At 48.2% G+C, this 144,179-nt stretch overlaps 5 protein-coding genes across 5 annotated transcripts; all 5 read left to right on the forward strand.

The window, feature by feature from the left end:
* The first annotated feature begins 30,366 nt into the window (after window positions 1–30,366).
* On the forward strand, window positions 30,367–31,998 carry LOC143986649 (galectin-1-like). The gene is made up of 3 exons (XM_077485057.1): window positions 30,367–30,437; window positions 31,302–31,461; window positions 31,855–31,998. The coding sequence occupies exons 1-3, from the start codon at window positions 30,400–30,402 to the stop codon at window positions 31,996–31,998; spliced, it is 342 nt and encodes a 113-aa protein (XP_077341183.1). The 5' UTR covers window positions 30,367–30,399.
* Window positions 31,999–36,405: 4,407 nt separating this feature from the next.
* LOC143986650 (galectin-1-like) lies at window positions 36,406–45,506 on the forward strand. Its single transcript, XM_077485058.1, has 4 exons — window positions 36,406–36,435; window positions 38,629–38,708; window positions 44,615–44,774; window positions 45,171–45,506. The coding sequence occupies exons 1-4, from the start codon at window positions 36,424–36,426 to the stop codon at window positions 45,312–45,314; spliced, it is 396 nt and encodes a 131-aa protein (XP_077341184.1). The 5' UTR covers window positions 36,406–36,423; the 3' UTR covers window positions 45,315–45,506.
* A 3,433-nt stretch (window positions 45,507–48,939) lies between these two features.
* Window positions 48,940–59,214, forward strand: LOC143986651 (galectin-1-like). The gene is made up of 4 exons (XM_077485059.1): window positions 48,940–48,971; window positions 56,623–56,702; window positions 57,569–57,728; window positions 58,887–59,214. The coding sequence occupies exons 1-4, from the start codon at window positions 48,960–48,962 to the stop codon at window positions 59,028–59,030; spliced, it is 396 nt and encodes a 131-aa protein (XP_077341185.1). The 5' UTR covers window positions 48,940–48,959; the 3' UTR covers window positions 59,031–59,214.
* A 2,907-nt stretch (window positions 59,215–62,121) lies between these two features.
* Window positions 62,122–72,188, forward strand: LOC143986652 (galectin-1-like). Its single transcript, XM_077485061.1, has 4 exons — window positions 62,122–62,211; window positions 65,360–65,439; window positions 71,315–71,474; window positions 71,862–72,188. The coding sequence occupies exons 1-4, from the start codon at window positions 62,200–62,202 to the stop codon at window positions 72,003–72,005; spliced, it is 396 nt and encodes a 131-aa protein (XP_077341187.1). The 5' UTR covers window positions 62,122–62,199; the 3' UTR covers window positions 72,006–72,188.
* A 3,530-nt stretch (window positions 72,189–75,718) lies between these two features.
* LOC143986653 (galectin-1-like) lies at window positions 75,719–89,269 on the forward strand. The gene is made up of 4 exons (XM_077485062.1): window positions 75,719–75,739; window positions 77,816–77,895; window positions 78,762–78,921; window positions 88,942–89,269. Exons 1-4 carry the CDS (start codon window positions 75,728–75,730, stop codon window positions 89,083–89,085), a joined length of 396 nt encoding a protein of 131 aa, XP_077341188.1. The 5' UTR covers window positions 75,719–75,727; the 3' UTR covers window positions 89,086–89,269.
* Window positions 89,270–144,179: the final 54,910 nt, after the last annotated feature.

A 144,179-nucleotide genomic window follows, 5' to 3' on the forward strand; every position in this document is an offset into this window, starting at 1 on the left:
TTTGAACTTTGAACTCCCATTACTGGGAAACCTTCCATACTGGTGTACCATCGAGTTGCGGGTGGACCCCCCACCTCGGCATCCCCCCGTGGGGGGGGGTGCCGAGGTGGGGGGGTCATGCCAGACAGCTCTCTGGCCAGCTAGAAGCAAAATGTGATCAAAGTGACTGACATTGAGCTCCTGTTTCTGGGGAACCACGTGGTGAAAACCAGCCAAAACTTTGCACACTTGCAGGGGAGACTCTTTAGCACCTATGGTGCAAATTTGGAGCCCCAATAACCTAAGGCCGATCTGTACTGACTTCCCAAAAACGGTACCCCAGGACATTAAATTTTAGCATTGGTTCCTATGTGAAAACTGGCCATGTTTGGGACCCGATTGCTCCCCCGTTTTAGGTCCCATGGGCCCCAAACTTTGCATGCATACTCCCAAGACCCTCGACTACATGGAGCCGAAAAAAGTGAATCAATAGCATCTATGGTTCAGGAAATATGACCGTTTCAAGTTGAGCTCCAATTGAAACAACTTTTGAACTTTGAACTCCCATTACTGGGAAACCTTCCATACTGGTGTACCATCGAGTTGCGGGTGGACCCCCCACCTCGGCATCCCCCCGTGGGGGGGGTGCCGAGGTGGGGGGGTCATGCCAGACAGATCTCTGACCAGCTAGAAGCAAAATGTGATCAAAGTGACTGACATTGAGCTCCTGTTTCTGGGGAACCACGTGGTGAAAACCAGCCAAAACTTTGCACACTTGCAGGGGAGACTCTTTAGCACCTATGGTGCAAATTTGGAGCCCCAATAACCTAAGGCCGATCTGTACTGACTTCCCAAAAACGGTACCCCAGGACATTAAATTTTAGCATTGGTTCCTATGTGAAAACTGGCCATGTTTGGGACCCGATTGCTCCCCCGTTTTAGGTCCCATGGGCCCCAAACTTTGCATGCATACTCCCAAGACCCTCGACTACATGGAGCCGAAAAAAGTGAATCAATAGCATCTATGGTTCAGGAAATATGACCGTTTCAAGTTGAGCTCCAATTGAAACAACTTTTGAACTTTGAACTCCCATTACTGGGAAACCTTCCATACTGGTGTACCATCGAGTTGCGGGTGGACCCCCCACCTCGGCATCCCCCCGTGGGGGGGGGGGGTGCCGAGGTGGGGGGTTCATGCCAGACTGCTCTCTGGCCAGCTAGAAGCAAAATGTGATCAAAGTGACTGACATTGAGCTCCTGTTTCTGGGGAATCACGTGGTGAAAACCAGCCAAAACTTTGCACACTTGCAGGGGAGACTCTTTAGCACCTATGGTGCAAATTTGGAGCCCCAATAACCTAAGGCCGATCTGTACTGACTTCCCAAAAACGGTACCCCAGGACATCAAATTTTAGCATTGGTTCCTATGTGAAAACTGGCCATGTTTGGGACCCGATTGCTCCCCTGTTTTAGAAGCAAAATGTGATCAAAGTGACTGACATTGAGCTCCTGTTTCTGGGGAACCACGTGGTGAAAACCAGCCAAAACTTTGCACACTTGCAGGGGAGACTCTTTAGCACCTATGGTGCAAATTTGGAGCCCCAATAACCTAAGGCCGACCTGTACTGACTTCCCAAAAACGATACCCCAGGACATCAAATTTTAGCATTGGTTCCTATGTGAAAACTGGCCATGTTTAGGACCCGATTGCTCCCCCGTTTTAGGTCCCATGGGCCCCAAACTTTGCATGCATACTCCCAAGACCCTCGACTACATAGAGCCGAAAAAAGTGAATCAATAGCATCTATGGTTCAGGAAATATGACCGTTTCAAGTTGAGCTCCAATTGAAACAACTTTTGAACTTTGAACTCCCATTACTGGGAAACCTTCCATACTGGTGTACCATCGAGTTGCGGGTGGACCCCCACCTCGGCATCCCCCCCCTTAGGGGGGGTGCCGAGGTGGGGGGGGTCATGCCAGACAGATCTCTGGCCAGCTAGAAGCAAAATGTGATCAAAGTGACTGACATTGAGCTCCTGTTTCTGGGGAACCACGTGGTGAAAACCAGCCAAAACTTTGCACACTTGCAGGGGAGACTCTTTAGCACCTATGGTGCAAATTTGGAGCCCCAATAACCTAAGGCCGATCTGTACTGACTTCCCAAAAACGGTACCCCAGGACATCAAATTTTAGCATTGGTTCCTATGTGAAAACTGGCCATGTTTGGGACCCGATTGCTCCCCCGTTTTAGGTCCCATGGGCCCCAAACTTTGCATGCATACTCCCAAGACCCTCGACTACATGGTGCCGAAAAAAGTGAATCAATAGCATCTATGGTTCAGGAAATATGACCGTTTCAAGTTGAGCTCCAATTGAAACAACTTTTGAACTTTGAACTCCCATTACTGGGAAACCTTCCATACTGGTGTACCATCGAGTTGCGGGTTGACCCCCCACCTCGGCATCCCCCTGTGGGGGGGGTGCCGAGGTGGGGGGGTCATGCCAGACAGCTCTCTGGCCAGCTAGAAGCAAAATGTGATCAAAGTGACTGACATTGAGCTCCTGTTTCTGGGGAACCACGTGGTGAAAACCAGCCAAAACTTTGCACACTTGCAGGGGAGACTCTTTAGCACCTATGGTGCAAATTTGGAGCCCCAATAACCTAAGGCCGATCTGTACTGACTTCCCAAAAACGGTACCCCAGGACATTAAATTTTAGCATCGGTTCCTATGTGAAAACTGGCCATGTTTGGGACCCGATTGCTCCCCCGTTTTAGGTCCCATGGGCCCTAAACTTTGCATGCATACTCCCAAGACCCTCGACTACATGGAGCCGAAAAAGTGAATCAATAGCATCTATGGTTCAGGAAATATGACCGTTTCAAGTTGAGCTCCAATTGAAACAACTTTTGAACTTTGAACTCCCATTACTGGGAAACCTTCCATACTGGTGTACCATCGAGTTGCGGGTGGACCCCCCACCTCGGCACCCCCCCCCCTTGGGGGGGGTGCCGAGGTGGGGGGGTCATGCCAGACAGATCTCTGACCAGCTAGAAGCAAAATGTGATCAAAGTGACTGACATTGAGCTCCTGTTTCTGGGGAACCACGTGGTGAAAACCAGCCAAAACTTTGCACACTTGCAGGGGAGACTCTTTAGCACCTATGGTGCAAATTTGGAGCCCCAATAACCTAAGGCCGATCTGTACTGACTTCCCAAAAACGGTACCCCAGGACATCAATTTTTAGCATTGGTTCCTATGTGAAAACTGGCCATGTTTGGGACCCGATTGCTCCCCTGTTTTAGAAGCAAAATGTGATCAAAGTGACTGACATTGAGCTCCTGTTTCTGGGGAACCACGTGGTGAAAACCAGCCAAAACTTTGCACACTTGCAGGGGAGACTCTTTAGCACCTATGGTGCAAATTTGGAGCCCCAATAACCTAAGGCCGATCTGTACTGACTTCCCAAAAACGGTACCCCAGGACATCAAATTTTAGCATTGGTTCCTATGTGAAAACTGGCCATGTTTGGGACCCGATTGCTCCCCCGTTTTAGGTCCCATGGGCCCCAAACTTTGCATGCATACTCCCAAGACCCTCGACTACATGGTGCCGAAAAAAGTGAATCAATAGCATCTATGGTTCAGGAAATATGACCGTTTCAAGTTGAGCTCCAATTGAAACAACTTTTGAACTTTGAACTCCCATTACTGGGAAACCTTCCATACTGGTGTACCATCGAGTTGCGGGTGGACCCCCCACCTCGGCATCCCCCCGTGGGGGGGGTGCCGAGGTGGGGGGGTCATGCCAGACAGCTCTCTGGCCAGCTAGAAGCAAAATGTGATCAAAGTGACTGACATTGAGCTCCTGTTTCTGGGGAACCACGTGGTGAAAACCAGCCAAAACTTTGCACACTTGCAGGGGAGACTCTTTAGCACCTATGGTGCAAATTTGGAGCCCCAATAACCTAAGGCCGATCTGTACTGACTTCCCAAAAACGGTACCCCAGGACATTAAATTTTAGCATTGGTTCCTATGTGAAAACTGGCCATGTTTGGGACCCGATTGCTCCCCCGTTTTAGGTCCCATGGGCCCCAAACTTTGCATGCATACTCCCAAGACCCTCGACTACATGGAGCCGAAAAAGTGAATCAATAGCATCTATGGTTCAGGAAATATGACCGTTTCAAGTTGAGCTCCAATTGAAACAACTTTTGAACTTTGAACTCCCATTACTGGGAAACCTTCCATACTGGTGTACCATCGAGTTGCGGGTGGACCCCCCACCTCGGCACCCCCCCCCCTTGGGGGGGGTGCCGAGGTGGGGGGGTCATGCCAGACAGATCTCTGACCAGCTAGAAGCAAAATGTGATCAAAGTGACTGACATTGAGCTCCTGTTTCTGGGGAACCACGTGGTGAAAACCAGCCAAAACTTTGCACACTTGCAGGGGAGACTCTTTAGCACCTATGGTGCAAATTTGGAGCCCCAATAACCTAAGGCCGATCTGTACTGACTTCCCAAAAACGGTACACCAGGACATCAAATTTTAGCATTGGTTCCTATGTGAAAACTGGCCATGTTTGGGACCCGATTGCTCCCCTGTTTTAGAAGCAAAATGTGATCAAAGTGACTGACATTGAGCTCCTGTTTCTGGGGAACCACGTGGTGAAAACCAGCCAAAACTTTGCACACTTGCAGGGGAGACTCTTTAGCACCTATGGTGCAAATTTGGAGCCCCAATAACCTAAGGCCGATCTGTACTGACTTCCCAAAAACGGTACCCCAGGACATCAAATTTTAGCATTGGTTCCTATGTGAAAACTGGCCATGTTTGGGACCCGATTGCTCCCCCGTTTTAGGTCCCATGGGCCCCAAACTTTGCATGCATACTCCCAAGACCCTCGACTACATGGAGCCGAAAAAAGTGAATCAATAGCATCTATGGTTCAGGAAATATGACCGTTTCAAGTTGAGCTCCAATTGAAACAACTTTTGAACTTTGAACTCCCATTACTGGGAAACCTTCCATACTGGTGTACCATCGAGTTGCGGGTGGACCCCTCACCTCGGCATCCCCCGTGGGGGGGGGTGCCGAGGTGGGGGGGTCATGCCAGACTGCTCTCTGGCCAGCTAGAAGCAAAATGTGATCAAAGTGACTGACATTGAGCTCCTGTTTCTGGGGAACCACGTGGTGAAAACCAGCCAAAACTTTGCACACTTGCAGGGGAGACTCTTTAGCACCTATGGTGCAAATTTGGAGCCCCAATAACCTAAGGCCGATCTGTACTGACTTCCCAAAAACGGTACCCCAGGACATTAAATTTTAGCATTGGTTCCTATGTGAAAACTGGCCATGTTTGGGACCCGATTGCTCCCCCGTTTTAGGTCCCATGGGCCCCAAACTTTGCATGCATACTCCCAAGACCCTCGACTACATGGAGCCGAAAAAGTGAATCAATAGCATCTATGGTTCAGGAAATATGACCGTTTCAAGTTGAGCTCCAATTGAAACAACTTTTGAACTTTGAACTCCCATTACTGGGAAACCTTCCATACTGGTGTACCATCGAGTTGCGGGTGGACCCCCCACCTCGGCACCCCCCCCCTTGGGGGGGGGTGCCGAGGTGGGGGGGTCATGCCAGACAGATCTCTGACCAGCTAGAAGCAAAATGTGATCAAAGTGACTGACATTGAGCTCCTGTTTCTGGGGAACCACGTGGTGAAAACCAGCCAAAACTTTGCACACTTGCAGGGGAGACTCTTTAGCACCTATGGTGCAAATTTGGAGCCCCAATAACCTAAGGCCGATCTGTACTGACTTCCCAAAAACGGTACCCCAGGACATGAAATTTTAGCATTGGTTCCTATGTGAAAACTGGCCATGTTTGGGACCCGATTGCTCCCCCGTTTTAGGTCCCATGGGCCCCAAACTTTGCATGCATACTCCCAAGACCCTCGACTACATGGAGCCGAAAAAGTGAATCAATAGCATCTATGGTTCAGGAAATATGACCGTTTCAAGTTGAGCTCCAATTGAAACAACTTTTGAACTTTGAACTCCCATTACTGGGAAACCTTCCATACTGGTGTACCATCGAGTTGCGGGTGGACCCCCCACCTCGGCACCCCCCCCCTTGGGGGGGGGTGCCGAGGTGGGGGGGTCATGCCAGACAGATCTCTGACCAGCTAGAAGCAAAATGTGATCAAAGTGACTGACATTGAGCTCCTGTTTCTGGGGAACCACGTGGTGAAAACCAGCCAAAACTTTGCACACTTGCAGGGGAGACTCTTTAGCACCTATGGTGCAAATTTGGAGCCCCAATAACCTAAGGCCGATCTGTACTGACTTCCCAAAAACGGTACCCCAGGACATGAAATTTTAGCATTGGTTCCTATGTGAAAACTGGCCATGTTTGGGACCCGATTGCTCCCCCGTTTTAGGTCCCATGGGCCCCAAACTTTGCATGCATACTCCCAAGACCCTCGACTACATGGAGCCGAAAAAAGTGAATCAATAGCATCTATGGTTCAGGAAATATGACCGTTTCAAGTTGAGCTCCAATTGAAACAACTTTTGAACTTTGAACTCCCATTACTGGGAAACCTTCCATACTGGTGTACCATCGAGTTGCGGGTGGACCCCCCACCTCGGCATCCCCCCCTGGGGGGGGTGCCGAGGTGGGGGGGTCATGCCAGACAGATCTCTGACCAGCTAGAAGCAAAATGTGATCAAAGTGACTGACATTGAGCTCCTGTTTCTGGGGAACCACGTGGTGAAAACCAGCCAAAACTTTGCACACTTGCAGGGGAGACTCTTTAGCACCTATGGTGCAAATTTGGAGCCCCAATAACCTAAGGCCGATCTGTACTGACTTCCCAAAAACGGTACCCCAGGACATCAAATTTTAGCATTGGTTCCTATGTGAAAACTGGCCATGTTTGGGACCCGATTGCTCCCCTGTTTTAGAAGCAAAATGTGATCAAAGTGACTGACATTGAGCTCCTGTTTCTGGGGAACCACGTGGTGAAAACCAGCCAAAACTTTGCACACTTGCAGGGGAGACTCTTTAGCACCTATGGTGCAAATTTGGAGCCCCAATAACCTAAGGCCGACCTGTACTGACTTCCCAAAAACGGTACCCCAGGACATTAAATTTTAGCATTGGTTCCTATGTGAAAACTGGCCATGTTTGGGACCCGATTGCTCCCCCGTTTTAGGTCCCATGGGCCCCAAACTTTGCATGCATACTCCCAAGACCCTCGACTACATGGAGCCGAAAAAAGTGAATCAATAGCATCTATGGTTCAGGAAATATGACCGTTTCAAGTTGAGCTCCAATTGAAACAACTTTTGAACTTTGAACTCCCATTACTGGGAAACCTTCCATACTGGTGTACCATCGAGTTGCGGGTGGACCCCCCACCTCGGCATCCCCCCCTGGGGGGGGTGCCGAGGTGGGGGGGTCATGCCAGACAGATCTCTGGCCAGCTAGAAGCAAAATGTGATCAAAGTGACTGACATTGAGCTCCTGTTTCTGGGGAACCACGTGGTGAAAACCAGCCAAAACTTTGCACACTTGCAGGGGAGACTCTTTAGCACCTATGGTGCAAATTTGGAGCCCCAATAACCTAAGGCCGACCTGTACTGACTTCCCAAAAACGGTACCCCAGGACATCAAATTATAGCATTGGTTCCTATGTGAAAACTGGCCTGTTTGGGACGCGATTGCTCCCCCGTTTTAGGTCCCATGGGCCCCAAACTTTGCATGCATACTCCCAAGACCCTCGACTACATGGAGCCGAAAAAAGTGAATCAATAGCATCCATGGTTCAGGAAACATGACCGTTTCAAGTTGAGCTCCAATTGAAACAACTTTTTAACTTTAAACTCCCATTACTGGGAAACCATCCATACTGGTGTACCATCAAGTTGCGGGTGGACCCCCCACCTCGGCACCCCCCCTGAGGGGGGGCTGCCGAGGTGTAGGGGTCATGCCAGACAGATCTCTGGCCAGCAAGAAGCAAAATGTGATCAAAGTGACTGACATTGAGCTCCGGTTTCTGGGGAACCACGTGGTGAAAACCAGCCAAAACTTTGCACACTTGCAGGGGAGACTCTTTAGCACCTATGGTGCAAATTTGGAGCCCCAATAACCTAAGGCCGACCTGTACTGACTTCCCAAAAACGGTACCCCAGGACATGAAATTTTAGCATTGGTTCCAATGTGAAAACTGGCCTGTTTGGGACCCGATTGCTCCCCCGTTTTAGGTCCCATGGGCCCCAAACTTTGCATGCATACTCCCAAGACCCTCGACAACATGGAGCCGAAAAAAGTGAATCAATAGCATCTATGGTTCAGGAAATATGACCGTTTCAAGTTGAGCTCCAATTGAAACAACTTTTGAACTTTGAACTCCCATTACTGGGAAACCTTCCATACTGGTGTACCATCGAGTTGCGGGTGGCCCCTCCACCTCGGCATCCCCCCCTTAGGGGGGGTGCCGAGGTGGGGGGGTCATGCCAGACAGATCTCTGGCCAGCTAGAAGCAAAATGTGATCAAAGTGACTGACATTGAGCTCCTGTTTCTGGGGAACCACGTGGTGAAAACCAGCCAAAACTTTGCACACTTGCAGGGGAGACTCTTTAGCACCTATGGTGCAAATTTGGAGCCCCAATAACCTAAGGCCGACCTGTACTGACTTCCCAAAAACGGTACCCCAGGACATGAAATTTTAGCATTGGTTCCTATGTGAAAACTGGCCTGTTTGGGACCCGATTGCTCCCCCGTTTTAGGTCCCATGGGCCCCAAACTTTGCATGCATACTCCCAAGACCCTCGACTACATGGAGCCGAAAAAAGTGAATCAATAGCATCTATGGTTCAGGAAATATGACCGTTTCAAGTTGAGCTCCAATTGAAACAACTTTTGAACTTTGAACTCCCATTACTGGGAAACCTTCCATACTGGTGTACCATCGAGTTGCGGGTGGACCCCCCACCTCGGCACCCCCCCCTAAGGGGGGGGGGGTCCGAGGTGGGGGGTTCATGCCAGACAGATCTCTGGCCAGCTAGAAGCAAAATGTGATCAAAGTGACTGACATTGAGCTCCTGTTTCTGGGGAACCACGTGGTGAAAACCAGCCAAAACTTTGCACACTTGCAGGGGAGACTCTTTAGCACCTATGGTGCAAATTTGGAGCCCCAATAACCTAAGGCCGACCTGTACTGACTTCCCAAAAACGGTACCCCAGGACATCAAATTTTAGCATTGGTTCCTATGTGAAAACTGGCCATGTTTGGGACCCGATTGCTCCCCCGTTTTAGGTCCCATGGGCCCCAAACTTTGCATGCATACTCCCAAGACCCTCGACTACATGGAGCCGAAAAAAGTGAATCAATAGCATCTACGGTTCAGGAAATATGACCGTTTCAATTTGAGCTCCAATTGAAACAACTTTTGAACTTTGAACTCCCATTACTGGGAAACCTTCCATACTGGTGTACCATCGAGTTGCGGGTGGCCCCTCCACCTCGGCATCCCCCCCCTTAGGGGGGGTGCCGAGGTGGGGGAGTCATGCCAGACAGATCTCTGGCCAGCTAGAAGCAAAATGTGATCAAAGTGACTGACATTGAGCTCCTGTTTCTGGGGAACCACGTGGTGAAAACCAGCCAAAACTTTGCACACTTGCAGGGGAGACTCTTTAGCACCTATGGTGCAAATTTGGAGCCCCAATAACCTAAGGCCGACCTGTACTGACTTCCCAAAAACGGTACCCCAGGACATGAAATTTTAGCATTGGTTCCTATGTGAAAACTGGCCTGTTTGGGACCCGATTGCTCCTCCGTTTTAGGTCCCATGGGCCCCAAACTTTGCATGCATACTCCCAAGACCCTCGACTACATGGAGCCGAAAAAAGTGAATCAATAGCATCTATGGTTCAGGAAATATGACCGTTTCAAGTTGAGCTCCAATTGAAACAACTTTTGAACTTTGAACTCCCATTACTGGGAAACCTTCCATACTGGTGTACCATCGAGTTGCGGGTGGATCCCCCACCTCGGCATCCCCCCCCTTAGGGGGGGTGCCGAGGTGGGGGGGTCATGCCAGACAGATCTCTGGCCAGCTAGAAGCAAAATGTGATCAAAGTGACTGACATTGAGCTCCTGTTTCTGGGGAACCACGTGGTGAAAACCAGCCAAAACTTTGCACACTTGCAGGGGAGACTCTTTAGCACCTATGGTGCAAATTTGGAGCCCCAATAACCTAAGGCCGATCTGTACTGACTTCCCAAAAACGGTACCCCAGGACATCAAATTTTAGCATTGGTTCCTATGTGAAAACTGGCCATGTTTGGGACCCGATTGCTCCCCCGTTTTAGGTCCCATGGGCCCCAAGCTTTGCATGCATACTCCCAAGACCCTCGACTACATGGAGCCGAAAAAAGTGAATCAATAGCATCTATGGTTCAGGAAATATGACCGTTTCAAGTTGAGCTCCAATTGAAACAACTTTTGAACTTTGAACTCCCATTACTGGGAAACCTTCCATACTGGTGGACCATCGAGTTGCGGGTGGCCCCTCCACCTCGGCATCCCCCCCCTTAGGGGGGGGTGCCGAGGTGGGGGGTTCATGCCAGACAGATCTCTGGCCAGCTAGAAGCAAAATGTGATCAAAGTGACTGACATTGAGCTCCTGTTTCTGGGGAACCACGTGGTGAAAACCAGCCAAAACTTTGCACACTTGCAGGGGAGACTCTTTAGCACCTATGGTGCAAATTTGGAGCCCCAATAACCTAAGGCCGACCTGTACTGACTTCCCAAAAACGGTACCCCAGGACATCAAATTTTAGCATTGGTTCCTATGTGAAAACTGGCCATGTTTGGGACCCGATTGCTCCCCCGTTTTAGGTCCCATGGACCCCAAACTTTGCATGCATACTCCCAAGACCCTCGACTACATGGAGCCGAAAAAAGTGAATCAATAGCATCTACGGTTCAGGAAATATGACCGTTTCAATTTGAGCTCCAATTGAAACAACTTTTGAACTTTGAACTCCCATTACTGGGAAACCTTCCATACTGGTGTACCATCGAGTTGCGGGTGGCCCCTCCACCTCGGCATCCCCCCCCTTAGGGGGGGTGCCGAGGTGGGGGGGTCATGCCAGACAGATCTCTGGCCAGCTAGAAGCAAAATGTGATCAAAGTGACTGACATTGAGCTCCTGTTTCTGGGGAACCACGTGGTGAAAACCAACCAAAACTTTGCACACTTGCAGGGGAGACTCTTTAGCACCTATGGTGCAAATTTGGAGCCCCAATAACCTAAGGCCGACCTGTACTGACTTCCCAAAAACGGTACCCCAGGACATGAAATTTTAGCATTGGTTCCTATGTGAAAACTGGCCTGTTTGGGACCCGATTGCTCCCCCGTTTTAGGTCCCATGGGCCCCAAACTTTGCATGCATACTCCCAAGACCCTCGACTACATGGAGCCGAAAAAAGTGAATCAATAGCATCTATGGTTCAGGAAATATGACCGTTTCAAGTTGAGCTCCAATTGAAACAACTTTTGAACTTTGAACTCCCATTACTGGGAAACCTTCCATACTGGTGTACCATCGAGTTGCGGGTGGACCCCCCACCTCGGCATCCCCCCCCTTAGGGGGGGGTGCCGAGGTGGGGGGGTCATGCCAGACAGATCTCTGGCCAGCTAGAAGCAAAATGTGATCAAAGTGACTGACATTGAGCTCCTGTTTCTGGGGAACCACGTGGTGAAAACCAGCCAAAACTTTGCACACTTGCAGGGGAGACTCTTTAGCACCTATGGTGCAAATTTGGAGCCCCAATAACCTAAGGCCGATCTGTACTGACTTCCCAAAAACGGTACCCCAGGACATCAAATTTTAGCATTGGTTCCTATGTGAAAACTGGCCATGTTTGGGACCCGATTGCTCCCCCGTTTTAGGTCCCATGGGCCCCAAGCTTTGCATGCATACTCCCAAGACCCTCGACTACATGGAGCCGAAAAAAGTGAATCAATAGCATCTATGGTTCAGGAAATATGACCGTTTCAAGTTGAGCTCCAATTGAAACAACTTTTGAACTTTGAACTCCCATTACTGGGAAACCTTCCATACTGGTGTACCATCGAGTTGCAGGTGGCCCCTCCACCTCGGCATCCCCCCCCCTTAGGGGGGGGTGCCGAGGTGGGGGGGTCATGCCAGACAGATCTCTGGCCAGCTAGAAGCAAAATGTGATCAAAGTGACTGACATTGAGCTCCTGTTTCTGGGGAACCACGTGGTGAAAACCAGCCAAAACTTTGCACACTTGCAGGGGAGACTCTTTAGCACCTATGGTGCAAATTTGGAGCCCCAATAACCTAAGGCCGACCTGTACTGACTTCCCAAAAACGGTACCCCAGGACATCAAATTTTAGCATTGGTTCCTATGTGAAAACTGGCCATGTTTGGGACCCGATTGCTCCCCCGTTTTAGGTCCCATGGGCCCCAAACTTTGCATGCATACTCCCAAGACCCTCGACTACATGGAGCCGAAAAAAGTGAATCAATAGCATCTACGGTTCAGGAAATATGACCGTTTCAAGTTGAGCTCCAATTGAAACAACTTTTGAACTTTGAACTCCCATTACTGGGAAACCTTCCATACTGGTGTACCATCGAGTTGCGGGTGGCCCCTCCACCTCGGCATCCCCCCCCTTAGGGGGGGTGCCGAGGTGGGGGGGTCATGCCAGACAGATCTCTGGCCAGCTAGAAGCAAAATGTGATCAAAGTGACTGACATTGAGCTCCTGTTTCTGGGGAACCACGTGGTGAAAACCAACCAAAACTTTGCACACTTGCAGGGGAGACTCTTTAGCACCTATGGTGCAAATTTGGAGCCCCAATAACCTAAGGCCGACCTGTACTGACTTCCCAAAAACGGTACCCCAGGACATGAAATTTTAGCATTGGTTCCTATGTGAAAACTGGCCTGTTTGGGACCCGATTGCTCCCCCGTTTTAGGTCCCATGGGCCCCAAACTTTGCATGCATACTCCCAAGACCCTCGACTACATGGAGCCGAAAAAAGTGAATCCATAGCATCTATGGTTCAGGAAATATGACCGTTTCAAGTTGAGCTCCAATTGAAACAACTTTTGAACTTTGAACTCCCATTACTGGGAAACCTTCCATACTGGTGTACCATCGAGTTGCGGGTGGACCCCCCACCTCGGCATCCCCCCCCTTAGGGGGGGGTGCCGAGGTGGGGGGGTCATACCAGACAGATCTCTGGCCAGCTAGAAGCAAAATGTGATCAAAGTGACTGACATTGAGCTCCTGTTTCTGGGGAACCACGTGGTGAAAACCAGCCAAAACTTTGCACACTTGCAGGGGAGACTCTTTAGCACCTATGGTGCAAATTTGGAGCCCCAATAACCTAAGGCCGATCTGTACTGACTTCCCAAAAACGGTACCCCAGGACATCAAATTTTAGCATTGGTTCCTATGTGAAAACTGGCCATGTTTGGGACCCGATTGCTCCCCCGTTTTAGGTCCCATGGGCCCCAAGCTTTGCATGCATACTCCCAAGACCCTCGACTACATGGAGCCGAAAAAAGTGAATCAATAGCATCTATGGTTCAGGAAATATGACCGTTTCAAGTTGAGCTCCAATTGAAACAACTTTTGAACTTTGAACTCCCATTACTGGGAAACCTTCCATACTGGTGTACCATCGAGTTGCGGGTGGACCCCCCACCTCGGCATCCCCCCCCTTAGGGGGGGGTGCCGAGGTGGGGGGGTCATGCCAGACAGATCTCTGGCCAGCTAGAAGCAAAATGTGATCAAAGTGACTGACATTGAGCTCCTGTTTCTGGGGAACCACGTGGTGAAAACCAGCCAAAACTTTGCACACTTGCAGGGGAGACTCTTTAGCACCTATGGTGCAAATTTGGAGCCCCAATAACCTAAGGCCGATCTGTACTGACTTCCCAAAAACGGTACCCCAGGACATCAAATTTTAGCATTGGTTCCTATGTGAAAACTGGCCATGTTTGGGACCCGATTGCTCCCCCGTTTTAGGTCCCATGGGCCCCAAGCTTTGCATGCATACTCCCAAGACCCTCGACTACATGGAGCCGAAAAAAGTGAATCAATAGCATCTATGGTTCAGGAAATATGACCGTTTCAAGTTGAGCTCCAATTGAAACAACTTTTGAACTTTGAACTCCCATTACTGGGAAACCTTCCATACTGGTGTACCATCGAGTTGCAGGTGGCCCCTCCACCTCGGCATCCCCCCCCCTTAGGGGGGGGTGCTGAGGTGGGGGGGTCATGCCAGACAGATCTCTGGCCAGCTAGAAGCAAAATGTGATCAAAGTGACTGACATTGAGCTCCTGTTTCTGGGGAACCACGTGGTGAAAACCAGCCAAAACTTTGCACACTTGCAGGGGAGACTCTTTAGCACCTATGGTGCAAATTTGGAGCCCCAATAACCTAAGGCCGACCTGTACTGACTTCCCAAAAACGGTACCCCAGGACATCAAATTTTAGCATTGGTTCCTATGTGAAAACTGGCCATGTTTGGGACCCGATTGCTCCCCCGTTTTAGGTCCCATGGGCCCCAAACTTTGCATGCATACTCCCAAGACCCTCGACTACATGGAGCCGAAAAAAGTGAATCAATAGCATCTATGGTTCAGGAAATATGACCGTTTCAAGTTGAGCTCCAATTGAAACAACTTTTGAACTTTGAACTCCCATTACTGGGAAACCTTCCATACTGGTGTACCATCGAGTTGCGGGTGGACCCCCCACCTCGGCATCCCCCCCCTTAGGGGGGGGTGCCGAGGTGGGGGGGTCATGCCAGACAGATCTCTGGCCAGCTAGAAGCAAAATGTGATCAAAGTGACTGACATTGAGCTCCTGTTTCTGGGGAACCACGTGGTGAAAACCAGCCAAAACTTTGCACACTTGCAGGGGAGACTCTTTAGCACCTATGGTGCAAATTTGGAGCCCCAATAACCTAAGGCCGACCTGTACTGACTTCCCAAAAACGGTACCCCAGGACATGAAATTTTAGCATTGGTTCCTATGTGAAAACTGGCCTGTTTGGGACCCGATTGCTCCCCAGTTTTAGGTCCCATGGGCCCCAACCTTTGCATGCATACTCCCAAGACCCTCGACTACATGGAGCCGAAAAAAGTGAATCAATAGCATCCATGGTTCAGGAAATATGATCGTTTCAAGTTGAGTTCCAATTGAAACAACTTTTGAACTTTGAACTCCCATTACTGGGAAACCTTCCATACTGGTGTACCATCGAGTTGCGGGTGGATGGGAGTGCCGAGGTGGGGGGGGTCATGCCAGACAGATCTCTGGCCAGCTAGAAGCAAAATGTGATTAAAGTCACTGACATTGAGCTCCTGTTTCTGGGGAACCACGTGGTGAAAACCAGCCAAAACTTTGCACACTTGCAGGGGAGACTCTTTAGCACCTATGGTGCAAATTTGGAGCCCCAATAACCTAAGGCCGACCTGTACTGACTTCCCAAAAACGGTACCCCAGGACATCAAATTTTAGCATTGGTTCCTATGTGAAAACTGGCCTGTTTGGGACCCGATTACTCCCCCGTTTTAGGTCCCATGGGCCCCAAACTTTGCATGCATACTCCCAAGACCCTCGACTACATGGAGCCGATAAAAGTGAATCAATAGCATCCATGGTTCAGGAAATATGACCGTTTCAAGTTGAGCTCCAATTGAAACAACTTTTGAACTTTGAACTCCCATTACTGGGAAACCTTCCATACTGGTGTACCATCGAGTTGCGGGTGGGGGGTCATGCCAGACAGATCTCTGGCCAGCTAGAAGCAAAATGTGATCAAAGTGACTGACATTGAGCTCCTGTTTCTGGGGAACCACGTGGTGAAAACCAGCCAAAACTTTGCACACTTGCAGGGGAGACTCTTTAGCACCTATGGTGCAAATTTGGAGCCCCAATAACCTAAGGCCGACCTGTACTGACTTCCCAAAAACGGTACCCCAGGACATCAAATTTTAGCATTGGTTCCTATGTGAAAACTGGCCATGTTTGGGCCCCAAACTTTGCATGCATACTCCCAAGACCCTCGACTACATGGAGCCGAAAAAGTGAATCAATAGCATCTATGGTTCAGGAAATATGACCGTTTCAAGTTGAGCTCCAATTGAAACAACTTTTTTTTTTGAATAAAATTTTATTGAAAGAGTTAGAACAATACATAATATCAACAGCTGGTATAGGTATAGGTTTACATTTTTCATAAAGTACAGTATATAAGGCAAAGTAAGACATCAAGATGAGTCTCACCTCATCTCAAAGAAAAAAAAAAGAAATATAAAAGAGAAGGAACAGGACAAAAGGAACTTAATCAAGAGCGTACATTGATCCCCTCCCAAGTATAACTGGAAAAAAAAACAATACTAGGAGGTCGTAGCTGGATGGATCTAAAGACCATAAGGCTCTAAACTGACCTCACATGGTTAACAACAAATGCTGTGTATGACAGATGAAAGGATGGGAGAGGGGTGAGGGAGGAATAAAGGTTGGGGGGCTGGGGGGGGCCTAAATCCAATATTCCATTAGGAGGGAAAACATCCAGTAGTAGAAAGGGTCATGTTCGACAAGGATCTTTGTAGACAAAGGAAAGTTCGTCAATGTGAGTTTGGTCGTGTGGAGAGAGCTGCGCCCTAATAAAAAGGTCCCATCTGTCGTAAAAGCGTTTGGAGGCCTTCTGTTGGCCCCGGTTGGTATTGATCTTGCCCCGAAAAAGGAGCTGTAGTAGGTCTCTTTCGACCTGAGAGATGGAAGGCTTGGCTGTAGAAGTCCAGTTGGCCAGTATGGCCCTTCTTGCTAACAGGAGACAGATCAAGGACCAGTCTTTCCCCGGGGGGCTGGGAGTGGTGGACCAGAGGAGTAGTGTGGGGTCCCAGTGTCCAAAGATGAGGAGAAGTGGGTACTTGGGGAGCTTCAACAACGTAATCCGGAATATATAAGCCAGAACCTGGTCCCAGAAGGTAGCAATATAGGTGCAGGTCCAGTATCGGTGTACCAGGTTAGGCTTGGGTTGCTGGCACAATGGGCACAGTGAGGGCAAGGTCGAGGCTGAGGAGAGTTTAGAAGTATGAAGAAAAGGAATATGGGTGCGGTGTGCGATCTTCAGCTGTGTTTCCCTCCACGATTCGTTAGGAACCAGATTGTGAACTGAGTTGAGGCCTTGCAGAATTTTGTCAACTATGTCTTCTTCTGGAAAGTCTTTCGCCCAATTTGACACAGAGGACGAGGCTAAAGAGGGAGTAGTTTTCAAAAGCAAAGGTTTGTATATGTCCGAAATTTTGTAGGTGTCGTTTTGTATGAGTGTTTCAAGGAACGAAGGTGCAAATCTTGTGGAGTCGTTCCTGCAGGTTTTCGGAAGGAAGCTAACACATTGGCCATAATGGAAGGCCGAGGCATCCGGGAGAGAAAATCTTGTGGCTAAGGACCTGAATGATGCTACCCGACCAGAATCCGGGTCACAAAGGGAGAAGAAAGTAACGAGTCCCTTTTGGCGCCATTCATCATAAGGCTGTCGCTCCAAACCCGGAGTGAAATTTGGGTTCCCTTGGATCGGGAGGAATTTGGAGATGAAAGGGGATAGACGGAGGCTTTTCCTCACTTCCCTCCAAGCTATGGCCGTGTCTCTCAGCAAAAGGTTGTGTTGGTGCGGAGTTGGTATAGATTTCCATTTGCAGTGAAGAAGGGCAGTAAGGGAGTAGGGATGGACCATTGCTGTTTCCAGACGAAAGTTAGAGCATTGGGACTTTTGGGCAATCCAATCTAGGCTTACCCGCAAAAAACAAGCTAAATTATACAGTCTAAGATTAGGAAGACTAATACCGCCCTCGGTCCTGGGAAGATGTAGTTTTGGAAAAGCGATGCGCGGTCTTTTGTTTCGCCAAAGAAATTTCGATATCGCAGAGTTCAAAATTTGGATGTCTTTATGTCTGATAAGCAAAGGTATCGTTTGTAGGGGATATAGTAGGCGTGCGAAACTGACCATTTTTACCAAGTGGCATCTTCCCAGGAGCGAGAGAGGCAGATCCATCCAGTTTTCCAGTTCCAAAATGATCTTAGCAATGGGGTGGGGGTAGTTCAGGTGATAGAGGGAGGAAGGGAGTTTCCCTATCTTGATACCCAGATAAGTGATATGTGACTTTGCTATCGAGAAGATGGAATTTTGAGTCCAGGCCGGAGGTGGAAGGGAACCGAGGGGCAGTATCTCACTCTTAGAATAGTTTATGCGTAGACCGGAACATTTCCTGAATCCCAGAGCTTGGGATTGGGGTGGATATCAGGAGTCTCTAGAGACACAGAAATAGGGGCATGATCGGAGATAGCAATATCATGTATCTCTGCGTCCGGTAGTAATGGGAGTAAGTCATATGAGCCAAATATGTAATCAATCCTTGTGAATACATTGTATGGATGTGAGTAAAATGAGAACTCTCTATCAGTCGGGTGGTGTAAGCGCCATATGTCGTAAAGACGAAGGGATTCCATTGTGCCCGCTAGCAAGGTGACATTGGTAGGAGTCAGTGAAGAGTCGCGTCGTCGGTTCGGTGATTTGTCATCTAGTGGGTGGAAAACGGTGTTAAAGTCTCCCCCCACGACTTGGGGTAGTGACGGGTAGCGCAGGAGCCAAGTGGTCAGGGTGTTGAAGAACTGTTTCGTGGGACTATTAGGGGCGTAAATGTTGGATATCACTATTTCTTTCGTCCCTATGCGGACCCGGATAGAGAGCAATCTGCCCTGAGTATCCGTGTCTGTGGACAATATGGTACATGAGAGATGATTGTGCACAAGGATAAGAACTCCCGCTTTGCGGCCTAAAGCTTCTGAGCCAGCCACCGCTCCCACCCAGAGTTTTTTCATCCGAGCAAAGTCGGGTGAAGAAAGGTGCGTCTCCTGGAGCAAGGCTATATCAGTTTTAAGCCGTTTGAGATGTCGAAGAACCTTCATTCGCTTAGAGGGAGAACGAAGGCCCTTCACATTCCACAAAATTATTCGCAGCATATTGGGATTAGGACTGGGGTATGGTGAACGTATAATGAAATCATTAGGAGACCGTAAATGGAGCGTAGAAGGTAGTGGTCATCTATACTGGAGCATATGTGTATGGCCCAAGGAGGGGGGAAGTGTGTACTATTAGTAAACTTAGGAATTAGCAGGGGAGGAGTGGAGGGGGTGGGGTGGAGCTAAAGCAGTAACCAAAAATATGGTAAGCAGAAATGAACATAATAGCTAACCAACTTCACTTTTTTCCGCATGGGGATCACCGTGGAGACCAGTTCCCATAACCAGCCCAGTATCTTGTTAGGGGCTCCCGCCCCTCAGGGATGGGGTTTAATGATAGCAGCTGGGCATGCGAGATAACAGTGCATGGAAGCAGGTCTGCACAAAGAAACCCAGGGGGAAGAGGGCATAACTGTACACACAAGAAGAAACCATCATCACGAGGCATTTAACATAGGATACTACATGAAGCAATATATCCGTATAGCTATAACCCATTGAAGGATGACAAAGAGTATAAATAAAACAAAGTATAACGAACCAGTGTAACAGGCAAAAAAAAAAGAAAAGAGTCAAATCGATATGTAGGCAAACAGAGCCGCATTTCCAATCAGGTAGTAACAGATATTACCTGAGAGGTGTGGACTGTCCAGGAGGGAGAGTCCAAAGTCAAAGCACCTAGCCCAAGTATGAAGGAAGGCCAAGAAGTGCCTTAAAGAAGAATACACTTGTGTGTGGAAACAACGGGGTCAGACTTCGCCCCTCAGCACGCAGTCAGGCCGTGTTGAGAAGGACCCGAAGCCCTGAAGCGTTTGGGAGAGTCTTTTCGCGGGCTTCTCTGATCCAGGGCTCGGTTAATTGGTGGGGCCTTGGGCGTGGGACTGTGGTGGGAGCTTGAGCGCGATGATTTCAAGTAGGAAGATGCCTCATCCGGATCTTGAAAGGACAATTGTTCACCAGAGGGCGTTTTGATCCAGAGGGTTGCCGGGAATGCCAATGTGAACTTTATTTGCCGCTGGTGAAGTTCTGCGCAAATATGCTGAAAGGCCTTGCGTCTTTTGGAGACGTCCACTGAGTAGTCGGCAAAAATCAGGATGCGGACTCCGTCTATCTGCAGGGACCTGGATTGCCGGTATTGTTGCAGTATGGCGGCTTTGTCCGAGTAATTAAGGTACTTGGCTATGATCGGGCGTGGTGATTTGCGTTCCGAGTTGAAGGCACCCACGCGGTGTGCACGTTCCACGGTGTATGGGCCTCCCAGACCCAGAGCTTCAGGAATGCGACGAGCGCAAAGTTCCATTAAGGCAGATTGATGAAGCGATTCAGGCAAACCTACAAAACGCAGGTTGCTCCTCCTGGACCTGTTCTCGAGGTCGTCGAGTTTTTCCAGAATGAATTTATTCGTTCTGTCCTGAGCATGTTCCAGAGATTGCGTCTGGTAAAGTTCCTCTTCAATGGTGGATATGCGATGCTCTGCTTCATTCAGCCTAGAAGCATGTTCCCCCAGCTGGGCTTGAATCTTCTGCATGCCTGAGCTGACAGCCTTCTCCACTGATGCAGCTATCATAGGGGAGAGGAGAGCAGCCACTGCCTGAGCCAGTAGTTCCGTGTGGTGATCCTGTGTCAGTGAAGGCATGAGAGGCTGCTGGATAAAGGTAGAAGTGTCAGGGGTGGATGGAGGAGGGGGGGCCTGGAGCTGAGGTGGTGGTGTGTCTCTGCTAGTGGGCTGAAGGTTTGGCCTTTCTCCTACCTCCATCGCTGGTGTCATCTCCTCAGGCTGGGCCGCACAAGCCGGATCCATGTAGGCCGAAGCCGGGGCCTCGATTTGCGGCGGGGCCGGCCGCGCCGCGGCGGCCACGTACGATCGCGGCCCGGTTTTTTCGACAAACCGGTCCATCTCGTGGCCGGGGTCGTGGGGGAGGCTGCTGTAGCGTTCGGGGCGGTAAAACGCCGATTGTCAGGCCGATTTGTCGGGCGGTTTGCGGGAGCTGTGAGGGGGACAGCTACTCCATGCGGCGCCGGAACCGGAAGTTTTTGAAACAACTTTTGAACTTTGAACTCCCATTACTGGGAAACCTTCCATACTGGTGTACCATCGAGTTGCGGGTGGACCCCCCACCTCGGTGCCGAGGTGGGGGGGTCATGCCAGACAGATCTCTGGCCAGCTAGAAGCAAAATGTGATCAAAGTGACTGACATTGAGCTCCTGTTTCTGGGGAACCACGTGGTGAAAAAAAGCCAAAACTTTGCACACTTGCAGGGGAGACTCTTTAGCACCTATGGTGCAAATTTGGAGCCCCAATAACCTAAGGCCGACCTGTACTGACTTCCCAAAAACGGTACCCCAGGACATTAAATTTTAGCATTGGTTCCTATGTGAAAACTGGCCATGTTTGGGACCTGATTGCTCCCCTGTTTTAGGTCCCTTGGGACCCAAACTTTGCATGCATACTCCCAAGACCCTCGACTACATGGAGCCGAAAAAAGTGAATCAATAGCATCTATGGTTCAGGAAATATGACCGTTTCAAGTTGAGCTCCAATTGAAACAACTTTTGAACTTTGAACTCCCATTACTGGGAAACCTTCCATACTGGTGTACCATCGAGTTGCGGGTGGACCCCCCACCTCGGCACCCCCCCCCCTGAGGGGGGGTGCCGAGGTGGGGGGGTCATGCCAGACAGATCTCTGGCCAGCTAGAAGCAAAATGTGATCAAATTGACTGACATTGAGCTCCTGTTTCTGGGGAACCACGTGGTGAAAACCAGCCAAAACTTTGCACACTTGCAGGGGAGACTCTTTAGCACCTATGGTGCAAATTTGGAGCCCCAATAACCTAAGGCCGACCTGTACTGACTTCCCAAAAACGGTACCCCAGGACATGAAATTTTAGCATTGGTTCCTATGTGAAAACTGGCCATGTTTGGGACCCGATTGCTCCCTCGGGAATAGTTCAGGCTGCATAAACAGGGGAGTTGTTTTGCTGCAGCTCTGTTCCCCGTTTGTACAGCTCTGCCCCCCTTTACCTTGGGGATCTCGGGCAGTGTCGGGCAGGGCTCCGTCTGCGGTGCATAGTGCTGGATAGACGGCGTGCGTTCCAGCGTCTCTGCGCATGCCCGGAAGTCCATCGCGCCGTCCGAACGTCACTTCCGGGCGACGGACTTCTTGAAAAAATGGCGCCAATCACCGAGACAAGATGCTGTAGCTGGTGCAGTGGAAAGCACCCAGGCAGCACGGACAGGGCTGGAGACGGGTTGACCGCAGATCCAGACCCACGACCACACTACCTCGGCAGCAAACAGGAGGGGACGCTCAGGACAGCACCCGGTCCACCTTAGCGATCCTGCGGGGCAGTGAAGATGCCATAGACATGGAAGGGGCATCCGAGCAGACAGCCAGCGAGGTCGCCACAGGGGGTGAGTGATCCGGCTGTTTATTGTAGGAGCAAGGTACTCTGTGAGACCCCCCTTCTCCTTTAGGACATGTGTAGCTGATGGGGACTTTTTTATTGTCTCTAGGGACCCAGGATTCTGCCCAGGGGTCAGCCAGTAGGTCCAAGGGTAAGGCTACTTCTAAGTCCAGGCGCTGCGGGTATTGCAACTCTAAGCTGCCACAAGACCACAGCAAGCCCTTCTGCGATAGGTGCATTTTGAAGCTCGCTGGCAAGGAGACCACTCAGGTAGTGAAGGATTGTCGGGCCTTACAGTCAGAGATGTTGGCTACCCTTCAGGCCTTCCGTGCTACACTGGAGAAAGGTCGGGATGAGGGTCCCTCTGGGAGAGATACCCCTCTTTCACAAGAAGACTTATCTACGTCCTACACGGGTTCCCAGGACCAGGTCTCTTTTATATCCGAGGCAGAGGAAGGTCAGGTCCCAGATTTTAGTACTGGGGAGGAGGATTCGGACCAGGATAGCCAGGGAGAGGCTAAACCTGGAGGTCTCTTGTTCTCGACAGACTATATGGAAGGCTTATTAAAAGCCATCTATGCCTCAGAGGATATACAAGTACCTTCTACTCAGGTGTCAGCCCAGGATAGGGTATATAGAGGCTTAGGGAGGTTACAGGCCAGAACCTTTCCTGTGCACCAGTTCCTGAAGGATATAATCCTCAGGGAATGGAAGGAGCCTGAACGCAAGCTTCTTCGGTTAAAAGCCTGGAAGAGAAGGTGTCCTTTCAAGGACGAGGAGGAAGAGAGGTTTTTTAAGACTCCCCGCCTAGATGCAGCCTTAGCACAGGTGTCCAAAAGGTCCGATCTGTCCTTTGAGGATTCAGGAAGCATTCAGGACCAGATGGACAAAAAGTCAGAGATCCTACTCAGGAGGGCTTGGGAGGCAAATGCGGCAGCTATGGCCCCCACCTTAGCCTCGGCCTGTGTAGCCAGAAATGCAGACTAGTGGCTGGACAGACTAATGGAACACGTCTCGCGTAACAAAGAGGCTAAAGAGATTGTAGACTCGCTGGAGGTAATCAGCAGAGCAGTAACACCCAGTAATACCTACATCTCCAGGGAATAGGTTTGATACCCTACCTGGATGATTTACTGGTCTACGGGGTGGATCAGACGCAGACCTTGAGAGACAGGGACACAGTGCTGTGGACCCTGGAGTCCTTGGATTGGATGGTCAGCCGGGAGAAGTCCTCGCTTACTCCATCTCAGACCAAGCTTTACCTGGGCTACCTGATAGACTCGCAGTCACAGAGGGTCTTCTTACCAGCAGAAAAGGTAGCGAAAGTCCAGGCTGCAGTTATCACCCTCCTCCAAGGGAGGGTAGCCTCCCTGAGGTATATCATGAGACTCTTGGGTAGGGATGAGCCGAACACCCCCCGGTTCGGTTCGCACCAGAACTTGCGAACGACCCCCGCGTTCGGTACGAACGTTAGAACCCCATTGAAGTCTATGGGACTCGAACGTTCGAATTGGAAAGTGCTAATTTTAACGGCTAATATGCAAGATAGTGTGCTAAAAAGGGTTTGGCGACCTGCCTCCTGCCTCAGGGGACATGGGTCACTGCAAAAAAAGTTTTAAAAACTACCGTTTTGGCGGGAGCACTGATTTTAATGACGATTAAAGTGAAAAAAAAAAGTGAAATATTCCTTTAAATATGGTGCCTGGGGGGTGTCTATAGTATGTCTGTGAAGTGCCACGTGTTTCCTGTGTTTAGAACAGTCCCTGCACAAAATGACATTAAACGGAAATAACACCATTTAAAACTGCTTGCGGTTTTAATGTTATATCTGGTTCCTGCAATATGGTTGAAAATCATTCAGAAAAATGGCATGGGTAGCCCTCCCTGCCCATTACCAGCCTATTTGGGTCTTGTACACATATTAAGGGGAACCCCGTACCCATATTAAAAAAAGGAAATGCGTGTGGCCCCCAGGCCCTATATACTCAGAACAGCAGTATACAGGCGGTGCAAACAAGACAGGGACTGTGTAGGTTTGTTGTGTTAAGTTGAATCTGTTTGTCATTTTCAACCGGTACATTTTTAAAGTGTAGCTCCAGTCAAAAAAAATATCTTTAAGCTTTTTGGAAAACATAGGGAAGGGTTATCACCCCTGTATAATTTTGTTTTGACGTCCATCTTTTTTCATCTCACTTGCTGCTGTCTCCTTGCGTTTGCAAGTAGGAGATGTTTGTAAGTTGGATGTTTGAAAGTAGGGGCCTGCCCTATATTATAGCGGTATGTACTGGGTACAGAGCACGCAGACTAGCTCTATTATTAACCACTTGTTAGCCCAATGTTTGCATAAAGTGAAAGATGAAGTTATGCTGAGTAAATAGATATCAAACATGTCACTCTTCAAAATTGCACATGCCCGTGGAATGGCGCCAAACGTCGCTACTTAAAAAATCCCCATAGGCGACGCTTTAAATATTTTTTTACTGGTTACATGTTTTGAGTTGCAGAGGAGGTCTAGGACTAGAATTATTGCTCTCGCTCTAACATTCTCGGCGATACCTCACATGTGTGGCACATGCGAGCACATGGGGACATGGGCGCTTTAATTTTTATTTTATTTTTTTATTGTTCATTTTACTTTATTTTAGTTTGACATTTTTTTTCCCAAAAATATATTTTTGATCACTTTTATTCCTATTACAAGAAATGTAAACATCCCTTGTAATAGGAATATAGGATGACAGGTCCTCTTTACAGTGAAATCTGGGGGGTCAATATGACCCCACATCTCACCTCTAGGCTGGGAAGCCTGAAATAAAAAAATAAAAAAAAGATTCTGGCTTTGATCGTACTGGCGAGTTGGTAGAAGCACCAGAGGGCGGTGAGGGGTGGGGGGCGTCTATGGCTGGGTACTTCAGGGTATCACCGAGTATGGCTGGGTATCTCTGAGTATGGCTGGGTATGGCAATTTATGGCAGGGTATTACAGAGTATTGGCGGGGTATTGGCGGGGTACTACAGAGTAATAGCAGGGTACTGCAGAGTATTGGGGGTACTGCAGAGTAATGGGGGTTACTGCAGAGTAATGGGGGGTACTGAAGAGTAATGGCAGGGTACTGCAGAGTAATGGCAGGGTACTGCACTGCAGAGTAATGGCAGGGTACTGCACTGCAGAGTAATGGCGGGGTACTGCACTGCAGAGTAATGGCGGGGTACTGCACTGCAGAGTAATGGCGGGGTACTGCACTGCAGAGTAATGGCAGGGTACTGCAGAGTATTGGGGGGTACTGCAGAGTAATGGGGGGTACTGCAGAGTATTGGGGGGTACTGCAGAGTAATGGGGGTTACTGCAGAGTAATGGGGGGTACTGCAGAGTAATGGCGGGGTACTGCAGAGTAATGGCAGGGTACTGCAGAGTATTGGGGGGTACTGCAGAGTAATGGGGGTTACTGCAGAGTAATGGGGGGTACTGAAGAGTAATGGCAGGGTACTGCAGAGTAATGGCAGGGTACTGCACTGCAGAGTAATGGCAGGGTACTGCACTGCAGAGTAATGGCAGGGTACTGCACTGCAGAGTAATGGCGGGGTACTGCACTGCAGAGTAATGGCGGGGTACTGCACTGCAGAGTAATGGCGGGGTACTGCAGAGTAATGGCGGGGTACTGCAGAGTAATGGCAGGGTACTGCACTGCAGAGTAATGGCGGGGTACTGCACTGCAGAGTAATGGCGGGGTACTGCAGAGTAATGGCGGGGTACTGCAGAGTAATGGCGGGGTACTGCAGAGTAATGGCGGGGTACTGCAGAGTAATGGCAGGGTACTGCAGAGTATGCACTGGTATTGCAGAGTATTGGCAGGGAATTGAGGGGTTAAATTCGGTGAGGAGCGATGTGGGCACTGCAGATGCAGCCCACATCGCTGCTGACACCGATCTCTTTCCCCTCCGCTGTACCGATCGGTACAGAAAGGGGAGGGAGGAACAGGCGTCATAACATGACGCCGGTTTGTTTCCAAGTGATCACTCCGTCATTTGACGGAGCAATCACGTGGTAAACGGCCGCTATGAGCGGCCGTTTACCGTGATGCGCCGGGTCCTATGGACCCGGCGGTCACGGATGCTCTCGAGTGCGCACACCTCGGGGCACGCGAGAGCAGAATTCTGGGAGGCCGTTAATTAACGGCCTCTCTGAGTTAAACAACCGCCCTGAAGCCGTTAATCGGCAATGGGCAGTTGTTAAGTGGTTAAAGCTAGATCACTAGCTATATAGGTGAGGTGAATATAGTGGTGTATACTGCAGTCAGGGCACAGACAACAACCACTACACAGCAGCAAGATAGGAAATCAGCCAAAAACGATTGGTGTGTACTGTGTTGAAGGTACACAGAACACCCACTGCTTCAGATGCAAAGTAACACACTACAGGAGGCCGCCTTAAAGGCGGCCTTATATAGTGTGGGGCGTGCACTACACAGTCTGAACTATGATTGGCCACAGGCAGGATGCCTGTGGCCAATCATGGCTCTCCTCGCTGCCGGCGCTGCGATTGGCCAAGCATGCGGGGTCACAGTGCATGCTTGGCCAATCATCGGACAGCAATGCACTGCGCCAACGCAGTGCATTGTGGTCCGCGCGCGCGTCACTCGAATTTTGACGCGAACGCCCAAAACGTTCGGAATTCGCCGAACGCCCGAACGACCAATGTTCGAGTCGAACGTACGTTCGACTCGAACACGAAGCTCATCCCTACTCTTGGGTCTCATGACCTCTTGTATACTGGCAGTGACTTGGGTGCAACTCCATTCTCGGCAACTCCAAGCCTTCCTTCTTGCCTCCTGGGGAGGAAGAAAAGAAGCATTGGAAAGAAGAGTGTCTATCACAGAAGAGGTTGCTCTCTCTCTACAGTGGTGGCTCGACTCAGACAATCTGTTGAGGGGTCGCTCCTGGTTCCAGATGGACCCGCTGGTCCTAACCACGGACGCCAGCGCCTGGGGTTGGGGCACTCACTTGGGAGACCGGTATACCCAGGGGTCCTGGAACTGCAGCCAAGCCAGAGAGTCCTCCAATTTCAGGGAACTTCTGGCAGTAGGCAAGGCGCTAAGCTCCTTCCAAGAGCAACTTCAGGGCAGAGAGGTCCAGATCCTCTCGGACAACCTGGTCACGGTTGCCTACCTGAACCACCAGGGGGGACAAGATCAGACAGGCTGAGGAGGTTGACTCAGGAGATCCTAGAGGAAGCGAAGGGGAGGATCCTCTCGCTCTCAGCGGTACATTTAAAGGGGTCCCTCAATTTTCAGGCCGATTTTCTAAGCAGACAACCCATCCTTCAGGGAGAATGGGGGCTGAACAAGAAGGTCTTTGCCCTGGTGTGCAGACATTTTGGCAGACCAGAAGTAGATTTATTCGCTTCCTGGAAGAATGCGAAGGTCCGCAGGTTTTTCTCCCTCTCCAAGGAACAGGGAGCAGAGGGAGTAGACGCCTTTGTACAAATGTGGAATTTTAGGCTGGCCTATGCCTTTCCCCCACTAGCACTCATTCCCAGAGTTCTACAAAAGTTGGCTCAGTCAAGGACAGACCTGGTGTTGATAGCACCCTGTTGGCCGAAGAGGGTTTGGTTTCCCTCCATTCAGAACCGTTTAGTAGCTCCCCCGCTGCATCTGCCGGTACGAGACCTGCTCATTCAAGGTCCAGTCTTCCACCCCGACCCGGGACGTCTCTCTCTGACAGCATGGCTCTTGAGAGGGAAATCCTCCGTGATAGGGGTTGCTCGGAGAAAGTGATAGATACTCTTCTCCTCAGTAGAAAGGAAGTCACCAGGAGAATTTATGCAAAGGTCTGGAAAGTTTTCTCCTGTTGGTTACAGTCTAAGCAGGGGACTCTCCAGATGATACCTACCATCCTAGATTTTCTTCAAGAGGGGGTGGACCAGGGATTGGCAGTTAGCACTCTTAAGGTCCAGGTAGCAGCCCTGTCTGTGTTTTTTGACAGGAGACTAGCACAGGAACCCCTGATAAAAAGATTTCTGTTGGCCAGGGAAAGGGTGACCCCAGTCAGGTCAGTCAGGTGCCCTCCGTGGGACTTATCCCTGGTGTTAGATGCCCTGACAAGAGGGCCCTTTGAGCCGGTGGCTCAGATTTCCGTTCGATTATTATCATTTAAGTTAGCCTTCCTTCTGGCCATTACCACGGCCAGAAGGGTTAGTGATTTACAGGCTCTTTCGATTAAGGAGCCATTTTTGCGCATCCTAGAGGATAGGATAATAGTCAAACAGTATCCCCTTTATTTGCCGAAGGTAGCTTCGGGTTTTCACAGAACACAAGAGATTATTCTCCCGTCCTTCTGCCTGAATCCTAAGAATAAGGAAGAGGAAAGGTTCCATCTCTTAGATGTCAGGCGCTGTCTCCTAGCGTACTTAGAGTAAGAGACTTTAGGAGATCCAGTCACTTACTAATCACCTTCTCAGGGAAGAGAAAGGGTTTGCAAGCTTCTAAGCCAACGATAGCGAGATGGATCAGACAGACCATAACTATAGCTTATGGGCAGGCAGGTAAACCAGTGCCTACCCACCTTAAGGCGCATTCAACCAGGTCCCTGGCGACCTCCTGGGCAGAAAGGGCAGGCGCCTCAATCGACCAGATCTGCAGGGCAGCAACATGGACGAGCCACAAGACATTTCTGAGGCACTACAGAGTGGAGCTGTTGTCTCCTCAGGACTTGGCATTTGGCAGGAAGGTCCTACAAGCGGTTGTCCCACCCTAAGGTAGGCCTGAACTTCTTGCTCATCCTCTCAGGTGTGCCGTCCTGGAAGATGACTGGAGAAAATGACCAGTTACACTTACCGGTAACGGGTTTTCTAGGAAATCTTCCAGGACGGCAGGCCTACTTCCCTACCCTTGTTTTGTTGGTGTGGTATGTTCATTCCTCACAGAATGTTCCCTCTGACACTGGTGTGGGGTCTTTCCTTTGCCATAACTGAGGGTCTGAGGGAGGGGTGGGGACTTTTAAACTTGTTGTTGATTGTGTTTTCTGTCAGGTGGACCGGTCATCTCTCAGGTGTGCCGTCCTGGAAGATTTCCTAGAAAACCCGTTACCGGTAAGTGTAACTGGTCATTTTTCCACTCGAGAATAAAAAGTATAAAGCCTCACTGTGCCCAACACTGCAGCCTGGACCGGATCATGACTGGAGGAAGAGGAGATCCGGAGAGGAGTGTGAATAGCAGCAGGCTGTTACATCTTACATGAAATTGCCTCAGCTCTGCTCACCGTCACACAGCCCCGCCCCGTCCTGACCCCACGCCTGTGATGGATAGAATGCAGGTCCAATGCTGGGATGTTCTGTCTCACAGGCGCAAGGTCAGGAGGGGGTGGGGCTGTGTGATGGCGAGCGGAGGCAATTTCATGTAAGCTGTAAGAGCCTGCTATTCACACTCAGGGCTGGACTGGGACAGAAATTTGGCCCTGGACTTCATCCAGACCGGCCCACTTACATTTTGAGCGTCCCATCATCACCCCCTTACAACAGTGTGTCCCATCATCACCCCCTTACATCAGAGTGGCCCACTGAGCCATCGGCCCACCGGGAAACTCCCGGTAGTTCCGATGGCCAGTACATGCCTGTTCACACTCATCTCCAGATCTCCTCTTCCTCCATCTGCTCTCTTCCACCTGGGAGATCACCGGGAGACCAGCTCCCAATCAACCATTTGAGGGCTGCAGTATACAATTCCACCCTGCAGTGCCGATATCGTCACTCTAGATACGACTGGCCCTGATTGGGGAGGGGGCCCCCATGTGCATCTGGGGCCCCTGGGCTGATCTCAGTAAGACGGCCCTGCCCCTCTAGTATACAGGTTTTGTAGTAAATGTTCTCCTTTCTCCCATACAGACCACTGTCTTGTATAACTTCAGCCTCAAACCCGGTCACTCCATGGAGGTGGGGGGCTTCATTCCGGAGGGATGTAAAAGGTAGGTGAAGATTTTATCCTCGGCTACTTATTGTGTTATATATACGTCTGATCTCTGTATAATACTAGAATTTGCCAAATGTACAACTTACAGAAGTAGAAGTGTGCTCTGTGTACAGTCCATCCTACTGACCCCTCACTGGGAATTTGGTCCCTCAAATAATACCAGACATCAAATTGATTTGATTGGAGCAAATTTAGCTTCAACATTTGTTGTCAAAATGTCATCCTGGATAAAACTTGTCTGACTTGTCAGCCATCATCTGAAATATGACAACTGACAATCCTGTGACTCCCATCTACACTCTGTCTACCAGTCCTCCATCCCTCCACTGGTCTGATTGGCAGACCTCTTCCCTGCCATGGTACATACACCCCATGCGGGTTGGCTGAATTTCCGGGACTTCTGGTCCTTCAGAGGATGGTGACACCTTATGGAAGTGATGTGAACAAAAAAATAAAACTTTATATTTATAATTTAGGATTTGGCTTTTAATTTCTGTAGCCCTTTTTCTCCCTGGGGATCTCAAAGCACTTTATCTACTGTTGGGGCAGATATCTCTTGAGAAAGGGCACAAAGTAGTAGTGACACTCTGCTCTCCTTTCTCCCTCTCACTATTGGGATGGATGGGAGAAGAGAGCCGAGACTAGTCTTCAATGACTTCACTGTTTTTGACCATCCAGGATGAATTGTTCCATAGTGGCTACAACTCTAAATGTCAGTGAGGGAATATTAGCTGATATCATGTAAATTCATAATGTGGGGGATGGTGAAGTACCCATGGGAGGACCACTGGTGAATGACTTGAGTACGATATCCAACAAGGTCAGCTGAGCAGAATAATTGCTGTTTCCGTCTTTCTAGGTTTTCCATAAACTTGGGAAAAGATGAAAAGAATATAGTGCTGCACTTTAACCCTCGTTTTGATGAGCGCAAGATAATCTTGAACTCTATGGTGGATGATGTCTATGGAGAGGAGCTGAAGGAAAGCGTCTTCCCCTTCCAGGAGGGGTCAGACATCACGGCAGGTCTATGTTGGATGGGGCAAAGTGGTATCCTTGTACATATTGGGCACATATCTCTGAATGATGGGTTAGGTGAAGGGTATAAAGGATTTGCTATGATGGTCACCCCTTCAGCTCATTCCATGAAGGATGAGGACCTCCCGCATAGAAGATCCAATTGATTCCATCCATCACGCTACCATTGTGTGCTATTATATACCGCCTAGCAAATGGTTGCTGCTGGTCTGATCGGGGGGGGGGCAATAGAGGAAATAATGTGTGACATTGAAGTGTACAGGGTGATAAGAAAAAGTGTGTGTTGACTCTGAATAATTGTATTCTCATTTACCCTCAAGTCAGTCATTTGTAGATCACTTATTGACTTTTTTTTTTTTTTTTTTTCTTTCTTGCAGGTTTACTTCCAGTTTGAGCAAGACACGATCACCATACATCTACCTACCGGAAATCCTCTCTCATTTCCAGTCCGCTTTCCCATAGAGGTGATCTCCTTCTTGTCTTTGGTGGACCTCCAGCTCAAATCCATCACATTCAAATGAAGAATCCCACAGAGGAACCATCTGTCCCCCACATGTCCCTGTACAGGATCTGTGAAATGTCCATAGTGGCCAAAGATTCTTATCTTGTAACTCTGTTCCTGCTGCTCATGTAGCCATACATTGTGCTTTACCCAGTACTAGAAATGGATTTCATACACCTTTCAAATAAAATCAAACAAGCTCCATTGTGTGTTTTTTTTTTCATTTTTGGGGGGCCGGCGGGGGTAGAAACATTTGTGCAGCTGTCTTTCAAATGCAGTGTGACATAAAATATTGCAACAACCACTTATTTGTTTTGGGGGTTCTATGTAATTTTCGATCTCTTGTCAAGATCCCAACGGTGAAAAAAAATGTGATAACTCTTGCTGTTTTTAATTGTGCAGCTCTAACAAGATCTATGGCATCTCTTCAGCTTTGAAGCCTGGCTAATAGAACTGGTCAGGATTCCACCCCCTTGGTTTTCAAAGCCCCCAGCTGTCGGCACAAAACATGTCCCAGTTTGAGGACCTGCCATCTTTACAGCTAAAGTGCCAACAGTTGCTCAGCAATGTCTTGCTAACTCAGTGAAGTTGGTCTTTTGACTGCAAAATTAGGCCCTCTCTCATTTGTTTCCAGCGTTTGGGAGTTCCCGTCTTATAACCACAATCTGTCCTCTTGCCCTGGCCAGAGCAGGGTTTTGCATTTTGGCTGTGCCAAAAACCTACCTTAATTAGGGAGGTTGGGACTAGAGGCTCTCCTCCAGTATAACCTATAAAGTGGAAGTCTTCCCACCCCCGCAGAGGGCAGCTCAGATTTAGGAGCCATCTCCCTGGCGCTGCCAACCTTCTCACTTTGGGCTTGGGAAGCATGACTGAGGGACCTGCCGAAGCGGTTCTCTATATTCTTCCCCCCCCCTACCAAATTAACCAGATAAACTCCTTTCATCTGGAGTTGAAAGGCCATAGCAGCCTTTTATTACAAAACAATTAAATACCCAGCACCCCGTTCAAAGACCCAATAGACCCCTGTCTGCTACTATGACAAGAAAATAACAGCCTCAAATTGAATGGCTGTCTAAAACCTAAATCCTGAAAAACCTGCTACATATACCCCCAGCACCTGAAGAAAATAGGAAGCACCCTCAGACCAACACAAACAAGGGAGGGTGGGGGAAACATCTCTGACGAACTCAGAAAAAAAAATCCTCCTCCCTCAAAATACCCCTCAGCTCTGCAACCCACCAATCTGGTAAGCGGAATACTACCTTCAAAATCGCACCACTAAATACCCCACCTCCTCTGCATGCCCCAGTCACGCTGCCCCCTCCTAGTGTCACTCACCTCCAGGCCACATACTGACAATTCATCATAGTTGCATAGGTCAGTGATGGTGAACTTTGGCACCCCAGATGTTTTGGAACTACATTTCCCATGATGCTCAACTACACTGCAGAGTGCAAGAGCATCATGGGAAATGTAGTTCCAAAACATCTGGGGTGCCAAGGTTCGTCATCATTTGGGAGGGTCTGTTATACACATGACTAGGGCACCACCAATGTCCACAACACCATGGTAATCACTACCTATCCCCAAATTAAACACTTGTACCCAAATAATGAGGCCACGTTGGAGAAAATGTGAATGCATTGGCCATTTATTAACAAATAACCAAAAAATTAACATTCCTTAAAACAAACAATAATATTCATAATCAAATAACAATAAGATAAAGGTTGCTGGCCTTAGGAGTCACAATGAACCAACATCAAGTTTGGATCTAGTGGACTAAAATTCCCAGCCGCACCACACCGGCTCAGTGACCACTCACCCCTCTGCACATACCTCAGAGTTACAACTTCCCAACTAACACACCATTATCTGAGATACAACACAGGACTCCATACATTAGATGGTCCCTACTAAAAACTATTCAAGGAAATCTGAATGTCTCTAAAGACCTCAATCACCATAACCTTATGACTAACGAGATTAATTGCAGGCTGGGTGTTCTGTTCTAATCTACTCCCTTTTTTTTTTTTATATCGAGTACAGAACCAAGGATCATTTTGTGCTACTAAATTGTATGGAATTTGATAGACCCCACCACAGCAACAATAGATCCCCCAACACATGACAGACCTCCCCCCAGCAACAATAGACCCCCACAAAAAAAAATTGATTCCCAGTGACAATAGATCCCCACAGCAGTCAGCTTCAATATTCATTCAACATTCAGTGCTGGAGGTTCCGGAGCTGCTGAAAAAAAAGCCCTGGTTACCTTCATCAAAACAAAAAAAATATCTCTGCCCTCCTCTACAGCTCCCCTTTTAGAGAAAGCCATCCTCTAGAGATGGGGCATGGGAGCGAGATGCCCCAGAGATACTAAGACGTAGGGATGAGCTCAGGCGTGTTCGCATGTCCATGTGCAGAGCCCGCCAGGAAGTCGGCGCAGCGCTGCGCTATTCACAGGCAGTGAGACATTGCCCGATCTCTGCAGCCGCTGTTGGGGCGCCTTGAGGATTGGAGTTGAGAAACATTGCTATGGAAGGTGTCTTCATCCCCCTCATCTGCAGGTCCTGTGATGAGGTGATGGACACTAATGGTGAGGACTTAGTATACATAGAGAAGTTCTTAAGCCTCATACACACGATAGGACTTTGTACAAACTTTCCCTTGGATTTTTGTACAAAGGGAGTCGGCCCTGAACTTGTATTGCATACACACAGCAGGACTTTTTCAGACAACTTTCACCAAATCATGTGTTTTTTCTGCTCTTTACCGCCACCTTTGGTCAACTTCTGTATTGTTGTCTGATCTTTTGCATTGGTTCTGAGCATGCCTGTTTGTACCTTGTACAAAAGTCCTATGGTTTTCTGTACACACGATCAGACTTTGCTCCATCTGACTTTTGTTGCCAGTAAGTTTGTCCGTTCGCACAGCCAACAAAAGTCAGATGAAAACCGAAAAAGTTTGTCCGATGGAGCGTACACACGGTCGGATGTTGCTCTAAAACAGCAAATTTGCATGTTTGTTGTCAAAAAGTCTGATCGTGTGTATGGGCCTTTAGAGTTGCCACCTCATCCCTTTAAACCTGAACACATATGAATTACACGGGTTGTGAGGCTGATTTCATGTAGATAAGGCACAGAGAATAATTTGTCCCACACCTCTCATAGCCAGGTGCATAGACATTCCATGCCATCCATAGCCAGGTGCACAGATGTCAAACACCTCTCATAGCCAGTTGTACAGGCATCATACAACACTCATAGCTATATGCAAAGATGTCCCAAGCCACCCATAGCCAGGTGCACAAATATCCCAAGCCACCCATAGCCAGGTGCACAAATATCCCTAGCCAGGTGCACATACATTGCAAGCCACCCATAGCCTGGTGCACATACATTGCAAGCCACCCATAGCTAGGTGCACAGACATTGCAAGCCACCCATAGCCAGGTGCACAGACATTGCAAGCCACCCATAGCCAGGTGCACAGACATTGCAACCCACCCGTACCCAAGTGTACAATTGCCCCACCCTGCCCATTCCCAGGTGCAGAGATGTCCCACACCACTCATAGCCAGACATTGCAAGCCACCCATAGCCTGGTGCACAGACATTGCAAGCCACCCATAGCCTGGTGCACAGACATTGCAAGCCACCCATAGCCAGGTGCACATACATTGCAAGCCACCCATAGCCAGGTGCACATACATTGCAAGCCACCCATAGCCTGGTGCACAGACATTGCAAGCCACCCATAGCCTGGTGCACAGACATTGCAAGCCACCCATAGCCAGGTGCACAGACATTGCAAGCCACCCATAGCCAGGTGCACAGACATTGCAAGCCACCCGTACCCAAGTGTACAATTGCCCCACCCTGCCCATTCCCAGGTGCAGAGATGTCCCACACCACTCATAGCCATGTACACAGACATCACATACTGCCCATAGCCTGCGAGGTGGGGGGCAGGGAATGGAAATTGTTACTTTGGGGTCGGTTTACTAAAACCGGAGAGAAGAGAATCCGGTGCAGTTCTGCATAGAAACCAATCAGTTTCAGGATTTTTTTTGGCAAAGCTTAATTGATGAAGCTGAAGTGAGAAGCTGATTGGCTCCCATGCACAGCTGCACCAGGTTTTGCACTCTCCAGTCTTAGTAAATCTCCCCCCTTTGTGTTGTAGAAATGACTTTGAGGACGGTCATCTTTTGCCCCCTTGCTGTTTGTGGTGAGTGGTGACACCCCAGCAGAGTGACGATGGGTGCCCCATGCTCAGTCACACCCCATCCACATTTCATTCATTCTCTGTGATGAATTCTCAGTCCAGGGAGTGCTGGGCGGGGTGACTCCTCCCTCCTGACTGGCTCCGCCCCCAGCAGACCTCCTATATATGAAGAAGTAGAAGTGCAGCTGCTCACAAGTTTGTCTGATAAGAAAGCAGCATGGCAGATAATGTGAGTATGAGTACTGATGGAAGCTGCAAAAGCTGAGAAAATGGGTTGTGTGGGCTGAAGGCAGTGGTGGGTGTAGTGCGGTATGGTGTGGAGAGGGTTGGGTTGCTGAGTATGGATGGTGGTGGGTATAGGGTTGATGGGTGAGGACATGGGGTGATTTAGGGCTGTTGGTACGGTTGCCACATCATCCCTTTAATCCAGGACACACATTACACTCACTTGGTACCTTTATCTGTATTAAATCAGCCTCAGAACCCGTGTAATTCATATGTGTCCTGGGTTAAAGGGATGATGTGGCAACCCTAGTTGTTTGGTGTGGGTATGGTGCAGTTGGTGTTTGGGCTGTCATGCAAAAAGTGCTGTTGGGGATGGTAAGTGGAAGGAATAGGGTTTGAGAATGAAGGGTGGTAGGTATAGATTGGTATAGGGTTGCTGGGTCTGGGCAATGGTATGGTGCTGCTTCATGTGGTTAGTATGGTGTTGCTGGGTGTATAAATAATGATGATGACCTGCCTTTTTAATATACAGGGTGTAATAATCCTCCCCCTCTAGTATACAGGGTGTAATAATCCTCCCCCTCTAGTATACAGGGTGTAATAATCCTCCCCTCCCTCTAGTATACAGGGCGTAATAATCCTCCCCTCCCTCTAGTATACAGGGTGTAATAATCCTCCCCCCCCTCTAGTATACAGGGTGTAATAATCCTCCCCCCCCCCTCTAGTATACAGGGTGTAATAATCCTCCCCCCCCCCTCTAGTATACAGGGTGTAATAATCCCCCCCCCCCCCTCTAGTATACAGGGTGTAATAATCCTCCCCCCCCCCCTCTAGTATACAGGGTGTAATAATCCTCCCCCCCCCCCTCTAGTATACAGGGTGTAATAATCCTCCCCCCCCCCTCTAGTATACAGGGTGTAATAATCCTCCCCCCCCCCTCTAGTATACAGGGTGTAATAATCCTCCCCCCCCCTAGTATACAGGGTGTAATAATCCCCCCCCCCTAGTATACAGGGTGTAATAATCCCCCCCCCCTAGTATACAGGGTGTAATAATCCCCCCCCCCCCTAGTATACAGGGTGTAATAATCCCCCCCCCCCTAGTATACAGGGTGTAATAATCCCCCCCCCCCCCCTAGTATACAGGGTGTAATAATCCCCCCCCCCCTAGTATACAGGGTGTAATAATCCTCCCCCCCCCCCCAGTATACAGGGTGTAATAATCCTCCCCCCCCCTCCAGTATACAGGGTTTAATAATCCTCCCTCCCTCCCTCAATCCAGTATACAGGATGTAATAATCCTCCCTCCCTCCCTCAATCCAGTATACAGGATGTAATAATCCTCCCTCCCTCCCTCAATCCAGTATACAGGATGTAATAATCCTCCCTCCCTCCCTCCCTCCCTCAATCCAGTATACAGGGTGTAATAATCCTCCCTCCCTCAATCCAGTATACAGGGTGTAATAATCCTCCCTCCCTCAATCCAGTATACAGGGTGTAATAATCATCCCCCTGTACAGGGCCATCTTCAAGGCATCATGGGCCCATGGGCAGAGTAATTCTCTGGGGCCCCTACAAGCCTGTCCCAATTTTTATTTTATTTTGTGCACTCAAGAATAAAAGTATAAAGCCTCACTGTGCCCAACACTGCAGCCTCGCCATGGCGGAGGAAGAGAGATGGTGGACCAGATCATGACTGGAGGAAGAGGAGATCCAGAGATGAGTGTGAATAGCAGGCTGTTACAGCTTATATGAAATTGCCTCCGTTCTGCTCGCCGTCACACACAGCCCCGCCCCCTCCTGACCCCACGCCTGTGATAGACAGAATGCAGGTCCAATGCTGGGATGTTCTGCCTATCACAGGCGTGGGGTCAGGAGTGGGCGTGGCTGTGTGACGCAGAGCAGAGGCAATTTCATGTAAGCTGTAAGAGCCTGCTATTCGCACTCTCATCTCCGGATCTCCTCTTCCTCCCTCTGATCTCTTCCACCGGGAGACCAGCTCGCAATCAAGCATTTGAGGGCTGCAGTATACAATTCCACCCTGCAGTGCCGATATCGTCACTCTAGATATGACTGGCCCTGATTGGGGAGGGGGCCCCTCCATGTGTATCTGGGGCCCCTGGGCTGATCTCGGTAAGACAGCCCTGCCCCTCTAGTATACGGGTTTTGTAGTAAATTTTCTCCTTTCTCCCATACAGACGGTTGTCTTGTATAACTTCAGCCTCAAACCCGGTCACTCCGTGGAGGTGGGGGGCTTCATTCCAGAGGGATGTAAAAGGTAGGTGAAGATTTTATCCTCGGCTACTTATTGTATAATATTTACGTCTGATCTCTGTAATACTAGAATTTGCCAAATGTACAACTTACAGAAGTAGAAGTGTGCTCTGTGTACAATCCATCCTAATGACCCCTCACTGGGGATTTGGTCCCTCAAATAATACCAGACATCAAATTGATTTGATTGGAGCTAATTTAGCTTCAACATTTGTTGTCAAAATGTCATCCTGGATAAAACTTGTCTGACTTGTCAGCCATCATCTGAAATATAACTGACAATCCTGTGACTCCCATCTACGCTCTGTCTACCAGTCCTCCATCCCTTCACTGGTCTGACTGGCAGACCTCTTCCCTGCCATGGTACATACACCCCATGGGGGTTGGCTGAATTTCCAGGACTAATGGCCCTTCAGAGGATGGTGGCACCTTATGGATAGGGATGAGCTTCGTGTTGAACATACATTTGACTCGAACATCAGCTGTTCGGCAAATACCGAACGTTATGGGCCATTCGCTCCAAATTCGTGTGGTGCTCACGGCCCACAGTGCACTGCACCATCGCAGTGCATTGCTGGCTCATGATTGGCCAAGCATGCACTGTGACCCCGCATGCTTGGCCAATCACAGCGCTGGCAGCGAGGAGAGCCATGATTGGCCACAGGCATCCTGCCTGTGGCCAATCATAGCTCAGGCTGTGTAGTACACGCCCCACACTATATAAGGCTGCCAGCATGGTGGCCTTGTGTAGTGTGTTGGCGTCTGTAGGAGTTAGTGGGTGTTCTGTGTACCTTCAGCACAGTATACACCATTCGTTATTGGACGATTTTGCGTTCTTGCTCTTCTGTAGTGGTTGTCTGCGTGCCCTGACCACAGTATACACCGTTATATCACCTACATAGCTCTTCTCTAATTGAGCCGTGTGTGTGTCACAATATACACTACCCAATTGCTGGTTTTCCCTTCAGGCCACTACCATGTCTGGAAGGCCAGCAAGGAGAGGCAGACAGGCATGAGCCGATAAAAGAGGGCAAACGGGCTCTGTCTAGAGACAACAGTGCTGGTCGTGGACGCGGTGCATCGTCGTCAGCACGTGGCTATGGGACATGCTTGTCCTTCTTTTCGGCAGCTGGACATGTTGAGCCGCAACCTGCCAACGACTTGGTAGAGTGGATGACCAAGCCCTCTTCATCCTCCTCATCCTCCTCATCCTCTCTCACCCAGGCTCAGGGTATTAGCAAAGCAGCTGCCAACGCATCGTCTTCCCTCCTCTCAATGTCATCATCAGTGACTCCTTCCCTAGACCCACCACATCCTCCTGAGGAGTCTCCTGAACTCTTTGAGCACAGTGTTGGGTACATGCTCCAGGAGGATGCCCAGTGTTTTGTAGGCTCTGATGATGATACCCAGCTAGAGGAAGGCAGTAGCTTGAGCGCAGAGAGGTGATGCTCAAGAAGGACAGAAATCTGGCAGTCATGTTCCACAAGCTACAGCATACTGCCAGGTTTACTCCAGCGATGAAGAGGGAGGGGATGATGAGGGCACTGACTCCACGTGGGTGCCTGGTAGGAGAGGAGGAGGAGACGGCACATGTCCAACTAGGCAGGATGCCCTCCGGGGGCCAGCTTAGGGGCAGCACACCAACTAAATCACACCTCAGAGCTCCGCCTGTGCAGGGCGCTGCCTCTGCACGTTATTCTAAAAGTTCTTTGGTGTGGGCCTTATTTGAGACGAGTGCATCCGATCGCACCGCTGCTATTTGCAACATATGTCTCAAATGTATCTCCCATGGCCAAAACATCAGCCGCTTGGGCACCACATGCTTGACCAGACATATGTTGACCTGCCATGCAGCTCGTTGGCAAGCGTACCTCAAAGACCCACACCAAAGAGCAAAGCGGACCTCTCCTTGCTCCTCATCAGCTGGGATCTCCAACCCCACTAGACCTTCAGTCCTCTCTGAAACCTGCTCTGAGAGGAATGAAGGTGTAGAATTAGGTGTGTCACAGCCAAGTGCTTCAGGGCACTCTGCTATCAGTACACCCACGTCCAATTATAGCAGGCAAATGTCCCTGCCCCAGCTGCTGGACCGTTGAAAGAAGTTCACTCCCAGCCATCCACATGCCCAGCGGTTGAATGCTAGCTTGGCTAATTGCTAGCACTTTAACTGCTGCCTTTTCAGTTGGTAGACTCGGCCCCCTTCCGTGAGTTTGTACAATGTGTGGTTCCTCAGTGGCAGGTCCCCAAACGCCACTTTTTCTCACGGAAGGCGATTCCGGCTCTCTACCGGCATGTGGAAGGCTATGTCCTTGCCTCGCTGGACAGGGCGGTCAGTGGTAAAGTGCATATTACTGCTGACTTGTGGTCCAGCAGGCATGGACAGGGACGTTACCTGTGTTTCACGGCCCATTGGGTCACTCTTCTGGCAGCTGGGAAGGATGCAGGACAAGGTGCAGTAGTGTTGGAGGTGGTTCCACCACCACACCTCCAAAATGTTACTATTGGTTGTGACACACCTCTCCTCCACCACCTCTTCTTCTTCCTCCATGGCCTCTTCCAGTGCTCTGTCCTCAGAACCAGCGGTGCTCTGTAGGCGTTCCAGGGGCTACGCAAGTGCGCAGGCAAAACTATGCCATGCCGTGCTTGCGCTGGTTTGTTTGGGGGACAGGAGCCACACTGGGGCAGATATTTTGTCAGCTCTGCAGGGGCAGGCCGAGAGGTGGTTGACACCACGCCAGCTTAAGCCAGGAATGGTGGTTTGCGACAATGGCACCAACCTCCTCTCTGCCCTCTGATAGGGACAACTGACCCATGTGCCACGTGTGGCTCATGTCCTTAACCTGGTGGTGTAGCGGTTCTTGGGTAGGTACCCCGGCTTACAGGATGTCCTGAAGCAGGCCAGGAAAGTCTGTGCATTTCTGCCAATCATTTAATGCCTGTGCTCGGCTGGCTGAGCTCCAAAAGGAGTTGAACCTGCTCAAGCACCGCCTTATATGTGACATGCCCACCAGTAGGAAATTAACGTTGGCCATGCTGCAGCGGCTGCACACGCAGCAGAGGGCCATCAATGAGTACCTGTGCGACTACGGCACCAGGACAGGTCAGGGGAGCTCGGTTTTTTTTCTCACCACACCAGTGGGGCATGATCAGGGATGCATGCACTGTCCTGTCACAATTTGAGGAGACCACAAGGATGGTGACGGTGCATGCATCAGTGACACTGTACCTCTTGTCCACCTGTTGGCGCATTTGTTGCGTGGAATAATGGACAGGGCACTTGAGGCAGAACAGGGGCAGGAAGAAGATTTCCTTGCCTCTCAAGGCCCCCTTTATCCAGACGGTGTTCCTGCTGTGCCACCCATCACACAGGAAGAGGATGAGGAGGATGATGATTGTGTCAGCATGGAGGTGGAGGCTGGCACTCAGCATCAGCAGCAGCCGTCTTGTAGGGATGGTTTACGGACTTGAACGTGGCTGGGAGGAGATAGCTGTGGATCATGTTGTCCTTAGTGACCCAGGCGACTCAGGACCAAATGCCTCAGCTAACCTAAGCTGCAAAGCCTGCAGAAGGATCCTCGTATTTTTCGGATCAAGGAGAGGGACAATTGCTGGCTGGCCACTCCTTGATCCACGGTACAAGGGTAAGGTTGCCAACCTTATCTTGCCGTCACAGAGGATGAGGCATCTCCAGGAGGCCTTGCAGAAAGGTCTGTGCAACGTGTTCCCAGAGACTGGGAGGTTACAAACTCCTGGTCCTGGACAACATGTTGCTGAGGCATCGGTCAGAAGGAGCGGTGAAGGTGGCCGTCTGACTGATGCGTTCAGACAATTTTTTTTTATTTTTTTTTTTTTTTTTTTTTTTTTGTCCGCAGCCCCAAGGTATGCATCTGTACGCAACCATCGCCAGCATCTGATTTACATGGTGCAGGAATACCTAGGGGCAAGGTCAGACTTGGACACCTTTCCCACCGAAAATCCTCTGGCTTACTGGGTCTTGAAGATGGATCACTGGCCAGAGCTTGCACAGTATGCAATTTAGCTACTGGCCTGTCCTGCATCCAGCGTTCTTTCGGAACGCACCTTCAGTGCTGCTAGTGGCTTTGTTACCGATCACAGGGTGCGCCTGTCTACCGAATCAGTTGATCGACTGACCTTCATAAAGATGAATCAGTCTCGGATCACCCACAGCTACCAAGCACCTGAAGCTGATGTAACTGAATAATTATTATTTTTTATTTTTAAATGTCACATCCCTTCAAGACTGCTGATGCTGAGTGATTGTCCTTTTTATGTTGATTTGTCTATCCTCTTCCTCCTCCGCTGATATGTTGGAAGAACATTTTTGGTTCTGGGTGATGCCACCAGCCCAAGTTTAATTCCAATTTTTGATGCTTTTCAGCAGGGCTCATTCCTGCACCACAACTAGAGTATATGGGAGAGGTTGCAGTGTTGTGGCACCAGTGCCTAAGGCCCAATTTTTCAACCCCTGTTTAACAGGGGCATGTAATTACAATTCTTGATATAATAGTTCACAGCAGGGCGCTCCAGCGCCCAGCAAGAGTCACTTTGAGGGCTTACAATGTTGTGGCAAAACCAACACCTTGTTCCGCCATTTCTGCAGAGCATATAGGGCAGGCCCCTACTTTCAAACATCCAACTTGCAAACATCTCCTACTTGCAAACGGAAGGAGACAACAGCAAGTGAGATGAAAAAAGACGGACGGCAAAACAAATTATACAGGGGTGATGACCCTTCCCTATGTTTTCCAAAGAGCTTAAAAATACACTGGAGCTACACTTTAAAAATGTACCAGTTGAAAATTACAAACAGATTCTACTTAACACAACAAACCTACACAGTCCCTGTCTTGTTTGCACCGCCTGTATACTGCTGTTCTGAGTATATAGGGCCTGGGGGCCACACGTATTTTTTTTTTTTTTTTTTTTTTTTTTTTTAAATATGGGTACGGGATTCCCCTTAATATCCGTACAAGACTCAAAGGGTCTGGTAATGGGCGGGGGGGCTACCCATGCCATTTTTCTCAATGATTTTCATCCATATTGCCGGAACTAGATATAACATTAAAACCGCAAGCAGTTTTAAATGACGTTATTTCTGTTAAATGTCATTTTGTGCAAGGACTGTTCTAAACACGTGGCACTTCACAGGCATACTATAGACACCCCCGGCACGATATTTACTTTTTTTTTTTTTTTCACTTTAATCGTCATTAAAATCAGTGCTCCCGCCAAAACGGCCATTTTTAAAAACATTTTAAGCATTAACCCATGTCCCCTGGGGCAGGAGCTAGGTCCCCAAACCCTTTTTAGGACAGTATCTTGCATATTGGCCATTAAAATTAGCACTTTTAATTTCGACCGTTCGAGATCCATAGACTTCAATGGGGTTCTAAAGTTTGTACGAATTTTCGGTCCGTTCGAAAGTTCTGGTGCGAACCGAGGGGTGTTCGGCTCATCCCTACTTATGGAAGTGATGTGAACAAAACAAAAATTAAATAAATAAACTTTTTATATTTATAATTTAGGATTTGGCTTTTAATTTCTGTAGCCATTTTTCTCCCTGGGGACTGTTTGGGCAGATATCTCTTGAGAAAGGGCACAAAGTAGTAGTGACTCTCGGCTCTCCTTTCTCCCTCTCACTATTGGGATGGATGGGAGAAGAGAGCTGAGACTAGTCTTCAATGACTTCACTGTTTTTGACCATCCAGGATGAATTGTTCCATAGTGGCTACAACTCTAAATGTCAGTGAGGGAATATTAGCTGATATCATGTAAATTCATAATGTGGGGGATGGTGAAGTACCCATGGGAGGACCACTGGTGAATGACTTGAGTACGATATCCAACAAGGTCAGCTGAGCAGAATAATTGCTGTTTCCGTCTTTCTAGGTTTTCCATAAACTTGGGAAAAGATGAAAAGAATATAGTGCTGCACTTTAACCCTCGCTTTGATGAGCGCAAGATAATCCTGAACTCTATGGTGGACGATGTCTATGGAGAGGAGCTGAAGGAAAGCGTCTTCCCCTTCCAGGAGGGGTCAGACATCACGGTAGGTCTATGTTGGATGGGGCAAAGTGGTATCCTTGTGAATATTGGGCACATATCTCTGAATGATGGGTTAGGTGAAGGGTATAAAGGATTTGCTATGATGGTCACCCCTTCAGCTCATTCCATGAAGGATGAGGACCTCCCGCATAGAAGATCCAATTGATTCCATCATGCTACCATTGTGTGCTATTATATACCACCTAACAAATGGTTGCTGCTGGTCTGATTGGGGGGGGTGGCAATAGAGGAAATAATGTGTGACATTGAAGTGTACATGGGGGAATAAGAAGAAAAAAAGTGTGTGTGTTGACTCTGAATAATTGTATTCTCATTTACCCTCAAGTCAGTCATTTGTAGATCACTTATTGACTTATTTTTTTTTTTTTCTTTCTTGCAGGTTTACTTCCAGTTTGAGCAAGACAATATCACCATACATCTACCTACCGGAAATCCTCTCTCATTTCCAGTCCGCTTTCCCATAGAGGTGATCTCCTACTTGTCTTTGGTGGACCTCCAGCTCAAATCCATCACATTCAAATGAAGAATCCCACAGATTAACCACCTGTCCCCCACATGTCCCTATCCAGGATCTGTGAAATGTCCATAGTGGCCAAAGATTCTTATCTTGTAACTCTGTTCCTGCTGCTCATGTAGCCATATATTGTGCTTTACCCAGTACTAGAAATGGATTTCATACACCTTTCAAAAAAAAAATCAAACAAGCTCCATTGTGTCTTTTTTTTTTTTTTTTTTTTTTTTTTTTTTCTTTCATTTTTGGGGGGGTGGCGGTGGTAGAAACATTTGTGCAGCTGTCTTTCAAATGCAGTGTGACATAAAATTTGTTTTGGGGGTTCTATGTAATTTTCGATCTCTTGTCAAGATCCCAACGGTGAAAAAAAAATGTGATAACTCTTGCTGTTTTTAATTGTGCAGCTCTAACAAGATCTATGGCATCTCTTCAGCTTTGAAGCCTGGCTAATAGAACTGGTCAGGATTCCACCCCCTTGGTTTTCAAAGCCCCCAGCTGTTGGCACAAAACATGTCCCAGTTTGAGGACCTGCCATCTTTACAGCTAAAGTGCCAACAGTTGCTCAGCAATGTCTTGCTAACCCAGTAAAGTCGGTCTTTTGACTGCAAAAATTAGGCCCTCTCTCATTTGTTCCCAGCGTTTGGGAGTTCCCGTTTTATAACCACAATCTGCTCTGGCCAGGGCAAGAGGACAGGGTTTTGCATCTTGGCTGTGCCAAAAACCTACCTTAATTAGGGAGGTTGGGACTAGAGGATCTCCTCCAGTATAACCTATAAAGGGGAAGTCTTCCCACCCCCGCAGAGGGCAGCTCAGATTTAGGAGCCATCTCCCTGGCGCTGCCAACCTTCTCACTTTGGGCTTGGGAAGCATGACTGAGGGACCTGCCGAAGCTGTTCTCTATATTCTTCCCCCCCCCCCCCTACCAAATTAACCAGATAAACTCCTTTCATCTGGAGTTGAAAGGCCATAGCAGCCTTTTATTACAAAACAATTAAATACCCAGCACCCCGTTCAAAGACCCAATAGACCCCTGTCTGCTACTATGACAAGAAAATAACAGCCTCAAATTGAATGGCCGTCTAAAACCTAAATCCTGAAAAACCTGCTACATATACCCCCAGCACCTGAAGAAAATAGGAAGCACCCTCAGACCAACACAAACAAGGGAGGGTGGGGGAAACATCTCTGACGAACTCAGAAAAAAAATCCCCCCCCCCCCCCACCTCCTCCCTCAAAATACCCCTCAGCTCTGCAACCCACCAATCTGGTAAGCGGAATACTACCTTCAAAATCGCACCACTAAATACCCCACCTCCTCTGCATGCCCCAGTCACGCTGCCCCCTCCTAGTTTCACTCACCTTCAGGCACCCCAGATGTTTTGGAACTACATTTCCCATGATGCTCAACTACACTGCAGAGTGCAAGAGCATCATGGGAAATGTAGTTCCAAAACATCTGGGGTGCCAAGGTTCGTCATCATTTGGGAGGGTCTGTTATACACATGACTAGGGCACCACCAATGTCCACAACACCATGGTAATCACTACCTATCCCCAAATTAAACACTTGTACCCAAATAATGAGGCCACGTTTGGAGAAAATGTGAATGCATTGGCTAACACACCGTTATCTGAGATACAACACAGAACTCCATACATTAGATGGTCCCTACTAAAAACTATTCAAGGAAATCTGAATGTCTCTGAAGACCTCAATCATCATAACCTTATGACTAGCGAGATTAAATGCAGGCTGGGTGTTCTGTTCTAATCTACTTTTTTTAAAAAATATATATATATATATACATCGAGTACAGAACCAAGGATCATCTTGTGCTACTAAATGGTATGGAATTTGATAAACCCTACCACAGCAACAATAGATCCCCCAACACATGACAGACCTCCCCCCAGCAACAATAGACCCCCACAAAAAAAAAAAATTGATTCCCAGTGACAATAGATCCCCACAGTAGTCTTCAATAGAATACATTCAGTGCTGGAGGTTCCGGAGATGCGTTCTCCCCCCACATTCCCACTGAAAAAAAGGGCCTGGTTACCTTCATCAAAACAAAAAAATCTCTGCCCTCCTCTACAGCTCCCCTTTTAGAAAAAGCCATCCTCTAGAGATGGGGCATGGGAGCGAGATGCCCCAGAGCTACTAAGACGTAGGGATGAGCTCAGGCGTGTTCATGTGCAGAGCCCGCCAGGAAGTCGGCGCAGCGCTGCGCTAATCACAGGCAGTGAGACATTGCCCGATCTCTGCAGCCGCACATTGGGGCAGCGTCTCACTGCCTGTGATTAGCGCAGCACTGTGCCGACTTCCTGGCGGGCTCTGCACATGGACCATGCGAACACGCCGGAGCTCATCCCTATTAAGACGTCACCTCCTGACCTGCATTATTCATCTAAAGGGCCCTTTCCAGGGCTGAAGCCCCAGACCAGGTGGTGCAGACCATGGGAGGTCTGGGCAGAGTCCTCTTATGTGAGAAGTGGTGGAAACCAGGGAATGTGTGTGCCATCTGGGAGCATGCCCTACTGGACAGAGGGATATTGGGAAGTGACTGACATACTATAGAACAGAGTTTCTCAACCCCACTCCTCCAGGTGCCCCAACAGGTCATGTTTTCAGGATTTCCCTCAGACGGAACAGCTGTGGTAATTACTAAGGCAGTGAAACTGATCAAATCACCTGTGCAAAATAATGGAGAGCCTGAAAACATGACCTGTTGAGGCGCCCTGAGGATTGGAGTTGAGAAACATACATTGCAAGCCACCCATAGCCTGGTGCACAGACATTGCAAGCCACCCATAGCCTGGTGCAAAGACATTGCAAGCCACCCATAGCCTGGTGCACAGACATTGCATGCCACCCATAGCCTGGTGCACATACATTGCAAGCCACCCATAGCCTGGTGCACAGACATTGCAAGCCACCCATAGCCTGGTGCACAGACATTGCATGCCACCCATAGCCAGATGCACAGACATTGCAAGCCACCCATAGCCAGGTGCACAGACATTGCATGCCACCCATAGCCAGATGCACAGACATTGCAAGCCACCCGTACCCAAGAGTACAATTGCCCCACCCTGCCCATTCCCAGGTGCAGAGATGTCCCACACCACTCATAGCCATGTACACAGACATCACATACTGCCCATAGCCTGCGAGGTGGGGGGCAGGGAATGGAAATTGTTACTTTGGGGTCGGTTTACTAAAACTGGAGAGTAGAGAATCCGGTGCAGCTCTGCATAGCAACCAATCGGCTTCCAGGATTTTTTTTGGCAAAGCTTAATTGATGAAGCTGAAGTGAGAAGCTGATTGGCTCCCATGCACAGCTGCACCAGGTTTTGCACTCTCCAGTCTTAGTAAATCTCCCCCCTTTGTGTTGTAGAAATGACTTTGAGGACGGTCATCTTTTGCCCCCTTGCTGTTTGTGGTGAGTGGTGACACCCCAGCAGAGTGACGATGGGCGCCCCATGCTCAGTCACACCCCATCCACATTTCATTCATTCTCTGTAATGAATTCTCAGTCCAGGGAGAGCTGGGCGGGGTGACTCCTCCCTCCTGACTGGCTCCGCCCCCAGCAGACCTCCTATATATGAAGAGGTAGAAGTGCAGCTCATCACAAGTTTGTCGGATAAGGAAGCAGCATGGCAGATAATGTGAGTATGAGTACCGATGGAAGCTGCAAAAGCTGAGAAAATGGGTGGTGTGGTGTGGTGTGGTGTGGGGAGGGTTGGGTTGCTGAGTATGGATGGTGGTGGGTATAGGGTTGATGGGTTAGGACAATGGATGATGTAGGGCTGTTGGTAGGGTTGCCACATCATCCCTTTAATCCAGGACACACATTAAGTACACTCACTTGGTACCTTTTTATCTGCATTAAATCAGCCTCAGAACCTGTGTAATTCATATGTGTCCTGTGTTAAAGGGATGATGTGGCAACCCTAGTTGTTGGGTGTGGGTATGGTGCTGTTGGTGTTTTGGGCTGTCATGCAAATAGTGCTGTTGGGGATGGTAAGTGGAAGGAATAGGGTTTGAGAATGAAGGGTGGTAGGTATAGATTGGTATAGGGTTGCTGGGTCTGGGCAATGGTGGTATGGTGCTGCTTCATGTGGTTGTTATGGTGTTGCTGGGTGTATAAATGATGACCTGTCTTTAATCTAAACGGTGTTATAAACACCCCCCCCCCCCAGTATACTGGGTGTAATAATCATCCGCCCTCCCCTCGCCCCCTCTAATATACAGGGTATAATAATCATCCGCCCTCCCCTCGCCCCCTCTAGTATACAGGGTGTAATAATCATCCGCCCTCCCCTCGCCCCCTCTAGTATACAGGGTGTAATAATCATCCTCCCTCCCCTCGCCCCCTCTAGTATACAGGGTGTAATAATCATCCGCCCTCCCCTCGCCCCCTCTAGTATACAGGGTGTAATAATCATCCGCCCTCCCCTCGCCCCCTCTAGTATACAGGGTGTAATAATCATCTGCCCTCCCCTCGCCCCCTCTAGTATACAGGGTGTAATAATCATCTGCCCTCCCCTCGCCCCCTCTAGTATACAGGGTGTAATAATCATCCTCCCTCCCCCCCCTCTAGTATACAGGGTGTAATAATCATCCTCCCTCCCCCCCCCCCTCTAGTATACAGGGTGTAATAATCATCCTCCCTCCCCCCCCCCCCTCTAGTATACAGGGTGTAATAATCATCCTCTTCTCCCCCCCCCTCTAGTATACAGGGTGTAATAATCATCCTCTTCTCTCTCCCCCCCCCCCTCTAGTATACAGGGTGTAATAATCATCCTCTTCTCTCTCCCCCCCCCTCTAGTATACAGGGTGTAATAATCATCCTCTTCTCTCCCCCCCCCTCTAGTATACAGGGTGTAATAATCATCCTCTTCTCTCCCCCCCCTCTAGTATACAGGGTGTAATAATCATCCTCTTCTCCCCCCCCCCCTCTAGTATACAGGGTGTAATAATCATCCTCTTCTCCCCCCCTCTAGTATACAGGGTGTAATAATCATCCTCTTGTCCCCCTCCCCCCTCTAGTATACAGGGTGTAATAATCATCCTCTTCTCCCCCTCCCCCCTCTAGTATACAGGGTGTAATAATCATCCCCCCCTCTAGTATACAGGGTGTAATAGTCATCCTCTCTTCCCCCCCCCCTCCCCCTCTAGTATACAGGGTGTAATAAGCATCCCCCTGTATAGGGCCATCTTCACAGCATCATGGGCCCCTGGGCAGAGTAATTCTCTGGGGCCCCTACAAGCTTGTCCCAATTTTTTATTTTTATTTTTTCACTCGAGAATAAAAGTATAAAGCCTCACTGTGCCCATCACTGCAGCCTCGCCATGGCGGAGGAAGAGAGATGGTGGACCGGATCATGACTGGAGGAAGAGGAGATCCAGAGATGAGTGTGAATAGCAGGCTCTTACAGCTTGTATGAAATTGCCTCGGCTCTGCTCGCCGTCACACACAGCCCCGCCCCTCCTGACCCCGTGCCTGTGATAGACAGAATGCAGGTCCAATAATGGGATGTTCTGTCTATCACAGGCGCGGGGTCAGGAGGGGGCGGGGCTGTGTGATGCAGAGCAGAGGCAATTTCATGTAAGCTGTAACAGCCTGCTATTCGCACTCTCATCTCTGGATCTCCTCTTCCTCTATCTGATCTCTTCCACCGGGGTGATCACCAGGAGACCGGCCCTCAATTAACCATTTGAGGGCTGCAGTATACAATTCCACCCTGCAGTGTCGATATTGTCGTTCTAGATACGACTGGCCCTGTTTGGGGGGGGGGGGGTGCCCATGTGCATCTGGGGCCCCTGGGCTGATCTCAGTAAGACGGCCCTGCCCCTCTAGTATACGGGTTTTGTAGTCAATTTTCTCATATCGTCTTCCAGGACAGCCTTTGAGATATAGGGCTCCTCCCTCCGGGACAGGAAACACGTCAAGCCAATTAAATAAAAGGTGTGGTCCTCCAGGCCCTCCTCAGTCTTTGTGTTTCCTGCCGGACAGGAAGGAGCACGTTTGGAACTGGTAAGGGGAGCTCCTTCTCAGGGGTTTTGTCTGGGGAGAGCACCTTGATGGACCTGACCCTTAGCACCCCTCGGTCCGTACGAAGGGAGGAGAGGGTAGCTTTCAGTCCCCGCTGCCATTTAAAACGTTCGGAGAGAACGGGACCCCGATGCGCGGCAATCTCCCCCTCGGAGCGCTAACCGCTCGTACCTGTCGGATGGCGGCGGGAGACGTTCGTTCCACCGACCGGCGTCCGGGTACTGTGAGCGGTGCGTTCGTAAGGAACGCTCGGCGTCGGGGTGGAGTCTTTGCGCTCTGGCGTACGGAAGTGGGAGAGACGCACTTCCGCCGGATTCGCGTCATCAGGGGGCGCCGCAGGACCTGTTCCAGTCCTTTGGGCGTGGCGGTGTGACTACAGGGTTGCCTGGAGCGGTGTGAAGGCTCAGAGAGACTGAGTGAGACACAGGAACCATGGAGAGTGCAGTTGTGCAGGTGGACTCTGGTTCAACAGGCTCCAGTACCTCTCAGGTAAGCTTGGTGAGGGCAGACCAGGGCTTACACTGGGGGGTGGGGGGTCACTCTGACCCGTAGTACCTTCCCGGGGTGGAGAACCTGCTGGTGAAGGGGGGCACTTCGTAGACAGACCCTAGAAGCACAGTGGTGTGTGGTCAGGGGTGGTATTTTAATGGGACCCTGTTTTTCTTTGTTTTTAGGTTAAACAGGACAGAGCCCAGATACCTTTGCCCAGAAGGAAATGTGCCGTGTGTGGGGCTAAGTTAGGCACCGGTTGGGAGAATCCGCTTTGCCCGGATTGTGTCAGTAGCCTGGTGAAAGAGGACTCGGTGGCAGCTTGTCACAATGTTTTAACATCCGTAAAGGATGAGATTGCATCCACCTTCCAATCTTTCAAAAACATGATGGATAGGATGCAGGGTCCCTCTGTCCCTTTACCCAGGGCCGTGAGTATGCCTTCCTTATCCGAACCAAGTCAGGAGGAGGAGGTGGATAGGGAGAGGTTACCCAGGTCATTAGCCTCCTCTAGGACAGAGTCTACTTCTGAATCTGAGGGGGAGGAAGAGGCCATTAGATCAGCCAGATACAAGCTGTCTTTGGATGATGTGGGTGACCTCCTCAAGGCTATATATGACACTTTGGAGATCAGGGAAGAACAGGTCCAGCTTTCAAAACACGACATGATGTATCAAGGGTCGAGTGTAATGAAAGACAGGGTATTCCCCGTCCATAAGTCGCTAGTGGAGGCGATTCTGCTGGAGTGGGAACAACCGGAAAAAAGGCCATTTTTTTCAGGTAGCCTTAGAAGGAGGTTCCCTTTTGAGTCGGATGCGGTGCATCCCTGGAACAAGGTTCCCAAATTAGATGCTCCCTTGGCTAAAGTCTCTAAGAAGACAGATCTGGCCTTTGATGATATGGATTAACTCAGGGACCCTATGGATAAGAGGGGAGATGTGCTGCTTAAGAGAGCCTGGGATGCCTCTTCCATCGGGCTTAAACCGGCCCTAGCAGCTACCTGTGTGGCCAGAAACTTGGAGTGTTGACTTACACAGTTACAATCGCATATTTCTGCGGGTACTTCTAGGCAACAGCTGTTGAAGTCCTTTCCGCTACTGTTCAAGGCTGTGGGCTTTTTAGCTGATGCCTCTGCAGAATCAGTCAAACTGGCTGCTAGATCTGCAGCACTAGTGAACGCTGCCAGAAGGGCCGTTTGGCTTAAAACCTGGTCAGGAGACACAGCTTCAAAATTGAAGTTATGTGGATTACCCTTTTCAGGGGATCATTTGTTCGGGCCCGGCCTGCAAGAGGCGTTAGAACGCACGCAGGATAGGAAGAAAGCTTTCCCAGAAAGGAAAAAGAGACCTGAAGGGAAGCGCCTTTTTCGAAGCCCCAGGCAGCAGAACCTGCAGGAAAGGGAGGTTTGCCCCAAAAAGCATTGGACAGGTCACAAGGGAAGAGGCAGAGGAGGAATCTTATTCAATCCTCCTCAACCCTCCCCTAAAACCCAGTGACTCCTGCGTCCCGGTGGGAGGAAGACTGGGGAAGTTCCTCCCACAGTGGGAAGCTTCAACCGAAAGTCCGTTCATTCGAGATGTAATAAGGAACGGCTACAGGTTGGAGTTTGGTTCAGTTCCCCTCCCAAATTTTCAAGTAACAAGGTTACCAAGGGACCAAGAGAAAGCAGAGGCTTTGGCTCTTCTTCTGGGGGATCTGGTGGACCAAGAAGTAATGGTGCAGATGCCTCAGGAGGAGCGAGGCTTGGGGGTTTACTCCCACGTATTCGTGGTAAAGAAACCTTCGGGGAAGTTCAGGTTAATACTGAATCTCCGCCCCCTGAACAGATTTATAAAATACAAGCGGTTCCGGATGGAGTCAATCTTCTCGGTAACCAAGTTCCTGTTTCAGGGCTGTCACATGGCCACAGTGGATCTCAGGGATGCATATTTGCATATCCCGATTTATCTGGAATCTCAGAGGTTTCTCAGGTTGGCGGTGAGGTTGAACACTGGTGTGTTACACCTCCAGTTTCGAGCTCTCCCCTTCGGGCTCTCAGCCTCACCAAGAATCTTTACAAAGGTTCTGGCAGAGGCACTGGCCCCATTAAGGCTCAAGGCTATAACAGTGATCCCATATCTGGACGATCTACTGTTCATAGCCCAGTCGGCCCAACAACTGCAGAGGGACATACAGGAGGCCTTGGTTTTCCTGCGCTCACTGGGGTGGCTGATAAACCAGGAAAAATCCCAGCTGACCCCCTCACAGGAGGTCCTGTATTTAGGATACAGGATTTCTTCGGTGGAAATGAGGGTATTTCTTCTGGAGGAGAAGATCTGCAAGCTAGAGCAGGCGGTAGCCCAGCTTCAATCTGGTCGGGAAGCCCAGATCAGGGAGGTTATGAGAGTCCTGGGGTTGATGACATCATGCTTTCCAGCGGTGGCCTGGGCAAGGCATCATCAGCGTCCTTTACAGAGACTCATGCTCCGTTATTGGGATGGCAGGCAGGAGAGCCTGGATCAGGTTATGCCCCTATCCTCGGCAGTCAGGAGGTCTCTTTGGTGGTGGCGGGCCCAGGTCAACCTAGACAGGGGTCTTCCCTGGTCCCCACAGGCTACGGTGGTGGTCACGACCGATGCCAGTGCGCTGGGTTGGGGTGCCCACCTAGAGGGAACCTTAGCCCAGGGTTCCTGGTCGGACCTAGAGACGGGTCGCTCCTCAAACCAGAAGGAACTTCTGGCAGTTTGGAAGGCTATAGAAACCTTCCAGTCCCAGTTACATGGCAGGGATCTGCAGGTTCGCTCAGACAATGTGGCAGCAGTAGCCTACCTGAACAAGCAAGGGGGAACCAGAAGCCCTGCACTCCAGGTAATTGCGGACAGAATCTTCTGCTGGGCAGAGAAGAACTTGTCCTCAATATCAGCCATTCACCTAAAGGGAACTCAGAATTTACTGGCCAACTTTCTCAGTCGCCAGAAGATAGGTCAGGACGAGTGATCCCTCAACAAGGAAGTGTTCGAGGAGATTGTGTCATGCTGGGGAAGGCCAGAAATAGACCTGTTTGCAACAGAAGGCAACAGGAAGGTGACGCAATTTTTTTCGGTTCACCCACAGGATCGGGCCAGGGGGATAGACGCCCTTGCCAATCCATGGCTGTTCGGCCTGTGTTATGCCTTTCCTCCCGTAAGGATGGTGGCGGAGGTCCTGCAGAAGTTCCGTTCGGAGACTACGGACCTCATTTTAGTAGCTCCTTTTTGGCCAAAGAGACCCTGGTTTGCCAGCATAAAGAAATTGGCCGTCCATCCTCCGCTGTTTCTGCCAGTCAGGGAGGACTTGCTTTCCCAGGGGCCGATCCTGTGCCCTCAGATAGAGAGGCTCAAGCTTGCGGCCTGGTATCTGAGGAACAAATCTTAAGGTCACAGGGTTTCTCAGAAAGAGTGATTAAGACCTTGTTAGAATGCCGTAAACCAGTTACTAGGGCAATTTATGCCAAGGTAGGAAAGAGGTTTAATTCCTGGTTGCAAGAACAGGGAATTGCAAGCCCCGGGGTCCCGGCAGTCCTGGACTTTCTACAAGCAGGGGTAGAGCTGGGCCTATCTATCAGCACTCTAAAGGTACAGGTGGCGGCCTTAAGCGTTTTCCTTCAGTCCTCCCTTCAGCAGAATCCATTTGTCAGGAACTTCTTCAAGGCTCTATCTAGATCCAGGCCTGTGAGAATGAAGTCCTGTCCTACTTGGGATTTGGCCTTGGTTCTTAGGGCTTTGACCCAAGATCCATTTGAACCTTTAGAGGGAGCATCACTTAAGTGGATGGTACTAAAGACTGTGTTTTTGATAGCGATCACATCAGCTAGAAGGGTCAGTGATCTGCAGGCGCTCTCGGTCAGAGAGCCATTTCTGTTAATCTTAGAAGACAGGGTAGTACTTAAGACTGACCCTAGTTTTCTTCCTAAAGTGGTGTCCACTTTTCATAGGACACAGGATATTATTTTGCCAACTTTTTTCTCAACCTCAGACGAGGACGAGGCGAGATCTTTAAGTTTGTTAGACGTCAGGAGAAGTCTATTAATTTTTTTAGAAGCCACTAGGGTCTTCAGGAAGTCAGACTCACTTTTTGTTAATTTTTCGGGCGCCCGCAAGGGCTGCAAGGCGTCCAAAGCGTCTATCGCCAGGTGGATACGAATGGCGATAGTTAAAGCCTATGAGTTAGAGGGGAAGCAGGCACCCTTAGTTAAGGCACACTCTACAAGGGCGGTTTCTGCATCATGGGCAGAGAGGGCTGGAGCCTCTCCGGAGGAGATCTGCAAAGCAGCAACGTGGTCCAGCTACTCAACGTTCGCAAGACATTACCGTCTGGATTTATGGTATGATAAAGAGCAGACTTTTGGACGTAAGGTCCTCCAGGCAGTGATCCCGCCCTGACAAGGTGAGCTCCTTGCTTATCATCTCAAAGGCTGTCCTGGAAGACGATATGAGAGTTAGACTTACCGGTAACTCTTTTTCTAGGAGTCTTCCAGGACAGCCTGGCTTCCCACCCAAAGTTGTTTAAATTGGACTAAGTGGTGAGGATGTGTATTAACGTGATTGTTAGTGTGTTATGTCTTTCAGAGCCTCCCGGCGGTTCTTGGAGTAAAACTGAGGAGGGCCTGGAGGACCACACCTTTTATTTAATTGGCTTGACGTGTTTCCTGTCCCGGAGGGAGGAGCCCTATATCTCAAAGGCTGTCCTGGAAGACTCCTAGAAAAAGAGTTACCGGTAAGTCTAACTCCGGTTTTCTCCTTTCTCCCATACAGACGGTTGTCTTGTATAACTTCAGCCTCAAACCCGGTCACTCCGTGGAGGTGGGGGGCTTCATTCCGGAGGGATGTAAAAGGTAGGTGAAGCTTTTATCCTTGGCTACTTATTGTATAATATATACGTCTGATCTCTGTATAATACTAGAATTTGCCAAATGTACAACTTACAGAAGTAGAAGTGTGCTCTGTGTACAGTCCATCCTACTAACCCCTCACTGGGAATTTGGTCCCTTAAATAATACCAGACATCAAATTGATTTGATTGGAGCAAATTTAGCTTCAACATTTGTGACAAAATGTCATCCTGGATAAAACTTGTCCAACTTGTCAGCCATCATCTGAAATATGACAACTAACAATCCTGTGACTCCCATCTACACTCTCTGTCTACCAGTCCTCCATCCCTCCACTGGTCTGATTTGGCAGACCTCTTCCCTGCCATGGTACATACACCCCATGGGGGTTGGCTGAATTTCCGCGACTTCTGGTCCTTCAGAGGATGGTGACACCTTATGGAAGTGATGTGAACAAAAAAATAAAACTTTATATTTATAATTTAGGATTTGGCTTTTAATTTCTGTAGCCCTTTTTCTCCCTGGGGATCTCAAAGCACTTTATCTACTGTTGGGGCAGATATCTCTTGAGAAATGGCACAAAGTAGTAGTGACACTCTGCTCTCCTTTCTCCCTCTCACTATTGGGATGGATGGGAGAAGAGAGCCGAGACTAGTCTTCAATGACTTCACTGTTTTTGACCATCCAGGATGAATTGTTCCATAGTGGCTACAACTCTAAATGTCAGTGAGGGAATATTAGCTGATATCATGTAAATTCATAATGTGGGGGATGGGGAAGTATCCATGGGAGGACCACTGGTGAATGACTTGAGTACGATATCCAACAAGGTCAGCTGAGCAGAATAATTGCTGTTTCCGTCATTCTAGGTTTTCCATAAACTTGGGAAAAGATGAAAAGAATATAGTGCTGCACTTTAACCCTCGCTTTGATGAGCGCAAGATAATCCTGAACTCTATGGTGGACGATGTCTATGGAGAGGAGCTGAAGGAAAGCGTCTTCCCCTTCCAGGAGGGGTCAGACATCACAGTAGGTCTATGTTGGATGGGGCAAAGTGGTATCCTTGTGCATATTGGGCACATATCTCTGAATGATGGGTTAGGTGAAGGGTATAAAGGATGATAATCAGGAAGAACACAGTGCTACAAAGAGCTCGGAGGGTGCTGCTCACCCCTATCAAATCGTAAAATGGAACAAGTTCTCCAAAGGAAATAGAGTAAGTTGTAAGTTATAATACTTAGTGGTGGAGTTCCCCCATAGGGTAATGTTTCAGTTTCCTTCACATATCTGGGATGTTACCCGGTCCGTATGTTTCGCCAAGATGCCAAGAAGAGGGAGTGGAGTCGGAAAACCAGAGGCGTGGCTCGCGGGAAGTCACACGGATACCGTACCCCCCATAAATATAGGAAGTAGGTGCTTGTATAGGCGGCCGGCCAGTGTGGTAAGCTACATCTGTGATAGAAATCTCAACATGAATAGAATCAAAATTCCTTTGGAAGCACACCATTGGGTAAATCATATTAACAAAAATTAGATAATCCCAATACAAAGAACACTTGATAGATTCATGAGTGTAATTTTGTTTTTATTAACAGACCATCTCTGAAGAAGACCCTAAGTGGTTGAAACGCGTTAGAACTATATTTCTACTGTTATTACTTCATACAGTGTATTTATAGCTAAGTCTGTTCAGTGTATGTCCATTGATAATATTGTATTCTCTATATAAGAGCTTGTTTTTAAGTGTTCAGGTGGAGCTCATGTTTTTATCCAATATTAAACATTTTTTCATATTAATTTGACATGCATCTATCTTTGTTTTTTGCTGCCTAAAAACCCCGCTGGTGGGGGAACTTGTTCCATTTTTCAAGGGTATAAAGGATTTGCTATGATGGTCACCCCTTCAGCTCATTCCATGAAGGAGGAGGACCTCCCGCATAGAAGATCCAATTGATTCCATCCATCACGCTACCATTGTGTGCTATTATATACCACCTAGCAAATGGTTGCTGCTGGTCTGATCGGGGGGAGGGGGGGGGGCAATAGAGGAAATAATGTGACATTGAAGTGTACATGGGGGATAAGAAAAAGTGTGTGTTGACTCTGAATAATTGTATTCTCATTTACCCTCAAGTCAGTCATTTGTAGATCACTTATTGACTTTTTTTTTTTTTTTTTTTCTTGCAGGTTTACTTCCAGTTTGAGCAAGACATGATCACCATACATCTACCTACCGGAAATCCTCTCTCATTTCCAGTCCGCTTTCCCATAGAGGTGATCTCCTACTTGTCTTTGGTGGACCTCCAGCTCAAATCCATCACATTCAAATGAAGAATCCCACAGAGGAACCGCCTGTCCCCCCACATGTCCCTATCCAGGATCTGTGAAATGTCCATAGTGGCCAAAGATTCTTATCTTGTAACTCTGTTCCTGCTGCTCATGTAGCCATACATTGTGCTTTACCCAGTACTAGAAATGGATTTCATACACCTTTCAAATAAAATCAAACAAGCTCCATTGTGTGTGTTTTTTTTCATTTTTTGGGGGGTGGCGGGGGTAGAAACATTTGTGCAGCTGTCTTTCAAATGCAGTGTGACATAAAATATTGCAACAACCACTTATTTGTTTTGGGGGTTCTATGTAATTTTCGATCTCTTGTCAAGATCCCAACGGTGAAAAAAATGTGATAACTCTTGCTGTTTTTAATTGTGCAGCTCTAACAAGATCTATGGCATCTCTTCAGCTTTGAAGCCTGGCTAATAGAACTGGTCAGGATTCCACCTACTTGGTTTTCAAAGCCCCCAGCTGTCGGCACAAAACATGTCCCAGTTTGAGGACCTGCCATCTTTACAGCTAAAGTGCCAACAGTTGCTCAGCAATGTCTTGCTAACTCAGTGAAGTTGGTCTTTTGACTGCAAAATTAGGCCCTCTCTCATTTGTTCCCAGCGTTTGGGAGTTCCCGTCTTATAACCACAATCTGTCCTCTTGCCCTGGCCAGAGCAGGGTTTTGCATTTTGGCTGTGCCAAAAACCTACCTTAATTAGGGAGGTTGGGACTAGAGGCTCTCCTCCAGTATAACCTATAAAGTGGAAGTCTTCCCACCCCCGCAGAGGGCAGCTCAGATTTAGGAGCCATCTCCCTGGCGCTGCCAACCTTCTCACTTTGGGCTTGGGAAGCATGACTGAGGGACCTGCCGAAGCGGTTCTCTATATTCTTCCCCCCCCCCCCCTACCAAATTAACCAGATAAACTCCTTTCATCTGGAGTTGAAAGGCCATAGCAGCCTTTTATTACAAAACAATTAAATACCCAGCACCCCGTTCAAAGACCCAATAGACCCCTGTCTGCTACTATGACAAGAAAATAACAGCCTCAAATTGAATGGCTGTCTAAAACCTAAATCCTGAAAAACCTGCTACATATACCCCCAGCACCTGAAGAAAATAGGAAGCACCCTCAGACCAACACAAACAAGGGAGGGTGGGGGAAACATCTCTGACGAACTCAGAAAAAAAAAATCCTCCTCCCTCAAAATACCCCTCAGCTCTGCAACCCACCAATCTGGTAAGCGGAATACTACCTTCAAAATCGCACCACTAAATACCCCACCTCCTCTGCATGCCCCAGTCACGCTGCCCCCTCCTAGTGTCACTCACCTCCAGGCCACATACTGACAATTCATCATAGTTGCATAGGTCAGTGATGGTGAACTTTGGCACCCCAGATGTTTTGGAACTACATTTCCCATGATGCTCAACTACACTGCAGAGTGCAAGAGCATCATGGGAAATGTAGTTCCAAAACATCTGGGGTGCCAAGGTTCGTCATCATTTGGGAGGGTCTGTTATACACATGACTAGGGCACCACCAATGTCCACAACACCATGGTAATCACTACCTATCCCCAAATTAAACACTTGTACCCAAATAATGAGGCCACGTTGGAGAAAATGTGAATGCATTGGCCATTTATTAACAAATAACCAAAAAATTAACATTCCTTAAAACAAACAATAATATTCATAATCAAATAACAATAAGATAAAGGTTGCTGGCCTTAGGAGTCACAATGAACCAACATCAAGTTTGGATCTAGTGGACTAAAATTCCCAGCCGCACCACACCGGCTCAGTGACCACTCACCCCTCTGCACATACCTCAGAGTTACAACTTCCCAACTAACACACCATTATCTGAGATACAACACAGGACTCCATACATTAGATGGTCCCTACTAAAAACTATTCAAGGAAATCTGAATGTCTCTAAAGACCTCAATCACCATAACCTTATGACTAACGAGATTAAATGCAGGCTGGGTGTTCTGTTCTAATCTACTCCCTTTTTTTTTTTTTTTATTATATCGAGTACAGAACCAAGGATCATTTTGTGCTACTAAATTGTATGGAATTTGATAGACCCCACCACAGCAACAATAGATCCCCCAACACATGACAGACCTCCCCCCAGCAACAATAGACCCCCACAAAAAAAAATTGATTCCCAGTGACAATAGATCCCCACAGCAGTCAGCTTCAATATTCATTCAACATTCAGTGCTGGAGGTTCCGGAGCTGCTGAAAAAAAAGCCCTGGTTACCTTCATCAAAACAAAAAAAATATCTCTGCCCTCCTCTACAGCTCCCCTTTTAGAGAAAGCCATCCTCTAGAGATGGGGCATGGGAGCGAGATGCCCCAGAGATACTAAGACGTAGGGATGAGCTCAGGCGTGTTCGCATGTCCATGTGCAGAGCCCGCCAGGAAGTCGGCGCAGTGCTGCGCTATTCACAGGCAGTGAGACATTGCCCGATCTCTGCAGCCGCTGTTGGGGCGCCTTGAGGATTGAAGTTCCAGGTGCACAGACATTGCAAGCCACCCATAGCCAGGTGCACAGACATTGCAAGCCACCCGTACCCAAGTGTACAATTGCCCCACCCTGCCCATTCCCAGGTGCAGAGATGTCCCACACCACTCATAGCCATGTACACAGACATCACATACTGCCCATAGCCTGCGAGGTGGGGGGCAGGGAATGGAAATTGTTACTTTGGGGTCGGTTTATTAAAACTGGAGAGAAGAGAATCCGGTGCAGTTCTGCATAGAAACCAATCAGTTTCAGGATTTTTTTTTTTGGCAAAGCTTAATTGATGAAGCTGAAGTGAGAAGCTGATTGGCTCCCATGCACAGCTGCACCAGGTTTTGCACTCTCCAGTCTTAGTAAATCTCCCCCCTTTGTGTTGTAGAAATGACTTTGAGGACGGTCATCTTTTGCCCCCTTGTTGTTTGTGGTGAGTGGTGACACCCCAGCAGAGTGACGATGGGCGCCCCATGCTCAGTCACACCCCATCCACATTTCATTCATTCTCTGTAATGAATTCTCAGTCCAGGGAGCGCTGGGCGGGGTGACTCCTCCCTCCTGACTGGCTCCGCCCCCAGCAGACCTCCTATATATGAAGAGGTAGAAGTGCAGGTGATCACAAGTTTGTCTGATAAGAAAGCAGCATGGCAGATAATGTGAGTACCGATGGAAGCTGCAAAAGCTGAGAAAATGGGTTGTGTGGGCTGAAGGCAGTGGTGGGTATAGTGCGGTATGGTGTGGGGAGGGTTGGGTTGCTGAGTATGGATGGTGGTGGGTATAGGGTTGATGGGTGAGGACATGGGGTGATGTAGGGCTGTTGGTAGGGTTGCCACATTGTCCCTTTAATCCAGTACACACATGAATTACACTCACTTGGTACCTTTATCTGCATTAAATCAGCCTCCGAACCCGTGTAATTCATGTGTCCTGGGTTAAAGGGATGATGTGGCAACCCTAGTTGTTGGGTGTGGGTATGGTGCAGTTGGTGTTTGGGCTGTCATGCAAATAGTGCTGTTGGGGATGGTAAGTGGAAGGAATAGGGTTTGAGAATGAAGGGTGGTAGGTATAGATTGGTATAGGGTTGCTGGGTCTGGGCAATGGTATGGTGCTGCTTCATGTGGTTAGTATGGTGTTGCTGGGTGTATAAATGATGACCTGCCTTTTAATATAAAGGGTGTAGTAAACATCCTCCCCTTCCCCCCCCTCTAGTATACAGGGTGTAATCCCCCCCCCTCTAGTATACAGGGTGTAATCCCCCCCCCTCTAGTATACAGGGTGTAATCCCCCCCCCCTCTAGTATACAGGGTGTAATCCCCCCCCCCCTCTAGTATACAGGGTGTAATCCCCCCCCCCTCTAGTATACAGGGTGTAATCCCCCCCCTCTAGTATACAGGGTGTAATCCCCCCCCCCTCTAGTATACAGGGTGTAATCCCCCCCCCTCTAGTATACAGGGTGTAATCCCCCCCCTCTAGTATACAGGGTGTAATCCCCCCCCTCTAGTATACAGGGTGTAATCCCCCCCCCTCTAGTATACAGGGTGTAATCCCCCCCCCTCTAGTATACAGGGTGTAATCCCCCCCTCTAGTATACAGGGTGTAATCCCCCCCCCCTCTAGTATACAGGGTGTAATCCCCCCCCCTCTAGTATACAGGGTGTAATCCCCCCCCTCTAGTATACAGGGTGTAATCCCCCCCCCCCTCTAGTATACAGGGTGTAATCCCCCCCTCTAGTATACAGGGTGTAATCCCCCCCCCTCTAGTATACAGGGTGTAATCCCCCCCCCTCTAGTATACAGGGTGTAATCCCCCCCCCCTCTAGTATACAGGGTGTAATCCCCCCCCCCCTCTAGTATACAGGGTGTAATCCCCCCCCCTCTAGTATACAGGGTGTAATCCCCCCCCCCTCTAGTATACAGGGTGTAATCCCCCCCCCTCTAGTATATAGGGTGTAATCCCCCCCCCCCTAGTATATAGGGTGTAATCCCCCCCCCTAGTATATAGGGTGTAATCCCCCCCCCTAGTATATAGGGTGTAATCCCCCCCCAGTATATAGGGTGTAATCCCCCCCCCAGTATATAGGGTGTAATCCCCCCCCAGTATATAGGGTGTAATCCCCCCCCAGTATATAGGGTGTAATCCCCCCCCCTAGTATATAGGGTGTAATCCCCCCCCCTAGTATATAGGGTGTAATCCCCCCCCCCTAGTATATAGGGTGTAATCCCCCCCCTAGTATATAGGGTGTAATCCCCCCCCCTAGTATATAGGGTGTAATCCCCCCCCCTAGTATATAGGGTGTAATCCCCCCCCCCTAGTATATAGGGTGTAATCCCCCCCCCTAGTATATAGGGTGTAATCCCCCCCCTAGTATATAGGGTGTAATCCCCCCCCTAGTATATAGGGTGTAATCCCCCCCTAGTATATAGGGTGTAATCCCCCCCTAGTATATAGGGTGTAATAATCCCCCCCCCCTAGTATATAGGGTGTAATAATCCCCCCCCCCCTAGTATATAGGGTGTAATAATCCCCCCCTAGTATATAGGGTGTAATCCCCCCCTAGTATATAGGGTGTAATCCCCCCCTAGTATATAGGGTGTAATCCCCCCCCCTAGTAAATAGGGTGTAATCCCCCCCCCTAGTAAATAGGGTGTAATCCCCCCCCTAGTATATAGGGTGTAATCCCCCCCCTAGTATATAGGGTGTAATCCCCCCCCCCTAGTATATAGGGTGTAATCCCCCCCCCTAGTATATAGGGTGTAATCCCCCCCCCCTAGTATATAGGGTGTAATCCCCCCCCCCCTAGTATATAGGGTGTAATCCCCCCCTAGTATATAGGGTGTAATCCCCCCCCCCTAGTATACAGGGTGTAATAATCCCCCCCCCTAGTATACAGGGTGTAATAATCCCCCCCCCCCTAGTATACAGGGTGTAATAATCCCCCCCCCTAGTATACAGGGTGTAATAATCCCCCCCCTAGTATACAGGGTTTAATAATCCTCCCTCCCTCCCTCAATCCAGTATACAGGGTTTAATAATCCTCCCTCCCTCCCTCAATCCAGTATACAGGGTGTAATAATCCTCCCTCCCTCAATCCAGTATACAGGGTGTAATAATCCTCCCCCTGTACAGGGCCATCTTCAAGGCATCATGGGCCCATGGGCAGAGTAATTCTCTGGGGCCCCTACAAGCCTGTCCCAATTTTTATTTTATTTTGTGCACTCAAGAATAAAAGTATAAAGCCTCACTGTGCCCAACACTGCAGCCTCGCCATGGCGGAGGAAGAGAGATGGTGGACCAGATCATGACTGGAGGAAGAGGAGATCCAGAGATGAGTGTGAATAGCAGGCTGTTACAGCTTATATGAAATTGCCTCCGTTCTGCTCGCCGTCACACACAGCCCCGCCCCCTCCTGACCCCACGCCTGTGATAGACAGAATGCAGGTCCAATGCTGGGATGTTCTGCCTATCACAGGCGTGGGGTCAGGAGTGGGCGTGGCTGTGTGACGCAGAGCAGAGGCAATTTCATGTAAGCTGTAAGAGCCTGCTATTCGCACTCTCATCTCCGGATCTCCTCTTCCTCCCTCTGATCTCTTCCACCGGGAGACCAGCTCGCAATCAAGCATTTGAGGGCTGCAGTATACAATTCCACCCTGCAGTGCCGATATCGTCACTCTAGATATGACTGGCCCTGATTGGGGAGGGGGCCCCTCCATGTGTATCTGGGGCCCCTGGGCTGATCTCGGTAAGACAGCCCTGCCCCTCTAGTATACGGGTTTTGTAGTAAATTTTCTCCTTTCTCCCATACAGACGGTTGTCTTGTATAACTTCAGCCTCAAACCCGGTCACTCCGTGGAGGTGGGGGGCTTCATTCCAGAGGGATGTAAAAGGTAGGTGAAGATTTTATCCTCGGCTACTTATTGTATAATATTTACGTCTGATCTCTGTAATACTAGAATTTGCCAAATGTACAACTTACAGAAGTAGAAGTGTGCTCTGTGTACAATCCATCCTAATGACCCCTCACTGGGGATTTGGTCCCTCAAATAATACCAGACATCAAATTGATTTGATTGGAGCTAATTTAGCTTCAACATTTGTTGTCAAAATGTCATCCTGGATAAAACTTGTCTGACTTGTCAGCCATCATCTGAAATATAACTGACAATCCTGTGACTCCCATCTACGCTCTGTCTACCAGTCCTCCATCCCTTCACTGGTCTGACTGGCAGACCTCTTCCCTGCCATGGTACATACACCCCATGGGGGTTGGCTGAATTTCCAGGACTAATGGCCCTTCAGAGGATGGTGGCACCTTATGGATAGGGATGAGCTTCGTGTTGAACATACATTTGACTCGAACATCAGCTGTTCGGCAAATACCGAACGTTATGGGCCATTCGCTCCAAATTCGTGTGGTGCTCACGGCCCACAGTGCACTGCACCATCGCAGTGCATTGCTGGCTCATGATTGGCCAAGCATGCACTGTGACCCCGCATGCTTGGCCAATCACAGCGCTGGCAGCGAGGAGAGCCATGATTGGCCACAGGCATCCTGCCTGTGGCCAATCATAGCTCAGGCTGTGTAGTACACGCCCCACACTATATAAGGCTGCCAGCGTGGTGGCCTTGTGTAGTGTTGGCGTCTGTAGGAGTTAGTGGGTGTTCTGTGTACCTTCAGCACAGTATACACCATTCGTTATTGGACGATTTTGCGTTCTTGCTCTTCTGTAGTGGTTGTCTGCGTGCCCTGACAACAGTATACACCGTTATATCACCTACATAGCTCTTCTCTAATTGAGCCGTGTGTGTGTCACAATATACACTACCCAATTGCTGGTTTTCCCTTCAGGCCACTACCATGTCTGGAAGGCCAGCAAGGAGAGGCAGACAGGCATGAGCCGATAAAAGAGGGCAAACGGGCTCTGTCTAGAGACAACAGTGCTGGTCGTGGACGCGGTGCATCGTCGTCAGCACGTGGCTATGGGACATGCTTGTCCTTCTTTTCGGCAGCTGGACATGTTGAGCCGCAACCTGCCAACGACTTGGTAGAGTGGATGACCAAGCCCTCTTCATCCTCCTCATCCTCCTCATCCTCTCTCACCCAGGCTCAGGGTATTAGCAAAGCAGCTGCCAACGCATCGTCTTCCCTCCTCTCAATGTCATCATCAGTGACTCCTTCCCTAGACCCACCACATCCTCCTGAGGAGTCTCCTGAACTCTTTGAGCACAGTGTTGGGTACATGCTCCAGGAGGATGCCCAGTGTTTTGTAGGCTCTGATGATGATACCCAGCTAGAGGAAGGCAGTAGCTTGAGCGCAGAGAGAGGTGATGCTCAAGAAGGACAGAAATCTGGCAGTCATGTTCCACAAGCTACAGCATACTGCCAGGTTTACTCCAGTGATGAAGAGGGAGGGGATGATGAGGGCACTGACTCCACGTGGGTGCCTGGTAGGAGAGGAGGAGGAGACGGCACATGTCCAACTAGGCAGGATGCCCTCCGGGGGCCAGCTTAGGGGCAGCACACCAACTAAATCACACCTCAGAGCTCCGCCTGTGCAGGGCGCTGCCTCTGCACGTTATTCTAAAAGTTCTTTGGTGTGGGCCTTATTTGAGACGAGTGCATCCGATCGCACCGCTGCTATTTGCAACATATGTCTCAAATGTATCTCCCATGGCCAAAACATCAGCCGCTTGGGCACCACATGCTTGACCAGACATATGTTGACCTGCCATGCAGCTCGTTGGCAAGCGTACCTCAAAGACCCACACCAAAGAGCAAAGCGGACCTCTCCTTGCTCCTCATCAGCTGGGATCTCCAACCCCACTAGACCTTCAGTCCTCTCTGAAACCTGCTCTGAGAGGAATGAAGGTGTAGAATTAGGTGTGTCACAGCCAAGTGCTTCAGGGCACTCTGCTATCAGTACACCCACGTCCAATTATAGCAGGCAAATGTCCCTGCCCCAGCTGCTGGACCGTTGAAAGAAGTTCACTCCCAGCCATCCACATGCCCAGCGGTTGAATGCTAGCTTGGCTAATTGCTAGCACTTTAACTGCTGCCTTTTCAGTTGGTAGACTCGGCCCCCTTCCGTGAGTTTGTACAATGTGTGGTTCCTCAGTGGCAGGTCCCCAAACGCCACTTTTTCTCACGGAAGGCGATTCCGGCTCTCTACCACTGACCGCCCTGTCCAGCGAGGCAAGGACATAGCCTTCCACATGCCGGTAAAGTGCATATTACTGCTGACTTGTGGTCCAGCAGGCATGGACAGGGACGTTACCTGTGTTTCACGGCCCATTGGGTCACTCTTCTGGCAGCTGGGAAGGATGCAGGACAAGGTGCAGTAGTGTTGGAGGTGGTTCCACCACCACACCTCCAAAATGTTACTATTGGTTGTGACACACCTCTCCTCCACCACCTCTTCTTCTTCCTCCATGGCCTCTTCCAGTGCTCTGTCCTCAGAACCAGCGGTGCTCTGTAGGCGTTCCAGGGGCTACGCAAGTGTGCAGGCAAAACTATGCCATGCCGTGCTTGCGCTGGTTTGTTTGGGGGACAGGAGCCACACTGGGGCAGATATTTTGTCAGCTCTGCAGGGGCAGGCCGAGAGGTGGTTGACACCACGCCAGCTTAAGCCAGGAATGGTGGTTTGCGACAATGGCACCAACCTCCTCTCTGCCCTCTGATAGGGACAACTGACCCATGTGCCACGTGTGGCTCACGTCCTTAACCTGGTGGTGTAGCGGTTCTTGGGTAGGTACCCCGGCTTACAGGATGTCCTGAAGCAGGCCAGGAAAGTCTGTGCATTTCTGCCAATCATTTAATGCCTGTGCTCGGCTGGCTGAGCTCCAAAAGGAGTTGAACCTGCTCAAGCACCGCCTTATATGTGACATGCCCACCAGGTGGAACTCAACATTGGCCATGCTGCAGCGGCTGCACACGCAGCAGAGGGCCATCAATGAGTACCTGTGTGACTACGGCACCAGGACAGGGTCAGGGGAGCTCGGTTTTTTCTCACCACACCAGTGGGGCATGATCAGGGATGCATGCACTGTCCTGTCTCAACTTGAGGAGACCACAAGGATGGTGAGCGGTGACGGTGCATGCATCAGTGACACTGTACCTCTTGTCCACCTGTTGGCGCATTTGTTGCGTGGAATAATGGACAGGGCACTTGAGGCAGAACAGGGGCAGGAAGAAGATTTCCTTGCCTCTCAAGGCCCCCTTTATCCAGACGGTGTTCCTGCTGTGCCGCCCATCACACAGGAAGAGGATGAGGAGGATGATGATTGTGTCAGCATGGAGGTGGAGGCTGGCACTCAGCATCAGCAGCAGCCGTCTTGTAGGGATGGTTTACGGACTTGAACGTGGCTGGGAGGAGATAGCTGTGGATCATGTTGTCCTTAGTGACCCAGGCGACTCAGGACCAAATGCCCCAGCTAACCTAAGCTGCAAAGCCTGCAGAAGGATCCTCGTATTTTTCGGATCAAGGAGAGGGACAATTACTGGCTGGCCACTCCTTGATCCACGGTACAAGGGTAAGGTTGCCAACCTTATCTTGCCGTCACAGAGGATGAGGCATCTCCAGGAGGCCTTGCAGAAAGGTCTGTGCAACGTGTTCCCAGAGACTGGGAGGTTACGAACTCCTGGTCCTGGACAACATGTTGCTGAGGCATCGGTCAGAAGGAGCGGTGAAGGTGGCCGTCTGACTGATGCGTTCAGACAATTTTTTTTTTTTTTTTTTTGTCTGCAGCCCCAAGGTATGCATCTGTACGCAACCATTGCCAGCATCTGATTTACATGGTGCAGGAATACCTAGGGGCAAGGTCAGACTTGGACACCTTTCCCACCGAAAATCCTCTGGCTTACTGGGTCTTGAAGATGGATCACTGGCCAGAGCTTGCACAGTATGCAATTTAGCTACTGGCCTGTCCTGCATCCAGCGTTCTTTCGGAACGCACCTTCAGTGCTGCTAGTGGCTTTGTTACCGATCACAGGGTGCGCCTGTCTACCGAATCAGTTGATCGACTGACCTTCATAAAGAAGAATCAGTCTCGGATCACCCACAGCTACCAAGCACCTGAAGCTGATGTAACTGAATATTTTTTTTTTTTTTTAAATATCACATCCCTTCAAGACTGCCGATGCTGAGTGACTGTCCTTTTTATGTTGATTGTCTATTCTCTTCCTCCTCCGCTGATATGTTGGAAGAACATTTTTGGTTCTGGGTGATGCCACCAGCCCAAGTTTAATTCCAATTTTTGATGCTTTTCAGCAGGGCTCATTCCTGCACCACAACTAGAGTATATGGGAGAGGTTGCAGTGTTGTGGCACCAGTGCCTAAGGCCCAATTTTTCAACCCCTGTTTAACAGGGGCATGTAATTACAATTCTTGATATAATAGTTCACAGCAGGGCGCTCCAGCGCCCAGCAAGAGTCACTTTGAGGGCTTACAATGTTGTGGCAAAACCAACACCTTGTTCCGCCATTTCTGCAGAGCATATAGGGCAGGCCCCTACTTTCAAACATCCAACTTGCAAACATCTCCTACTTGCAAACGGAAGGAGACAACAGCAAGTGAGATGAAAAAAGACGGACGGCAAAACAAATTATACAGGGGTGATAACCCTTCCCTATGTTTTCCAAAGAGCTTAAAAATAGACTGGAGCTACACTTTAAAAATGTACCAGTTGAAAATTACAAACAGATTCTACTTAACACAACAAACCTACACAGTCCCTGTCTTGTTTGCACCGCCTGTATACTGCTGTTCTGAGTATATAGGGCCTGGGGGCCACACGTATTTCTTTTTTTTTTTTTTTTTTTAAATATGGGTACGGGATTCCCCTTAATATCCGTACAAGACTCAAAGGGGCTGGTAATGGGCGGGGGGGCTACCCATGCCATTTTTCTCAATGATTTTCATCCATATTGCCGGAACTAGATATAACATTAAAACCGCAAGCAGTTTTAAATGACGTTATTTCTGTTAAATGTCATTTTGTGCAGGGACTGTTCTAAACACGTGGCACTTCACAGGCATACTATAGACACCCCTGGCACGATATTTACTTATTTTATTTTTTCACTTTAATCGTCATTAAAATCAGTGCTCCCGCCAAAACGGCCATTTTTAAAAACATTTTAAGCATTAACCCATGTCCCCTGGGGCAGGAGCTAGGTCCCCAAACCCTTTTTAGGACAGTATCTTGCATAATGGCCATTAAAATTAGCACTTTTAATTTCGACCGTTCGAGTCCCATAGACTTCAATGGGGTTCTAAAGTTTGTACGAATTTTCGGTCCGTTCGAAAGTTCTGGTGCGAACCGAGAGGGGTGTTCGGCTCATCCCTACTTATGGAAGTGATGTGAACAAAACAAAAATTAAATAAACTTTTTATATTTATAATTTAGGATTTGGCTTTTAATTTCTGTAGCCATTTTTCTCCCTGGGGACTGTTTGGGCAGATATCTCTTGAGAAAGGGCACAAAGTAGTAGTGGCTCTCCTTTCTCCCTCTCACTATTGGGATGGATGGGAGAAGAGAGCCGAGACTAGTCTTCAATGACTTCACTGTTTTTGACCATCCAGGATGAATTGTTCCATAGTGGCTACAACTCTAAATGTCAGTGAGGGAATATTAGCTGATATCATGTAAATTCATAATGTGGGGGATGGTGAAGTACCCATGGGAGGACCACTGGTGAATGACTTGAGTACGATATCCAACAAGGTCAGCTGAGCAGAATAATTGCTGTTTCCGTCTTTCTAGGTTTTCCATAAACTTGGGAAAAGATGAAAAGAATATAGTGCTGCACTTTAACCCTCGCTTTGATGAGCGCAAGATAATCCTGAACTCTATGGTGGACGATGTCTATGGAGAGGAGCTGAAGGAAAGCGTCTTCCCCTTCCAGGAGGGGTCAGACATCACGGTAGGTCTATGTTGGATGGGGCAAAGTGGTATCCTTGTGAATATTGGGCACATATCTCTGAATGATGGCTGAGGTGAAGGGTATAAAGGATTTGCTATGATGGTCACCCCTTCAGCTCATTCCATGAAGGATGAGGACCTCCCGCATAGAAGATCCAATTGATTCCATCATGCTACCATTGTGTGCTATTATATACCACCTAACATGGTTGCTGCTGGTCTGATTGGGGGGGGGGGCAATAGAGGAAATGTGTGACATTGAAGTGTACATGGGGGGGAATAAGAAGAATGTGTGTGTGTTGACTCTGAATAATTGTATTCTCATTTACCCTCAAGTCAGTCATTTGTAGATCACTTATTGACTTTTTTTTTTTTTTTTTTCTTGCAGGTTTACTTCCAGTTTGAGCAAGACATGATCACCATACATCTACCTACCGGAAATCCTCTCTCATTTCCAGTCCGCTTTCCCATAGAGGTGATCTCCTACTTGTCTTTGGTGGACCTCCAGCTCAAATCCATCACATTCAAATGAAGAATCCCACAGATTAACCACCTGTCCCCCACATGTCCCTATCCAGGATCTGTGAAATGTCCATAGTGGCCAAAGATTCTTATCTTGTAACTCTGTTCCTGCTGCTCATGTAGCCATACATTGTGCTTTACCCAGTACTAGAAATGGATTTCATACACCTTTCAAATAAAATCAAACAAGCTCCATTGTGTCTTTTTTTTTTTTTTTTTTTCTTTTTTTTTTTTCATTTTTGGGGGGGTGGCGGTGGTAGAAACATTTGTGCAGCTGTCTTTCAAATGCAGTGACATAAAATTTGTTTTGGGGGTTCTATGTAATTTTCGATCTCTTGTCAAGATCCCAACGGTGAAAAAAAAGTGATAACTCTTGCTGTTTTTAATTGTGCAGCTCTAACAAGATCTATGGCATCTCTTCAGCTTTGAAGCCTGGCTAATAGAACTGGTCAGGATTCCACCCCCTTGGTTTTCAAAGCCCCCAGCTGTCGGCACAAAACATGTCCCAGTTTGAGGACCTGCCATCTTTACAGCTAAAGTGCCAACAGTTGCTCAGCAATGTCTTGCTAACTCAGTGAAGTTGGTCTTTTGACTGCAAAATTAGGCCCTCTCTCATTTGTTCCCAGCGTTTGGGAGTTCCCGTCTTATAACCACAATCTGTCCTCTTGCCCTGGCCAGAGCAGGGTTTTGCATTTTGGCTGTGCCAAAAACCTACCTTAATTAGGGAGGTTGGGACTAGAGGATCTCCTCCAGTATAACCTATAAAGGGGAAGTCTTCCCACCCCCACAGAGGGCAGCTCAGATTTAGGAGCCATCTCCCTGGCGCTGCCAACCTTCTCACTTTGGGCTTGGGAAGCATGACTGAGGGACCTGCCGAAGCGGTTCTCTATATTCTTCCCCCCCCCCCCCCCCTACCAAATTAACCAGATAAACTCCTTTCATCTGGAGTTGAAAGGCCATAGCAGCCTTTTATTACAAAACAATTAAATACCCAGCACCCCGTTCAAAGACCCAATAGACCCCTGTCTGCTACTATGACAAGAAAATAACAGCCTCAAATTGAATGGCCGTCTAAAACCTAAATCCTGAAAAACCTGCTACATATACCCCCAGCACCTGAAGAAAATAGGAAGCACCCTCAGACCAACACAAACAAGGGAGGGTGGGGGAAACATCTCTGACGAACTCAGAAAAAAAATCCCCCCCCCCCCACCTCCTCCCTCAAAATACCCCTCAGCTCTGCAACCCACCAATCTGGTAAGCGGAATACTACTTTCAAAATCGCATCACTAAATACCCCACCTCCTCTGCATGCCCCAGTCACGCTGCCCCCTCCTAGTTTCACTCACCTTCAGGCACCCCAGATGTTTTGGAACTACATTTCCCATGATGCTCAACTACACTGCAGAGTGCAAGAGCATCATGGGAAATGTAGTTCCAAAACATCTGGGGTGCCAAGGTTCGTCATCATTTGGGAGGGTCTGTTATACACATGACTAGGGCACCACCAATGTCCACAACACCATGGTAATCACTACCTATCCCCAAATTAAACACTTGTACCCAAATAATGAGGCCACGTTTGGAGAAAATGTGAATGCATTGGCTAACACACCGTTATCTGAGATGCAACACAGAACTCCATACATTAGATGGTCCCTACTAAAAACTATTCAAGGAAATCTGAATGTCTCTGAAGACCTCAATCATCATAACCTTATGACTAGCGAGATTAAATGCAGGCTGGGTGTTCTGTTCTAATCTACTCCTTTTTTTTATATCGAGTACAGAACTAAGGATCATTTTGTGCTACTAAATGGTATGGAATTTGATAGACCCCACCACAGCAACAATAGATCCCCCAACACATGACAGACCTCCCCCCAGCAACAATAGACCCCCACAAAAAAAAAAATTGATTCCCAGTGACAATAGATCCCCACAGTAGTCTTCAATAGAATACATTCAGTGCTGGAGGTTCCGGAGATGCGTTCTCCCCCCACATTCCCACTGAAAAAAAGGGCCTGGTTACCTTCATCAAAACAAAAAAATCTCTGCCCTCCTCTACAGCTCCCCTTTTAGAAAAAGCCATCCTCTAGAGATGGGGCATGGGAGCGAGATGCCCCAGAGCTACTAAGACGTAGGGATGAGCTCAGGCGTGTTCGCATGTCCATGTGCAGAGCCCGCCAGGAAGTCGGCGCAGCGCTGCGCTAATCACAGGCAGTGAGACATTGCCCGATCTCTGCAGCCGCACATCGGGGCAGCGTCTCACTGCCTGTGATTAGCGCAGCACGGTGCCGACTTCCTGGCGGGCTCTGCACATGGACCATGCGAACACGCCGGAGCTCATCCCTATTAAGACGTCACCTCCTGACCTGCATTATTCATCTAAAGGGCCCTTTCCAGGGCTGAAGCCCCAGACCAGGTGGTGCAGACCATGGGAGGTCTGGGCAGAGTCCTCTTATGTGAGAAGTGGTGGAAACCAGGGAATGTGTGTGCCATCTGGGAGCATGCCCTCCTGGACAGAGGGATATTGGGAAGTGACTGACATACTATAGAACAGAGTTTCTCAACCCCACTCCTCAAGGTGCCCCAACAGGTCATGTTTTCAGGATTTCCCTCAGACGGAACAGCTGTGGTAATTACTAAGGCAGTGAAACTGATTAAATCACCTGTGCAAAATAATGGAGAGCCTGAAAACATGACCTGTTGAGGCGCCCTGAGGATTGGAGTTGAGAAACATACATTGCAAGCCACCCATAGCCTGGTGCACAGACATTGCAAGCCACCCATAGCCTGGTGCACAGACATTGCAAGCCACCCATAGCCTGGTGCACAGACATTGCAAGCCACCCATAGCCTGGTGCACAGACATTGCAAGCAACCCATAGCCTGGTGCACATACATTGCAAGCCACCCATAGCCTGGTGCACATACATTGCAAGCCACCCATAGCCTGGTGCACATACATTGCAAGCCACCCATAGCCAGGTGCACAGACATTGCAAGCCACCCATAACCAGGTGCACATACATTGCAAGCCACCCATAGCCTGGTGCACAGACATTGCAAGCCACCCATAGCCAGGTGCACAGACATTGCATGCCACCCATAGCCAGATGCACAGACATTGCAAGCCACCCGTACCCAAGAGTACAATTGCCCCACCCTGCCCATTCCCAGGTGCAGAGATGTCCCACACCACTCATAGCCATGTACACAGACATCACATACTGCCCATAGCCTGCGAGGTGGGGGGCAGGGAATGGAAATTGTTACTTTGGGGTCGGTTTACTAAAACTGGAGAGTAGAGAATCCGGTGCAGCTCTGCATAGCAACCAATCGGCTTCCAGGATTTTTTTTGGCAAAGCTTAATTGATGAAGCTGAAGTGAGAAGCTGATTGGCTCCCATGCACAGCTGCACCAGGTTTTGCACTCTCCAGTCTTAGTAAATCTCCCCCTTTGTGTTGTAGAAATGACTTTGAGGACGGTCATCTTTTGCCCCCTTGCTGTTTGTGGTGAGTGGTGACACCCCAGCAGAGTGACGATGGGCGCCCCATGCTCAGTCACACCCCATCCACATTTCATTCATTCTCTGTAATGAATTCTCAGTCCAGGGAGAGCTGGGCGGGGTGACTCCTCCCTCCTGACTGGCTCCGCCCCCAGCAGACCTCCTATATATGAAGAGGTAGAAGTGCAGCTCATCACAAGTTTGTCGGATAAGGAAGCAGCATGGCAGATAATGTGAGTATGAGTACCGATGGAAGCTGCAAAAGCTGAGAAAATGGGTGGTGTGGTGTGGGGAGGGTTGGGTTGCTGAGTATGGATGGTGGTGGGTATAGGGTTGATGGGTTAGGACAATGGATGATGTAGGGCTGTTGGTAGGGTTGCCACATCATCCCTTTAATCCAGGACACACATTAAGTACACTCACTTGGTACCTTTTTATCTGCATTAAATCAGCCTCAGAACCTGTGTAATTCATATGTGTCCTGTGTTAAAGGGATGATGTGGCAACCCTAGTTGTTGGGTGTGGGTATGGTGCTGTTGGTGTTTTGGGCTGTCATGCAAATAGTGCTGTTGGGGATGGTAAGTGGAAGGAATAGGGTTTGAGAATGAAGGGTGGTAGGTATAGATTGGTATAGGGTTGCTGGGTCTGGGCAATGGTGGTATGGTGCTGCTTCATGTGGTTGTTATGGTGTTGCTGGGTGTATAAATGATGACCTGTCTTTAATCTAAATGGTGTTATAAACACCCCCCCCCCCCAGTATACTGGGTGTAATAATCATCCGCCCTCCCCTCGCCCCCTCTAGTATACAGGGTGTAATAATCATCCGCCCTCCCCTCGCCCCCTCTAGTATACAGGGTGTAATAATCATCTGCCCTCCCCTCGCCCCCTCTAGTATACAGGGTGTAATAATCATCCTCCCTCCCCTCGCCCCCTCTAGTATACAGGGTGTAATAATCATCCGCCCTCCCCTCGCCCCCTCTAGTATACAGGGTGTAATAATCATCTGCCCTCCCCTCGCCCCCTCTAGTATACAGGGTGTAATAATCATCTGCCCTCCCCTCGCCCCCTCTAGTATACAGGGTGTAATAATCATCCTCCCTCCCCCCCCTCTAGTATACAGGGTGTAATAATCATCCTCCCCCCCCCTCTAGTATACAGGGTGTAATAATCATCCTCTTCTCCCCCCCTCTAGTATACAGGGTGTAATAATCATCCTCTTCTCCCCCCCCCCCTCTAGTATACAGGGTGTAATAATCATCCTCTTCTCCCCCCCCCTCTAGTATACAGGGTGTAATAATCATCCTCTTCTCCCCCCCCCCTCTAGTATACAGGGTGTAATAATCATCCTCTTCTCCCCCCCCCCTCTAGTATACAGGGTGTAATAATCATCCTCTTCTCCCCCCCCCCTCTAGTATACAGGGTGTACTAATCATCCTCTTCTCCCCCTCCCCCCTCTAGTATACAGGGTGTAATAATCATCCTCTTCTCCCCCTCCCCCCTCTAGTATACAGGGTGTAATAATCATCCTCTTTCCTCCCCCCCCCCCTAGTATACAGGGTGTAATAATCATCCCCCCCTCTAGTATACAGGGTGTAATAAGCATCCCCCTGTATAGGGCCATCTTCACAGCATCATGGGCCCCTGGGCAGAGTAATTCTCTGGGGCCCCTCCAAGCTTGTCCCAATTTTTTATTTTAATTTTTTCACTCGAGAATAAAAGTATAAAGCCTCACTGTGCCCATCACTGCAGCCTCGCCATGGCGGAGGAAGAGAGATGGTGGACCGGATCATGACTGGAGGAAGAGGAGATCCAGAGATGAGTGTGAATAGCAGGCTCTTACAGCTTATATGAAATTGCCTCGGCTCTGCTCGCCGTCACACACAGCCCCGCCCCTCCTGACCCCGTGCCTGTGATAGACAGAATGCAGGTCCAATAATGGGATGTTCTGTCTATCACAGGCGTGGGGTCAGGAGGGGGCGGGGCTGTGTGATGCAGAGCAGAGGCAATTTCATGTAAGCTGTAACAGCCTGCTATTTGCACTCTCATCTCTGGATCTCCTCTTCCTCCATCTGATCTCTTCCACCGGGGTGATCACCAGGAGACCGGCTCTCAATTAACCATTTGAGGGCTGCAGTATACAATTCCACCCTGCAGTGTCGATATTGTCATTCTAGATACGACTGGCCCTGTTTGGGGGGGGGGGGGGGGTGCCCATGTGCATCTGGGGCCCCTGGGCTGATCTCAGTAAGACGGCCCTGCCCCTCTAGTATACGGGTTTTGTAGTAAATTTTCTCCTTTCTCCCATACAGACGGTTGTCTTGTATAACTTCAGCCTCAAACCCGGTCACTCCATGGAGGTGGGGGGCTTCATTCCGGAGGGATGTAAAAGGTAGGTGAAGCTTTTATCCTTGGCTACTTATTGTATAATATATACGTCTGATCTCTGTATAATACTAGAATTTGCCAAATGTACAACTTACAGAAGTAGAAGTGTGCTCTGTGTACAATCCATCCTACTGACCCCTCACTGGGGATTTGGTCCCTTAAATAATACCAGACATCAAATTGATTTGATTGGAGCAAATTTAGCTTCAACATTTGTGACAAAATGTCATCCTGGATAAAACTTGTCCAACTTGTCAGCCATCATCTGAAATATGACAACTGACAATCCTGTGACTCCCATCTACACTCTCTGTCTACCAGTCCTCCATCCCTCCACTGGTCTGATTTGGCAGACCTCTTCCCTGCCATGGTACATACACCCCATGGGGGTTGGCTGAATTTCCGCAACTTCTGGTCCTTCAGAGGATGGTGACACCTTATGGAAGTGATGTGAACAAAAAAATAAAACTTTATATTTATAATTTAGGATTTGGCTTTTAATTTCTGTAGCCCTTTTTCTCCCTGGGGATCTCAAAGCACTTTATCTACTGTTGGGGCAGATATCTCTTGAGAAAGGGCACAAAGTAGTAGTGACACTCTGCTCTCCTTTCTCCCTCTCACTATTGGGATGGATGGGAGAAGAGAGCCGAGACTAGTCTTCAATGACTTCACTGTTTTTGACCATCCAGGATGAATTGTTCCATAGTGGCTACAACTCTAAATGTCAGTGAGGGAATATTAGCTGATATCATGTAAATTCATAATGTGGGGGATGGTGAAGTATCCATGGGAGGACCACTGGTGAATGACTTGAGTACAATATCCAACAAGGTCAGCTGAGCAGAATAATTGCTGTTTCCGTCGTTCTAGGTTTTCCATAAACTTGGGAAAAGATGAAAAGAATATAGTGCTGCACTTTAACCCTCGCTTTGATGAGCGCAAGATAATCCTGAACTCTATGGTGGACGATGTCTATGGAGAGGAGCTGAAGGAAAGCGTCTTCCCCTTCCAGGAGGGGTCAGACATCACAGTAGGTCTATGTTGGATGGGGCAAAGTGGTATCCTTGTGCATATTGGGCACATATCTCTGAATGATGGGTTAGGTGAAGGGTATAAAGGATGATAATCAGGAAGAACACAGTGCTACAAAGAGCTCGGAGGGTGCTGCTCACCCCTATCAAATCGTAAAATGGAGCAAGTTCTCCAAAGGAAATAAAGTTGTAAGTTATAATACTTAGTGGTGGAGTTCCCCCATAGGGTAATGTTTCAGTTTCCTTCACATATCTGGGATGTTACCCGGTCCGTATGTTCCGCCAAGATGCCAAGAAGAGGGAGTGGAGTCGGAAAACCAGAGGCGTGGCTCGCGGGAAGTCACACGGATACCGTACCCCCCATAAATATAGGAAGTAGGTGCTTGTATAGGCGGCCGGCCAGTGTGGTAAGCTACATCTGTGATAGAAATCTCAACATGAATAGAATCAAAATTCCTTTGGAAGCACACCATTGGGTAAATCATATTAACAAAAATTAGATAATCCCAATACAAAGAACACTTGATAGATTCATGAGTGTAATTTTGTTTTTATTAACAGACCATCTCTGAAGAAGACCCTAAGTGGTTGAAACGCGTTAGAACTATATTTCTACTGTTATTACTTCATACAGTGTATTTATAGCTAAGTCTGTTCAGTGTATGTCCATTGATAATATTGTATTCTGTATATAAGAGCTTGTTTTTAAGTGTTCAGGTGTAGTGATGGCCGAACGGTTCGCCCGGCGGTCGTTTCGCGGCGAATTTCCGACTTTCGCCGTCCGCGGGTTCGAACGCCTTTTTCCGTCGTTCGCCCCGGCGGACTTACGTGTTTAATGTATACAAGAACTTTAACCTTTCGTGACACGTTTATCATGTGTTACAGGACAACCAATTGAGACATGACAGCTCATGGACACTTGGACATTCCCCCTAACCTATAAATACACCCGATCCGGTGGCCATTTTACATTCTTTCTTCTGTCACTGTAGGGAAAGGATCCTGTGTGGAGTAGGGACAGAGAAAACGCTAGCTATTTGGTACACAAAAGTTCTTTTCAGGACTGGTATAGGTGTTAGGTCAGCAGCCTGAGTTTCTTTTGTCAGTTTAGATAAAGGGACAGAGCGCTGTATGCTGCTATTTTAGGGACAGCTCAGCCAGATTAGTCTTTCTTCATCATCATCATCATCATCATCATTAGCTGTTACTATCAGGTCCACAAAAGAGCTGTTCCAGCTAATCGTTCCAGCCTACTCTTTTTTGCCAATTTGTATAGGGACAGGCAGGAAGCAGTGTGTCAGGCAGTGAGGATAATTTTAAAGACTTGCTGTTACTATTAGTTCCACAAAGGTTCTTTTCAGGACTGGTATCAGTGGTACGGTAATAGGCTTGTACACGTATAATATTCTTTCTTCCAAATATAGAAAGAATATTATACTTGACTGCTGCCCTTCTGCTGCAGTCTGCTAATCATTCACAACTCACTTGTTCCACAAAGCTCTTTATCAGGACTGGTAACTTGGTCTGTCTAGGGTGCTACGGTACATAGGCTTGGGTGCGGTACAGTCTGCTGTTCTGTAAGGACCGCTATCGGTCCACAATACATAGGGTTGCCGTGCACTACTGCTGACCGCTGCCCTATACTGCAGCAGTCCTTCATTGGTATAGGGACTGACGTACAGTCTGCTAATCACTAACACACAACCTGCTTGGTCCACAAAAGTTCTTATAAGGACTGGTAACTTGGTATAGGGTGCTACGGTACATAGGCTTGAGTGCGGTACAGTCTGCTGTTCTGTAAGGACCGCTATCGGTCCACAATACATAGGGTTGCCGTGCACTACTGCTGACCGCTGCCCTATACTGCAGCAGTCCTTCATTGGTATAGGGACTGACGTACAGTCTGCTAATCACTAACACACAACCTGCTTGGTCCACAAAAGTTCTTATAAGGACTGGTAACTTGGTATAGGGTGCTACGGTACATAGGCTTGAGTGCGGTACAGTCTGCTGTTCTGTAAGGACCGCTATCGGTCCACAATACATAGGGTTGCCGTGCACTACTGCTGACCGCTGCCCTATACTGCAGCAGTCCTTCATTGGTATAGGGACTGACGTACAGTCTGCTAATCACTAACACACAACCTGCTTGTTCCACAAAAGTTCTTATAAGGACTGGTAACTTGGTATAGGGTGCTACGGTACATAGGCTTGAGTGCGGTACAGTCTGCTGTTCTGTAAGGACCGCTATCGGTCCACAATAGATAGGGTTGACGTGCACCACTGCTGACCGCTGCCCTATACTGCAGCAGTCCTTCAGCGGTATAGGGACTGACGTACAGTCTGCTAAACACTAATACACAACCTGCTTGGTCCACAAAAGTTCTTATAAGGACTGGTAACTTGGTATAGGGTGCTACGGTACATAGGCTTGAGTGCGGTACAGTCTGCTGTTCTGTAAGGACCGCTATCGGTCCACAATAGATAGGGTTGACGTGCACCACTGCTGACCGCTGCCCTATACTGCAGCAGTCCTTCAGCGGTATAGGGACTGACGTACAGTCTGCTAAACACTAATACACAACCTGCTTGGTCCACAAAAGTTCTTATAAGGACTGGTAACTTGGTATAGGGTGCTACGGTACATAGGCTTGAGTGCGGTACAGTCTGCTGTTCTGTAAGGACCGCTATCGGTCCACAATAGATAGGGTTGACGTGCACCACTGCTGACCGCTGCCCTATACTGCAGCAGTCCTTCAGCGGTATAGGGACTGACGCACAGTCTGCTAAACACTAACACACAACCTGCTTGGTCCACAAAAGTTTTTATAAGGACTGGTAACTTGGTATAGGGTGCTACGGTACATAGGCCTGAGTGCGTTACAGTCTGCTGTTCTGTAAGGACCGCTATCGGTCCACAATACATAGGGTTGCCGTGCACTACTGCTGACCGCTGCCCTATACTGCAGCAGTCCTTCATTGGTATAGGGACTGACGTACAGTCTGCTAATCACTAACACACAACCTGCTTGGTCCACAAAAGTTCTTATAAGGACTGGTAACTTGGTATAGGGTGCTACGGTACATAGGCCTGAGTGCGTTACAGTCTGCTGTTCTGTAAGGACCGCTATCGGTCCACAATACATAGGGTTGACGTGCACCACTGCTGACCGCTGCCCTATACTGCAGCAGTCCTTCAGCGGTATAGGGACTGACGTACAGTCTGCTAAACACTAATACACAACCTGCTTGGTCCACAAAAGTTCTTATAAGGACTGGTAACTTGGTATAGGGTGCTACGGTACATAGGCTTGAGTGCGGTACAGTCTGCTGTTCTGTAAGGACCGCTATCGGTCCACAATACATAGGGTTGCCGTGCACTACTGCTGACCGCTGCCCTATACTGCAGCAGTCCTTCATTGGTATAGGGACTGACGTACAGTCTGCTAATCACTAACACACAACCTGCTTGTTCCACAAAAGTTCTTATAAGGACTGGTAACTTGGTATAGGGTGCTACGGTACATAGGCTTGAGTGCGGTACAGTCTGCTGTTCTGTAAGGACCGCTATCGGTCCACAATAGATAGGGTTGACGTGCACCACTGCTGACCGCTGCCCTATACTGCAGCAGTCCTTCAGCGGTATAGGGACTGACGTACAGTCTGCTAAACACTAATACACAACCTGCTTGGTCCACAAAAGTTCTTATAAGGACTGGTAACTTGGTATAGGGTGCTACGGTACATAGGCTTGAGTGCGGTACAGTCTGCTGTTCTGTAAGGACCGCTATCGGTCCACAATAGATAGGGTTGACGTGCACCACTGCTGACCGCTGCCCTATACTGCAGCAGTCCTTCAGCGGTATAGGGACTGACGTACAGTCTGCTAAACACTAATACACAACCTGCTTGGTCCACAAAAGTTCTTATAAGGACTGGTAACTTGGTATAGGGTGCTACGGTACATAGGCTTGAGTGCGGTACAGTCTGCTGTTCTGTAAGGACCGCTATAGGTCCACAATAGATAGGGTTGACGTGCACCACTGCTGACCGCTCACCTATACTGCAGCAGTCCTTCAGCGGTATAGGGACTAAGAGTTTTGTCACAGGGTCATTTAAAAAATGACATGCAGAGGAAGAGGCAGGCCCTTCCGCAGGGGTGGTAGGGGTAGGGCAGGAGCAACAGGCTTGAGCCAAAGTGGGAAGTTGCAGAAGGTGCGTTCAATTACTTTAAAGGATGCACCAGACTTGGTTGAGTGGCTCGCTCAGCCTTACTCTTCTGCACCCTCCTCATCCTCTCGATCTGCACCCTCTTCTTCACTCTCTGCTATGTGCACCCCCAAAGACACTACCACCAACAACACGACCACCACCACCACCACCACATACCTTCCGCTTGAGTCACTGGAATTATTTTCCGATCCATATCAAGAGGACATTTCTGATGCGCAGCCACTCTTGGTATTGGATCAGGAAGAGGAGGTAGCAACAAGCGCTACTCAGCAGTCTGACGCCAGTACCCAGATCAGCCCAAGGAGGAGGTTGGTCCCCGGTGTTGCTGCCTACTCTACTTATAGCGGTGGGGAAGGTGACGTTGATGATGACGTGTCTAGTGATGTCACGTGGGTGCCCACAAGAGAGGAAGAGGAGGGGAGTTCAGAGGGAGATATGGACCAGCAGATAGGGAGGAGAAGCAGCAATGACTTACATTGCACAGCAGGGACAAAGCAGACTGCAAATGTATCAGGAGCGAGTCATCGACCATGTACGGTCACATCTGGCGCTCCCAGGACACCGGCACATGGCTCCGCAGTGTGGGCTTTTTTTAACGTGTCCGCTGCTGACAATAGCGTTGCCATCTGCAATCTTTGCAGTCAACGCGTTAGTCGCGGTAAGCCCAATACTCACCTAGGGACGACCGCCTTAAGAAGGCACATGAGCAGCCATCACCGAGCCCAGTGGGAGCAACGGAACACACAAAGCCACACTGCAGGCTCTCACCGTCCAGCCTCGTCTTCTACTTCTCCTTCTCCTCTCTCCTCACAATTGTCCTCCACTCCACCTTCCATCACGCCAAGCTCACATTTTTCTGCAAAAAGGCAGGCTTCCGTGGGCCTAATGTTTGAGCGTAAAAAAATGATGACGCCGGATAACCCTCTTGCCCAACGGTTGGCGGCTGGCTTGTCAGAACTCATAGCCCGCCAACTACTGCCATATAAACTGGTGGACTCGGAGGCCTTTCGCAAATTTGTGGCCATTGGAACACCACAATGGAAGGTCCCAGGAAGGAAGTATTTCTCAGAGAAGGGCATCCCAGAGCTATATGGCCATGTTCAGCGGCAAGTGAATGTATCTCTGGCACACAGTGTCGGTGCCAAGATACATCTGACCACAGACACGTGGTCTAGCAAACACGGGCAGGGAAGGTATATCAGTTTTACTGCCCACTGGGTGAACCTTCTGACGGCCGTCAAGCATGTAACCCGTGGCACCCGTGTAGATTTGGTTTTACCGCCACGGATTGCATGCAGGCCTGACTCTTCTTCTCCTCCTCCTACTCCATCCTCCTCCCTCTCCTCCTCAGCTGCCTCCTCCTTTTCCGCTGCTAGCGTCTCTTCCACTGCACCGCCCAAGCTCCCCAGAACCTATTCCACATGCCAGGTGAGACGTTGCCATGCCGTGCTGCGTCTGTTGTGCCTGGAAGCAAAGAGCCACACTGGCCCGGCACTCCTTTCAGCTTTGCGTTCACAGGCAGATGAGTGGCTAACACCGCTCAATTTGACAGTTGGTAAAGTGGTGTGTGACAACGGTGCCAATCTGCTTAGCGCATTGAAACAGGGCAAAATCACGCACGTGCCGTGCATGGCACACGTCTTAAACTTGGTCGTGCAGCGATTCCTTGTCAAATACCCTGGGGTCCAGGACATCTTGCGGCAGGCAAGGAAAATCTCGGCCCATTTCAGAAGATCTTACACGGCCATGGCTCGCCTTGCTGACATTCAGCGGCGACACCATCTGCCGGTCAGACGTCTTATTTGCGATTGCCCGACGCGATGGAACTCAACCTTCTATATGCTTGATAGGCTGCTCCAGCAGAAACGTGCAGTTAACGTCTACCTGTATGAACTCTGCGAAAGAAACGGTTCTGGGGAGCTGGGTTTTTTTTCACCGCGCCAGTGGCTGCTCATGCGCGACACATGCAGACTTCTGCGGCCATTTGAGGAGATCACCAAACTGGTCAGTCGCAGCCATGGCGCCATCAGTGACATGGTACCTTATGCCTTCTTTCTGGAGCGTGCATTGCGTCGTGTCATTGATCAGGCTGTGGAGGAGCAGGAGCGGGAAGATGAGGAAGTCGCAATGCTGGATGAATTCCCAGGGGGGGCTACTCTATCTGAGACAAGTCAACAACAGGAGTCTGATGAGGAGTCAGAGGAGGATGGTGCCGGGGCGGATGAGCAGGAGCAAGAAGAGCATGCTTTAAACCTTTCTGGGATCCCTGTTGTGCGAGGATGGGGAGAGGAGAATGAAGAGGACGACATTATCCTGGATGATGAGCAGGAGCCAGGCCACCACACCGCTTCCACTTTAGTGCAAATGGGGGCCTTCATGCTCCAGTGTTTTAATAGGGACCCCCGTATAAAAAGCATGAGGGTCAAGGACCAGTACTGGGTGGCAACGTACTTAGACCCCCGGTACAAACACAAAATGGCGGAAATGTTACCGCCGTCGCAGAGGGCTGTCAGAATGCAGCACTTCCAGGCCTTGCTTCGAGAAATGCTGCATTCTGCTTTTGCGTGCGCTGGCAGAGGAGCAATTCCCACTCCCAGAGAAGGATTTGCGGGTACCAATCCAACAGCGCCTGCAAGAAGAGGCCGGTTTGAAGATGTGTTGGTGACTTCGGATATGAGGTCATTCTTTCAGCCGACCCATCGACAGGTGTCATCCGGATCCAGCATCAGGGAACGCCTAGACCGTCAGGTGTCCGACTACATTGGGTTAACGGCCGATGTGGACGCTCTGAGGAGTGATGAACCCCTAGACTACTGGGTGGGCAGGCTTGACCTCTGGCCAGAGCTTGCCCAATTTGCAATCGAACTGTTGGCTTGCCCCTCATCCAGTGTCCTGTCCGAAAGGACGTTCAGCGCAGCAGGGGGGATTGTGACCGATAAGCGTACTCGCCTAGCTCACCACAGTGTTAACTACCTCACATTTCTAAAAATGAATGAGGCATGGATCTCGGAGGAATTCAACACATGTGATCAGTAGACCATGTATATGTCTATAAACAATTTTTGGAATCAAGCACACAGACCTTCTTAATTCATTTGGCTCACTTCCCTGACCCAAAAAAGCACACCGTACTATATGCCCCTACCCTCCTCTTTGAAGAGGTTGAGCGGTGTCATATTTCTACTGGGGCTGCTTATTATGAGGGGTTCCCACCATCCCTGTGCTGTGCTGACTTCCTCCTGGGTGTTCTTATTATGAGGGGCTCCCACCATCCCTGTGCTGTGCTGACTTCCTCCTGGGGGTTCTTATTATGAGGGGATCACACCATCCCTGTGCTGTGCTGACTTCCTCCTGGGGCTGCTTACGGTGCTGCTGTCAGCGCTGTATGTCACGGAGCTGCTGTCAGCGCTGTATGTCACGGAGCTGCTGTCAGCGCTGTATGTCACGGAGCTGCTGTCAGCGCTGTATGTCACGGAGCTGCTGTCAGCGCTGTATGTCACGGAGCTGCTGTCAGCGCTGTATGTCACGGAGCTGCTGTCAGCGCTGTATGTCACGGAGCTGCTGTCAGCGCTGTATGTCACGGAGCTGCTGTCAGCGCTGTATGTCACGGAGCTGCTGTCAGCGCTGTATGTCACGGAGCTGCTGTCAGCGCTGTATGTCACGGAGCTGCTGTCAGCGCTGTATGTCACGGAGCTGCTGTCAGCGCTGTATGTCACGGAGCTGCTGTCAGCGCTGTATGTCACGGAGCTGCTGTCAGCGCTGTATGTCACGGTGCTGCTGTCAGCGCTGTATGTCACGGAGCTGCTGTCAGCGCTGTATGTCACGGAGCTGCTGTCAGCGCTGTATGTCACGGTGCTGCTGTCAGCGCTGTATGTCACGGAGCTGCTGTCAGCGCTGTATGTCACGGAGCTGCTGTCAGCGCTGTATGTCACGGAGCTGCTGTCAGCGCTGTATGTCACGGAGCTGCTGTCAGCGCTGTATGTCACGGAGCTGCTGTCAGCGCTGTATGTCACGGAGCTGCTGTCAGCGCTGTATGTCACGGAGCTGCTGTCAGCGCTGTATGTCACGGTGCTGCTGTCAGCGCTGTATGTCACGGAGCTGCTGTCAGCGCTGTATGTCACGGAGCTGCTGTCAGTGCTGTATGTCACGGAGCTGCTGTCAGCGCTGTATGTCACGGAGCTGCTGTCAGCGCTGTATGTCACGGTGCTGCTGTCAGCGCTGTATGTCACGGAGCTGCTGTCAGCGCTGTATGTCACGGTGCTGCTGTCAGCGCTGTATGTCACGGAGCTGCTGTCAGCGCTGTATGTCACGGAGCTGCTGTCAGCGCTGTATGTCACGGAGCTGCTGTCAGCGCTGTATGTCACGGAGCTGCTGTCAGCGCTGTATGTCACGGAGCTGCTGTCAGCGCTGTATGTCACGGAGCTGCTGTCAGCGCTGTATGTCACGGAGCTGCTGTCAGCGCTGTATGTCACGGTGCTGCTGTCAGCGCTGTATGTCACGGAGCTGCTGTCAGCGCTGTATGTCACGGAGCTGCTGTCAGTGCTGTATGTCACGGAGCTGCTGTCAGCGCTGTATGTCACGGAGCTGCTGTCAGCGCTGTATGTCACGGTGCTGCTGTCAGCGCTGTATGTCACGGAGCTGCTGTCAGCGCTGTATGTCACGGAGCTGCTGTCAGTGCTGTATGTCACGGAGCTGCTGTCAGCGCTGTATGTCACGGAGCTGCTGTCAGCGCTGTATGTCACGGAGCTGCTGTCAGCGCTGTATGTCACGGTGCTGCTGTCAGCGCTGTATGTCACGGAGCTGCTGTCAGCGCTGTATGTCACGGAGCTGCTGTCAGCGCTGTATGTCACGGAGATGCTGTCAGCGCTGTATGTCACGGAGCTGCTGTCAGCGCTGTATGTCACGGAGCTGCTGTCAGCGCTGTATGTCACGGTGCTGATGTCAGTGCTCTGTATTACGGTGCTGCTGTCAGTGCTCTGTATCTCCTGCACCCTCTTGTTTGCCTACCCTGGTCCCTGACCTTCCCTCTCCTCCATTGCCTTCATTAGCTCCATAGTCCTGAATTGTCAGAACAATTTCCCAAATAAAAAAAAAATGCTTGTAGTTATCGATCCCAAATTCACCTCATACATGTATTATGCTATTGTCCAGGTGGTGGGACTACGTGCTACCCCCTAATAATTACCCCGTGGCCGCAAATTCGACCTAAAGGTTTGCGAAATTCGCCTCCCATTGAAGTCAATGGAGCCCGCGGCGAACGGTCGTTTTCGCGAACGTTTGTGTCCGTTCGCGTTTCGCGTTCGCGAAACGTCCCGTCGGAAGTTCGTCCATCACTATTCAGGTGGAGCTCATGTTTTTATCCAATATTAAACATTTTTTCATATTAATTTGACATGCATCTATCTTTGTTTTTTGCTGCCTAAAAACCCCGCTGGTGGGGGAACTTGTTCCATTTTTCAAGGGTATAAAGGATTTGCTATGATGGTCACCCCTTCAGCTCATTCCATGAAGGATGAGGACCTCCCGCATAGAAGATCCAATTGATTCCATCCATCACGCTACCATTGTGTGCTATTATATACCACCTAGCAAATGGTTGCTGCTGGTCTGATCGGGGGGAGGGGGGGGGGGGGGGGCAATAGAGGAAATAATGTGACATTGAAGTGTACATGGGGGATAAGAAAAAGTGTGTGTTGACTCTGAATAATTGTATTCTCATTTACCCTCAAGTCAGTCATTTGTAGATCACTTATTGACTTTTTTTATTTTTTTTTTCTTTCTTGCAGGTTTACTTCCAGTTTGAGCAAGACATGATCACCATACATCTACCTACCGGAAATCCTCTCTCATTTCCAGTCCGCTTTCCCATAGAGGTGATCTCCTACTTGTCTTTGGTGGACCTCCAGCTCAAATCCATCACATTCAAATGAAGAATCCCACAGAGGAACCGCCTGTCCCCCCACATGTCCCTATCCAGGATCTGTGAAATGTCCATAGTGGCCAAAGATTCTTATCTTGTAACTCTGTTCCTGCTGCTCATGTAGCCATACATTGTGCTTTACCCAGTACTAGAAATGGATTTCATACACCTTTCAAATAAAATCAAACAAGCTCCATTGTGTGTGTTTTTTTTCATTTTTTGGGGGGGTGGCGGGGGTAGAAACATTTGTGCAGCTGTCTTTCAAATGCAGTGTGACATAAAATATTGCAACAACCACTTATTTGTTTTGGGGGTTCTATGTAATTTTCGATCTCTTGTCAAGATCCCAAAGGTGAAAAAAAAATGTGATAACTCTTGCTGTTTTTAATTGTGCAGCTCTAACAAGATCTATGGCATCTCTTCAGCTTTGAAGCCTGGCTAATAGAACTGGTCAGGATTCCACCCCCTTGGTTTTCAAAGCCCCCAGCTGTCGGCACAAAACATGTCCCAGTTTGAGGACCTGCCATCTTTACAGCTAAAGTGCCAACAGTTGCTCAGCAATGTCTTGCTAACTCAGTGAAGTTGGTCTTTTGACTGCAAAATTAGGCCCTCTCTCATTTGTTCCCAGCGTTTGGGAGTTCCCGTCTTATAACCACAATCTGTCCTCTTGCCCTGGCCAGAGCAGGGTTTTGCATTTTGGCTGTGCCAAAAACCTACCTTAATTAGGGAGGTTGGGACTAGAGGCTCTCCTCCAGTATAACCTATAAAGTGGAAGTCTTCCCACCCCCGCAGAGGGCAGCTCAGATTTAGGAGCCATCTCCCTGGCGCTGCCAACCTTCTCACTTTGGGCTTGGGAAGCATGACTGAGGGACCTGCCGAAGCGGTTCTCTATATTCTTCCCCCCCCCCTACCAAATTAACCAGATAAACTCCTTTCATCTGGAGTTGAAAGGCCATAGCAGCCTTTTATTACAAAACAATTAAATACCCAGCACCCCGTTCAAAGACCCAATAGACCCCTGTCTGCTACTATGACAAGAAAATAACAGCCTCAAATTGAATGGCTGTCTAAAACCTAAATCCTGAAAAACCTGCTACATATACCCCCAGCACCTGAAGAAAATAGGAAGCACCCTCAGACCAACACAAACAAGGGAGGGTGGGGGAAACATCTCTGACGAACTCAGAAAAAAAAAATCCTCCTCCCTCAAAATACCCCTCAGCTCTGCAACCCACCAATCTGGTAAGCGGAATACTACCTTCAAAATCGCACCACTAAATACCCCACCTCCTCTGCATGCCCCAGTCACGCTGCCCCCTCCTAGTTTCACTCACCTCCAGGCCACATACTGACAATTCATCATAGTTGCATAGGTCAGTGATGGTGAACTTTGGCACCCCAGATGTTTTGGAACTACATTTCCCAAGATGCTCAACTACACTGCAGAGTGCAAGAGCATCATGGGAAATGTAGTTCCAAAACATCTGGGGTGCCAAGGTTCGTCATCATTTGGGAGGGTCTGTTATACACATGACTAGGGCACCACCAATGTCCACAACACCATGGTAATCACTACCTATCCCCAAATTAAACACTTGTACCCAAATAATGAGGCCACGTTGGAGAAAATGTGAATGCATTGGCCATTTATTAACAAATAACCAAAAAATTAACATTCCTTAAAACAAACAATAATATTCATAATCAAATAACAATAAGATAAAGGTTGCTGGCCTTAGGAGTCACAATGAACCAACATCAAGTTTGGATTGTGTGCTATTATATACCGCCTAGCAAATGGTTGCTGCTGGTCTGATCGGGGGGGGGGGGGGCAATAGAGGAAATAATGTGACATTGAAGTGTACATGGGGGATAAGAAAAAGTGTGTGTTGACTCTGAATAATTGTATTCTCATTTACCCTCAAGTCAGTCATTTGTAGATCACTTATTGACTTTTTTTTTTTTTTTTTTCTTGCAGGTTTACTTCCAGTTTGAGCAAGACATGATCACCATACATCTACCTACCGGAAATCCTCTCTCATTTCCAGTCCGCTTTCCCATAGAGGTGATCTCCTACTTGTCTTTGGTGGACCTCCAGCTCAAATCCATCACATTCAAATGAAGAATCCCACAGAGGAACCGCCTGTCCCCCACATGTCCCTATCCAGGATCTGTGAAATGTCCATAGTGGCCAAAGATTCTTATCTTGTAACTCTGTTCCTGCTGCTCATGTAGCCATACATTGTGCTTTACCCAGTACTAAAAATGGATTTCATACACCTTTCAAATAAAATCAAACAAGCTCCATTGTGTGTTTTTTTTTTTCATTTTTGGGGGGCCGGCGGGGGTAGAAACATTTGTGCAGCTGTCTTTCAAATGCAGTGTGACATAAAATATTGCAACAACCACTTATTTGTTTTGGGGGTTCTATGTAATTTTCGATTCCAACGGTGAAAAAAAAAAAAGTGATAACTCTTGCTGTTTTTAATTGTGCAGCTCTAACAAGATCTATGGCATCTCTTCAGCTTTGAAGCCTGGCTAATAGAACTGGTCAGGATTCCACCCCCTTGGTTTTCAAAGCCCCCAGCTGTCGGCACAAAACATGTCCCAGTTTGAGGACCTGCCATCTTTACAGCTAAAGTGCCAACAGTTGCTCAGCAATGTCTTGCTAACTCAGTGAAGTTGGTCTTTTGACTGCAAAATTAGGCCCTCTCTCATTTGTTCCCAGCGTTTGGGAGTTCCCGTCTTATAACCACAATCTGTCCTCTTGCCCTGGCCAGAGCAGGGTTTTGCATCTTGGCTGTGCCAAAAACCTACCTTAATTAGGGAGGTTGGGACTAGAGGCTCTCCTCCAGTATAACCTATAAAGTGGAAGTCTTCCCACCCCCGCAGAGGGCAGCTCAGATTTAGGAGCCATCTCCCTGGCGCTGCCAACCTTCTCACTTTGGGCTTGGGAAGCATGACTGAGGGACCTGCCAAAGCGGTTCTCTATATTCTTCCCCCCCCCTACCAAATTAACCAGATAAACTCCTTTCATCTGGAGTTGAAAGGCCATAGCAGCCTTTTATTACAAAACAATTAAATACCCAGCACCCCCTTCAAAGACCCAATAGACCCCTGTCTGCTACTATGACAAGAAAATAACAGCCTCAAATTGAATGGCTGTCTAAAACCTAAATCTTGAAAAACCTGCTACATATACCCCCAGCACCTGAAGAAAATAGGAAGCACCCTCAGACCAACACAAACAAGGGAGGGTGGGGGAAACATCTCTGACGAACTCAGAAAAAAAAAACCTCCTCCCTCAAAATACCCCTCAGCTCTGCAACCCACCAATCTGGTAAGCGGAATACTACCTTCAAAATCGCACCACTAAATACCCCACCTCCTCTGCATGCTCCAGTCACGCTGCCCCCTCCTAGTTTCACTCACCTTCAGGCACCCCAGATGTTTTGGAACTACATTTCCCATGATGCTCAACTACACTGCAGAGTGCAAGAGCATCATGGGAAATGTAGTTCCAAAACATCTGGGGTGCCAAGGTTCGTCATCATTTGGGAGGGTCTGTTATACACATGACTAGGGCACCACCAATGTCCACAACACCATGGTAATCACTACCTATCCCCAAATTAAACACTTGTACCCAAATAATGAGGCCACGTTTGGAGAAAATGTGAATGCATTGGCTAACACACCGTTATCTGAGATACAACACAGAACTCCATATTTTAGATGGTTCCCTACTAAAAACTATTCAAGGAAATCTGAATGTCTCTGAAGACCTCAATCATCATAACCTTATGACTAACGAGATTAAATGCAGGCTGGGTGTTCTGTTCTAATCTACTTTTTTTTAATTTTATATATATATATACACATCGAGTACAGAACCAAGGATCATTTTGTGCTACTAAATGGTATGGAATTTGATAGACCTCCCCCCAGCAACAATAGACCCCCCAAAAAAAAAAAAAAATAGATTCCCAGTGACAATAGATCCCCACAGCAGTCAGCTTCAATAGAATACATTCAGTGCTGGAGGTTCCGGAGATGCGTTCCCCCCACATTCCCACTGAAAAAAAAAGGCCTGGTTACCTTCATCAAAAAAAAAAAAATCTCTGCCCTCCTCTACAGCTCCCCTTTTAGAAAAAGCCATCCTCTAGAGATGGGGCATGGGAGCGAGATGCCCCAGAGCTACTAAGACGTAGGGATGAGCTCAGGCGTGTTCACATGTCCATGTGCAGAGCCCGCCAGGAAGTTGGCGCAGCGCTGCGCTAATCACAGGCAGTGAGACTTTGCCTGATCTCTGCAGCCATCGGGGCAGCGTCTCACTGCCTGTGATTAGCGCAGCACCGTGCCGACTTCCTGGCGGGCTCTGCACATGGACCATGCGAACACGCCGGAGCTCATCCCTATTAAGACGTCACCTCCTGACCTGCATTATTCATCTAAAGGGCCCTTTCCAGGGCTGAAGCCCCAGACCAGGTGGTGCAGACCATGGGAGGTCTGGGCAGAGTCCTCTTATGTGAGAAGTGGTGGAAACCAGGGAATGTGTGTGCCATCTGGGAGCATGCCCTACTGGACAGAGGGATATTGGGAAGTGACTGACATACTATAGAACAGCGTTTCTCAACCCCACTCCTCAAGGTGCCCCAACAGGTCACGTTTTCAGGATTTCCCTCAGACGGAACAGCTGTGGTAATTACTAAGGCTGCTTTCACACTCCAGCGGGAGCGGCGTCGGCGGTAAAGTGCCGCTATTTTTAGCGGCGCTTTACCGTCGTTTTAGCGGCGGTGTGCGGGCGCTAGCGGGGTGGTTTTAACCCCCGCTAGCGGCCGAAAAGGGGTTAAACCCGCCCGCAAAGCGCCACTGTAGCGGCGCTTTGCCGGCGGTATTGCCGCTGTGTCCCATTGATTTCAATGGATAGGAGCGATGAATACACCGCTCCTTCACCGCTGCAAAGATGCTGCTAGCAGGACTTTTTTCACCGTCCTGCCAGCGCATTGCTCCAGTGTGAAAGCCCTCCGGCTTTCACACTGGAGTTAAAGGGGCCGGTTTTTTTCAGGCGCTACACAGGCGCTATTTTTAGCGCTGTAACGCCTGAATACCGCCCCAGTGTGAAAGCAGCCTAAGGCAGTGAAACTGATCAGATCACCTGTGCAAAATAATGGAGAGCCTGAAAACATGACCTGTTGAGGCGCCCTGAGGATTGGAGTTGAGAAACATTGCTATGGAAGGTGTCTTCATCCCCCTCAGCTGCAGGTCCTGTGATGAGGTGATGGACACTAATGGTGAGGACTAGGGATGAGCCGAACACCCCCCTGTTCGGTTTGCACCAGAACCTGCGAACAGACCTAAACTTCGTGTGAACTTTAGAACCCTATTAACCTCCCTGGCGGTACGATTATTTCGGATTTTAGGTGCTAAAAGCGGTACCATTATGTTGCATGAAAATTTGGCGTTTTATATTGTAGTCCTGTAATTCTTAGCAATAACTCTCTTAAATCTGTCCAAACCAGAGTCTAGCAGACATCCCGGGTATGATAAAGTTTGAAAAATTAAATCATAAATTATAATATAATAAATAATTATAAATAATTGTACCAAATAATAATATAACAATAATAAAAATTATTCAATAATGTAATCAAATCAAAAACACTGAAATTTGCTCAGTTGCAGAATTGTCACTGTCATTACTTTTCAGTATTTGATGACGGATCTCCCCACAAATCGCTATCGCTCAATTCTGCGAGTGATTCTAATTTATTATCGCTGTTTTCTAGCTGGTCTAAAATCATTTTTGATGTACAGTGACAGTTTTGGTTGCTATGGGCAATCTCCAGTTTCCAGGCATAAAGAACAGTTTTTATTATATAAAACTGCATGCAGGACACTGGGCAGACCACTAGGGACAACGGGGATGTGAAATATTTACATACAGCAATGTAATCTGTAAGATTACATTATACTGTATGTATACTGTTTGTTTCACTTTTTGAATTTGGCGCCGATCTCCGTCCCCGTGCGTCGCAACGCTCGCAGGGCACGGAGATCGGCGATGTAATGCATCGAGCGAGACACGGCTCGCTCGTACAGCGGGGAGACAACGCTGGATCCGAAGGAGAAGGTAAGTAAACCTCCTCCTGGATCCAGCGACGCTGTCCCGAGTCTGACTCGGGGATACCGCTTTTGGTATGAAAAATCCACCCCGAGTCAGACTCGGGAATACCGTCAGGGGGGTTAAAGTCTATGGGACTCGAACGTTCACAATCTAAAGTGCTCATTTTAAAAGGGAAATATGCAGGTTACTGTCCTAAAAAGTGTTTGGGGACCTGGGTCCTGCCCCAGGGCACATGGATCAATGCAAAAAAAAAGTTTTAAAAACTGCCGTTTTTTCAGGAGCAGTGATTTTAATCATGATTAAAGTGAAACAATAAAAGTGTAATATTCCTTTAAATTTCGCAGCTGGGGGGGTATCTATAGTATGCCTGTGAAGGGGCGCATGTTTCTGGTGCTTAGAACTGTCCCTGCACAAAGTGTCATTTGTGCAAGAAAAAAAGTCTTTTAAAATCACTTGCGGCTATTGTCGGGTCCCGTAATACAGAGAACACTCAATGAGTGTTCTCTACATTAGCCGACAATTCATTCATTCATTGATAAATAAATAAAAAATAAAAAGCGTGGGGGTTCCCCTAAATTCAATTACCAGGCCCTTCAGGTCTGACATGGATATTAAGGGGAACCCCGTGTCAAATTTAAAAAAAAATTGACGTGGGGGCCCCCCTAAATATCCATAACCAGACCCTTCAGGTCTGATATGGATATTAAGGGGAACCCCGCATCAAATTAAAAAAAAAAATTGACGTGGGGGTCCCCCTAAAAATCCATATCAGACCCTTTATCCAAGCACGCAACCTGGCAGGCCGCAGGGAAAGAGGGGGGGACGGGAGAGCAGCCCCCCCTCCCTCCTGAACCGTACCAGGCCACATACCCTCAACATTGGGAGGATGCTTTGGGGGTCTGTGACCTCTCAAAGCACCTTGTCCCCATGTTGATGAGGACAAGGGCCTCATCCTCACAACCCTGGCCGTTGGTTGTGAGGGTCTGCGGGCGGGGGGCTTAACAAGGGGACCCCCAGATCCCGCCCCCCCTGTTTGAAATGGTAAGGGGGTACAAAAGTACCCCTACCATTTCACAAAGAAAGTGTCAAAATGGTTAATTAAGACAAACACACTTTTGAAAAATTCCTTTATTAAAAATAAAAAAAATTAAAAAAAAGATTCCAGCGGTGCTAATCCACTCTTGCTATCCAGCGACGGGTCTCCGGGGTCCAGCGATGGATGATCATATCCAGCGACGGGGGATCTCTCAGTCCAGCGCTGTCCATAAATCCTACTTCTGTCTCCACTCCGGAGACACTGCAGAGATCCCAGCGCTGACGTTTCTTATATTAGGAGGGCGGGGCCACCCGTCACCTGACCCCGCCCCTCTGACGCTGGAGAGGGAAGCCAGGGGTTCCCCAGTGACGTGTGGGTGACCCCGCCCCCTCTGATGTAACGGAAACCTGCGTTACATCAGAGGGGGCGGGGTCACCCACACGTCACTGGGGAACCCCTGGCTTCCCTCTCCAGCGTCAGAGGGGCGGGGTCAGGTGACGGGTGGCCCCGCCCCTCTAATATAAGAAACATCAGCGCTGGGATCTCTGCAGTGTCTCCGGAGTGGAGACAGAAGAAGGATGTATGGACAGCGCTGGACTGAGAGATCCCCCGTCGCTGGATATGATCATCCAATCGCTGGACCCCGGAGACCCGTCGCTGGATAGCAAGAGTGGATTAGCACCGCTGGAATCTTTTTTTAATTTTTTTTATTTTTAATAAAGGAATTTTTCGAAAGTGTGTTTGTCTTATTTAACCATTTTGACACTTTCTTTGTGAAATGGTAGGGGTACTTTTGTACCCCCTTACCATTTCAAACAGGGGGGGGGCCGGGATCTGGGGGTCCCCTTGTTAAAGGGGGCTTCCAGATTCTGATAAGCCCCCCGCCCGCAGACCCTCACAACCAACGGCCAGGGTTGTGAGGATGAGGCCCTTGTCCTCATCAACATGGGGACAAGGTGCTTTGAGGGGTCACAGACCCCCAAAGCATCCTCCCAATGTTGAGGGTATGTGGCCTGGTACGGTTCAGGAGGGAGGGGGGGCGCTCTCTCGTCCCCCCCTCTTTTCCTGTGGCCTGCCAGGTTGCGTGCTTGGATAAAGGGTCTGATTTGGATTTTTAGGGGGACCCCCACGTCAATTTTTTTTCAAATTTGATGCAGGGTTCCCCTTAATATCCATATCAGACCTGAAGGGTCTGGTTATGGATATTTAGGGGGACCCCCACGTCAATTTTTTTTTTAATTTGACACGGGGTTCCCCTTAATATCCATGTCAGACCTGAAGGGCCTGGTAATTGAATTTAGGGGAACCCCCACGCTTTTTTTTTTTTATCAATGAATGAATGAATTGTTGGCTAATGCAGAGAACACTCATTGAGTGTTCTCTGTATTACGGGACCCGACAATAGCCGCAAGTGATTTTAAAAGACTTTTTTTCCTTCACAAATGACACTTTGTGCAGGGACAGTTCTAAGCACCAGAAACATGCGCCCCTTCACAGGCATACTATAGATACCCCCCAGCTACGAAATTTAAAGGAATATTACACTTTTATTGTTTCACTTTAATCATGATTAAAATCACTGCTCCTGAAAAAACTGCAGTTTTTAAAACTTTTTTTTGCATTGATCCATGTCCCCTGGGGCAGGACCCGGGTCCCCAAACACTTTTTAGGACAGTAACCTGCATATTACCCTTTAAAATTAGCACTTTAGATTTCTCCCATAGACTTGTATAGGGTGTTCCGGCTTTTCGAATTTGCTGCGAACAGCCCAAATTGTTCACTGTTCGCTGAACAGGCGAACAGGCAATGTTCGAGTAGAACATGAGTTCGACTCGAACTCGAAGCTCATCCCTAGTGAGGACTTAGTATACATGGAGAAGTGCTTAGAGTTGCCACCTCATCCCTTTAAACCCAAACACATATGAATTACACGGGTTCTGAGGCTGATTTCATGTAGATAAGGCACAGAGAATAATTTGTCCCACACCTCTCATAGCCAGGTGTATAGACATTCCATGCCATCCATAGCCAGGTGCATAGATGTCAAACACCTCTCATAGCCAGTTGTACAGGCATCATACAACACTCATAGCTAGATGCAAAGATGTCCCAAGCCACCCATAGCCAGGTGCACAAATATCCCAAGCCACCCATAGCCAGGTGCACATACATTGCAAGCCACCCATAGCCTGGTGCACAGACATTGCAAGCCACCCATAGCAAGGTGCACATACATTGCAAGCCACCCATAGCCTGGTGCACAGACATTGCAAGCCACCCATAGCCTGGTGCACAGACATTGCAAGCCACCCATAGCCTGGTGCACATACATTGCAAGCCACCCATAGCCAGGTGCACAGACATTGCAAGCCACCCATAGCCAAGTGCACAGACATTGCAAGCCACCCATAACCAGGTGCACATACATTGCAAGCCACCCATAGCCTGGTGCACAGACATTGCAAGCCACCCATAGCCAGGTGCACAGACATTGCATGCCACCCATAGCCAGATGCACAGACATTGCAAGCCACCCGTACCCAAGAGTACAATTGCCCCACCCTGCCCATTCCCAGGTGCAGAGATGTCCCACACCACTCATAGCCATGTACACAGACATCACATACTGCCCATAGCCTGCGAGGTGGGGGGCAGGGAATGGAAATTGTTACTTTGGGGTCGGTTTACTAAAACTGGAGAGTAGAGAATCCGGTGCAGCTCTGCATAGCAACCAATCGGCTTCCAGGATTTTTTTTGGCAAAGCTTAATTGATGAAGCTGAAGTGAGAAGCTGATTGGCTCCCATGCACAGCTGCACCAGGTTTTGCACTCTCCAGTCTTAGTAAATATCCCCCTTTGTGTTGTAGAAATGACTTTGAGGACGGTCATCTTTTGCCCCCTTGCTGTTTGTGGTGAGTGGTGACACCCCAGCAGAGTGACGATGGGCGCCCCATGCTCAGTCACACCCCATCCACATTTAATTCATTCTCTGTAATGAATTCTCAGTCCAGGGAGAGCTGGGCGGGGTGACTCCTCCCTCCTGACTGGCTCCGCCCCCAGCAGACCTCCTATATATGAAGAGGTAGAAGTGCAGCTCATCACAAGTTTGTCGGATAAGGAAGCAGCATGGCAGATAATGTGAGTATGAGTACCGATGGAAGCTGCAAAAGCTGAGAAAATGGGTTGTGTGGGTGTGGTGTGGGTGTGGGTGTGGGTGTGGTGTGGTGTGGTGTGGTGTGGTGTGGGGAGGGTTGGGTTGCTGAGTATGGATGGTGGTGGGTATAGGGTTTCTTGTATAACTTCAGCCTCAACTTCAGCCTCAAACCCGGTCACTCCGTGGAGGTGGGGGGCTTCATTCCGCAGTTTTCTCCTTGGCCGATTCGGCCAGGGGAATTTGCCAATACCCTTTGGTGAGATCAAGAGTTGTCATATATCGGGCTGTTCCCAGCCGGTCAATCAACTCATCTATACGCGGCATGGGGTAGGTGTCAAATTTTGTAACTTTATTCAATTGTCGAAAATCGTTACAAAACCGCCAGCTCCCATCAGGTTTGAGCACTAGTACGATAGGACTGGACCAGTCACTCTGGGACTCCTCTATCACACCCAATTCCAACATCCTTTGAACCTCCCCACGTATTGCCTCCCGTCGGGCCTCTGGTATTCTATAAGGTTTTAGTTTTACCCTTTCTCCTGGCGGGGTAATAATGTCATGCTCTACGCCAGATGTTTGTCCCGGCAGCTCAGAGAAAATCTCTTTGTTACGAAGTACAAACTCTTTAACCTCCTGTTGTTGGGCTTTCGATAAGGTGTCTGCTATTCCAACCTCAGGAACTAAGCAATCAGGCTGTGTTTGTGACAAAGTCTCTGCGACTAGGGATTCCCTATCCCTCCAGGCTTTCAGCAGATTGACGTGATAGATCTGCTCCGGCTTTCGCCTTCCTGGCTGTCTAACCCTGTAGTTCACCTCACTAATTTTTTCAATTACTTCATATGGACCTTGCCATTTGGCCAGAAATTTGCTTTCAACCGTAGGGACTAGCTCCAAGACCCTATCCCCCGGGGAAAAAGTACGTGTCTTGGCCCCACGGTTGTACACTCTTTGCTGTGCTAACTGCGCTTGGGTTAAATGTTCCTTTACAATTGGCATTACCTGTGCAATTCTATCTTGCATCAGGGCGACATGCTCAATCACACTCCTGTGAGGAGAACTCTCATTTTCCCAAGTTTCCTTGGCGATATCCAGCAACCCTCTTGGGTGTCTCCCATAGAGCAACTCGAAGGGTGAGAAACCCGTAGAGGATTGGGGTACCTCCCTAATAGCAAACATCAGATAGGGTATTAGACAGTCCCAATTCTTTCCATCTCTATCCACCACCTTCTTTAACATTTGTTTTAGGGTTTTGTTGAATCTTTCAACCAACCCATCTGTTTGGGGGTGATACACAGATGTACGCAATTGTGTCACTTTGTACAACTTGCATAGTTCCTTCATAACCCTGGACATAAAGGGTGTACCTTGGTCCGTAAGCAGTTCCTTACAAATACCCACGCGGCTAAAAACCAGAGATAGCTCTTTGGCTATGGTTTTGGCCGAGGTATTTCGGAGAGGAATTGCTTCCGGATAACGGGTGGCATAGTCCAATATAACCAAAATGTACTGATGCCCCCTAGCGGACTTCATTATCGGACCTACCAAATCCATTGCGATCCTTTCAAAGGGGACCTCAATGATAGGAAGAGGTACCAGCGGGTTACGGAAATGTGGCATAGGTGCCGACTTCTGACACACAGGGCAGGGGGAACAATAATTTTCTATTTCCTTCATGACCCCAGGCCAATAGAATCTCTGCAGTACCCTCTCTCTGGTTTTCTCGGCCCCCAGATGACCTCCCAGAATGTGCCCATGGGCCAATTCTAACACCAACTTCCTGTAAGGTTTGGGCACCACAAGTTGCTCAATGGTTTCTTCTGCCCTTTGAGTCACTCGATACAGCAGGTCCCTTTCCACAGTGAAGTACGGGTAAGTGCAAGTCTTATCTGGGTTCACTAACTCGCCATCTATTTTCACCACATTTTCCCGTGCCTTTATTAGGGTGGGGTCTTTTAACTGTTCTGTGGCAAAATTTTCCCTGTGAACCTCAAGATCCGAAAACTCCACAGACGGCATGTTTTCAACTGAGGATGTTGGCTCCTCCCCAGTTTCTCGAGTTTCCCCCGCCAATAATCGACAAGGGAAATTCAGGAGAGTCCTCACCACCCCCAGAGGAATTCTGGTCATCTTCCTGGTTTATAGGGGCACCAGTGGGGGGCTCAGGACAATCCCAGAGGTCCCAGAATTTTGGAAAATCCCTTCCCACAATAGCATCATGTGGTAAGTGAGACACTAACCCCACCTGATGAGAGAGGTTACCTTTGGGGGTCTCAAAAAACACTGAAGTTACAGGATACTCTCGGGTGTCCCCATGCACACAAATAACAGCCACCCTGTTCTTCCCAGAGACCTCTGTAGTAACTAATTCAGCTTTTATCAATGTTACCAGGCTACCTGAATCTAGCAACACATCAACATGTCTACCATTAATACACATTTTACATAAATGTTTCTCAGGTCCCCGAATGGCAGTGCATGCAACTGTCGCAAACAGCGACTGACGTCTCTCCCTTATAAAGTCACATTGCATAGGCTCATCCACAACGGGGCAATTGGCTGCAATATGTCCCTCTTGCCGGCAGCGGTAGCAAATAATCTTTTTCGCTGCCTCTTGCAGCATGGGCTTCCTGGGCTGCTCCCGCCAGACCTTAGGTAGAACTCCCACCCTCTCACTCTCTCCACCCTCACCCCTTGGAGTCATCTTACCCGCCACTGGGGATGATCTGGTCTTGGGGGGGAAAGTCCGTGAGTCCCTGGAAGAGGTGGTCAGGTTCTCTGTAGCCAAGTACCTCTCAACCAGATCCACAAGTTTATCTGCATTTTCTGGGTCTCCATGGCTTACCCATTTTTGGATGGCAGTAGGAAGAGCTCTCAGGAAACGATCCATAACAACACGCTCCACAATGTTTGGTGCGGTCAAAATCTGTGGCTGCAGCCACTTCCTGCTCAGGTGAATGAGATCATACATTTGAGACCTGGGAGGTTTTCCAACCTGAAAAGTCCAGTTATGCACACGCTGAGCCCGGACGGCCAGGGTGACACCCAGCCGTGCCAATATTTCTGCTTTTAGCACCACATAGTCTTTTGCTTGGTCAGGCTCTAGGTCATAATAAGCTTTCTGCGATTCCCCAGTTAACAGAGGGGCCACCAGTCCAGCCCATTGCTCCTTAGGCCACTTTTCCCTTTCAGCAGTCCTTTCAAATGTGGTCAAAAACACCTCCGGATCATCCTCTCCAGTCATTTTTGTCAGTAAACGGCTCACACCAAAGGATGCGGTATTAGTGTAACCACTTGCTTCATTGGTCTGCGGACGTTGCTGTATTAATGTCTCTATTTTCTGTTGAAAATTCTGCTCTTGCTTCTGCAACAGGTCTATGAAGCGGGCTTCAGATCGCTGCTGGGCTTGTTGCTGAGCTTCCAGACTCTGCTGCAAAGTTGCATTTGTCTGCTGCTGGGCTGCAAGGCTCTTTTGTAAAGCTGCATTTGTTTGCTGCTGATTTGCATTTGTTTGCTGCTGATTTGCATTTGCTTGTTGCTGGTTTGCATTTGCTAGAGCCAGCTGTCTCAGTATCTCCTCCATGCTGGCCTTAACAAAAAACAAAAAAAAAAAAAAGTGCCAAAATTCTCCACCAAATGTGAGGGGTTTGCTCGGTAGCGGGTGTGTGTGACCCCCTGGATGGGTTCACAACACAAAGTCAGGCACAGCAGACAGCGGTGTAGGTTCAAAAAACAAAAGATCCGGTTTATTTCTGCTACATGCAGTGATACATAAACAGCCAAACAAAATAAAACAAGAAAATAAATCCTGGTCAGCTTGACCTCTAACTACACACGTAGACTCCCTGTCTAACAACTGGGTGCAGCCATTGTAGAGGTTTGCCACACAGGCGTTAACTCACCGCACAGAACAGATCTCAGCCTCCCCAGTCTATACACACAAAACTGGTTCCAGGATGGAGCATCTCCCTAAGCATGCTGGGGTTTTTTGTAGAGGCCTTAATGAGCCCACTTAATTCAGCTGGGCTCATTAACTCTTCCCCTCTAATTGTAAAAGTCTGCATAAAGCCTGAATCTAGGACACACATATTTCCCATCCTGAATACAACCAGGTGACTTTACCTGCGTGCTGCCACAGTATATATATGTATATATGTGTGTCTATGTATGTATATATGTGTGTCTATGTATGTATATATGTGTGTCTATGTATGTATATATGTATGTGTGTCTATGTATGTATATATGTATGTCTATGTATATATGTATGTCTATGTATATATGTGTGTCTATGTATATATGTATGTCTATGTATATATGTATGTCTATGTATATATGTGTGTCTATGTATGTATATATGTGTGTCTATGTATATATGTGTGTCTATGTATATATGTGTGTCTATGTATGTATATATGTGTGTCTATGTATATATGTGTGTCTATGTATGTATATATGTGTATATATGTATATATGTGTGTCTATGTATATATGTGTGTCTATGTATATATGTGTGTCTATGTATATATGTATATATGTGTGTCTATGTATGTATATATGTGTGTCTATGTATATATGTGTGTCTATGTATATATGTGTGTCTATGTATGTATATATGTGTATATATGTATATATGTGTGTCTATGTATATATGTATGTCTATGTATATATGTGTGTCTATGTATGTATATATGTATGTCTATGTATATATGTGTGTCTATGTATGTATATATGTGTGTCTATGTATGTATATATGTATGTCTATGTATATATGTGTGTCTATGTATGTATATATGTGTGTCTATGTATGTATATATGTGTGTCTATGTATGTATATATGTATATATGTGTGTCTATGTATGTATATATGTATATATGTGTGTCTATATATGTATGTATGTGTGTCTATGGGAGGTCCTCCGGTGTTCTCCTCTATGGCTGAGCAGTGTGTGCGGTAAGAAGGAATCATAATAAACAACATTGCCATGGTAACGGATGTAATGCGAGCCCCTCCCCCTCCCCGGGTCTCCTCTCCGCCATCCACCCGGGGGCAGAGCTTCCCTATCATCACCCCGCCTACCGGGACTGCTGTATAGAGGGTACGCCGCTCATCCCGTGTCACTTCCGGTACCGGGCGGAGCTCTATGCTGATCCCCGGAAGGACGGTCTAGTGATGGCACAGTGTGGGAAGTGCTGGCCTCTAGTGGGCCCGGAGATCAGTGCAGTCCCTGAAATGACTGAATACAGAGAGACATTTCATTCTACTGATATTATTATTATTATTATTAAGTGTATTCATGTTTACAATGATAATAATAATTATTATTATTGTAAATATTATTACAAATAATAATATCATTAATAATATTATATTAAAATAAATAAATAATTATTATACATATAAAACATATAGTATAATGTTTTAACAACAATAATTAATTAAAATATATAATAAAACAAATAATAAATTATGATCTGATCTAATAATACAAATATATATTTTTCTATCTGATGCGGCAATTAAATTTTCTCGGTCTGTAAACAGTTTTTATTGCCCCCCCCCCCCCATAATTCTGTTCCTGAAGCCTCTTATAATATATAATTCACCTAAAATTAAACATTCCCCTTAGGTGAATATATACAGCAGATCTGGAAAGCATCCAATTACCGTATATAACATAATATGTCCTATATATTCACCTAAGGGGAATGTTTAATTTTGCAGCAGAGAGATCTCTCTTGCAGGAGCTCCTGACAGAGTGATTTGTATTGCTGATATTATCTCCAGTTATTGGAAGTGAGAGTCAGTTTATTGATTGGCATTGTCTAGTCTTCTTTTTATAGCAATTGGCATTTCTTGCCGTTTTCTATAAAAATAAAAAAATGAGGACCGAAGTCCTCGCTGTGATTCTTGTTCTGTTGGTCCCTTGGGGACTAAACAGAAATACCATCAAGCAATCCCCAGAGGTCCACATGGATCAGGAGGAGGGGATTGTAGAAAGACAGCAGCAGCCAGCGGAGATTCACATCACAGGCTGTGCCCAGAGATGCCCAACCCCCACAGACCCGCATGGAGGAGCCCAGAAATGTCACCACAGGGTCCCCAGTGGAGGGGATTGTGACCACAACCCAACAACCAGCAAAGATTCTGCTGATATTTAGAATCTTGTATCCATGGGCTGTGCCCAGAGATGCCCAACCCCCACAGACCCGCATGGAGGAGCCAAGAAATGTCACCACAGGGTCCAGCATTGAGGAGAACATGAAGAGGACGGAGCAGCCAGTGGAGGAAACATTAAGAATTGAAAATGACCCTTCGGGACCCATCAGCTGGTTTTTATACCTGATCCGTCCTCCACTCTGGTTTAGCGTGGCAGTCCTGATCATTTTCCAGATTCTGAAGTACATCCTGCACCAAAATTACCTGGTCACCATATTAGGACGCTATTTGACATTTCTGGATCTGACTGCATTCATTTATCCACTGATGGATATCTGGAACAGCAGGGGAACGTCCTTTGAGAACCTAATGCTAGAACCCTTGAGCTGGTTTTTATTCCAGAACCGCCCTCCATTCTGGTTTAGCTTGGCAGTCCTGGTTTGTGTTCTCATTCTGAAGTACATCCTGCACCAAAATTACCTGGCCAGTGTATTAGAACACTATTTGATGATGCTGGAGCTTTGTAGATTCCTTTATCTACTGATTGATATCAGGAACAGCGGGGGGGCATTCTTTGAGAACATAATCCCACCCCTGCTTATAAATATTGCTACTGAACACCGGTCAGAATGCTTTCTGGGGCTTATCGCCATGCTGGTGGTACTACTCCTAACATGTTTCAAGCCAATCTACCGACTGTTCCGACCAAGAAGTAGCAACATCACCTCACCACCAAGTGATGTCATTCCATCAGCAAGTGATGACATCATTCCACCATCAAGTGCTGTCATTCCACCATCAAGTGATGACACCTTTCCACCAAGTGATGTCATTCTACCAGCAGGTGATGACACCATTCCACCAAGTGACGTCTTTCTACCAAGTGATGACACCATTCCATCAACAAGGGACGTCATTCTACCACCAAGTGATGACATCATTCCACCATCAAGTGAAAATGTGGAGAGCACCATGGAGGAGACCGACGTTCCTATTCTCCGAGTCGCACCTCCTAGGGATCACATCCGTGCTCACATACGGGATTTATGCCGGCCAGTGAAGAAACAAAGGCCAACCAAAGTGTTTAAGGATGGCATATTCCCAACGAGCGATGACATTGTTCCAACAAGAGGAAATGTGGACAGCTCTAAGGAAGAGACTTATGTTCCCGTTTGCATAGTCCCACCTCCTCAAGCTTCCCTCAGTGCTAGGCTAAGCCAGCGTATAGAGAAGCTGAAAGCAGAAATGGTGGACAGGCATGGGAATATCTTCCCACGACAGAATGTCATCAGCCCCCCGAGTGATGTCATCATTCCACCAAGGGAAAATGTGGACAGCTGTATGGAAGAGACTGATGTTCCCGTTTCCATAGTCCCACCTCCTCAAGCTTCCCTTAGTGCTAGGCTAAGCCAGCTTAGAGAGAAGCTGAAAGCAGAAATGGTGGACAGGCACGAGAATATCTTCCCACGACAGAATGTCATCACCCCCCCGAGTGATGTTATCTTTTCACCAAGCAAAAATGCAGCGAGCGCTACGGAGACTTCCTTTCCTGTTCCCAGTGCCGCATGTTGTAAGAAAAACTGAACAGAGTTATGGACAAGACTGACGTTCCCATTCCCGGTGTCACGCCTCCTCGGGATCACAGCAACATCATCCCACAGAATGGTGATTGTCAGGTCACCTTGAGGCGAGGTGACAGGTGCACACCGTAGGGATCAGGAGTGCACCGCAAGGTTGTGGACCCTACGGCTGACTGCTGCAGATGGGGGACAGATCCTACTGGGGTTAGAGCGGAAGATTCCCTGGGGAGCAGAGTCTTAAGAGCCAGCAGGTGTTCACCAGCGCCTCTGGTGGTGAGGATGGATTTGGCTGCAACTGGCTCCAGGTCGCGACCCCCAGGGTCCCCCAGCTCACACCCACAGTAGGCAACAGGAGGATAGGGATGGTGAGGGACAAAGCCAAGGTCGGGGCCACAAGCAGACAAGAATAGTCGGGTACACGCCAAAAGGTCAGGATCACAGGCAAACAAGGATAGTCAAGACACGCCAAAGTCGGTAACGGAAAACAGTAGCAGGTACCAATCTCCGGTGATTTAATAGGCCGGGCCAACATGGCGTGCAGGCGTGGGGGTTCAGGTGTCTCGACATTGCTGGCGCTGTGTGTTAAGCTGTGCGGGCGCAGTTATTTAGTTATTATATTATTAGTAGTGCAGTGTTATTATAGTGTGTGATTGTAGTGCAGTGTTATTATAGTGTGTGATTGTAGTGCAGTGTTAGTATAGTGTCTATGGGCAGCACAGAGGCTTAGGGGTGAGTCTTGCAGCAATGGGGTCCTTGGTTCAAATCCTGACCAGGACACTGTATGGAGTTTGCATGTTCTCCCTGTGCTTGCGTGGGTTTCCTCCCCTACTGTGAAAGACATGCAACTTTTTTGCGTTGGTGGTGCAGTGGTGGGCATAGCTGCTTTCTAAGCAGATGACCCGGGTTCGATTCCCGGCCAACGCCCTCTCCAAGATGTCTGCCTCACCTTCTCGGTGTATTGAGTCCCCAGGGGGGAAAGTGCTGTACAAATTAAGTGTTGAGTATCTATGAAAAAGGAAAGAGATTGTGGGACTTTATATGAAGCACACTACTAAATGAAACGAACCAATGAGGACCATAATTGTTTAATTACAAAGAGCATATATACATATAAATTGGTAGAGAAGGTATATATAATGTAATATAATAAAAAAGGTCTCGACAGATATCATCAAAACAATTGATAGTCCTCAATTATTCCAACATGATACACATAATAATGGACCTTGGGTATGTGGGCCCAAATTGTACCGCTAACATTTATACATGGATAAGAATGATTCGTTATAATAAAATACAAATATTGCATGTAGTTACTGTGATGTAGCATTGTAGGAAATCTCTACGCGTTTCGTAGAGAAAGAAGCTGATTCTTATCCATGTATAAATGTTAGCGGTACAATTTGGGCCCACACACCCAAGGTCCATTATTATGTGTATCATGTTGGAATAATTGAGGACTATCAATTGTTTTGATGATATCTGTCGAGACCTTTTTTATTATATTACATTATATATACCTTCTCTACCAATTTATATGTATATAGGCCCTTTGTAATTAAACAATTATTGTTCTCATTGGTTCGTTTCATTTAGTAGTGTGCTTCATATAAAGTCCCACAATCTCTTTCCTTTTTCATAGATACTCAACACTTAATCTGACAGAGGCTTCTTACCACGTGATCAGCTGTGACCAATCACACAGCTGATCATCGCGTGAACCAGGAAGTGCTGGTAAACGGCATTCCTCAGTTCGCTCTGACAGGGAGAGCCAATTGGCGGGGGTCTGTGCTGATAATCAGCACATTGATTATCAGCACAGCCCCCATCAAATGTACCCATCAGCTGCCAATCGGTGCCCAGTAGCTATCAGTCAGTGCCCATCATAACCTCTTTCAGTGCCCAATAAAGTGCCAATCAGTGCCCACCACAGTGCAAATCAGTGCCCACTATAGTGCCAATCAGTGTCAATCACAGTGCCAATTAGTGCACAGCATTAACACCTGTCAGTACCTGCCCATCAGTGCCATCTATTAGTGTCCATTAAATCCGCCAATCAGTGCTGCCGGTCAGTGCCCATCAGTGCCGCCGGTCAGTGCCCATCAGTGCCCATCAGTGCCGCCGGTCTGTGCCCATCAATGCCACCAGTCAGTGCCCATCAGTGCAGCCTGTCAGTGGCCATCAGTGCTGCATATCAGTGCCACCTATCAGTGCCCATCAATGCTGCATGTGAGTGTCGCCTATCAGTGCCCATCAATTGCCTACTCATCAGTGCCCATCAGTGCCGCCTCCTCAGTGAAGGAGAAAACTATATTTTATAACAAAAACAAAGAAAAACTTATTTTTTCAACAATTTTGGTCTTTTTTTTAGTTTGTTTAGTAAAAAATCTCTATTTGTGGGAAGAAAATGATAAAAATGTCGATTGGGTACAGTGTTGTATGACCGCGTAATTGTCATTCAAAGTGCAACAGTGCTGAAAGCTGAAAAATGGCCTGGGCAGGAAGGGGGTGTAAGTGCCGTTGGTTAAGATGCACATCTAATGCCGCGTGCACATGACCGGACTTTCCGACAGACCGGAATCCATCAGACAAATTGATCGTGTGTGGGCTCCAGCGGACTTTTCTTCCCCAAAAGTCAGACAGGCCTAGAAATAAAACTACATACAAATCTATCCGACGGACTAAAAATCGGGAAAACCGTTCGTCTGTGTGCTGGTCTGACGGACCAAATACAACGCAAGGGCAGATATTAGCTACTGGCTATTGAACTTCCTTGGTTAGTCCCGTTTACGTCATCACGTTCAAAATGAGCGGACTTAGTCTGGTCATGTGTGGCCAAGTCCGTTCATTCAGAAAGTCCTTCGGACCTTCCGCTGAAAGTCTGTCGGGAAGACCATCGCACCGCCTGCCGGAAACTCCAGATGTGGTCTAACCAGAGTTTTATAAAACGGGAGGATTATTGATCCATCCCTGGAATATATTCCTTTTTTTATGCATGCCAATATTCTGCCGGCTTTGGTAGCTGCAGCCTGGCACTGCACGCCATTGCTCAATCTGTCATCTACTAGAACCCCCCAGATCCTTCTCCATCCTTGATTCCCCCGCCGTTCCCCCCCTAGTGAGTAGTTTGCATTTGTTTTTTTGCCCCCCAAGTGCATTACTTTACATTAAACCCAATTTGCCATGTATTTGCCCGCTCCATTATCAGTGGCGTCACTAGGGTTGGTGTCACCTGGTGCGGAAAACATTGGTGTCACCCCCTTCCCCAACTATAGTCCCCCCTCAGTACAGACCCCCCACTAAGTACAGACTCCCTCCCTCAGTACAGATCCCCCTCCCATAGTATAGATCCCCCTCACTAAGAACAGACCCCCCTTCCTCAGTACAGACCCCCCCACTAAGTACAGACCACCCTCCGTCAGTACAGACCCCCCTACTAAGTACAGACCACTCTCCGTCAGTACAGACCCCCCCACTGAGTACAGATCCCCTCCCTCAGTACAGATCCCCCTCCCATAGTATAGATCTCCCTCACTAAGAACAGACCCCCCTTCCTCAGTACAGACCCCCCACTAAGTACAGACCACCCCTCCCTCAGTACAGATCCCCCTCCCATAGTATAGATCCCCCTCACTAAGAACAGACCCCCATTCCTCAGTACAGACCACCCTCCCTCAGTAAACACCCCCCCACTAAGTACAGACCACCCTCCGTCAGTATAGACCCCCCCACTGAGTACAGACCCCATCCCTCAGTACAGATCCCCCTCCCATAGTATAGATCCCCCTCACTAAGAACAGACCCCCCCTTCCTCAGTACAGACCACCCTCCCTCAGTACAGACCACCCTCCGTCAGTACAGACCCCCCTAAGTACAGACCCCCTCCCTCAGTACAGATCCCCCTCCCATTGTATAGATCCCCTCACTAAGAACAGACCTCCCTTCCTCAGTACAGACCCCCCCACTGAGTACAGACCCCCTCCATCAGTACAGATCCCCCTCCCATAATATAGATCCCCCTCACTAAGAACAGACCCCCCCACTAAGTACAGACCACCCTCCGTCAGTACAGACCCCCCCACTGAGTACAGATCCCCTCCCTCAGTACAGATCCCCCTCCCATAGTTTAGATCCCCCTCACTAAGAACAGACCCCCCTTCCTCAGTACAGACCCCCCCCCACTGAGTATAGACCACCTTCCTCAGTACAGATCCCCCTCCCATTGTATAGCTCCCCCTCACTAAGAACAGACCCCCTTCCTCAGCACAGACCCCCCCACTAAGTACAGATCCCCCTCCCATTGTATAGACCCCCCTCACTAAGAACAGACCCCCTTCCTCAGCACAGACCCCCCCACTAAGTACAGACAACCCTCCGTCAGTACAGACCCCCCCACTGAGTACAGACCCCCTCCCTCAGTACAGATCCCCCTCCCATAGTATAGATCCCCCTCACTAAGAACAGACCCCCCTTCCTCAGTACAGTCCACCCTCCCTCAGTATAGACCCCCCACTAAGTACAGACCACCCCTCCCTCAGTACAGACCACCCCTCCCTCAGTACAGACCACCTCCATCAGTACAGACCCCCCTACTAAGTACAGACCACCCTCCGTCAGTACAGACCCCCCCACTGAGTACAGACCCCCTCCCTCAGTACAGATCCCCCTCCCATAGTATAGATCCCCCTCACTAAGAACAGACCCCCCTTCCTCAGTACAGTCCACCCTCCCTCAGTACAGACCCCCCCACTAAGTACAGACCACCCTCCCTCAGTACAGACCACCCTCCATCTAAGTACAGACCACCATCCATTAGTATAGACCCCCCTCACTAAGTACTGACCCCTTCCCTCAGTACAGACACCCCCATCAGAATAGAATCCCCCTTAGTGCAGACCCCCACAGTATAGATACCCCCCTTAGTGCAGATCCCTCATCAGTATAGACACCCCCCAAAACAGACTCCCCATCAGTATAGACACCCTCCTTAAGACACCCTCCTTAATACAGACCCCCAAATCAGTAAAGACACCCACCTTAGTGCAAACTCCGCAGTATAGACACCCCCCATATAGTGCAGACCCCCCCATCAGTATAGAATCCCCCTCCTTAGTGCAGACCCCCATCAGTATAAACACCCCCTTAGTGCAGACCCCCCATCAGTATAAACACCCCCCTTAATACAGACCCACCCATCAGTATAGTCACCCCCTTAGTGCAAACCCCTGCAGTATAGACACCCCCCCATTTAGTGCAGACCCCTGCAGTATAGACTACCCCCCCTTAGTGCAGACCCCCCATCAGCATAGGCACCCCTCTTCCCTCCCATAGCACCCCCTGCACATGTCCATCTACTTATAATGAAGTGTACAGTACAGACCTCAGAACAGCGCGGCCGCAGACGTATACACACAGCGGTGTGTCCCTCTGACTCCTCCTCCTCACTGGATGTAAACAGAGAGGAGGCGGCGCCGGCTTTAGTGTGCTCCACTGAAAGCGAGGCGCAGATCATCAGGGCAGCGGGCGGTGTTAGCGGTGCCGCAATCCACGGGTGTCACCCGGGTGCGGCCCGCGCCCCCAGCCCCCACCTATCAATGCTACTGTCCATTATTTTGCTCAGGTCTTGCTGTAAAATTTCTATATCTTGATGTGAAGTTATTGCCCTGCTTAAATTTTATGTCGTCCTCTATATCATTTATAAATATATTGATCCCAAGACAGGATCCTGGGGCACCCCCACTTACCATTCCGGACCAGTCTGAGTACACATTAGTTAGCACAACCCTTTGGACACGCCCCTGTAACCAGTTTTTAACCCAAGAAAAAGAAATCTTCTGGCCCGCGCCTGCAGACCTCAGCTAGTAGATTAGGATTGGGGGGACTGTATCAAATGCCTTTGCAAGATCCAGGTAGACTAAATCCACGGGCCTTCTCCTGTCTAGATGGCCGCTCACTTCCTCAACCTTTCGTAAGCCCATGCTGATGACTGCTTAAGATATTTTTTTTTCACCCCGTAAATTCTTGGCTATAGTCCCTTATCACCCCCTCCAATAATTTACCAACGATTGATGTTAGGCTGACTGGCCTGTAGTTCCCAGAGATTGGCTAGTTTGAAATGTAGTGTTCTTGTGCTACCCTCCTTTTACTATGTTTTACATTACATGAGATCGTCCTTTCCCCCAACTTGTTCATTCAGCGAGTTAGTTGGGGTAGGCGGAACACTTTGGTGGGGGTGGGTCAGCCACGCCTCTTGAACCTTTACCCTTTGGGGACACGCCTGCTGACATTTGACCTTTGGAGCAGGTCCCTATTCCAATCCCTGAGTCCTAATCTTGTTCTTCAAGGGAAAACCCTAACCCCAACCCCAACCCTAACCTCTGGGGACACGCCTTCTGATCCCAAGTTGTCCCGTATTTCCACATCTGAGATCAGACTTGGATCGTTCGTAAATTAATATATCTAGCAGGGCGTTCTTCCTAGTTGGGGAATCTGCCAACTGTGACATGAAGTTGTCGTGTAAGGCAGTGGTCATCAACCCGGTCCTCAGGGCCCACTAACAGGCCAGGTTTTAAGTATTACCTTGGGGGAGATGCAGACTAGAATACGGCAATCACTGAGTAACAAATGATATCACCTGTCATGTATTTCAGTTATTTTGCAAACCTGGCCTGTTAGTGGGCTCTGAGGGCAGAGTTGATGACCACTGGTGAAATGACGGGCCTTTAAATGAGTGAGCTGTCCCCTATGCCCAGTCAATATCGGAGTAAAGTCCCCCATTATGATGACGTTTCCCTCTCTCACTGTCGTTTCCAATTGCGATAGCTTTCCTGCAGAAGAATGCAAATTGTCTGCCAGTATTTTATAATAACATTCTGCATTCATCTTGTAATCAATTTTCACAAAATTCCCCCCGTTCCTTTAGAGCTCACATACAACCAAAACATCAATGAGCCACCACCATGCTTCACAGTGGGGATGGTATTCTTGTCATTGTAGTCCCCTCTCCAAACATAGCGCTTATGCTTGTGGCCATAAAGCTCTATGTTGGTCTTGTCACTCCAGATTACAGTGTGCCAGAAGCTGTGAGGTGTGTCAAGGTGTTGTTAACCATATTGTAACCGGGCTTTTTGGTGGCATCGGCGCAGTAAAGGCTTCAGTCTGGCAACTCGACCATGCAGCTAATTTGTGTGCAAGTATTGTCGTATTGTCCTCCTTAAAACAACCAGACCATCTTCTTCCAGTGCAGCCTGTATTTCTCCTCAGGTTACCTGTGGGGGATCTTCTTTGTATTCCAAACAATTCTGGCAGTTGTGGCTGAAATCTTTCTTGTTCTACCTGACCTTGGCTTAGTATTAAAAGATCCCCGAATTTTTCACTTCTCAATAAGTGATTGAACAGTACTGACCGGCATATTCAAGGCTTTGGTCATCTTTTTATAGCCTTTTCCATCTTAATAACGTTCTTTTACCTTGTTACGCAGGTCTTTTGAAAATTCTTTTCTGCTCCCCATGGCTCAGTATCGAGCCTACTCAGTGCATCCACGTGAGAGCTAACAAACTCATGGATTAATTACACACGGATACTTATTGCAATTTTCAAAAGCCACAGATGTGGAAAATGAACCTTTCATTGCTATTATAACCTGTGTGTGTCTGTATCAAAGCCAAACATTCCGAGGGGGTCTCTCATCAGGGCCATTTGGGGGATTTCTGTTATCATTATGATTTATAAAGAAGCCAAACAAAATGTGATAATAAATGTCTTCATATCTTCACTATCCTTAAATAAAGGACAGTTTGTCGGCATTATCAGTCATATCTTCCATATCAGTGCCTCCTTGACAAATTTCAGCCTTCTTATTGGCCAGAGAGATGGAAAGTGAACTGAATGTAGCCAAGAAGAAGAATGGGAAGTTGAGTAGTGAAAACAGTTTCAGATATGAACATGAAGAAAGGTTTTTGGGTAATAAAGGCAACAGGAGGCGCCTTCTGATATCTGCTCCGGGACACGACATTTATTACTAGAAAAATGGATTCATTGATTTTAGTAGTAAGCTGGAATCACCAAAATCTCCTGTGTAGCTCTAGCCAAGCCATTCCCAACCAGTGTTCCTTACAACCCTAGGGGGTTCCTCCAGAGGTTGCTAGGGGCTCTTAGGGGTGGCTGATTGACCTCCCATCTGATGGTGCTATAGTTCTGGAGTCCATGCCACTTGGCAAAGCCAGATACAGGACACCGAAAATCTTCTTAGCTGTGTGTAAGGGTGGCATTCTAATCACCAATGTAAGGAACGTTCTTCCCACTGATCACCAATGTAAGGAACATTCTTCCCACTGATCACCAATGTAAGGGACATTCTTCTCACTGATCACCAATGTAAGGAACATTCTTCCCACTGATCACCAATGTAAGGAACATTCTTCTCACTGATCACCAATGTAAGGAACATTCTTCTCACTGATCACCAATGTAAGGAACATTCTTCTCACTGATCACCAATGTAAGGAACATTCTTCCCACTGATCACCAATGTAAGGAACATTCTTCCCACTGATCACCAATGTAAGGAACATTCTTCTCACTGATCACTAATGTAAGGAACATTCTTCCCACTGATCACCAATGTAAGGAACATTCTTCCCACTGATCACCAATGTAAGGAACATTCTTCTCACTGATCACCAATGTAAGGAACATTCTTCCCACTGATCACCAATGTAAGGAACATTCTTCTCACTGATCACCAATGTAAGGGACATTCTTCTCACTGATCACCAATGTAAGGAACATTCTTCTCACTGATCACCAATGTAAGGAACATTCTTCCCACTGATCACCAATGTAAGGAACATTCTTCTCACTGATCACCAATGTAAGGAACATTCTTCTCACTGATCACCAATGTAAGGAACATTCTTCTCACTGATCACCAATGTAAGGAACATTCTTCCCACTGATCACCAATGTAAGGAACATTCTTCCCACTGATCACCAATGTAAGGAACATTCTTCCCACTGATCACCAATGTAAGGAACATTCTTCTCACTGATCACCAATGTAAGGAACATTCTTCTCACTGGTCACCAATGTAAGGAACATTCTTCTCACTGATCACCAATGTAAGGAACATTCTTCTCACTGACCACCAATGTAAGGAACATTCTTCCCACCGATCACCAATGTAAGGAACATTCTTCCTACTGATCACCAATGTAAGGAACATTCTTCCTACTGATCACCAATGTAAGGAACATTCTTCTCACTGATCACTAATGTAAGGAACATTCTTCTCACTGGTCACCAATGTAAGGAACATTCTTCTCACTGATCACCAATGTAAGGAACATTCTTCTCACTGATCACCAATGTAAGGAACATTCTTCCCACTGATCACCAATGTAAGGAACATTCTTCCCACCGATCACCAATGTAAGGAACATTCTTCCTACTGATCACCAATGTAAGGAACATTCTTCCTAATGATCACCAATGTAAGGAACATTCTTCCTACTGATCACCAATGTAAGGAACATTCTTCTCACTGATCACTAATGTAAGGAACATTCTTCCCACTGATCACCAATGTAAGGAACATTCTTCCCACTGATCACCAATGTAAGGAACATTCTTCTCACTGATCACCAATGTAAGGAACATTCTTCCCACTGATCACCAATGTAAGGAACATTCTTCCCACTGATCACCAATGTAAGGAACATTCTTCTCACTGATCACCAATGTAAGGAACATTCTTCCCACTGATCACCAATGTAAGGAACATTCTTCTCACTGATCACCAATGTAAGGGACATTCTTCTCACTGATCACCAATGTAAGGAACATTCTTCTCACTGATCACCAATGTAAGGAACATTCTTCCCACTGATCACCAATGTAAGGAACATTCTTCTCACTGATCACCAATGTAAGGAACATTCTTCTCACTGATCACCAATGTAAGGAACATTCTTCTCACTGATCACCAATGTAAGGAACATTCTTCCCACTGATCACCAATGTAAGGAACATTCTTCCCACTGATCACCAATGTAAGGAACATTCTTCCCACTGATCACCAATGTAAGGAACATTCTTCTCACTGATCACCAATGTAAGGAACATTCTTCTCACTGGTCACCAATGTAAGGAACATTCTTCTCACTGATCACCAATGTAAGGAACATTCTTCTCACTGACCACCAATGTAAGGAACATTCTTCCCACCGATCACCAATGTAAGGAACATTCTTCCTACTGATCACCAATGTAAGGAACATTCTTCCTACTGATCACCAATGTAAGGAACATTCTTCTCACTGATCACTAATGTAAGGAACATTCTTCTCACTGGTCACCAATGTAAGGAACATTCTTCTCACTGATCACCAATGTAAGGAACATTCTTCTCACTGATCACCAATGTAAGGAACATTCTTCCCACTGATCACCAATGTAAGGAACATTCTTCCCACCGATCACCAATGTAAGGAACATTCTTCCTACTGATCACCAATGTAAGGAACATTCTTCCTAATGATCACCAATGTAAGGAACATTCTTCCTACTGATCACCAATGTAAGGAACATTCTTCTCACTGATCACTAATGTAAGGAACATTCTTCCCACTGATCACCAATGTAAGGAACATTCTTCCCACTGATCACCAATGTAAGGAACATTCTTCTCACTGATCACCAATGTAAGGAACATTCTTCCCACTGATCACCAATGTAAGGAACATTCTTCCCACTGATCACCAATGTAAGGAACATTCTTCTCACTGATCACCAATGTAAGGAACATTCTTCCCACTGATCACCAATGTAAGGAACATTCTTCTCACTGATCACCAATGTAAGGGACATTCTTCCCACTGATCACCAATGTAAGGAACATTCTTCTCACTGATCACCAATGTAAGGAACATTCTTCTCACTGATCACCAATGTAAGGAACATTCTTCTCACTGATCACCAATGTAAGGGACATTCTTCTCACTGATCACCAATGTAAGGAACATTCTTCTCACTGATCACCAATGTAAGGAACATTCTTCTCACTGATCACCAATGTAAGGAACATTCTTCTCACTGATCACCAATGTAAGGAACATTCTTCCCACTGATCACCAATGTAAGGAACATTCTTCTCACTGATCACCAATGTAAGGAACATTCTTCTCACTGGTCACCAATGTAAGGAACATTCTTCTCACTGATCACCAATGTAAGGAACATTCTTCTCACTGACCACCAATGTAAGGAACATTCTTCCCACCGATCACCAATGTAAGGAACATTCTTCCTACTGATCACCAATGTAAGGAACATTCTTCCTACTGATCACCAATGTAAGGAACATTCTTCTCACTGATCACTAATGTAAGGAACATTCTTCTCACTGGTCACCAATGTAAGGAACATTCTTCTCACTGATCACCAATGTAAGGAACATTCTTCTCACTGATCACCAATGTAAGGAACATTCTTCCCACTGATCACCAATGTAAGGAACATTCTTCCCACCGATCACCAATGTAAGGAACATTCTTCCTACTGATCACCAATGTAAGGAACATTCTTCTCACTGATCACCAATGTAAGGAACATTCTTCTCACTGATCACCAATGTAAGGAACATTCTTCCCACTGATCACCAATGTAAGGAACATTCTTCCCACTGTTCCTTACATTGGTGATCATTCTTCCCACTGATCACCAATGTAAGGAACATTCTTCTCACTGATCACCAATGTAAGGAACATTCTTCTCACTGATCACCAATGTAAGGAACATTCTTCTCACTGATCACCAATGTAAGGAACATTCTTCCCACTGATCACCAATGTAAGGAACATTCTTCTCACTGATCACCAATGTAAGGTACATTCTTCTCACCGATCACCAATGTAAGGAACATTCTTCCCACTGATCACCAATGTAAGGACCATTCTTCTCACCGATCACCAATGTAAGGGACATTCTTCCCACTGATCACCAATGTAAGGGACATTCTTCTCACTGATCACCAATGTAAGGAACATTCTTCTCACTGATCACCAATGTAAGGAACATTCTTCCCACTGATCACCAATGTAAGGAACATTCTTCTCACTGATCACCAATGTAAGGAACATTCTTCTCACTGATCACCAATGTAAGGATCATTCTTCTCACTGATCACCAATGTAAGGGACATTCTTCCCACTGATCACCAATGTAAGGAACATTCTTCTCACTGATCACCAATGTAAGGAACATTCTTCTCACTGATCACCAATGTAAGGAACATTCTTCTCACTGATCACCAATGTAAGGAACATTCTTCTCACTGATCACCAATGTAAGGAACATTCTTCTCACTGATCACCAATGTAAGGAACATTCTTCTCACTGATCACCAATGTAAGGAACATTCTTCTCACTGATCACCAATGTAAGGAACATTCTTCCCACTGATCACCAATGTAAGGAACATTCTTCTCACTGATCACCAATGTAAGGAACATTCTTCTCACTGATCACCAATGTAAGGAACATTCTTCTCACCGATCACCAATGTAAGGGACATTCTTCCCACTGATCACCAATGTAAGGGACATTCTTCTCACCGATCACCAATGTAAGGAACATTCTTCCCACTGATCACCAATGTAAGGAACATTCTTCCCACTGATCACCAATGTAAGGAACATTCTTCTCACCGATCACCAATGTAAGGAACATTCTTCTCACTGATCACCAATGTAAGGAACATTCTTCTCACCGATCACCAATGTAAGGAACATTCTTCTCACTGATCACCAATGTAAGGAACATTCTTCTCGCTGATCACCAATGTAAGGAACATTCTTCCCACTGATCACCAATGTAAGGAACATTCTTCTCGCTGATCACCAATGTAAGGAACATTCTTCCCACTGATCACCAATGTAAGGAACATTCTTCTCACTGATCACCAATGTAAGGAACATTCTTCTCACTGATCACCAATGTAAGGAACATTCTTCTCACTGATCACCAATGTAAGGAACATTCTTCTCACTGGTCACCAATGTAAGGAACATTCTTCCCACTGATCACCAATGTAAGGAACATTCTTCTCACTGATCACCAATGTAAGGAACATTCTTCCCACTGATCACCAATGTAAGGAACATTCTTCTCACTGATCACCAATGTAAGGAACATTCTTCTCACTGATCACCAATGTAAGGAACATTCTTCTCACTGATCACCAATGTAAGGAACATTCTTCCCACTGACCACCAATGTAAGGAACATTCTTCTCACTGATCACCAATGTAAGGAACATTCTTCTCACTGGTCACCAATGTAAGGAACATTCTTCCCACTGATCACCAATGTAAGGAACATTCTTCTCACTGATAACCAATGTAAGGAACATTCTTCCCACTGATCACCAATGTAAGGAACATTCTTCTCACTGATCACCAATGTAAGGAACATTCTTCCCACTGATCACCAATGTAAGGGACATTCTTCTCACTGATCACCAATGTAAGAAACATTCTTCCCACCGATCACCAATGTAAGGAACATTCTTCTCACTGATCACCAATGTAAGGAACATTCTTCTCACTGATCACCAATGTAAGGAACATTCTTCTCACTGATCACCAATGTAAGGAACATTCTTCTCACTGATCACCAATGTAAGGAACATTCTTCCCACTGATCACCAATGTAAGGAACATTCTTCTCACTGATCACCAATGTAAGGAACATTCTTCTCACTGATCACCAATGTAAGGAACATTCTTCTCACTGATCACCAATGTAAGGGACATTCTTCTCACTGATCACCAATGTAAGGAACATTCTTCTCAATTTTTCTTTATTAAAAGTCTTGCAATCAATAATCATAAAATCACAATATATAAATATACATAAATATATACATATTTACATAAATTAAAATAAATATAGCAAATCTGCTCTCAAACCAAAAAAATACTTTAAGCAATAACATAAATCCTATTACGACTCACACCATTACACCAGACATCAAACTTGTGAGGTTAAGAAACAATCCCGCACCTATTATGCATGCAGCCCTTCTTCAAAAAGAAGATACTAACCAACAAAAGCTAAGGGAGTGAAAGAAACAGAAAAAGAAAAGAGCTCCTCACCCAGAGATGGGCAGTTCACCAAAGGCAAGTCTGATATTCCTCCACGCCCTTATCCAGACTGCCCGAGGCTCCCTGCCCTTCTCAAGACCCCGAATTTTCCCAACCTCACCCAGAATATCGTGCACCACCACCTCAACAGAGAGGACTTTCTTCCGCAGGGTAATCTGGCACTGTGCATTCCATGAGAAGTAACGGACAACTATACTAACTAAAAACAGTGTATCCAAATCAAAATCCCAGTGAGTCGGGAATGCCCCATACACCCACTCCGCATAACTCATGCGATAGAAAAAGGGGATGCCTAGAGCCCTCCCCACCCTTTTATACACCTCTATGTTAAAGGGACACTGGAGCAAAAAGTGGTCCATAGACTCCACTTTACCAACACACTCCGCTCTAGGACAATCCCGATCATCCACAGGGCGATGCTTCAAGTTCCCTCTCACATAGAGCCTTCCATGGAAGGCGAGCCAGGCTTGATTCCTAAACTTTAAAGGGATTTTTTCTAAATTGATTAAACGCAACCCCTCCCTCATTACAGAGCCTGGGCAATCCCTTAAGGCCAGTGACACACTGAAAGCAGAGCCCAAAATCCTCTTCTCCAGAAGCTTCCTGGGGAGGGACTTGATATCCTCCACTGTCACCTGCCACTGCCGAAGTATTTTCAGACACGGGGCAACATAAGCCGGGAGCTTGCCATGTCGGACTCTCAGACTTTTCACTGGCCCGCCATGTTCCCAGCATCGCAGAAAAGGCCTAAAACAAGATTGAAAAATACCCACCCATCCCGGCGGGTTCTCTGCTAGCATGTTACCAAGATTGTACTTTAAAAACAGCAGAGAAAAGAAAACTATTGGGTTGACCATTCCTAGGCCACCCTCCCGCCTAGACAGGTAAGTTACATTGCGTTTGATCAGGTTCAGCCTACTTCCCCATAACAGTTGGAAAAAACAGCTGTACACCCTTGCATAGAGAGATACTGGCAAGATACAGACGAGGCTGACATATAAAAAAATTGGGACCAGGTACGTTTTGATCAAGTCAACCCTCTCCCTCAATGAAAGCTTCCATTTCTTCCAACTTGCTACTTTGGCATTGGCACACACCAACCTGCTTTCCCAATTTCGATGACCATAGTCACCAGGACCAAAATTTGATGCCCAACACTTTAATTTCCTGCTGGGGCTCTGGGAAGGCATCCGGAAGTTCAAAGCTTTCACCTTCCTCACCCATCCAGAAAACTTCACTCTTTTCATGGTTGACTTTAGAACCAGAAGCCTCCGTGTACTGCTCTATCACAGAGACCACCTCCTGCGCCTCCTCTGTTCCAGAGACAATAACAGACACATCATCGGCATAGGCCACGACCTTCAAAGGTGGCACACCAGCAATGCCCAAAGGCACCCCGCACAAAGATCCACACTCTAGCCTTCTTATGAAGGGGTCGATTGCGAATACATATAACAGGGGGCTCAGAGGACATCCCTGGCGCACACCAGAGCCAACCTCAAAAGGCCGTCCAACCCAACCATTAACCAGTGGGAAGCTCTCAGCCCCTTTATATAATGTCTTCAGCCAATCTATAAACCTCCCCTGCAGGCCGTATCTACCAAGTAGCAAATACAGGTACTCGTGATTGACTCTATCAAAAGCCTTCGCCTGATCCAATGCCAGCAAGTACTTTCTCCATCCAGCAGCCCTGCATCGTTCCAAAGCCTCCCGGACAGCTAAAACCGCTGAAAAGGTACTTCTACCTTGGACCGAGCAGTGCTGATGACTGGACAACAAATCGCCTGCCACTGACGACAAGCGCCAAAAAAGAATCTTCGCCAAGATCTTTCTATCAACATTGAGAAGACTGATGGGGCGCCAGTTCTCAATCATTGAGGGGTCTTTACCTTTTGACAGAAGAATCACAGCTGATTGCCTCATGGAGGGAGGGAGCGAACCCTCTTCTAGACAGCTGTTATAAACCTCCGCTAAAAAGGGAGCCAGAATGGACTTAAAACACTTGTAGAATTCAGCTGTCAACCCATCTGGCCCAGGCGATTTTTTGGTAGCCAGCTTCTCTATAGCATGAACTACCTCATCCACTGAAATTGGTTCTGTCAGATCCATCAAAGGCAATGTACCATTTCCCAATCCTGGAGTAGAATCCAGAAAGCTTTCCATCTTGTCCCGACAAAGGTCCTTTCTTCCCAGAAGGTCTGCATAATATGATCTGAAGATCTCCAGGATCCCTGATCTGGACTTCACCAGGGAACCCGTACTATCCCTCAGGCCTATGACCGTCTTAACTGCTATGCCTTGCTTACAGTTCTGGTAAGGATCAGGCGAGTGATATTTTCCATAATCCCTCTCCAGAACCAAGGAGGCATGCCGGTCGTATTGACACTTTCTAAGAAGAAACTTCACCTCAGAGATCTCCCCTGGATCTCCTCTATACGAGACAAGACGATCAAGCTTCCTCCGCAAATGCTGGTAGGCAATGTACATACCAAGCTGCTTCTTCTTACTTATGGCCTTGAAAAGTCCAATCGCCCTTTGTTTCACAAGCTCCCACCACTCTGACTTAGTGCTGCAAAAGTCCAGAATAGAAACTTGTGCCTGGAAAAAATCCTCAAAGGATTGTCTTACCTCTACGTCTTCCAGGAGAGCCGAATTCAGTTTCCAGGTACCCCTTCCCCTGGGTGGAGTGTCCGAGGCATTCAGAGTCACAGACAGCATACAGTGGTCAGAGAACTCCACCGCCCTCAACTCAGGAGCCGAGAAAGCAGAGTTCTCCTTTAAAAAAAACCTATCTATCCTACTCTGACTATTCCCTCTCTGAAATGTGAATCCCGTGCTGCCAGGGCAGTGCTTAATATGCACATCCACCAGGCCTGCTTGTCTCACCATATCTCTAAGAAAAACGCTATCGTACGCCAGCCTGTCTATGGAGCCTCTCCTGTCTTCAGGCCTAATTATGGTGTTAAAATCACCTCCAAAGACAACCTGCTGGGACGTAAAAAGGAAGGGCTTGATCTCTGTGAGGAGGCATTTCCTGTCCCATCTTGACTGCGGTCCATAGATATTAATCAGGCGCAAGTCCTGCCCCCTAACAGAGACGTCCAAGACCATGCATCTCCCAATCCCTACCTCAATTACCCGCCGGCACGTTACCATATCGGTTTTAAAAAGGACCGCAACTCCGCTGCAGGGCTCTGCTGCAAGAGACCAAAAGGAGGGACCGCATCTCCACTCCCTTTTTGCTAGATGGACATCGGCCAAAGTATTGAGCCAGGTCTCTTGCAAAAATAAAATCTCGGCATCAAACTTGCTGAGCAAAAATAAGGCAATATCACGAGCTCTTGCAGATTTCATGCTGGCGACATTAATGGTCGCCACCTTTATCGGAGTGGGAACTGCCATCAGGGTGATTGGGGTAGTCGTTTCTTAACCTTTGCCCCACTCTCATCACCAGAAACAGCTCTCTTCAAACTACGTGACTCCCCCTCATCCATGGATGATAAAGAAAAAGATAAATCAGACATCCCATCACCTGACAAAACTGAAAAAGGGTTACCAGGAGGAACCCCTCCTGGGTCCGACTCTGAGGAAGAAATTAACACCTTATTTGTCTTCCTCTTCTTCTTTTTCTTCCTCCTAAACGTCTCCCACCCCTCATCATCCGAATCCCCCCCAACAGAGGGTGAGACATGGGATATGGACACCCTTCCATCAGCCCCACCCCCATCCAGCACCCCCACACTCCCCTGACCACGTTTGCGCTGCCGAGGGACAGGGACTGGAGGCTGAGAAGGAAGATCCGCTAAACCTGCCCCCCCAGCAGCTTCAGCTAGTCTGGAGGACCTACGTACAGCAGGAATAGGGACCACCACATGGGGGACAGACTTAGGGACCACATCACTAGAGGGAACAGAATCTGAAGCAACAGATGGAACTGACACAGGAGGGACAGACTCAGGGACCACATTACCAGGGGAAACAGAACCTGAAACAGATGGAACAGACACAGGAGGGACAGACTCAGGGACCACATTACCAGGGGGAACAGAACCTGAAACAGATGGAACAGACACAGGAGGGACAGACTCAGGGACCACATTACCAGGGGAAACAGAACCCAAAACAACAGATGGAACAGACACAGGAGGGACAACAACAGTTACAGTGGCCTCATCCTCCTTATCCAGCCTCTGCAGCTCAGCCTCCAATCCTGGCAGGTTATGTAAAGCCTCTGGACACTTACTGTAAGGATGGCCAAGATTTTGGCACAGATTGCACCGAATTTGGGTACAATCTTTTGCCAAATGGTCCAGACCCTGGCATAGCGAACACTTTTTACGGGTGCAGGTAGAGGCAAAATGGCCCTTTTCACCACATTTATTGCAGACTTTGGGCTGTCCCTGGTAGAATATAGTCAGCCGATCTCTTCCCAGGAAAGCTGAGCAGGGCAGATGTTGGACTACATTGCCCAGCACTCCCAGTTTTAGCGACACTGTCCAGGCCCCTGTCCATATCCCATGTTCATCCAGGACCTTCCGCAGTGGAGTGAGGACCTCACCATATCGGCGTAGCCATACTATCAAATCAGCCTCTGGTATTGATTCATTACGCACCAGGGTGGTCACCGATTTTATCAGAGGCTGCCTGGAAATCACCTTTGGCACCAAACCACTCCACTGCGGAAGGCCCTGGCACCTCCTATGTCGCTCCCAAAATAAATCCAACCCCTCAGGTTTTACAAAAGATAAATCAAATTCATAACTTCCCACTGGGCAAATCAAAGCAAAAATATCCACAGCTTTAAAACCCATTTCCAAAATCAACTCAGCCACCCTCCCCCTCACTGGTGGGGTCCCCTCCCCCTCCCACTTGAACTGAACCACATTCCTCCTCCTATACCCACCACCAATCCCACCACCAAACCCCCCTATATTGTGACCACCAATATTTACAACATTCCCCCCACCCTCCTTGGTGCGACTCCCCACAACAGATGCATAACTCCCCATATTCCTCCCAGCAGAAGAGACATTTGTTTGTTTTGAGCCTTCTGACACATTTCCAGCAGATATCGATTGTACAGATTTGGTCTGCACAATCGATGAGTCTTTCTTCTGCTGAGCAGAAAGAGAAATGTCATTTTTATCTTGGTCAGCAATATTAACCCCTCCACCACCACCACCCACCACATTCACTGCCTTATCAATAATATTACTGTCATTACTTCCTGTCACATTCATAGTTCCTGCCGTGTCCTCAGTCACTGCTGTCCCCATACACACTTCACCTCCAGGCCGACTCTTCTCCTCCATCAGGACAGGACTATCAGCTGAGCCGGGTGAATGTTGTCCTAATACAGCAACAGGTGAATCACTGCAGGAGACTTCCATGGCTGTCTCCACTTCACATGCTGCACTGTGCTGAACCCCTCCCCCACCTGCATCAATCAGCCCAGGTGAAGGAGAAACAGGCTCTCTGGAGCTGGCAGCCATCTTGCTTGTGGAACTACAAGTCTCAGCAGTATCAGCAAAATCCAGGCGTGGGGTGCATGATGGAGATCCATCCACATTGCTCTGGTGGGCTGATGACACCTCTGCCAGGGGCTCTCCCTCCATGTCTGCAGAGGGTTTCCCTGTAGCAGGCAGCTGTTTGCTGATCTCCTTCCCTCTCTGTTCCTCAGCCGGGACACCATCCACTACAGCAGGTGGGGCAGACATATTGGATGGAGGCTGTACAGCGCACTGGGATCCCTCCACCAGTGCTGGCTCTGCCGGTCTGCAATCCCTCCGCTCATCCTCAGGGACCTCCGATGGTTTACCAACAGACCTGTCTGCCCTCAGGGGTGACTCCATCTGCTGGATGAACTGTAGGGTGCCATGTTGACTCTCAACCCCCTGGCTGGTTGCCGCTGGCGATTCCCCAGCCTGACATGGGGGGAGAGGTGCAGAGACAGATGAAGCCGGGTTGTCTGTTACCTGCTGATCCACAGAACTCACCGATGTCTGGCTGGAAAATCTTTTCTCATTTTTAAATTTTTCAGCAAAAGCTCCGCATCTGTCCTTCAATTTATTCAAAAATAAAGATTGTTTCTTTACTTTCTCCTCCATTTGCTGTAACTCTGGCTTCATGGCCAAACGGTTTTTACTCCAGGCCTGGAAATACTTGGTCTTGAAGTTTTTATGTTCAGCTTTTAAACATTTAAGTTTCTCCTCAGCCCTTCCGATTGCCCGAAAACGGTCAACAATCTTCTGTCTGTAGGCATCCACGTTCTCAGCAGGGCCTGGACCCACAGACAGATCCTCCTCCTCCTCACTAGGCCCCGTATCATCAGGGGAATCCATCCCAGGGCCTCCCCCAGGATCAGGCATTATTCCTGTAAGGAACATTCTTCTCACTGATCACCAATGTAAGGAACATTCTTCTCACTGATCACCAATGTAAGGAACATTCTTCTCACTGATCACCAATGTAAGGAACATTCTTCTCACTGATCACCAATGTAAGGAACATTCTTCTCACTGATCACCAATGTAAGGGACATTCTTCTCACTGATCACCAATGTAAGGATCATTCTTCTCACTGATCACCAATGTAAGGAACATTCTTCTCACTGATCACCAATGTAAGGGACATTCTTCTCACCGATCACCAATGTAAGGAACATTCTTCTCACTGATCACCAATGTAAGGAACATTCTTCTCACTGATCACCAATGTAAGGAACATTCTTCTCACTGATCACCAATGTAAGGAACATTCTTCTCACTGATCACCAATGTAAGGAACATTCTTCTCACTGATCACCAATGTAAGGAACATTCTTCTCACTGATCACCAATGTAAGGAACATTCTTCTCACTGATCACCAATGTAAGGAACATTCTTCTCACTGATCACCAATGTAAGGAACATTCTTCTCACTGATCACCAATGTAAGGAACATTCTTCTCACTGATCACCAATGTCAGGAACATTCTTCTCACTGATCACCAATGTAAGGAACATTCTTCTCACTGATCACCAATGTAAGGAACATTCTTCCCACTGATCACCAATGTAAGGAACATTCTTCTCACTGATCACCAATGTAAGGAACATTCTTCTCACTGATCACCAATGTAAGGAACATTCTTCTCACTGATCACCAATGTAAGGAACATTCTTCTCACTGATCACCAATGTAAGGAACGTTCTTCTCACTGATCACCAATGTAAGGAACATTCTTCTCACTGATCACCAATGTAAGGAACATTCTTCTCACTGATCACCAATGTAAGGAACATTCTTCTCACTGATCACCAATGTAAGGAACATTCTTCCCACTGATCACCAATGTAAGGAACTTTCTTCTCACTGATCACCAATGTAAGGAACATTCTTCTCACTGATCACCAATGTAAGGAACATTCTTCTCACTGATCACCAATGTAAGGAACATTCTTCTCACTGATCACCAATGTAAGGAACATTCTTCTCACTGATCACCAATGTAAGGAACATTCTTCTCACTGATCACCAATGTAAGGAACATTCTTCTCACTGATCACCAATGTAAGGAACATTCTTCTCACTGATCACCAATGTAAGGAACATTCTTCTCACTGATCACCAATGTAAGGAACATTCTTCCCACTGATCACCAATGTAAGGAACATTCTTCTCACTGATCACCAATGTAAGGGACATTCTTCTCACTGATCACCAATGTAAGGAACATTCTTCTCACTGATCACCAATGTAAGGAACATTCTTCTCACTGATCACCAATGTAAGGAACATTCTTCTCACTGATCACCAATGTAAGGAACATTCTTCTCACTGATCACCAATGTAAGGAACATTCTTCTCACTGATCACCAATGTAAGGAACATTCTTCTCACTGATCACCAATGTAAGGGACATTCTTCTCACTGATCACCAATGTAAGGAACATTCTTCTCACTGATCACCAATGTAAGGAACATTCTTCTCACTGATCACCAATGTAAGGAACATTCTTCTCACTGATCACCAATGTAAGGAACATTCTTCTCACTGATCACCAATGTAAGGAACATTCTTCTCACTGATCACCAATGTAAGGAACATTCTTCCCACTGATCACCAATGTAAGGAACATTCTTCTCACTGATCACCAATGTAAGGAACATTCTTCCCACTGATCACCAATGTAAGGAACATTCTTCTCACTGATCACCAATGTAAGGAACATTCTTCCCACTGACCACCAATGTAAGGAACATTCTTCTCACTGATCACCAATGTAAGGAACATTCTTCTCACTGATCACCAATGTAAGGAACATTCTTCTCACTGATCACCAATGTAAGGAACATTCTTCTCACTGATCACCAATGTAAGGAACATTCTTCCCAATTTTTCTTTATTAAAAGTCTTGCAATCATTAAGCGTAAAATCACAATATATAAATATACATAAATATATACATATTTACATAAATTAAAATGAATATAGCAAAACTGCTCTCAAACCAAAAAAAAAAAAAAAAAAATACTTTACAGCAATAACATAAATCCTATTACGACTCACACCATTACACCAGACATCAAACTTGTGAGGTTAAGAAACAATCCCGTACCCATTATGCATGCAGCCCTTCTTCAAAAAGAAGATACTAACCAAAAAAAGCTAAGGGAGTGAAAGAACCAGAAAAAGAAAAGAGCTCCTCACCCAGAGATGGGCAGTTCACCAAAGGCAGGTCTGATATTCCTCCACGCCCTTATCCAGACTGCCCGAGGCTCCCTGCCCTTCTCAAGACCCCGAATTTTCCCAACCTCACCCAGAATATCGTGCACCACCACCTCAACAGAGAGGACTTTCTTCCGCAGGGTAATCTGGCACCGTGCATTCCATGTGAAGTAACGGACAACTATACTAACTAAAAACAGTGTATCCAAATCAAAATCCCAGTGAGTCGGGAATGCCCCATACACCCACTCCGCATAACTCATGCGATAGAAAAAGGGGATGCCTAGAGCCCTCCCCACCCTTTTATACACCTCTATGTTAAAGGGACACTGGAGCAAAAAGTGGTCCATAGACTCCACTTTACCAACACACTCCGCTCTAGGACAATCCCGATCATCCACAGGGCGATGCTTCAAGTTCCCTCTCACATAGAGCCTTCCATGGAAGGCAAGCCAGGCTTGATCCCTAAACTTCAAGGGGATTCTTTCTAAATTGATTAAACGCAACCCTTCCCTCATTACAGAGCCTGGGCAATCCCTTAAGGCCAGTGACACACTGAAAGCAGAGCCCAAAATCCTCTTCTCCAGAAGCTTCCTGGGGAGGGACTTGATATCCTCCACTGTCACCTGCCACTGCCGAAGTATTTTCAGACACGGGGCAACATAAGCCGGGAGCTTGCCATGTCGGACTCTCAGACTTTTCACTGGCCCGCCATCTTCCCAGGATCGCAGAAAAGGCCTAAAACAAGATTGAAAAATACCCACCCATCCCGGCGGGTTCTCTGCTAGCATGTTACCAAGATTGTACTTTAAAAACAGCAGAGAAAAGAAAACTATTGGGTTGACCATTCCTAGGCCACCCTCCCGCCTAGACAGGTAAGTTACATTGCGTTTGATCAGGTTCAGCCTACTTCCCCATAACAGTTGGAAAAAGCAGCTGTACACCCTTGCATAGAGAGATACTGGCAAGATACAGACGAAGCTGACATATAAAAAAATTGGGACCAGGTACGTTTTGATCAAGTCAACCCTCTCCCTCAATGAAAGCTTCCATTTCTTCCAACTTGCTACTTTGGCATTGGCACACACCAACCTGCTTTCCCAATTTCGATGACCATAGTCACCAGGACCAAATTTGATGCCCAACACTTTAATTTCCTGCTGGGGCTCTGGGAAGGCATCCGGAAGTTCGAAGCTTTCACCTTCCTCACCCATCCAGAAAACTTCACTCTTTTCATGGTTGACTTTAGAACCAGAAGCCTCCGTGTACTGCTCTATCATAGAGACCACCTCCTGCGCCTCCTCCGTTCCAGAGACAATAACAGACACATCATCGGCATAGGCCACGACCTTCAAAGGTGGCACACCAGCAATGCCCAAAGGCACCCCGCACAAAGATCCACTCTCTAGCCTTCTTATGAAGGGGTCGATTGCGAATACATATAACAGGGGGCTCAGAGGACATCCCTGGCGCACACCAGAGCCAACCTCAAAAGGCCGTCCAACCCAACCATTAACCAGTGGGAAGCTCTCAGCCCCTTTATATAATGTCTTCAGCCAATCTATAAACCTCCCCTGCAGGCCGTATCTACCAAGTAGCAAATACAGGTACTCGTGATTGACTCTATCAAAAGCCTTCGCCTGATCCAATGCCAGCAAGTACTTTCTCCATCCAGCAGCCCTGCATCGTTCCAAAGCCTCCCGGACAGCTAAAACCGCTGAAAAGGTACTTCTACCTTGGACCGAGCAGTGCTGATGACTGGACAACAAATCGCCTGCCACTGACGACAAGCGCCAAAAAAGAATCTTCGCCAAGATCTTTCTATCAACATTGAGAAGACTGATGGGGCGCCAGTTCTCAATCATTGAGGGGTCTTTACCTTTTGACAGAAGAATCACAGCGGATTGCCTCATGGAGGGAGGGAGCGAACCCTCTTCTAGACAGCTGTTATAAACCTCCGCTAAAAAGGGAGCCAGAATGGACTTAAAACACTTGTAGAATTCAGCTGTCAACCCATCTGGCCCAGGTGATTTTTTGGTAGCCAGCTTCTCTATAGCATGGACTACCTCATCCACTGAAATTGGTTCTGTCAAATCCATCAAAGGCAATGTACCATTTCCCAATCCTGGAGTAGAATCCAGAAAGCTTTCCATCTTGTCCCGACAAAGGTCCTTTCTTCCCAGAAGGTCTGCATAATATGATCTGAAGATCTCCAGGATCCCTGATCTGGACTTCACCAGAGAACCCGTACTATCCCTCAGGCCTATGACCGTCTTAACTGCTATGCCTTGCTTACAGTTCTGGTAAGGATCAGGCGAGTGATATTTTCCATAATCCCTCTCCAGAACCAAGGAGGCATGCCGGTCGTATTGACACTTTCTAAGAAGAAACTTCACCTCAGAGATCTCCCCTGGATCTCCTCTATACGAGACAAGACGATCAAGCTTCCTCCGCAAATGCTGGTAGGCAATGTACATACCAAGCTGCTTCTTCTTACTTATGGCCTTGAAAAGTCCAATCGCCCTTTGTTTCACAAGCTCCCACCACTCTGACTTAGTGCTGCAAAAGTCCAGAATAGAAACCTGTGCCTGGAAAAAATCCTCAAAGGATTGTCTTACCTCTACGTCTTCCAGGAGAGCCGAATTCAGTTTCCAGGTACCCCTTCCCCTGGGTGGAGTGTCCGAGGCATTCAGAGTCACAGACAGCATACAGTGGTCAGAGAACTCCACCGCCCTCAACTCAGGAGCCGAGAAAGCAGAGTTCTCCTTTAAAAAAAACCTATCTATCCTACTCTGACTATTCCCTCTCTGAAATGTGAATCCCGTGCTGCCAGGGCAGTGCTTAATATGCACATCTACCAGGCCTGCTTGTCTCACCATATCTCTAAGAAAAACGCTATCGTACGCCAGCCTGTCTATGGAGCCTCTCCTGTCTTCAGGCCTAATTATGGTGTTAAAATCACCTCCAAAGACAACCTGCTGGGACGTAAAAAGGAAGGGCTTGATCTCTGTGAGGAGGCATTTCCTGCCCCATCTTGACTGCGGTCCATAGATATTAATCAGACGCAAGTCCTGCCCCCTAACAGAGACGTCCAAGACCATGCATCTCCCAATCTCTACCTCAATTACCCGCCGGCACGTTACCATATCGGTTTTAAAAAGGACCGCAACTCCGCTGCAGGGCTCAGCCGCAAGAGACCAAAAGGAGGGACCGCATCTCCACTCCCTTTTTGCTAGATGGACATCGGCCAAAGTATTGAGCCAGGTCTCTTGCAAAAATAAAATCTCGGCATCAAACTCGCTGAGCAAAAATAAGGCAATATCACGAGCTCTTGCAGATTTCATGCTGGCGACATTAATGGTCGCCACCTTTATCGGAGTGGGAACTGCCATCAGGATGATTGGGGTAGTCGTTTCTTAACCTTTGCCACACTCTCATCACCAGAAACAGCTCTCTTCAAACTATGTGACTCCCCCTCATCCATGGATGATAAAGAAAAAGATATATCAGACATCCCATCACCTGACAAAACTGAAAAAGGGTTACCAGGAGGAACCCCTCCTGGGTCCGACTCTGAGGAAGAAATAACTACTTTATTTGTCTTCCTCTTCTTCTTTTTCTTCCTCCTAAACGTCTCCCACCCCTCATCATCTGAATCCCCCTCAACAGAGGGTGAGACATGGGATATGGACACCCTTCCATCCGCCCCACCCCCATCCAGCACCCCCACATTCCCCTGACCACGTTTGCGCTGCCGAGGGACAGGGACCGGAGGCTGAGAAGGAAGATCCGCTAAACCTGCCCCCCCAGCAGCCTCCGCTAGTCTGGAGGACCTACGTACAGCAGGAATAGGGACAACCACATGGGGGACAGACTTAGGGACCACATCACTAGAGGGAACAGAATCTGAAACAGAAGGAACTGACACAGGAGGGACAGACTCAGGGACCACATTACCAGGGGAAACAGAACCTGAAACAGATGGAACAGACACAGGAGGGACAGACTCAGGGACCACATTACCAGGGGAAACAGATGGAACTGACACAGGAGGAACAACAACAGTTACAGCGGCCTGATCCTCCTTATCCAGCCTCTGCAGCTCAGCCTCCAATCCTTGCAGGTTATGTAAAGCCTCTGGACACTTACTGTAAGGATGGCCAAGCTGTTGGCACAGATTGCACCGAATTTGGGTACAATCTTTCGCCAAGTGGTCCAGACCCTGGCATAGCGAACACTTTTTACGGGTGCAGGTAGAGGCAAAATGGCCCTTTTCACCACATTTATTGCAGACTTTGGGCTGTCCCTGGTAGAAAATAGTCAGCCGATCTCTTCCCAGAAAAGCTGAGCAGGGCAGATGTTGGACTACATTGCCCAGCACCCCCAGTTTTAGTGACACCGTCCAGGCCCCTGTCCATATCCCATGCTCATCCAGGACCTTCCGCAGTGGAGTGAGGACCTCACCATATCGGCGTAGCCATACTATCAAATCAGCCTCTGGTATGGATTCGTTACGCACCAGGATGGTCACCGATTTTATCAGAGGCTGCCTGGAAATCACCTTTGGCACCAAACCACTCCACTGCGAAAGGCCCTGGCACCTCCTATGTCGCTCCCAAAATAAATCCAACCCCTCAGGTTTTACAAAAGATAAATCAAATTCATAACTCCCCACTGGGCAAATCAAAGCAAAAATATCCACAGCTTTAAACCCCATTTCCAAAATCAACTCTGCCACCCTCCCCCTCACTGGTGGGGTCCCCTCCCCCTCCCACTTGAACTGAACCACATTCCTCCTCCTATACCCACCACCAAACCCCCCTATATTGTGACCACCAATATTTACAGCATTCCCCCCACCCTCCTTGGTGCGACTCCCCACAACAGATGCATAACTCCCCATATTCCTCCCAGCAGAAGAGATATTTGTGTGTTTTGAACTGTCTGAGACATCTTTAGCAGATATCGATTGTACAGATTTGGTCTGTACAATCGATGAGTCTTTCCTCTGAGCAGAGAGAGAAATGTCATTTTTGTTTTTCCCAGCAGTATTAACCCCTTCACCATCACCACCACCACCCACCACATTCATTGTTTTATCATGACTGTCATTGTTAATACTTGCTGGTATATTCACATGTCCTGCAGTCTTCCCAGCAGTGTCAGTTCCCACTGCTGTGCTGGTGGAATCTTCAGCTGGCCTGTTCTCTTCCATCAGGACAGGACTTTCTGCAGAGGACAGTGCAGGCTGGACTGACACATCCATGGCTTCCACTGCACATGGTGCAGTATTCTGATCCCCTCCCCCATCAGCATCAATCAGCTCTGCTGGAACACAGAGAGGCTCAGGTGAAGCAATCACATTGCAGGTGTCAGCCACAGTGTGTGAAACACATGCAGCAAATGTGGTAGTGGAACTACAGGTCTCAGCACATGCGGGTGCAGCAACATCCATGTTCAGGGGATTTGGTGCAGGTTCATCCTCATTCCCTGGCTGATTCTTCTGAACATCCTCCGGGACCTCTGATGGATTATCAGACATTACAAGCTTGTCTCCTCTCAGGGGGGATTCCATCCTCTGGATGAAGGTCAGGGTGCCATTCTCACTCTCAACCCCCTGGCTGGTTGCCGCCGGCGACTCCAAGGCCTTACATGGGGGGAGAGGAGCAGAGGCAGATGGACCCGGGTCATCCATATGCTGAGGCTGATCCACTGAACACGATGAGGACTGGCTGACAAACCTTCTCTCGTTTTCAAACTTTTCTTTAAATGCTCCACTTTTTTCTTTTAGTTTTCCCAACAATAAAGTTTGCTGCTTTACTTTTTCCTCTAATTCCTGTAGCTCAGGCTTCATGGCGGTGCGATTCTTACTCCAGGCCTGGAAGTATTTGGCTTTGAAGTTTTTAAGCTCCACTCTCAAAACTTTAAGTTTCTCCTCCGCTCTCCCAATCGCCCTAAAGCGATTAACAACCTTAAGGCTGAAAACGCTGGCATCCATACCAGGGCCCGGACCCACAGACAGATCCTCCACCTCCTCCTCACTGGGCCCCGTGTCATCAGGGGGATCCATCTCAGGGCCTCCCCCAGGATCAGGCATTATTCCTGGGCCGAGCTAGCAGGCAAGGCCCAGGCTTGAAAAATGGGTGGTTCTCACAGAGAGCTCTTTGGGTGTGTCCTCCTCCTCCTTCCCACTGATCACCAATGTAAGGAACATTCTTCTCACTGATCACTAGGGATGAGCTTCGTGTTCGAGTCGAACGTACGTTCGACTCGAACATTGGCTGTTCGGGCGTTCGGCGAAATCCGAACTCTTGGTCCGTTCGCGTCAAAATTCCTGTGGCGCGCGCGGACCACAATGCACTGCGGTGGCGCAGTGCATTGCTGGCTCGTGATTGGCCAAGCATGCACTGTGACCCCGCATGCTTGGCCAATCGCAGCGCCAGCAGCGAGGAGAGCCATGATTGGCCACAGGCATCCTGCCTGTGGCCAATCATAGCTCAGGCTATGTAGGCTATGTAGTTGCACGCCCCACACTATATAAGGCCGCCTTTGAGGCGGCCTCGTGTAGTGTGTTGGCATCTGAAGCAGTGGGTGTTCTGTGTACCTTCAACACAGTTACACACCAATCGTTTTTGGCTGATTTCCTATCTTGCTCTTGTGTAGTGGTTGTTGTCTGTGCCCTGACCGCAGTATACACCACTATATTCACCTCACCTATATAGCTAGTGATCTAGCTTTAATAATAGAGCTTGCAGTCAGTAGTGTCAGGAGATAGTGCGTGCTGTCTGCGTGCTCTGTACCCAGTACATACCACTATATACACCTACATAGCTGTTCTCTATTTGGGCTCAATTGTCATCTGCAGGAGTTATTGGAAGTTGTGTGTGCCTCCAGCACAGCACAGTATACATCTGTATATACCCCTTTAACTCTGCTGTTTTCTGGTTATTTTCTGCGTGCCCTGACCGCAGTATACACCGTGATATTCACCTCACCTATATAGCTAGTGGTCCATCTTTAATAATAGAGCTTGCAGTCAGTAGTGTTAGGAGTAGCAGTATACATCTGTATATACCCGTTTATCTCTGCTGTTCTATAAAAAAGGCATCTGCAGGAGTTAGTGGGTGTTGTGTGGCTCCAGCACAATATAAACTACCCAACTACTGTTTTACCCAACTCCCTTCAGGCCATTACCATGTCTGGAAGGCCAGCAAGGAGAGGCAGACAGGCGCGAGCCGATAAAAGAGGGCAAGCAGGCTCTGTGTCTAGAGACAACAGTGCTGGTCGTGGACGCGGTGCATTGTCATCAGCACGTGGCCATGGGACATGCTTGTCCTTCTTTTCTGCAGCTGGACATGTTGAACCGCAACATGCCAACGACTTGGTAGAGTGGATGACCAAGCCCTCTTCATCCTCCTCATCCTCTCTCACCCAGTCTCAGGGTAGTAGCAAAGCAGCTGCCAACACATTGTCTTCCCTCCTCTCAATGTCATCATCAGTGACTCCTTCCCTAGACCCACCACGTCCTCCTGAGGAGTCTCCTGAACTCTTTGAGCACAGTGTTGGGTACATGCTCCAGGAAGATGCCCAGTGTTTGGTGGGCTCTGATGATGACACTCAGCTAGAGGAAGGCAGTAGCGTGAGCGCAGAGAGAGGGGATGCTCAAGAAGGACAGCAATCTGGCAGTCATGTTCCACAAGCTGCAGCATACTGCCAGGTTTGCTACAGCGATGAAGAGGGAGGGGATGATGAGGGCACTGACTCCACGTGGGTGCCTGGAAGGAGGGAGGAGGAGGAGGAGGAGGCACATGTCCAACGAGGCAGGATGCCCTCCGGGGGCCAGCTTAGGGGCAGCATACCGACTGAATCACACCGCAGAGCTCCGCCTGCGCAGAACGCTTCCTCTGCGCGTTATTCTAAAAGTTCTTTGGTGTGGGCCTTTTTTGAGACGAGTGCATCAGATCGCACCACTGCTATTTGCAACATATGTCTCAAGCATATCTCACGTGGCCAAAACATCAGCCGCTTGGGCACCACATGCTTGACCAGACATATGTTGACCTGCCATGCAGCTCGTTGGCAAGCGTACCTCAAAGACCCACACCAAAGAACAAAGCGGACCTCTCCTTGCTCCTCATCAGCTGGCATCTCCAACCCCACTAGACCTTCAGTCCTCTCTGAAACCTGCTCTGAGAGGAATGAAGGTGTAGAATTAGGTGTGTCACAGCCAAGTGCTTCCGGGCACTCTGCTAGCAGTACACCCACGTCCGATTACAGCAGGCAAATGTCCCTGCCCCAGCTGCTGGACCGGTGGAAGAAGTTTACTCCCAGCCATCCACATGCCCAGCGGTTGAATGCTAGCTTGGCTAAATTGCTAGCACTTCAACTGCTGCCTTTTCAGTTGGTAGACTCGGCCCCCTTCCGTGAGTTTGTACAATGTGCGGTTCCTCAGTGGCAGGTCCCCAAACGCCACTTTTTCTCACGGAAGGCGATTCCGGCTCTCTACCGGCATGTGGAAGGCAATGTCCTTGCCTCGCTGGACAGGGCGGTCAGCGGTAAGGTGCATATTACCGCTGACTCATGGTCCAGCAGGTATGGACAGTGACGTTACCTGTCTTTCACGGCCCATTGGGTCACTCTTCTGGCTGCTGGGAAGGATGCAGGACAAGGTGCAGTAGTGTTGGAGGTTGTTCCGCCACCACGCCTCCAAAATGCTACTATTGGTTGTGACACACCTCTCTCCTCCACCCCCTCCTCTTCTTCTTCCTCCATGGCCTCTTCCAGTGCTCTGTCCTCAGAACCAGCGGTGCTCCGTAGGCGTTCCAGGAGCTACGCAAGTACGCAGGCAAAACGATGCCATGCCGTGCTTGCGCTGGTTTGTTTGGGGGACAGGAGCCACACTGGGGCGGATGTTTTGTCAGCTCTGCAGGGGCAGGCCGAGAGGTGGTTGATGCCACGCCAGCTTAAGCCAGGAATGGTGGTTTGCGACAATGGCACCAACCTCCTCTCCGCCCTCCGACAGGGACAACTGACCCATGTGCCCTGTGTAGCTCACGTCCTTAACCTGGTGGTGCAGCAGTTCTTGGGCAGGTACCCGGGCTTACATGATGTCCTGAAGCAGGCCAGGAAAGTCTGTGTGCATTTCCGCCGATCATTTAATGCCTGTGCTCGGCTGGCTGAGCTCCAAAAGGAGTTGAACCTGCCCAAGAACCGCCTTATATGTGACATGCCCACCAGGTGGAACTCAACGTTGGCCATGCTGCAGCGGCTGCACACGCAGCAGAGGGCCATCAATGAGTACCTGTGCAACCACGGCACCAGGACAGGGTCAGGGGAGCTTGGTTTTTTCTCACCACGCCAGTGGGGCATGATCAGGGATGCATGCACTGTCCTGTCACCGTTTGAGGAGGCCACAAGGATGGTGAGCCGTGACAGTGCATGCATCAGTGACACTGTACCTCTTGTCCACCTCTTGGAGCATACGCTGCGTGGAATAATGGACAGGGCACTTGAGGCAGAACAGAGGCAGGAAGAGGAGGACTTCCTTGCCTCTCAAGGCCCCCTTTATCCAGACAGTGTTCCTGCTGTGCCACCCATCACACAGGAAGAGGGTGAGGAGGAGGAAGAGGAGGAGGAGGATGATTGTGTCAGCATGGAGGTGGAGGCTGGCACTCAGCATCAGCATCAGCAGCAGCAGTCTTATAGGGATGATTTACAGTCCCAAGAAACACGTGGACTTGTACGTGGCTGGGAGGAGGTAGCTGTGGATCATGTTGTCCTTAGTGACCCAGAGGACTCCGGACCGAATGCCTCAGCTTACCTACGCTGCATGGCCTCCCTGATCCTGCAAAGCCTGCGGAAGGATCCTCGTATTCTTCGGATCAAGGAGAGGGACCATTACTGGCTGGCCACTCTCCTTGATCCACGGTACAAGGGTAAGGTTGCCGACCTTATCTTGCCATCGCAGAGGGAGCAGAGGATGAGACATCTCCGGGAGGCCTTGCAGAAAGCTCTGTGCAACGCGTTCCCAGAGACTGGGAGGTCACAAACTCCTGGTCCTGGACAACCTGTTGCTGAGGCATCAGTCAGAAGGAGCGGTGGAGAAGGTGGCCGTCTGACTGATGCTTTCAGACAATTTTTTAGTCCGCAGCCCCAAGGTATGATTGGTTTCAGCACCCATCGCCAGCGTCTAATTTACATGGTGCAGGAATACCTAGGGGCAAGGTCAGACTTGGACACCTTTCCCACCGAAAATCCTCTGGCTTACTGGGTCTTGAGGATGGATCACTGGCCAGAGTTTGCACAGTATGCAATTGAGCTACTGGCCTGTCCTGCATCCAGCGTTCTTTCGGAACGCACCTTCAGTGCTGCTGGTGGCTTCGTTACCGATCACAGGGTGTGCCTGTCCACCGAATCAGTTGATCGACTGACCTTCATCAAGATGAATCAGTCTTGGATCACCCACAGCTACCAAGCACCTGAAGCTGATGTAACCGAATAATTTTTTTTGAAATACCACATCCCTTCAAGACTGCCTATGCTGATGCTGAGTGACTGTCCTGTTATGTTGATTGCCTATCCTCTTCCTCCTCCGCTGATATGTTGGAAGAACATTTTTGGTTCTGGGTGATGCCAGCAGCCCAATTTTTCTGCCCCTGTTTAACAGGGGCGTTTAAGTACAATTTTTGATGCAATGCTTTGCAGCAGGGCTAATTCCTGCAATAAAACTAGAGTATATGGCAGAGGTTGCAGTGTGATGGCACCAGTGCCTAAGGCCCAATTTTTCTGCCCCTGTTTAACAGGGGCGTTTAAGTACAATTTTTGATGCAATGCTTTGCAGCAGGGCTAATTTCTGCAATAAAACTAGAGTATATGGCAGAGGTTGCAGTGTGATGGCACCAGTGCCTAAGGCCCAATTTTTCTGCCCCTGTTTAACAGGGGCGTTTAAGTACAATTTTTGATGCAATGCTTTGCAGCAGGGCTAATTCCTGCAATAAAACTAGAGTATATGGCAGAGGTTGCAGTGTGATGGCACCAGTGCCTAAGGCCCAATTTTTCTGCCCCTGTTTAACAGGGACATGTAATTACAATTCTTGATATAATATTTCACAGGAGGGCCCCTTCCTGTGCCCACCCAGAGTAACGGTGAGGACTTATAGTGTGGTGGCACCAGCACCACAACCACCAAAGGTAAATTTTTCTACCACTGTTCAACAATGGCATGTAATTACAATTCTTGATATAATTGTTCACAGCAGGGCGCTCCAGCGCCCACCAAGAGTCACTTTGAGGGCTTACAATGTTGTGGCAAAACCAACACCTTGTTCCGCCATTTCTGCAGAGCATATAGGGCAGGCCCCTACTTTCAAACATCCAATTTACAAACGTCTCCTACTTGCAAACGGAAGGAGACAACAGCAAGTGAGATGAAAAAAGATGGACGACAAAACAAATTCTACAGGGGTGATAACCCTTCCCTATGTTTTCCAAAAAGCTTAAAAATAGTTTTTTTGACTGGAGCTACACTTTAAAAATGTACCAGTTGAAAATTACAAACAGATTCAACTTAACACAACAAACCTACACAGTCCCTGTCTTGTTTGCACCACCTGTATACTGCTGTTCTGAGTATATAGGGCCTGGGGGCCACACACATTTCCTTTTTTTAATATGGGTACGGGGTTCCCCTTAATATGCGTACAAGACCCAAATAGGCTGGTAATGGGCAGGGAGGGCTACCCATGCCATTTTTCTGAATGATTTTCATCCATATTGCAGGAACCAGATATAACATTAAAACCGCAAGCAGTTTTAAATGGTGTTATTTCCGTTTAATGTCATTTTGTGCAGGGACTGTTCTAAACACGGGAAACACGTGGCACTTCACAGGCATACTACAGACATCCCCCAGGCACCATATTTAAAGGAATATTTCATTTTTTTTTTTCACTTTAATCGTCATTAAAATCAGTGTTCCCGCCAAAACGGCCGCTTTTAAAACTTTTTATTGCATTGACCCATGTCCCCTGAGGCAGGAGTCAGGTCCCCAAACCCTTTTTAGGACAGTATCTTGCATATCAGCCATTAAAATTAGCACTTTCCATTTCGAACGTTCGAGTCCCATAGACTTCAATGGGGTTCTAACGTTCGTTACGAACGCGGGGTCCGTTCGAAAGTTCTGGTGCGAACCGAACCGGGGGGTGTTCGGCTCATCCCTACCCCTAGGTATTCCTGTACCATGTAAATCAGACGCTGATGATGATTGCTGGAACCAATCATACCTTGGGGCTACAGACTAAAAAATTGTCTGAACGCATCGGTCAGAAGGCCACCTTCTCCACCGCTCCTTCTGTGACTGACCAAAACCTCAACAAAACGTTGTCCAGGACCAGGAGTTTGTAACCTCCCAGTCTCTGGGAACGCATTGCACAGACCTTTCTGCAAGGCCTCCCGGAGATGTCTCATCCTCTGCTCCCTCCACAACCTTACCCTTGTACGGTGATTCAAGGAGAGTGGCCAGCCAGTAATGGTCCCTCTCCTTGATCCGAAGAATACGAGGATCCTTCCTCAGGCTTTGCAGGATCAGGGAGGCCATGCAGCATAGGTTAGCTGAGGCATTCGGTCCAGAGTCCTCTGGGTCACTAATGACAACATGATCCACAGCCACCTCCTCCCAACCACGTACAAGTCCACGGGTTTCTTGGGACTGTAAATCATCCCTAAAAGACTGCTGCTGCTGATGCTGAGTGCCAGGCTCAACCTCCATGCTGACACAAGCCTACTTCTCCTCCTCGTCCTCTTCCTGTGTGATGGGGGGGACAGCAGGAACACTGTCTGGATAAAGGGGGCCTTGAGAGGCAAGGAAGTCCTGCTCTTCCTGTCTCTGTTCTACCTCAAGTGCCCTGTCCATTATTCGATGCATGCACTGTCACTGCTCACCATCCTCGTGGCCTCCTCAAATGGTGACAGTGCATGCATCCCTGATGATGCCCCACTGGCATGGTGAAAAAAAACCGAGCTCCCCTGACCCTGTCCTGGTGCCGTAGTCGCACAGGTACTCATGGCCGTCTGCTGCGTGTGCAGCTGCTGTAGCATGGCCAACATTGAGTTCCACCTGGTGGGCATGTCACATATAAGGCGGTTCTTGGGCTCAGCCAGCCGAGCACTGGCATTAAATGATCGGCAGAAATGCACACAGACTTTCCTGGCCTGCCTCAGGACATCCTGTAAGCCCGGGTACCTGCCCAAGAACTGCTGCACCTGTGACGGACTGGGGTTTGTATGGTCACAAAACAGACACCCCAAAGCAAAGTACATATTCATTTTTTTTTATTTTAGTTCTAAACATCTCCCTTCTATTCTATTAATAACCAGTAGATGGCAGAGAAGGTACACAAACAGAGTCTATATAAGGCCACACACCATGTGACTGGAAATTAAACTACTTCCAGCCATAAAGTCAGTGGTCATATCTCATGCTGTTTGTGTGATTCTTTGCAGGTATGTACTCTAAATTGTTCCTAATCTGTATTAACCTGTAATAGAAAGATTCCTAAACATCTTGAGCAGATGCAGAAAAAGTCTCAGCAGATTTTATGCTATAGTTTTGCTGTAATTAGAAGTTTAGAACAGCATGTGTCAGAAACAAGGGAAAAGTGCATAAGAACATGAAAATACTGCATTAGTCAGAACAAATGTCTATGATAAACACTAAACCTTTCTAAATAGGTATATTTAAACCTGATTTATTGGAAATTGCATAGATTTATAGAAGCACATGTTTTCTGTTATTTAATATTGAAATAAACCTATTGTATGTAAAGCTTATGTATTGCATCATACAGACATGCAATGTGCACCATCTAGTGGTTAAAAAAGAGTACTACCATGAAAATATTTGTATTAAAGCAATGCATTGCTAGTATGATTATTGCACACTTAAAGTGTACCAGAGAGATAAAGATAATTATCTATAACACTGAATAACAGGGATATATATGTTATTAAATTTAGTAATGTTCATTGTTATAACTACGTTTTAAAATACTTTAGTTAAAATCTGTATTATATATATTGTTAATGGTTATAAACATGTGACTATAAAAATGTAAAAGATGTATTGTTATGTAAAAATTAAACTACTTCCAGCCATAAAGTCAGTGGTCATATCTCATGC

Source organism: Lithobates pipiens, unplaced genomic scaffold, assembly GCF_037356315.1.
Source record: "Lithobates pipiens isolate NorthernLeopardFrog02 unplaced genomic scaffold, aLitPip1_a1.2 Scaffold_175, whole genome shotgun sequence".
Classification (NCBI taxonomy): domain Eukaryota; kingdom Metazoa; phylum Chordata; class Amphibia; order Anura; family Ranidae; genus Lithobates; species Lithobates pipiens.

Bases quoted from the DNA above. Each gene is read 5' to 3' on its own strand.
- LOC143986649 (XM_077485057.1), top strand. From the start codon at position 30,400: ATGGAGGTGGGGGGCTTCATTCCGGAGGGATGTAAAAG. The intron at 30,438-31,301 runs GTAGGTGAAGAT...CCGTCTTTCTAG, and splicing joins ATTCCGGAGGGATGTAAAAG to GTTTTCCATAAACTTGGGAA. The intron at 31,462-31,854 runs GCAGGTCTATGT...TCTTTCTTGCAG, and splicing joins AGGAGGGGTCAGACATCACG to GTTTACTTCCAGTTTGAGCA.
- LOC143986650 (XM_077485058.1), top strand. The intron at 38,709-44,614 runs GTAGGTGAAGAT...CCGTCTTTCTAG, and splicing joins ATTCCAGAGGGATGTAAAAG to GTTTTCCATAAACTTGGGAA. The intron at 44,775-45,170 runs GTAGGTCTATGT...TCTTTCTTGCAG, and splicing joins AGGAGGGGTCAGACATCACG to GTTTACTTCCAGTTTGAGCA.
- LOC143986651 (XM_077485059.1), top strand. The intron at 56,703-57,568 runs GTAGGTGAAGCT...CCGTCATTCTAG, and splicing joins ATTCCGGAGGGATGTAAAAG to GTTTTCCATAAACTTGGGAA. The intron at 57,729-58,886 runs GTAGGTCTATGT...TTTTTCTTGCAG, and splicing joins AGGAGGGGTCAGACATCACA to GTTTACTTCCAGTTTGAGCA.
- LOC143986652 (XM_077485061.1), top strand. The intron at 65,440-71,314 runs GTAGGTGAAGAT...CCGTCTTTCTAG, and splicing joins ATTCCAGAGGGATGTAAAAG to GTTTTCCATAAACTTGGGAA. The intron at 71,475-71,861 runs GTAGGTCTATGT...TTTTTCTTGCAG, and splicing joins AGGAGGGGTCAGACATCACG to GTTTACTTCCAGTTTGAGCA.
- LOC143986653 (XM_077485062.1), top strand. The intron at 77,896-78,761 runs GTAGGTGAAGCT...CCGTCGTTCTAG, and splicing joins ATTCCGGAGGGATGTAAAAG to GTTTTCCATAAACTTGGGAA. The intron at 78,922-88,941 runs GTAGGTCTATGT...TCTTTCTTGCAG, and splicing joins AGGAGGGGTCAGACATCACA to GTTTACTTCCAGTTTGAGCA.